Raw genomic sequence first — 144,179 nt, 5'->3', positions numbered from 1 at the left:
CCATTATCTCTTACCTGGAAATGCCGTCAAACTCCGCGAAAAAAAAAAAAACAAAAGAGAAAAAAAAATAATCAGTACCAGAGGGACTCTAGTAACCTAGATCGATTCCCAATCTGAACATCGAAAGGCCTCCTTTGGCCGATTAAATCCCAAAATCAAAACCCAATGTCAAAAGAATACCGATTTGCAAACCCTTCGAGCCTAAATCAAATTTTCTTGAAAACCCATCAAACTTGGGGCATTCCCCCGAACTACGCGAGACCTGATCCCTATACTGGGGTACGTAGGCAACTCGGTTGAACCGAGTTCGGTCGATTCAAAAAGGAAAAGAAATTCAATCCTTTCAAAAAAAAAAGAGAGGGACAAGTTCCAAAAGAAGAGAAGTTAATTGTTCCAGAAAGAAAAGAAAAAAGGAAAAAAAAATCAAACAATTTATCTTCAAACTAGGGGCATTCGCCCTGAACTACACACGACCTGATTCCTACCTTGGGATATGTAGGCGACCTGTTCACAGGTTCGGTCGAAATCTTTGTTGAGCCTTAAGCCATTCTTTGAAAAGCCCTATCCTACCTATAAAAGTCCTTCTGGTGTTCAGAACTAATGAGCTAGGTCCTGAGATACAATAAAAAAATGAAATGATGATGAATAAGAAAAATAACGGAGTTTGAAGATCTGCTAGACTGAAAACCTGAAAGGGCGGTCTAGGCAAAATTTAAGATCATTCCCCTGCTAAGTTGAAAACCCGAAAGGGCGGCTTAGGCAAAAGCTAAGGGGATAGCCTGCTGGATCGAAAACCTAGAAAGGTGGTTCAGGCAAAAGTTAAGGCTAGCGCGGTCCGCCAAGTTAAAAACCCTGAAGAGGTGACTTGGTCACGGTAAGAGAATCAGTATAAGAAGGCAACAGCCGGTATCAAGACTGAAGATCAACTGAAGTTCAAGCAAATTCAAGTGATATCCTCAAAACTGGGGGCATTGAAGCTAAGCAATCTTAGGGGTCGTAATTAAATTCTTGAGGCATTACTGTTTCGAGGAAGAAGTCCGGTGTTTACCAATTGAAAAACTATTCCTTGAAAGGATAGACTTACCAAACAAAACATTAACTAAGTCAGAAGCATCACTATGTTTGTCAGTATAGTCAGTCAATCTTTATTATTCTAAGTTCACTCCTTCAGGGCTGCTCAATCCTTTGAGTAGTGCCTTTCATCTAAGTTTTCTCTTTAGAAAGAGTCAATTGTCGTTCCTATGTCCAAATGATGTAACTGTCTTGGTGAAGGAGGCCAGGCCTAGGCAGCTCCCTGCAATTATACCTGAAAGAGCTCGAGAATTTAGTCAAACAACTTCATTTCAAAGAAGATCAGCTCAGAAAAATTCAGAAGTAGAAACATCAGAAAGCCCAGCTTCCGTAAAAAGATCATACCCCAGGAAGGCACCTTAAGCTTGGAAGAACCTCAGATGCAATGGTGGTTGAGCCAATTTCTCAGAAAGATGAACCATTCAAATTCATAATTCCCTTCCGGTTAGTTATCCTGGTCAAGAAATGTTTATCTAAACACCTGTCAAGAAGCAGATCCCGCTTTTCCATGTTAATATCCAAGAGAGTCGTTGTTCTAAATTACCAATCTCAAATGTCTTGTTCAAGGTTTCAGTTATCAAAATCCCCAGAAGACAAGACCAGCAGTCTCTTTGAGAAAAATCTTGTTGAAGTTTCATAAAAATGTTCCTAATCCATTCTTGCTAGTAATGGTTCTTCGTTCCAAAGGTTTGCCGTTTCATCATTCGTCAAAGTCCTAGTTTCCAACATCTTTGTCGGGCACGATCCATAATATCCCCGATTTCATTTCTCAAAAAATCAAAAATTCATCAAATCCAATCCCCAATTCAAAAAATCCAATCCTACGTCAAATTCAAATTCATAAAAATCTCTAAATTTTTCATTGTTGAATTCATCAATCAAAGCTATCTTGTGTCGTCGAGCCCGTTTGTGAACGGTGCCTCATTTCTCGAGCCCATTTGTGAATGGTCTCGTCTTCTCCTTGAGCCCGTTTGCGGACGGTACCTCATTTCCCAAAAATAAAAATTCATCAAATCCAATCCCCGATTCAAACAAATCCAATCTTACGTCAAATTCAAGTTCATGAAAAATCTCATGTCCTCTTTGAGCCCTTCTGTGAAAGGTGCCTCATTTCTCGAGGCCGTTTGTGAATGGTCTCGTCTTCTCCTTGAGCCCGTTTGCGGACGGTACCTCATTTCCCAAAAATAAAAAATTCATCAAAACCAATCCCCGATTCAAACAAATCCAATCTTACGTCAAATTCAAGTTCATGAAAAATCTCATGCCCTCTTTGAGCCCGTTTGTGAACGGTGCCTCTTTTCTCGAGGCCATTTGGGGATGGTCTCGTCTTCTCCTTGAACCCGTTTGTGAACAGGTTTCTCATTCTCTGAGTCCATTTGTGAATGGTCTCATGTCCTCTTTGAGCCCGTTTGTGAACGGTGCCTCTTTTCTCGAGGCCATTTGTGAATGGTCTCATCTTCTCCTTGAGCCCGTTTGCGGACGGTACCTCATTTTCCAAAAATAAAAAAATTTATCAAATCCAAATCCTTAATTAAAAAATAAAAATAAAAATCCATTCCTACGTCAAATTCAAGTTCATAAAAAAATCCCTAAATTCTTCGAGCCCGTTTGTGAACGGTGCCTCATTTCTCGAGTCCATTTGTGAATGGTCTCGTCTTCTCTTCGAACCCGTTTGTGAACAGGTGTCTCATTCTCTGAGTCCATTTGTGAATGGTCTCATCTTCTCCTTGAGCCCGTTTGTGAACGGTGCCTCATTTTCTGAGTCCATTTGTGAATGGTCTCGTGTCCTCTTTGAGCCCGTTTGTGAACGGTGCCTCATTTCTCGAGTCCATTTGTGAATGGTCTTGTCTTCTCCTTGAGCCCGTTTGTGAACGGTGCCTCATTTCTCGAATCCATTTGTGAATGGTCTCATCTTCTCCTTGAGCCCGTTTGTGAACGGTGCCTCATTTTCTGAGTCCATTTGTGAATGGTCTCGTGTCCTCTTTGAGCCCGTTTGTGAACGGTGCCTCATTTCTCGAGTCCATTTGTGAATGGTCTTGTCTTCTCCTTGAGCCCGTTTGTGAACGGTGCCTCATTTCTCGAATCCATTTGTGAATGGTCTTGTCTTCTCCTTGAGCCCGTTTGTGAACGGTGCCTCATTTCTCGAATCCATTTGTGAATGGTCTCGTCTTCTCCTTGAGCCCGTTTGTGAACGGTGCCTCATTTCTCGAGTCCATTTATGAATGGTCTCGTCTTCTCCTTGAGCCTGTTTGTGAATGGTGCCTCATTTCTCGAGTCCATTTGTGAATGGTCTTGTCTTATCCTTGAGCCCGTTTGTGAATGGTGCCTCTTTTCTCGAATCCATTTGTGAATGGTATCGTCCTCCTTGAGCCCGTTTGTGAACGGTGCCTCATTTCTCGAGTCCATTTGTGAATGGTCTTGTCTTCTCCTTGAGCCCGTTTGTGAACGGTGCCTCTTTTCTCGAATCCATTTGTGAATGGTATCTTCCTCCTTGAGCCCGTTTGTGAACGGTGCCTCATTTCTCGAGTCCATTTGTGAATGGTCTCGTCTTCTCCTTGAACCCGTTTGTGAACGGTGTCTCATTCTTTGAGTCCATTTGTGAATGGTCTCATATCCTCTTTCAGCCCTTTTGTGAAAGGTGCCTCATTTCTCGAGTCCATTTGTGAATGGTCTCGTCTTCTCCTTGAACCCGTTTGTGAACGGTGTCTCATTCTCTGAGTCCATTTGTGAATGGTCTCATGTCCTCTTTGAGCCCTTTTGTGAAAGGTGCTTCATTTCTCGAGTCCATTTGTGAATGGTCTCGTCTTCTCCTTGAACCCGTTTGTGAACGGTATCTCATTTTCTGAGTCCATTTGTGAATGGTCTCATGTCCTCCTTGAGCCCGTTTGTGAATGGTGCCTCATTTCTCGAGTCCATTTGTGAATGGTCTCGTCTTCTCTTCGAACCCGTTTGTGAACAGGTGTCTCATTCTCTGAGTCCATTTGTGAATGGTCTCATCTTCTCCTTGAGCCCGTTTGTGAACGGTGCCTCATTTTCTGAGTTCATTTGTGAATGGTCTCGTGTTCTCCTTGAGCCCGTTTGTAAACGACGCCTCATTTCTCGAGTTCATTTGTGAATGGTCTCGTCTTCTCCTTGAACCCGTTTGTGAACGGTGTCTCATTTTCTGAGTCCATTTGGGAATGGTCTCATGTCCTCCTTGAGCCCGTTTGTGAACGGTGCCTCATTTCTCGAGTCCATTTGTGAATGGTCTCTTATCCTCCTTGAGACCGTTTGTGAACGATACCTCATTGTCCGAATCCATTTGTGGATGGCCTCCTATCCTGTTTGAGCCCGTTTCTGAACGGTATCTCATTTTCTGAGTCCATTTGTGAATGGTCTCATCTTCTCTCGTTGCCCGTTTGTGAGCGGCACCGCAGCGGGATTTTGTGCATTCCAAATTCCAGGATTTCATCTAGGGTCTTGCATTATGTTAAGGTACGTTGTGTTTAGAGAGTCCTTTGTCGATTAAAGCTACGCAAAATGGTTTTGTCATTTTTTGCTTTGGTATTCAATAACTACATCATCTCTACCAAAGAGGGGCATCTGTAGACACCCCATTTTGATTCGTTTTAATCAACAAAGAAGTTAGTGTGATGTTGTCGAATTCTAGTGTTTTCCATTCCCGTGTTCGTCCCTTATGCTTTCTCAATCTTTCCGATCTATTCTGCAATGTTCCGCATTTTTCTTTTCGCTAGTGTTGAGGATGGTTATTCAGGAGAATCCAAGCTAGGGGAGAATTCAGACCCATTCGGTGGGCCCGCATTGGACATTTATTGGAGCTTGGACCGTCGGTGGGCCCGTATCGGATATTTGTTTAAATTTGGATCAATCAAGGGGCCCGCATATTGTTTCAATGAAAATAAGTGTTAAACCTTCTTCGATCCAACACCTAAAGATGATCATCAAGAGAACGGTCAAGATCTCAGAGAAGTCGTTTTAACAACCAATTTTGAAATTATCATCAGGTTGAGTTACTCGGGTCAGCCCATTGAAATGATTTAGGAGGACACAACCTACTTAGGTAGGGGACCCATCAATTGGATGGTCTGGATCGTCATAGAGGAATGATTTAAGGGGGCACAACCAATTTACATTGCGACCCACCATTTGAACGGTCAAGATCATCAATTGTCGCCCATCAAATGGACGGTTCGGATCATCAAATGGGAGTGATTTAAAAATGGGGTAACATATTCACATTTTGATCTATTGGATGGTTTGGATCAGCCCATAGGATTGATTAGTGGAGCACAAATTAAATCACATCGCAGCCCACTATTTGAACGGTCAAGATCATCAATTGTCGCCCATCAAATGGACAGTTCGGATCATCAAATGGGAGTGATTTAAAAATAGGGTAACATATTCACATTTTGATCTATTGGATGGCTTGGATCAGCCCATAGGATTGATTAGCGGAGCACAAATTAAATCACAATGTCGCCCATCAAATGAACGGTTCCGATCATACTTTGGAGTGGGGCATATGATTTTATGCACAATTGGGAATTTGGTCACATATGGGACCCACTTGGGTTATCTTTTACCTACTCAAAAGGACTTTAAAAAACATGCATGGGGCCACACACATGTCAAAATTCAATGTCCACAATGGTGGCCACCTACCATGGAATATGTCCACAATGGTGGCCACCTACCATGGAATAAGTCCACAATGGTGGCCACCACCCTCCCATTCCTTTGCTATAAATGGTTCAATGAGGGGGAGTAAAGGGACACAACTCATTTCTCTTCTATCATGTGTTCTAACAAAGTTGCTATGTGGGGTTGAAAAGAAAAAAAAAAGAAGAAAAAGAAACAAGAAAAGAAGAAAAAGAAACAAAAAAAGAAGGAAAAAGAGAAAGAAAGCGGAAGCGATCGCACGGAGGCGGGATTTTCGAGTTTTTCGGCTCTCGGATTCGGCGAGGATTTCGATCACAGGTAGGTACACCGTTGTCGGAATTTTTTTAGAATTATTTGGTATATTTTCGGATTTTTGCATGATTTTTAACAAAGAAAACTAAACGATATACTAAACAAATTCCAAAAATAATGAAATTTCGTGGGAAAATAATATGATAATGATACATTCTACCATGAATTTGTGAGAATGTTTGGATTTTGTTTGGTATATAATTTTATGCTTTCTTTGAAAATCAGCAGATTTTGGGGGAATTTTTACTGACATCAGATCACAAAGAAAATTCTTAAACTTTTTACAGTAGCCTTATATTTCATATTTCTTGCTTCTATAAAAGTTTCAATTACTTTGGATCTTGTTTTACATGGGATGTAGTGTTAATTCATAATCTGGTCTAACAATTGAAAAATCCGAAACTGATAGTAAATAGTTTTCTAAATTCATGAAAATCTCACAGCATGCTACTTTCACTTATATCTTACTAATGTAGAAATTTCATGGAATTTAGATTTCTATTTCTAGTAGTTTCTGTGTTATTTTTGCAATCTGGTCAATTAATTGTTAAATCAAAATTAAATATGAGCTTAATGTAAAAATCTGTAAAAATCTACCAGCAAGCTACATCTCATCATATCTTGCTGCTGTATAAGTTTCAACTCATTTTGAATTCGTTTGCAACAATTTCACTTGTAAAATCACTCATATGCTTAAAATTGATAAAATCCATTGAAAATTCGAAATTAATTGAAAATCACCTGAAAATCTCTAAAGAACCTTAAATCTCTGTCATATATTAAATCCTTAATCCATTGAAATAGAAATCTTAGGATCTTTAGATTTCCCTGGAAAAATGGCCAATGCATCCATAATCGTATCCCAATTGCAACCGATCTTTGATAATTTGAATACTTAAGCTATAGCACGTTGTTGGCTCCGAGGTTCACTGTCCACGGAAATCTTGAGATATGCCAGGCAATAAGATGCTATAACCTAAGTATTAAATTGCGCAAGGAAAGAGCGCACGATTCCCTTCCTTGGATGCTATCCTGGGCCGAAACTGGTGAACCCTAGAACCATTGGTAATCCTTGAATGCCCATAAACTGAAAATCCTTGAAATCTGAAATTCATTAACCTCGAGAATTTAAATCGATTTGTCTTGTGTCTTTCGGAACCGTTGGATTATGGTTTCCGTCGTAAGAACCATTAGAGCCCAATTTAGGAACACTGGTGTTGTGTCCTAGGTTTTAGGGAGTCCTAGAGTTAGGAGTCCAGCCTCATCACGGACGTTTGCTATGTATAGCAATCGTGCCATAGGTCTAGTTACACTAGTCACCCAATCTTTCCCTAGGACAAGCCTAGTAAACTAAGATGTAGGCTAACCTGCATTAGTCTAAGGGACAACTTGCATTTAGATAAGAATCATATAGCATCTTAGATGAAATCCTAAGATAATAAAATCTTCAACTTGAATTAAATAACTTCTCCTAAAACTGTTGAAACAGTCAATCCCGTCTAGGTCGGTGTCTTAGTTGAGTTAGGCATATGTAACTTAGCTTAGGTGCACCGAACTACGTCGACTCTGATCCCAGTGAGGCTTGGGTACGTAGGCAGCTTGGATGTCTGATGGCATACCACCCGCGAGTCGGCACCACAAACAAATTGTGGTGTTTTGTATATTAATATTCTTGTAAATGCTTAATCAAATCACTTAGGACTTTCCATTGAAATTAGAATTCTAGGATGCATGTCACTTAGTTCGCACATAAACATAGAGTTGAATGAGCCATTTAAAATAAATTCAAAAGAGTTAGCTTTTGGAATCGAAGACCGATTATCGGGCAGGAATGGTGCATGTGGTGGATAAATCCCCATACCTTCCATTCTCGTAACCAGGTAGCGAGTCTAGATTTCTGGTCAATTATGGGTCCTAGATCCCACATCTAGGTGGCGACTCTGTCATTTTCTTTCGTGTGGAATTCGGGTTGCCTTAGTGATCCCAAGTTCACATGAAAGATGAATTCAAATCAATCATAAAATGCACACGCCAATCGCGTGGTTACGAGAGACCAAGAGAGAGCGCGCGGCGGCTCGCGCCCACACCCCTCTCGCGGGATCGGGTACCACACCAGGGCCCATTTTCTTGGATGGCGACTCTTTCTTTGTTCAAGGTGCGTCTCGAATCCGGGCTAGTCCCCGAATCGAGAGGTATCTCACTTTACATCGCCGCTCATGCTGTGAGAGGCACTCTTCCGAGAGTTCCTTGGCGGAGCTCTCCTTCACGTGGATGATCTAGAGACTCGCGTAGGGGCACGTCCCTCGGCCTCTCTCGGATCGGGGGTCCACACATATCTAATCTCTTGCAAGAGCTTTAGTTAAAGGATCAGCCAAATTTTGGCTTGATCTCACATAATCAATAGTTACGACCCCATTGGTTAGTAACTCTCTTACAGTACTATGTCTAAGTCATATATGTCTGGACTTACCATTATAAACATGATTATATTCCCTTGATAGTCTGGCCTGACTATCACAATAGACATAAATCGATGGTACTGGTTTAGGCTATAACGGAATTTCTAATAATGAATTCCTAAGCCATTCTGCCTCTTTACAACATGCAGTCAAGGCTATAAACTCTGCTTTCATAGTAGAAGTAGTTATACATGTTTTCTTTTTAAAGGCCCAAGAGACAGCTCCCCTACCAAGAGTGAAAATCCACCCACTGGTTAAAGTATGGCTATTCGCTCAGTTATCCAACTGGCATCAGTGTATCCTTCTATCACTGTCGGATACCCACTATAATATAAACCATATTCCATAGACCTCTTTAAGTATCTAAATACTCTATATGTTACATTCTAATGTGCAAAACCAAGAATACTGGTAAACCTACTAAGTTTACCTACTACAAATGCTATGTATGGTCTAATACATGTCGTGGCATACATGAGAGTACCAATAGCACTAGCATACTCTAGTTGGGAAATGATCCTACCATGATTAAGATATTGCCTCCCACTAGAATCAAGAGGTGTTGAAGTAGGTGAACACTCAAAAGGATTAAACCTTTTGAGCTCATTTTCTATGTAATGAGATTGAGTTGTAATCAAACCATTGTTATTCCTTATGATTCTTATTCCCAAGATTACATCTGCTTCACCCATGTCTTTCATATCAAAGTTTTGAGATAAAAATGATTTAGTACTTTGAATATATTCAATATCTGTATTAAATCTTAACATGGCATCAACATATAGACATATTATAACACCTTTATTACCTTCAAATTTACTATAAATACATTTATATGACTCATGTATTCTATAGTTATTTGACACTAAAACTTTATCAGATCTTTCATTCCATTGTTTAGGGGCTTGCTTAAGGCCATATAAAGATTTGATTAGTTTACAAACCTTATGCTCTTGTCCTGATAATATGAATCCTTCTTGTTGTTCCATGTATACTTCTTCATCCAACTCACCATTCAAGAATACAGTTTTAACATTCATTTTATGAATATGAAGTTTGTATATGGAAGAAAGAGCTATCAAGATTCTAATAGTAGAAATCTTAGCAATTGGTGCATAAGTGTCAAAGTAATCAATACCAGATTTTTGAGTAAATCATTTGGTAACTAGTCTTGCCTTAAACTTCTCTATTGATCCATCTGCTCTCATCTTCTTCTTGAAGATCCACTTACAACCTCTTGGTTTTGACCCAAGTGGTAGGTCAACAAAAAACCAAGTCTTATTTCCCATTATAGAATCCATTTCGTCATTAATAGCTTCTTTCCAAAAGGTAGCATCTTGTGACTTTATGGCTTCTATATATGTTTGAGGATCACTTTTTATGTTTAAGTCTAACATTATAGAAGTTTTGAGTTTTTCTCTTGTTCCTTCTACTAGATAGGTAACAAAATCAGGAGCAAAAGTCTTTTCTTTTCGATCTCTTTTACCTCTTCTTATTTCACTAGTTTCATTGATTTCTTTTTGAAGTTCTAGAGGGGGTTCCATGGAAGTACCAGCCTCAACTTCCTTTAGAATAGAAGTAAATATATTTTCATAGAAAATAGCATCCCTTGACTCAATTATGGAGTTTACCTCAAGAAAATTATTAGGTTCTATAATTAGAATCCTATAGGCCTTACTATGAATGGCATAACGTAAGAAAGTACACTCAATACCCTTTTCTCCTAACTTCCTTAATTTAGGCTTAGCGACTTTAACTATGGCCCTACAACCCCAAATTTTAAGGTAACTTAAGTCTGGTTTTCTTTTCTTCCAAATATTTGATTTTTTACTTGGAACTGTATTCAAGATGTGACAAGCCGTAAGTAAGGCTTCACCCAAAAAACTCATGTTTAAACTAGAATTTACAAACATTGCATTTACCATTTCAGTTAAAGTCCTATTCTTCCTTTCATCTACTCCATTTTATTGTGGAGTATAAGGGGTGGTCTCATGAATAATACCTTCCGATTCACAAAAATCAGGAAAGTAATATTCATCCCCCTATTTGATCTTAAGCACTTAATTTTTTACCCTCATTGGTTTTCAACTTCAGTTGTATACACTTTAAACTTTTCTAAAACTTCATTTTTGTGACTAAGGAGATATACATAACAGTACTTTGAATAGTCATCAATGAAAGTGACAAAGTACTTTTTGCCTCCTCTAGTGGAGACACTATGTATATCACACATGTCACTATGAACTAGGTCTAACAGGTTATTATTCCTATATCCTTTAGGAAATGACTTTGAAACGATCTTAGTTTGCATGCATATTTTGCATTTGTCTACCAAGTCATGTTGATACTTAGGAATCAATTCTAACTTAACCATATCATCCATTTTCCTAGTATTAACATGTCATAAGCGACTATGCCCTAAAGATAAAGAAGATTCAACAACATAAGCAAAGACATTCACTTTATTAATATTGAGTTTGAACATTCCTTCATACATGTATCCCTTTCCAACAAAAGTACCCCCTTTAGAAAGAATAAACTTGTCAGATTCAAACACAAGTTTGAAGCCATTCTTATTAAGAATGCTTCCAGACACTAAATTCTTTCTAACTTCGGGTACATGATAGACATCGGTTAGAGTGAGATATTTTCCAGATGTGAATTTAAGTTCCACCTTACTTCTTCCTTTGACTTCTGCTGTCAACAAATTGCCCATGTAGAGCACACTTACATCTTCAACTATTTCATAAGATGAAAATAGATTCCTGTCTTTCCAGACATGTCTCGTCGCACCCGAGTCAATCCACCAATCATTGCCATCTTCAAGGATATTTGCCTCTGAAATCATGGCCACAAACTTTTCTTTGTCTGTTGGTATACCCGATTTCTTATATCACTCTTGTAATAACCGAGTTTGCCACAATTGAAATAAGCCCCTTTTTCTTTTCTTGTTCTTATTGAACTTTTTTTCGAAATTCTTATTTCTCTTTCGATTGCCTTTCCCTTGTTGGTTCGAATCCTTGATATTTTTCACCAAATGAATTTTAGAGGATAGAGGTTCTGCTCTTCTTTATTGTATCTTATCCTTGACTCTTCCTTAATCCTGAGGCATTGAGCCAAATCTTCAAGAAACATTTTCTCTTTCTTGTGCTTGAGACTTTTTCTAAAGTCTTTCCAAGTTTGTGGAAGTTTGTCAATTATCGAAGGTACAACGAAAGAATCATCAAGAAGAATATCTTGTAAATGTATTTGGCTTACTATATGTTGAATTTCATGCAATTGATCAATGACCGACCTATCATCTACCATGCGGAAATTCAAGAAACGACTTACAGTGGATTTCTTACTACTTGCATCTTCCGCCATATATTTGGCTTCAAGTGCAGTTCAAATCTCACTTGTTGATCACATGCTTTAGTATATAATGAAAATTGTATCTGACATAGCGTTGAGAATATGCCCTTTGCAAATATAGTCGTCTCGTTCCCAATTCAACCTTCCACGAGCCTGCGCTAAAGTCTCATTTTCAACTGCCACCGGCTTTAGGGTGGTAAGAACACGTACCACGTTGAGCGAAGTGAGAATGAAGTGCAGCTTCTTCTGCCACCGCTTGAAATTCCTTTGTCAAAACATTCTAGTTTAACAAAATCTTGGGTCATTTGACGAATCGAAAACAACACCATTGAAGCACTCAGAAACAACGAAAATTTGTCTTAAGATTGTAGGTGAGAATGTCGATAGAATAGAATTCTGTAGAGTTGCTTCAAGGCGCGTAATCGCTTTCCTTAAGACAAATTTCACCCCCACCAGTTGTGTGCAAAGGGGATCCGTGAATTGCCTCCAAGATACAATGAAGCCTTGTAGGAAGATCCTACAAATGTTTAACGATGCCTCGCAAAAGCGGAACCAAGCCCAAAACACCTTTTAAGAACTTCAAGCCTTAGAGAAAAATCACTAAAACTATTTCTGCAGAAAACAGTCTTTAATGCACTGTTTTATGAAGACTTATCTTGAAAAACAAGAGAGTAGGAGATTGCTAGAGAGAAAGAAAAGTAAAGTAATAACTGTTTTTCTGTATTTTTCTGTGTTTGAAAAAACAGATTTATGCTCTTTTTATAGAGTACTTGATGTCTTTTCATTGAGAGAAACATCCCTTCAAGACATCCCTTGGATTAGTTTGAATAATGACCATTTGATCGCAACTCTTTGCTTTTTAAGTGATTTAAATAGTTCACAAGGTGCCCCTTGTGTTTGAAAATCATCCATGAGTGTTGAGAAGCAAAAGACATGAAAGAAGTTTGAAAACCGAAAGTGAAAAGCCACGTTAATTTTCTCCTAACGGATAAATTTTCGAACATCCGCGGTCGCCCACCGACAAGCTTCTGGACTTTTTAATTTTTCCAATCCAAAGAACCGCGGTCAACCGAGCACCAGCAGCCGACCGAGCACCCGCGGTCGACCAGCCCTGTTTGAAAATTGTTTTTCTATATTAAAATTAATTATGAAATTTCATTTAATTTTTCAATACTATTTTGAAAATCTTTAACAAACTATACACAAAGAGTAACCCAAGAAGAAACCTGAGAAAAACCCAAGAAGAAACCCTAAAGAAGAAAAGCTCTTCTTCTTTCACTCCCCTGTCTCCCTCTTATTTCTCTCACTCAAGCCCAAAAGCCCTCCTGCAAACCACAAGAGCCTTTGATACATTAGATTTTCCAGAAAACCCGAAACAAAGTCTCTTTTCCTATTATAGCTTTGCTTCCCATGCAAGTCATGGGAAACTAGGCAACTTTCCCAACATTCGTTAAAATAAGGGAGTGCAAGCGTCATTTTACTGAAAATTGTTATATATCGTAGGGGCCGTTTGGACATGTTGATTTCCAGATTTTAGTTTGAAAAAAGTGTAAAAGAGGGTTCATGATCAAGCTGTTAACGCTGTCCTGGGAGTGTTTCTTGGATTTTAAGTAAGAAAACCAGGTTTTAGAAATCTAATGATGGGGAGAGGCTTCTAAAACCCGATTTTCTTACTTAAAATCCAAGAAACGCTGCCACGACAGCTGCAGCCGCTTGATCATGAACCCTCTTTTACATTGTTTTCAAACTAAAAACCTGGATTCTAAAATCCGCGTATCCAAACGGCCCTATAGTAACTGTTAAATACCTTAAAAATATAAATTTCTTCATGGCTATTGCTATTACAGATTTTATGCATGTAAATTTCTCTACAACTTGTAAATACTTCATAGATATAATTTTTTTTTGTAGCTATTGAATAGCTTACATTTTTTTAGCTCTAACTTGATGTTTGTCTAATAAAAGTATAGACATAAAGCGTGCGGTTTTCCAGTTATAAAGCATTTTTTTTTTTTGCATTAATAATATGTGTGCATAATAACACATGCTGTTTCTAGCTATATATCTATACTATATAATACATAAACCAAACCCCCACTTTTTAGAGGTAGATATAAAACAAAGTCCTAAGTTTTATTTTACATTAGGTAACCGACCATAGTCCATTTTCAAAATTTAAACATTTTCAATTATTGACCCCGTGTGTGGGTGTTGGCCATGCACGTTGTCCCTTGCCTTCTGCTAATTAAATCCATCAATCTGTCTAATATATTATAGACATTGTCTATTATCTATGATACAGGATTTTCTAGGGACCATCGCATAAGGCATTTCTTAGACAGGCTGTTGCATTAGGGAGCAGCAACACAGGCTCACTTTTCAACAGAGTTTGTCTTATTCATTTAATTCATCGGAGGTTAAGGGTGTCAATTTTGGCTCGGACTCGGAAGCTCGCTCGAGCTCGGCTCGAGCTCGGCTCGAATCCTTAACGAGCCGAGCCGAGCCGAGCCGAGCCGGCTCGTTAAGCTTAACGAGCCGAGCCCGAGTTAGGCCAGGCTCGGCTCGTTAAGGCTCGTTAAGAATTTAATATGTTTAAATATATATATTATATATTAATATATACACTAAAAGGGTTGTCTAGGGAGTGAAAGGGGGAGGCAAAATATGTCACTTCTTTTTTGGAACCCCATTTGTTACTTGGACCACCCCCTTAGTGTAAAAAGAGTAGTAAAAAAACACTAGATAGGGCTGTCCAGGGAAAATGAGGGGTGTAAAATTAATATAATTCGAGCTCGATAAGGCTCGCGAGCCTGGCCGAGCCTGACCGAGCCCGAGCCCGAGCCGAGCCTGGCTTTTGAGCTTAATGAGCCGAGCCGAGCCTGGCCCAGCTCGGCTCGGCCCGGCTCGTTTACACCCCCTATCGGAGGTGGTTCTCATGCAACAGTTGATCTGCAAAATGGCTTCTGCGATGGTCCCTAGCAAATCCCCTGTAATATATCCTAACCATGTTTCTTTCCATTGTCATTCTTTTTCTTTTCAAGAAAAACTTTTATTGAAAATTAAAACCTTTTCTTAATACCTCATATTTTGCTTCGGTGGGGCCCAACATTTTATACCCAAACATAACATGGGGGGGCACCATTTTACACTTAATCGGGCGGGGCCCTCGAGGTGGACGGCGGGATGAGACCCCGCGGGCTCGATCTCCACACCAGCATCTTTACCCAAACCCATGTGTATGGTGGGCCCCACTAAGTTACCCTTTTTGTTGGGATGGGGTGGGGCCCACCCTTTTACGCCTCATGTTTTGATGTGGCCCACCATCTCCACCCAAACATATGCATTAGCGTGGGCCGGGGTCCCCCATTTTACACCTCATTTTATTGATGGGATGGGTCCACCATGTTTTTTTATGGGGTGGGGCCTATCATTTTACACATCATGTTTTCATGGTGTAGGACTACTAGGCAATAGGCAATAGGCAATAGGCAATTTCGCAGAAAGCCATTTCACTTCTCAGTTTGCATGACAGGACAGCCACCTAGTCTCACCTTTTTAGCAGATTTTGTCTTATTTATCTACTTCAACAGTGGTGGCTGTTCTCTCTTGCAAAAGTGAGCAACGAAATGGTTATTCCACGAAATTCCCTAGCAAATATGTTCTAGAATTGTCTGAGCAATTTTGAAAAAAGCAATGCGCGGCTCACTTAGAACAGTCATAGCAGATGACTTCGATGAATAGGTCAAAATCACTTACGAGGTGGCTGTTCTTTCCTTATAAATCACTTCGGCCTAGGGGTGCAACTTAGATCCGTGGCATCCCAAAGGCCCTTTAAAAACTCTCACCTCCCTGGGAACCCTCCTAAGCTTCATTCCTCTCAATGCAAAAATCAGGGGACCTAAATCGATCTAGAGGTTGGTGGGATATGATCCAACATGAGCCGCAACTTGCTGAACTCAAAGCCATAACTGATACAGGCATACAGCCCTCTATTCTAAAAAATCTCTATTCTAAAAAATGTTGGGTACATAATATAACCCATATATGCTCTAATATAAGCCCAATAAGATAATGGACCGGTGTAGTGGACCTACATGGGCTAGAGTCCATTAACCAGTCATTAACCCTAGTGTATCTAGTATATATAGGGGTTGGAGGCAACAAACTTGGTATTCCAAACTAGATACCTTGGGTGTAATGCTTCAACCAACCTCTTGCTTGACCTAATTCCTCTAACAATCTTGAAGCATTAAAAAAACCCTAATTTTGGAACGGAAGCCCCTCTCTCCGTTTTTGGGTTCTCTCGCTTGTGGAGTTCTTTTCGCTCGTGGATTTCTTATCACCCGTTTGAACCAAGAAACAAGAAAAGTTGTATGCCTCTTTCTTGCTATTGTCTCGTTCAAGAAAGGTTTTTTGGGTTTATTCCATCGGAGCTCTCACGCTTTGGATCCCCATCAACGGCATAACGTACAAAGGATTTTGGACGTGGGTTTCACTCAATAGATATCGATTTGGGTATATTGTTTCGGGTGGCTTTTACAAATCTCACGTTTGAAGAACCGATTGGAAAAATCCGAGCAAGAATCGAGTAAGAATTCTTCAAAAACGCATCAGATTTAGTGTAAATCTCTTTACCCTCAATCATCCGCCACGTCACCATCTCTCTTGTTTCTTATCTGTACAAAGGTCTTTCTTTTTGGAACGGTGGGTCGGTGGATGGGGTTTGTTTAACCCATGAATAGAAAATTGGGTTTCTTTTAATAGTGTTCTCCTCTCTACTATTCTGAAGTTTCAATCAGACAAAAGAGGACGAATTGGTTTTGGACGAAACCTTGGTGGCTGGGTCTCTCTCTGCAAAACCCAACCAACTTGCAGACCTATTTATCTGCAATTTGTTTTTTGGTGGACGCCGAAATTTCGTGAATCAGATTGACATGGGTTTCTTATACAAATTCAAGATTTGGGGAACCCTCATCAGATTTAGTGATGGAATTTTGAGCTCTTTCTACTTGGGCAAGTTTGAAAGTTTATTTTGACACCCTCTCTGTAACTTGTTGAAGAAATTGTTGTGGCCAAGAGTTTTGTGGGCTGCAATTTCATTGGCCTCAATTTGTTGAAGTTGGGTTTCCTCTACCCAACGAACTTTGGTTTGGGTTTGTCAAATTTCATCCGTGGCTTATCTCTTGGATTGAAATTTTTTGTTTGAAACCCTCTTGGGCAGAAAGTAATTGCCGAAACTCCTTGGATTTGGTTCACCCCCTGTAAATCCTAAATATCATTGGGTTTGGGTATTCGTCTTGACTGGTTTGTCCTCGCCTCGGGTATTACCTTGGTGGTTATCTCTTGCTATTGAGTTTTATCTTGGATATCTCGGATTCAGATATTTTGGATTTGGTCCGTGATTCTGTTCTTGACTTTTGGCTTTCATGATTCGCAAATCAGGTGCACTCTTTCCAATTTGTGTTTTAATCTGAAAATAAAATGGAAAAGACTTGCAATTCCTTTTGAGATAGTCAAACTTCAATCGTTTGGAGGATATGAGTTTACTTCCTAGAAGCGAAAGACTCAATTTGGTCCGAATTATTTGAATGTTTTCTTCACCGTTTTGAGTACCTTTGCTGATTCGATTGAAGGTGTTGAGGAATCTCAATGAATTCGAGATGAGGATTTCTGCAGCGACTACTTGTTAAATTGTCTTTCAGATCGTTTAGCAGAAACCTATAGCAAGTTTAACACTGCTAAAGAAATTTGTGACAATTTAGATGCTCAATTCCGAAAGGAGGATGAATTGTCCAAGACTTACTTTGTGGACAAATTCATGGATTTCAAGTTCTAAGAGGACATGGAAATTACTCATTGAGTAACTGATTTAGAGAATTTGAGATCTAATTTAGCAAATGAGAAAATAGTAGTGTGTGATCCGTTTCTTGTGAGTGCAATCATATACAAGCTACCATCTGCATGGCACTTTTTCAAAACAGAGATGTATAGATAGAAGGTGCAAGTGGGACTTGATGATCTCAAACGATTCATTTGAATCGAAGATGAGAATAGAGCTAAGAATAACTTGGAGATGGTTAGACAGCAACAGTCCACTGCTAACACGGTGATATATCCCAAGAAATTTTCTAAGAAATCCAAGTCACCTAAGAGTGATATTCCCAAGTTGAAAGCCAAAGAGAATGTCTTTAAGAAAAAGAAGGGCAAATGCTACAATTGTGGGAGATATGATCACTTTGCTGCAGATTGTAGGCAACCTCAGATGGTTAACTCTAACACACCATATAAGGAAGCTACGATGTTAGTAGATAAGACTGAGCCTAAAAGTTTCACTGCTATGTTGGAAAAAGATAAGGCCAGTATTTCTTCAGATTGGTGGTTAGATACAGATGCCATTTGTTGTGCTTGCAACTCAAAAAAAAAATCCACTAGTTTTACCTAAGTAAAGGAGACTGGTACAGTGGCTAGTGAAGCAGACATGTAGGTCACTCACACTGGTACTGCGAACTTGGCCCTTTCTTCTGGTAAATAACTACCTTTATAAGATGTTAAAGTAGTTACTACTATTTTGGTATATGCACTTTATTTATGTGTGGTAGAGTAATTTTGATTGTTAACTCATATTATTTTGGTTGTGCATATTTGATAGATGGTATGTATGGTTTGAGTTTAGAACATGAGATTGTCAGTCAGGATAGTTTGACGCTAATTGATCATAAGCTGTTAAACAACCGATTGGGACATGTAAACTATAAGAAAATGATCCAACTTACTAACACTCATAATATATCATTAACTATGTTAATTAAGTATTGACAAGTGTAAGTTTAGGAGTGATAAAAGAGGAGGAGGGTACACAATGACAGGGTTTAAGGAATTATGTGCCTCTTAGGGCGTAATCCTTGAAACCATTGCTCCTCACTCGCCTCAATCATGTGGCATAGCTGAGTGTAAGAACATGACGTTAACTTAAGTGTTAAACTACATGTTTTGTCAGCTAGCATGCCTGGTTGCATTTGGGGAGAAATTGCTTTGGTTGAAGTCACATCCTGAATAAAGTGTCAAACTCATTTGCTCCTCCATTCTTTATGAGTTATGGCTTATGTGATAGAGTACCTAAGGGTTATGGTGAGGCCTATGTGACCTACCATATGGAGAATGATCCATCATCGTGTTAGGCAGTGATGAGATCTAGGGACTCTATGTTATGGGCAGAAGCCATTCATGATGGAATGAGCTCTCTGTTGGTTATCTAACTTGGTAGCTAGTCGATTTGCCAATGAGGCTAAGACTATGGGTTGTAAGTAGATATTTGTTTGTATGTGATTCTACAAAGCTCGTATGGATGTTAAGATCTAACAATCCCTGTATTGGTCTTAATCAAGCACTTAATTGTGACATCAGAAATTTGACAAAGTAGTAAAGAGCTTTGGGTTTTCTGATCACTTACTCGGATAAATGCCTTTACTATCATTTTGATTATACCAAGAAGCTGATCTCTAAGGAAGAGACAGTGTGAGTCAGTTCGATTATGCTAAACTGATTGGTAGTCTCATGTATATTTTGTGTTGCATTAGGCCAAACATAGCCTTTATAGTTGGCATATTGAGTTGTTTTGCTAGCAATCCTGGCCATGAGCAGAGAAATGCCCTTATGAAGCTGATGAGATACCTTTCGTGTACTCAAGAGTATGCTCTAAACTATGGTGGCCATCCACTTGTTGTGGAAGTATATTTTGATGCGTCATGGGGATCAGAATTAGGGGACAACAAATCTACTACTGTTGTGTGGAAGTCGAATTGGAACTTTATGCTCTAGCTTCGGTTGCAAATGAAAGTAGAGGAGATAAAGATTCTAATTATGGTTATGGACATTCCACTAACCCAGTCAAGGATAAGTCCTTAAGTGTGTTCTGTGATAATCAAGCTACAATTGCGATTGTGAAGAACTCACTCTTTAATGGTAAGATGAGACATCTTAGGCTGAAACATGCCATGCTGAATTATCTCATTGAACACGGGATTATCACTTTGATTGATGTGAGATCGAATGATAATATGGCTGATGCTCTCGCAAAAAGACTGAACAAAGATCGAATATTCAAAACTGCGGGAGAGTGTGGTACCCGATCCCGCGAGAGGGGTGGGGCGCGAGCCGCCGCGCTCTCTCTCTTGGTCTCTCGTACCCACGCGATTGGCGTGTGCATTTTAATTATTGATTTTAATTCATCTTTTATGTGAACTTGGGATCACTAAGGCAATCCGAATTCCACACGAAAGAGACTGACAGAGTCGCCACCTAAATGTGGGATCTAGGACCCGAAATTAACCAGAAATCTAGACTCGCTACCTGGTTACGAGAATGGAAGGTATGGGGAGTTATCCGCCACATGCACCATTCCTGCCCGATAATCGGTCTTCGATTCCAAAAGCTAACTCTTTTAAATTTATTTTAAATGGCTCATTCAACTCTATGTTAATGTGCGAACTAAGTGACATGCATCCTATGATCTAATTTCAATGTGAATCCTAAATGTGTATCTTGATTTATTAATTTGTCTGGATTCAATCTAAGTGAAAGTTCTCCTAGAATTCTAATTTCATGGAAAGCCCTAAATGATTTGATTAAGCATTTACAAGAAAATTAATATACAAAACACCACAATTTGTTGTGGTGCCGACTCGCGGATGGTATGTCATCAGACATCCAAGCTGCCTACGTACCCAAGCCTCACTGGGATCAGAGTCGACGTAGTTCGGTGAACCTAAGCTAAGCTACTTATGCCTAACTCAACTAAGACACCGACCTAGACGGGATTGACTGTTTCAACAGTTTTAGGAGAAGTTATTTAATTCAAGTTGAAGATTTTATTATCCTAGGATTTCATTTAAGATGCTATATGAATCTTATCTAAATGCAAGTTGTTCCTTAGACTAATGCATGTTAGCCTACATCCTAGTTTACTGGGCTTGTCTTAAGGAAGGATTGGGCGACTAGTGTAACTAGACTTATGGCACGGTTGCTATTCATAGCAAGCGTCCGTGATGAGGCTGGACTCCTAACTCTAGGACTCCCTAAAACCTAGGACACGGCACGACACCGGTGTTCCTAAATTGGGCTCTAATGGTTCTTATGACGGAAACCGTGATCCAACAGTTCCGAGAGACACAAGATGAATCGATTTCAGTTCTTGGAGTTAACGAATTTCAGATTTTGAGGATTTTCATTTTCTGGACATTTAAGGAATACCAACGGTTCTAGGGTTCACCAATTTCGGCCCAGAATGGCATCCAAGGGAGGGAATCGTGCGTTCTTTCCTTGTGCAATTTAGTACTTAGGTTATAGCATTTTATTTCCTGGCAAATCTCAGGATTTCCGTGGACAGTAACCTCGGAGCCAATAGCATGCTATAGCTTAAATATTCAAATTGTCAAAAATCGGTTGCAATTGGGATACGATTATGGATGCACTGGCCATTTTTTCAGGGAAATCTAAAGATCCTAAAATTTCTGTTTCAATAGATTAAGGAGTGAACATGTGACAGAATTTAAGGTTCTTTGGAAATTTTCACAATGATTTTTAATTAATTTCGAATTTTCAATGGATTTTATCAATTTTAAGCATATGAGTGATTTTACAAGTGAAATTATTGCAAACGAATTTGAAATGAGTTGAAATTTCTACAGCAGCAAGATGGGAATGTATGTAGCTTACTGGATGAGTTTTGCAGATTTTTACGTTAAATTCATATTTAATCTTGATTTAACAATTAAATGACCAGATTGCAAAATTAACACAGAAACTACAAGAAATAGAAATTTAAATTCCATAAAATTTCTACAGAAATAAGATATGAATAAAAATAGCATGCTGTAAGAATTTCATGAATTTTAAAGATTATTTACCACCAATTTCGAATTTTTCAAGTTTCAGACCAGATTATAAGTTAACACTATATCCCATATAAAACAAGATCCAAATCATTTGAAAATTTTACAGAAACAAGAAAGATGAAATTTAAGTATAATGCAAAAATGGAGAGAATTTTAATGGTGATCTGATGTTATTACAAATTCTCACAAAATCTGATTATTTTCGAAGAAAGCATTAAATAATATACCAAATAAACTCCAAAAATCTTTACAAATTCATGGTAAAATGAATCAGTACCATATTATTTTCCCACGAAATTTCATTAATTTTGGAATCTATTTAGTATATAATTTATTTTTCTTCGTCAAAAAGATGTTTTTGAAGAGTTTTCTATTTTAAAACACGATTTTCGGAAAAATTCGGAAAAAATCGGAACAGTGTACCTACCTGTGGTGAAAATCTCCGCCCAATCCAAGAGTCAAAAAAACAAATCTGAAAACAAAAAATCCCGCCGCCACCGATCCACTCCGCCGTCTTTCGCTTTCTCTTTCTTTTTTCTTTTTTATTTTTGTTTCTCTCACTGTTGATAGAGGGAGTGATTGGAAGAAGAATTTTTATTAGATGAGCCACCTTGGTTCTTCTTTTTTTCTCTCCCTCCCTCTTCTCCTTTTGTTTTTCAGAATACAAGCCATATTTATAGCTACATATAGGAATACTATTTGAGATAAAAATACATTTTTAATAGCCATCACAAATGACTAAAATTTAAACATGTGTGGTATTGGTAGCCACCATGGATGACCATGACCAACCACCATAGATGACCATGACCAGCCATCATTGATGACCAAGGAAAGAAGGGAGAGAGAGAGAGAGGCCTCCAAAAAAGGTTAATTTTTTTATTTTTTTATTTTTGACTTTGGTGTGGGAACATGAATGGAAACTTTGGAAACAATATATTTTCTTCCATGGTGGGTCCCACTTATATTGCATGTATATGATTGTAATAATAATAATTAGAAATTACTATTTTCCATATGAGAACACGTGGGCTGCTGTTGTGTAGAGAACAAGCTTGCAATTCTAAGTGGGTCCCACGTTTTTATTTTTTTTATTTTTTTATTTTTTTTATTTTTATTTTTTTTTAACTTCTTTTTGGAATAATTGATTTTCTTCTTTGATCTTGACCATCCAAGTTGGAACCCACACACAATTTTCTACTTAGATTGTTCCAAAATTGCAATTTTTTCGTAAAATTTCGTCCTCTTAGCATATTTTCCTCGGAATTCCCCAATATAAACCTGAAATACCAGAAACAAAGAAAATCCCTTAGTAGTACGGCTTTAAATGAGAAAAATACATGCTTTTCTTACCTACAATTCACACATAAATGCGCTCATCAACATGTTCAAGGTGGGCCCACTCAGTGGGTACAAACTCTCTCTCGCCTGGAATCTTCTGAATAACCATTCTCAACACTTAGCGAAAAGAAAATGCGGAACATTGCGAAAATGATCGGAAAGATTGAGAAAGCATAAGGGACGGACACGGGAATGGAAAACACTGAAAAAAGACTGATAACAAGAACACTAACTTCTTTGCTGATTAAGGCGGAGCAAAATGGGGGTGTCTACAGAGAGATGGGGTTAAAGTCTGTATAGACATGACTTAACCTACATTCATGTTATTTTGAATTTTTGAATCTCCCTTTCGGCCAAGATAGGCACTTGATATGTTTCGATGATGTTTACAGTCGTTGTATGTCATTCCACATTTGATGACATGTCCTTTTTGGGAAAAGTTGTACATTCCAAACTTGATTATACGTCTTAACTCAAATATGGATAAGATGACTGTAACATTCCAAAAAAGAAACATGAAATGGTTCTTTGCAAAAGAAACTATTTGGTCTTGTTTTTTATTGAAACTTGACAATTAGTAATGGTTCTTTGCAAAAGAAGCTATTTAGGTCTTGTTCTTTATTGAAACTTGACAATGATGCTTATGGTGAGAGTGATACTGATACTTTTTCAGCCATTTTAGAATTGTACTAAGTTCTTCTTCAGGTAGAACTAGATACTTTCGTGAATTATGGAATTGTACTAAGTTCTTCTTTAGGTAGAACTAGATACTTTCATGTTTATAATATTGGTTGGATTCATTTCTATGAAATTCATATTGGCGAAAAAGGAGGAGCTTGTCTTGATTTGGACTTTGATGAGGATGACTTACTTGATGAGTAAATCTTCTAAAGTCATGTGAGACTATGCTTTCATTTCAGTATGTATAGAGTTCACTTTTCTGTGGAACTTTATTTTTGGATCTCGATGAGAATCATACCCCATGAATGAATTCATCTAAAATCAGTGGGGTTCACTTATATGTGAAAATACCTTTTGGTTGAATTTAGATTATATCTAAAACTCTTGGTTAATCATAAAAGTATTCATGTTTTCAGATGGATTATTGATCTTTTATGATATGGTGATGTGGATGATTCAATATTTTGTTTGAACATCACACTATCTATCTATTGGATTGTGCTATATGTAGAACATAGGAGGAGATTGTTGGGTATATAATATAACACATATATGCTCTAATATAAGCCCAATAAGATAATGGACCAGTGTAGTGGGCCTAGATGGGCTAGAGTCCATTAACCAGTCATTAACCCTAGTGTATCTAGTATATATAGGGGCTGGAGGCAACAAACTTGGTATTCCAAACTAGATACCTTGGGTGTAATGCTTCAAGCAACCTCTTCTTGACCTAATTCCTCTAACAAAAAAAACCAGACTCCAACATTGTTTGGAAACCTGAAGCTGATGGAACCTTTACCCTCAAGAGTGCTTGGAATTCAATAAGGAATCCAGCCCCAAAACCTCCATGGACATCCACAGTATGGTTCACTAGTCACATTCCCAAATTCAGCATCATTAGCTGGCAGGCTCTCCAAGACAGGCTGACTACTAAGGACAGGCTTCACTTCATTGGCCTAGCTAGAGATCTCACCTGTATCCTATGTAAATCTGCCCCAGAAAATGTCAACCATCTTTTCTTCTCCTGTAGCTATTCCGCTTGGATTTGGAGATCAATCCTCTGGAGAATCTCCAAAAGGAAAAAGCAGCTCAAATCTATATTAGAAGAGGAAATTTCAAAACCAAAGGTCAATCAGCTACCCTGTTAAGAATTCTCTTTACTGCTTCCATCTACTTTATCTGGATGGAAAGAAATATAAGAATCCATGAAGGGAAAAAATGCTTTAAACAAACAATTCTAAGGAAAATCCTTTTCGCAGCCTAGGATCGCATTCTGCATCTTAAACTGGATGACTCTCCAAGTGAAGATCACATAAACATTACTCACAAGATGAAACTTCTCTTCTTTCCAAAGATCTGTGAGCCCAAATTCTGTCAGTGGAAACCTACATTGGATCAATTCCTGAAGCTGAATACAGATGCTTCACTCCAAAGCGACAAAGCTGGTTTAGGAGGCATAATCCGAGATAATAATGGTACTCCCCTTGCTGCTTTCTCTCTAGATTGTCCCCCCTTCACCATTCAAGAACTAGAATTGGAAGCTATCCATAAAGGACTCATCCTCGCCAGATATCTTGATATCTCTAAACTATGGATAGAATCGGACTCTCTCCTAGCAGTCAATAGCATTCTAAAAAAAGCTCCTTCCCCTTGGAGGAAAATTCCATTGCTGGAAAATATGGAAGAAAATCTGAAGCCCTTTTTGAATTGGCAAATCTCCCTGTTACGAACCCGAATTGGTTTGTAACGTGATTGATCTTCTTAGAGGGAAGATCGGCCTCTTGATCCACTTCGAGGGAAGGATCAGTCCTCCTTTGTGCTAAAAAGACACAATTCTAAGATAATTTCTGAATTCATTAATTTCCATTACAATAGCATGTGCTTATATAAAACACTCCAAGATAAACATAGAAAGATCTAGCAAGATCTTATGATAAATATAAAAATAATTAAATAAAGATTATACTAATCTAAATTTGTATTGTAATCTATCAAGCTACTAAATATATCAGATCTTACTAGATCCGATCTTATTCTCTAAAATAAGAAAGTAATTTATTCCATTCTAAATGGGACCCATTTAGGCACGTCTCATTCCACCGATCTTGAAATCAACCTTATCCTCAAGGTTGGAGATTACGAATTGGATGGTGAAAAATGAAATCCTGTGTCCATTTCTTCCTCTCTTCGTCTTGTAATTAGTCATTATTACGCATGTCGTCAGCAACAATTTAGGCCGTTCCATTTTAAAAGTGTTATCGTCGGGCCTTTTGTCAAAGCTCTTTCCTTGTGTTTTTTTGGAATGGTTTGGATGGTGATGTACGGATGGTTGTGGGTGAGGATCTTTACGTTGCCGTTGGACGGGCCGAGATGATTGACAGATTTTTCGGCGACGAACTCGACGACGCTGAAAATCAACGACGACTTTTTTTGTGGTTTCTTCGATTTTTCTTCTATATTCTTTCTTTCTCCGTTCTTTTCTCCTCTTTTTCTTTTTTGTCTTTTCTTTTTCATCGTGCAAGACTGCTGGATCACCATGTAGATTTTGTTCAAGCCTTCCACAAATTGCCGTTACCATTCCTCCAATTCCAAAACAAGTGTTTTGATCTTCTGAAAATCTTCACGCATCGAATCCAAAATCTCTGAAGACGTAGCCATGGCGGATGATCGACCACTTTGATACCAATTGTTACGAACCCGAATCTGTTCGTAACGTGATTGATCTTCTTAGAGGGAAGATCGGCCTCTTGATCCACTTCGAGGGAAGGATCAATCCTCCTTTGCTCTAAAAAGACACAATTCTAAGATAATTTCTTTATTCATTGATTTCCATTACAATAGCATGTGCTTATATAAAACACTCCAAGATAAACATAGAAAGATCTAGCAAGATCTTATGATAAATATAAAAATAATTAAATAAAGATTATACTAATCTAAATTTGTATTGTAATCTATCAAGCTACTAAATATATCAGATCTTACTAGATCTGATCTTATTCTCTAAAATAAGAAAGTAATTTATTCCATTCTAAATGGGACCCATTTAGGCACGAATCATTTAAATGATACGTGACTAGATAGATGGGTCCCACTTAGAGTTGAATAAATTAGGATTTAGCAATATCTAAATTGGCTTTTAATATTAATGTGTCTACTAGCAATATTTTTAGTACTTATTTATATTTAAAAGGATATGGAGATTTGATGTAACTTTTAGCATATTGGCTACTCCTAGAATAGAAAGCTATTATTTAATTAGTTAGTGGATTTGGGTAGGATTCTTATTAAGTAGGAAAGTTGAATAGGTTCTATGAGTTATAAATAAGTTGTAATCTTCTATTTCATAAATGAAGAAAATTGTTTCTAAACGTGTCTTGTGCACAAAGGAGGATTGATCCCTCCCTCGAAGTGGATCAAGAGGTCGATCTTCCCTCTAAGAAGATCAAAACCGTTGCGAACCGATCTAGGTTCGTAACACTCCCACATATGGCGGGAAGGTATCAAAGCTGCTGATTATCTCTCGAAGTCTTCATGTCCTAGTAAAGGGGACTCGATCCCAATTGATGCTTTACCCTCTGATCTATGTCAAATCCTGTATGATGACTCCTCTGGAGTTTTATCTTTGCGTTTGTAGTCTTATTTTTTTTATGATTCTGGTCGGGGTATGCCTAACCCCAAATTGCCCATAAAAAAATACTCAGGTCAAGTTCAACCCAAAAAACAAAAAGTGGGTCGTGTTGGGTTGAATTTGGGTCGGGGTCGGGTTGAGTTTTCCCAATCGTGGTTGAGTTCGGATCGGGTTCAGTTGAAGGCTCGGGTGGATCCTTGTGAGGTTGGAAATCGGGTCGGGTCGAGTTCGGTTTGAGTAAATGGTTCCTTAGGTCAAGTTCGGGTTGGCCTCAACCCGACCCAAGTTGCACCCCTACTTTGGCCCTGTTCGTTTAAGGTTTTAAGAACGGATTGTGAGTCCAAAACGTATAAAATATTTTGTATCTTTTTTATCCTACAGATGAGGTAAAGAGGCATGCTTGCCCTCAATATTGATAATCGATTTTAAGTCCATACTGATTATTGCACTCGAAATAGGTTTTGGACTTGCAATAGATTCTAAAGATCCAATACAAACAGGGCCAACAAGTGCATATGGTCATTCTACAAAATGTTGTATGGGCCTTGCCCTGTAATATACTTTTACCTCAGGGTGATGATTTTTTCACCCTCTTACCATAATGTACCCTCGTTGACTTCAAAAGCGTTAAAGTCTGCTCACAATTCACGTTAAAAGAGGGCGCATTATCCTATAGGGGCTGAAAAAATCATCTCCCTTACCCTAATGGGACTTCAAAAACCCGGATTGTCTCGGTCATTTTGCAGCTCACTTTTGCCCGAGCTAATAGCCACCTTAGATGAATCAAATGAATAAGACAAAATATGCTACGAGGTGGCTGTTCTCTCCTGCAAAATGACTTTTTATGTAATTCCTAAACAACCATAAAGATTAGGGCAAAGGTTTGACTTTGGCAGCCATGTTACAAAAATCTATAATTAATTGAGATTTTTTTTAAATATATGATTTTTTGGCTCCTTAATTGACATTTTAAAATTCACAAATAATAAATCCCCAAAGCTTGAATATTTTCTAAAATACACAAGAATTTTCTAAAACACACGCGAGTCTTTAGAAAAATGTAACAAAAATTCACTATTTCAACATCACATTTAAACATGGGTTTATTATTATTTTTTTCTTATATTATATGTTTTTTATTATTGGTATGCTTTCTGATACATTTCCGGATTTTCCGAACATTTGCCTCCTTAATTTTCTCCAAATCACATGTTAGGTAATTTTAATCATTCAAATTTTTTTATTAAATGCCCGAATTATAAGTGGGCATTTTAGTCATTTCCAATCTCTTGTTAAGGGTCTAAAGTGCCCAAGTTGGATAATCATTTCCACGTGCTTTGCTTAGAGATCTCCGAAATACTAAAATGTCCCCGGAAAATCTATCAACTGACATCAATTATATAGTAACAAACTACGCTTTAAAGGGTGTTTCAGTCATTTAGCATAAAAAATTTCTCCTTGCCCTTCCGTTATTCTCCGCTCACTTGCGGCCCAAGACAAAGGACATATTAGTCATTTTCCACATCTCATACGTTTCCAAAAAAGCCAGCCAGAAGCTTCTCGAATATTCGGCCTAGATTCTAATCATAATGGCATTATCGTTAATAATTCCCAACTGGACTGGCATTTGAATAAGCAGACACCGCTACCGACGACTTTACCAATTTCAAATCCTCCGCCTCGTGATCAATCACGAAAAGCCACGTCACGAGAATCAAATGAATCATCCCGTTTTCATCGCTGACGTGGATTCAAAACCACCATTTGGCCTTTTTATTTCCAAAACCACTTTTTACCTTTCCAAAAACCGCTGGTTTCGAAAAATCCGCCTAACTTTCCTCCTCCTCCTTTAAATACCCCTTACACCTAGCCCCTACACTTCATTTTCACTCTCCATTTTTATCATTTCTGTATCTGTTTGTGTTTCTTCTTCTCTCTTGAAACTATGGGTATAAACTTTGTCCTGATCATATCTTTTTGTTTAAAAAGCTTCTTTTTTTTTCTTTTTTCTTATTTTACTGATTTCTGATTTTGTTTCTTTGATTGTTGCAGGCAAGAAGGTTAAGATCGGAATCAACGGTACTTAGATCTAACTAAATCTTGCTTTAGAATTTTTTTTCTTTGTTTTTACCGTCAGAATAGGTTGAGATCTTTGTTTATTTGTTGAAAAAAAAGGTTTTGGAAGGATCGGTCGTCTAGTTGCTAGGGTTGCACTTCAGAGAGATGATATCGAGCTCGTTGCAGTCAATGATCCCTTCATCTCCACTGATTACATGGTAAATCCAAATCCAAATCCAAATCTAAATCTTTATCATTTTTTTTCTTCTGTTTCTCTTCATGCATTTATATGGATCATGTGATCTATAACGTGCGCTTCATCTTTTTCCTGGAATAATGAATCAGATCTGATTATGTGTATCAATTTACACTGGATCTTAGTCTATGATCGCGATTCATCTTTTTTCTGGAATTATAAATCCGATCTGATCATGTGCATAAATTTACACTCTCATCTTTCTCTGGAATTATGAATCGGATCTGATTGTGTGTATAAATTTACACTGGATCTTAGTCTATGATCGCGATTCATCTTTTTTCTGGAATTATGAATCTGATCTGAATCATGCGTATAAATTTACACTGGATCTTATTGTATAAACGGTCTGAGCTTATGTCACAAATGTCTATCTCGGGAATTTCTCCGCAAGGGAAAATCACCGGATATATTAATTTTTATTAATTTTTTTGGGTTTATACGGGGAAATAAACGGTAAAAATAAAGTTATTTAAAAAATATATAAAAATATTAAATTTAAGAAAAAAATATAAAATAAAAATATCGTAAAAATGTCGGGATAATATCTTGATATTATCGGGATATTTTATGATAAAAATGAAAATATCGCTATATTTTTTAAATATCGGGATTTATTCGGGATTTTGTCATTTTATCAAAATCTCGTGATAAAAACGCTATATTTTGAAAATGTCGGAGATATTTGTGACATAGGTCTGAGCTGTACGGATCCTTGTGCATCTTCTATTGGGCTAGAATTTGCAATGACTAATCGATCAGAAAATCTCACAGATCTATTTATCTTGGTGCCTTTTATTCTATATATATTCACTAATATCATGAGCTAGTGTATGTCGATCGGATCCTTCTCCATGTGTTGATCGATCTTTTTCAGGTTGTTGTTTACTTGTCTGGATCGATCTTTTTTGTCAGATTGTCTCTATCACGATATTGATCGTACATTTTAGATCATGTGTGATTTTTGCGGGTGCTGATTGACTGAAACGTGTACCGACCACGGGTTCAGATAGGTTTAGGCATGAAAATTTGGTGTATACGTAGCACAGGATTTATTCTGTCTAAACATATATGATATTTGAGACACATGATCGCTCCGGCCTCCAAATTCTCATGGTTATTTATATTTTCAGGTTGTTTAATGTCATCATAATAATAGTGATTATCTCATGATATATTCTGGGTTCCTTATCTTTTATGTTTTTTTTTTCATTTCATCCGATTTTTTGGTCCCATTTCATATTGTTATTGTACCTTTTGGAATTCTACCGGCCATCATTATTCTAATATCTTGTTAGGCAGAGTCATCTTTGCTATGTGTCTATGTGGTTGATGGATCTAGATGGTTGAATGGCCCTAACCGTCCAATAAATGGTTTTAAGATCATCTTTGTTGTGTATTTCATGATATGGCCTGTAAATGATACAGTCCATAAGATCAGCTCATATGGGTTTGCCATAGAAGAATTGAAGTTGAAACAATCTCTTTTATTGTCCTTTTTCTCGATAACATTTTCTTATGGTTTCTAGATACTATTTCCTTATGCAGACATATATGTTTAAGTACGATAGTGTCCATGGACAATGGAAGCATCATGACATCAAGGTGAAGGACTCAAAAACGCTTCTCTTTGGGGAGAAACCAGTCGCTGTCTTTGGTTGCAGGTGAGCCTATTTGATGTTTCACCTTTAAATCTCCATTTGTTTCCCATGTGATATCACTTTTGATTAATAATCTATTAGTGTACTGAGATACTCTTTGATTTGTGCAATTGCAAGGAACCCTGAAGAAATTCCATGGGGAGAGACTGGTGCTGAGTATGTTGTTGAATCGACTGGAGTGTTCACTGATAAGGACAAGGCTGCTGCCCATCTTAAGGTTTTTGAGCAATTCCCATTTCACTTCCTATCAAAATAACATTTCTCATATATTTCGTTATTGATTTTGGTGAAGTGTAATTACAGAAAATGTGGTCCATTCAATTACTTATAAAAATATGATTGTGTATAAGGTGTAAAGTACATGTTTTTTGGGGGTAGTTGATCATCCACTGTCCTTTCCTGCAGGCACTGTCATGAGATTTTCCTTGTAGGGCTCTATTGGAATGAACATGTGATTTATTGTCATCACTGATTATTTCCTTTTTTGTTGGGGCTAGTTGGGCTGTGCACTCTAATTGGAATCTTTGTCAATTTATGTGTAAATTTGCAATTTAATTTGATTATATTTATTGGATAGTTCGGATTATTTCTGAGTATTTTCTACTCTAGAAATTGATGTCCAGGCTCCCTTTTTTTATTAATGGCAACCGTTTTATAACACTTTTCATTGGCTGATATTTGTTTCTTTACCAGTATTCTCATTGGAGTCCAGGACATTAAGATCTTTTAACTCTTTATATGGTTGATATTTGTTTCTTTAATAGTTCTAACTGGAGTCCAGGACATTAAGATCTTTAACTGATTACACGGTTGATATTTGTTTCTTTAACTGGGTTCCTCACAATCCAAGACATTAAGATCCATTTTTTTTTTTTATCTTTTTTTTTGGGGGGGCTTATGTTTTTCTTACTAGAACAATTTTGCTTTGTTCTATAGTGCATGGGGGAAGAACATTAAATGATTTAGGGTCTCTTTGGATACCCCTAAAAAATTATTTGCACATTATCTTATATGTGGTCACTCCTGAATAAACCTGGTCATTCAAATAATGGTTATAACACTTATTATGTGCATCTTAGTTGATGATTCCTGAAGTGGCCCCAATGCCCCATTTGCAAATAAGATCAACTTAAAATAATCTTTTTCTGGTAAATAAGGACCAATTTTGGTGATATCCAAAGCGGCCATTAATATTTGTCTTTGCCTTCATGAAATTTTTCTTTATTATAGTTTGCTCCTAATTAGTTTCCACTAACAATCTAGCTATATATGTATTGATTTTTGTTTTGTTATTTGTGCTACATATGTTCTGTAATTTCTGTTTTTTTTTTTTGCATACAGCAGTGTCACACTGACTAGCGAGTCATTTCATTTGGAGTTGCAGCTAAAAAATTTCTTTTGAAGCTGTTTTTCCAATTCTCCACTTATTAGCGGAAATAGAAGTGTCTATTTATCAATTTACCCGTGTTTGTGAGATGATGCAACTGGGGGTCACGATTTAAGAAAATTAAAATCTTACTTGTTAGTTGATCCTGCAGTTTTCTACGGTTGAGCTTGGTATCTTATACATGATTGATCTATGATGAACAGGGTGGTGCTAAGAAGGTGGTTATTTCGGCCCCAAGCAAAGATGCTCCCATGTTTGTCATGGGTGTGAATCACACTGAGTACAAGTCAGAGATTGATATTGTTTCCAATGCTAGTTGCACCACTAACTGTCTAGCTCCTCTAGCCAAGGTCCTTAGCTAGTTCTCTATTAGTATTCAAAATTTAGTATTATTTCTGTAATAAAAAGGTAATATGGTGTTTTTTTTTTCTCTTTTTTCTGTAAATTTATCAGGTTATTAATGATAACTTTGGCATTGTTGAGGGATTGATGACCACAGTCCACTCTATCACCGGTGAGGGCTTTCTATTCATTGATTTATGTTATTTTTATTTGTGAAAATTTGAGCATGGGAATTTGACACTGTGTTCTCTTTTACTTTTTTTGGTGATTCAGCAACACAAAAAACTGTTGATGGGCCTTCAAGCAAGGATTGGAGAGGTGGAAGAGCTGCTGGGTTCAACATCATTCCTAGCAGCACTGGAGCTGCCAAGGTAATTAACATACGCACATCTAGTAGAATGCTTAGAGGGCGAGCCTTGGTGCAACGGTAAGGTTGCTCCATTGGTCACGGGTTTGAGTCACGGAAACAGCCTCTTTGCAAAGCAGGGGTAAGGCTGCATACATCTAGCCCTCCCTAGACCCTGCAATGGTGGGAGCCTTGTGCACTGGGCCGCCCTTTTACATCTAGTAGGATGATTGGCTGTTATGTTTTCTATTTTTTTCGGTTGAACACCTATAATGTGATGCTGTTTAGTTTATTTATTTGTCTTAGCTGATTATTTGTCCTCTCATGAAAGTTTAAACGTAATTTCAACCCCAGTTAGGTTGTGGTTGGTTTTTTCTATTAGAATGTTCTCTATGTTCATGTAAGTGTAGGAATAGTTGTTCAATAGAAATTTGGTAATAATACAAGGACTACAATATATATAAAAAATGACTACAGATACTAATCCTTGTTTCTTTGTTTGGTAGATTTTATGCATAGTGCATACTGTATTTCAGTCATTTGTTAACCTGTAGGGCAGTTCAGAGGCTTCAGCCCCTTAATTAATTCTGCAGATTAATCACTCTTAACCGTAACTAAAGGATTGATCTGCTTAACATGTGTATTCCACATTTGCTGTGTTTGCTATTCACCCTTTTTCTTTATGTCATGACCATATATGGTGGTCGAGTGGGGCCTTTCACCTGCTTTTAGTTTTGGTTCCATCACGCAGTATAATGAGGTATGGTAACGTGATACTGACACTTGTTTTTTAATTCCTGAAGGCTGTTGGGAAAGTGCTCCCAGCATTGAATGGGAAGCTGACCGGCATGTCTTTCCGGGTTCCCACTGTGGATGTTTCAGTGGTTGATCTCACTGTGAGGCTTGAGAAGGCAGCTAGCTATGATCAGATCAAAGCTGCAATCAAGTAAGTAAAAGAATAATTAAAAAAAGAATCTTCTAGTTCTACCATAGTTTTTGCAGTTCTTGCATACCACCTTTGTTGTTGGTACTTTCAATGTAGCACAGAGGATGTAGGTGCTTTGTATGAAGGGAAAAAATCGGTTTTGCATGCCTTTCTTAATTGTGCAGTGCTTAGTATGCTTAGTAGTATGCTGTAGCACTAAGGTTATGGGAACTTTTTGTATGAAAGAACAAAATTCAACTTGTGCAATGCACATTTTCAATTAAATATAGTAATTTAATGGCAGGTGTGAGTTGCTGTGGTTTATCTTTGTTTGATTTGGAATGCAGGGAGGCATCTGAGGGGAAGATGAAGGGAATCATGGGTTACACCGAAGATGATGTGGTGTCCACTGACTTCGTGGGTGACAACAGGTAAAGAAATTTTCTCTGGGCTCTGTTTGGATTGCAGGGAAAACATTTCTTGAGGATTTTTTTCCTACAGTTTAGAGGGAATTGCTATGGTTGGAGCTTATTTAGAGGGTTATCATTATAAATTGAAGGCCCCTCTTAAACGGCTTGAAGTGCGGTGGTTTAAGACTTTAAGTTAGCTTTTTTTTAATCGTAATTAAACAATGGAAAGGCAAGAAATTCCAGAAAAGTTTCTCTTTTTCTAACTTTTTCTGGAAAATTCCTCCAATCCAAACAGGTCCAGGTGCTGGCTTGTTGGATCTAGGAGGGGTGGGGGGGAATTTCTCAAAAAAAAAAAAGTTCCTAGGAAAGTTAGTTTTCCACTATTTTGCGAAGTCATTTCCATGAATCTTTTTCCAGAAATGAAACGTTTCCCTGTTTTTCTAGTAAAATTTAATTCCTACTGGACATTAGGGTTTCTTCAATGGAATATTTTTTAAGAAAACTTTGTCCCTATAATATCCAAACAGGATTTTTAATTTTATTTTGGGTAAAATTTTCCACGGTAAATGAGTTTATCAAATGCTAAAAAATTTATTATCCGTGGGAAAATTTTCCATTCATCCAAAGTCCATGCTTAGATGCTTATTGTTTTGTCTGTTACTGTGGTCTGTGAATAACTGTTAACCTTTTATTGTATTAGTGAGGGACGTGTCATTTTAAATCTGATAATTGAACTAAACACCACACTTACTCTGCCACCTTTTGCAATTACATTGGTGTAACTTGATACTCTTTGAATGTGTCATGTCCAAAGACCTTTAACCTAAATGGACCACAGTTGATGTCGTATGGGTGGATTGGTTTTGTTAGATTTGTGCCCTGATTCTTTTCTGTTGTAAACTATCCGAACCAGCCTGCTGGTTTAATATAATTGGGGCAGTATAATTTGTGCTTTGGCTCTTCCGTCATTTATTGGTTAACACTTAACAGCCACTGTGAACTACTGATACATGGCAGGGTAATGCTTGCCTCCAATCTCAGAATGATAGACATCCACACCCATCTAGAGACCCAATTTACCTGTGTTTTGTGATAAGAAGAAAGTTCATAAATCACAAAGCGAGACACTGTTGTCTTTCTTCAACTTTCCCTGTGATTCTAAGATTAGGATAATTCATAAAGCAAACTGGACACACTCTTATGTCGTCTAGTTTCTAGTTTCCCTGTGATTACAAGATTAGGGAAAGGTCTATTCGTAAGCAAACTGTACTTCTGGTGCTGTTTTTTATGTTGGGTCCTTGTAAGTTGTAACTGCTTTTATTATATGTTGATCTGCATGAAAGATGGATTTCCTGGTCCCCAATTTTCTGGGTTGTCCAGCGAACACCTGGAAGAGCTAATAAACACGGAATCTAAAGCTTGAAAAGCAAGAGTAGTTTTATTGGTGATGAATAAGAAGATTATTTAGAAAAGAAGCTTGATTTTGATTTGATATTTTAAAAATGCAGGTCGAGTATCTTTGATGCCAAGGCTGGAATTGCTCTCAACGACAAATATGTGAAGCTCGTGGCGTGGTATGACAATGAGTGGGGGTACAGGTAAAATTCTTCTTCGCACCAGTGACTTTCCACACCTTGTTTCTTAATAAGGACTCTTTGCTTATGGATTTTGTTAATTTTGCAGCTCTCGTGTGATTGATTTGATCATCCACATGGCATCTCTGTAGAAGAGTTGGTTTGGCTTTTGGATCCGTTTGTGGCTGGGTTATTAGCAGAATATCAGTTTGAGTAATAATAGAAAGGACATGCACCGGCTAAGACCCCGGTTGGTGCAATATTTTTCCTTTCTTTTTGGTTTTTGTTTGCGCAATGTGGCATTTGCATGTTTTGTTTAGAAACTGCTTTTATGTGTAACCAGTGATTTTATAACTAGTTCATTTTAATTAACTCTTTATCTTTTGAGAAATTTCTCTCTGGAATTTCCACCGCTGCTTTTCTTCTCAGTTTGGAAAATCCTATGAAGGGGTAATATTCAGAGACCAAATTTTCACTCGTAGAAAATCTGTCATTTTGAAAGTAGTGATCTGGGGAGCTTCATTGAGAATCTATTATAGGGGATTGTATACGATTTTAGTATTGAAACCCCCCCTCCACAATCAATTTGAAGGTGATAATTGTGGAAGGATAAGTTAGTGGTCATTGGTTTTACTCTATTTTTACCCATCAATTTGAAGGTGATAATTGTGGAAGGATAAGTTAGATTTCATTGGTTTTACTCTATTTTTACTATGGTATTAGAGAGAAGCCATTACGTTAATTGGAGCAAGATATTATTCCAGAGAGATTTACTGTTGATGATAATAATATTACGTGACTCAATCACGCGCTGCCCTTGTGAATATATAATGGTTGATGTAAGGTTTTAGACCCCTAACCAGTGAGAAACATCAGTGTACAGTCTACACCAAAAACTTGATTTATAAGCTTTGCCTTTTCTTAAGCCAGAAGAGATGCCCATAAATCCTGATTCAGTGAGAATGATCAGTGTAGAACCTACAGAACAAAATCTTGGTGTATGAGACCGTCTTGTCTTAAACCAGAAGACATGCCCATGAATCCTGATTGATGGAGCACCTCCGGCCTGAAAAATCACAAAATGTACCCATCCATGGACTTCTCCGGTTCTCCCTCAGCCATAGCCGATAACTTCTGCTGACCAACCACAAGGAGCGCCCTATGTTAGGATATTTTCAAAATATGCGTGCTTAAATAAAATAAAAATGTGAAAGGGTGTGTTTTGATTGAAACTAAACTTGTTTTATAAAAGGTTTTGATTATTCAAAGCACTTATTTAAAAAGAAAGGGTCTCTATGTGGTTTTTTCATTTTGTATAAATGGAGTCTCAGGGTCTAATATTAAATCAATCTTAGAAAATGGTCTAGGATTTCTAGAATTGTGTTTTTTTAACCTTGAATTTATCTAGGAACCTAGGGCGGCCCCTTAAATTTTACTGATAAGAAAAAAAAAAGTTTACAAATTTACTGATAAGAAGAAAAAAAAGTTTACAAAAGGACATAGAAGAAGAGGAAAAATCAGGTAAATGATAAATGCGCCCCTTTTCATTACTTGGGACACCCAACTACAGTGTATCTATGACTGCGAGGGCTGATGTACTTCACATTTAATGGAAAAAACGTGCCCATTTATCATTTCCCAAAAATAAAACCCCTTTATGAAAACAAACAACAATTATTTTGTGTGAATATATGGGATACACTTATTGGTTGCATCCAACTACATTAATGTTGGTGTCACAAGCATGATTAACACAGCACGATTACCTTCTCCCTGAAAATGTGAGTAATAACAAAATCCTTCGCATGTAGAATATTTCTTATTTCTTTTATAATATAGTGAATGCGCCAAGGTGTTTTGTTTTTACTTTTGATAATGTTAACATGACTATCAAATTCTATCCAGATTGTATTAATTCATAAAGCAGCACAGTAACGACGCGTGAGGGAATGCTAGACGTTTGGTAATTTCTCCTCCGACTAGGAGAAAAGATCCCATTGAAGCGGCTAATCCCATGCATATTGTATGTATGTCTGGTGGCACAAATTGCATAGTATCATAAATAGCTATTCCTGGTATTACCCATCCGCCGGGAGAGTTTATAAACAAATACAGATCCCTGGTATCATCCTCTATACTGAGATATACCATGAGACCAACAAGTTGATTCGAGATCTCGCTATCAACCTCTTGTCCTAAAAAAAGTAATCTTTCTCGATGAAGTCGGTTGATTAGGACAAAATTGTATCCCTTAGGAACCGCACACGCACCTTTGGATGCATACGGTTCAAAAAATCAAAATTGCGAAAAAAAAAAAAGAATTCATTGAACTTATCGAACTAACCCCTCATTGATGTATTCTTTCATCGAGATCCAAATCACGATGTAATTTTCTTGTTCCTAAATGGGCCTCTTCAATTCTTTTAGGTTTATGCTCTACTCCGGGTAAAGATCTGCCCGAATTCTATTTGCACATATAGGACAAATGATCACAGTACCACTTCTTTTTATTCCGACTTCTTTTTTTTTTCAATTCGTTTTCATGTTCATGCCTTCCGCCAAATATTCAACTAATCATATTATTCCATTAATTGGTAGTTTTAGAGGTATAAATAGGGATCATTTATGATACGAGTAGTAATCATACATAGATTACCAATTTGGTATTTTTTGAACGGAGCCTGGATACTTCATTTTATTGGTCCAAGCCAACCATAAATTCTTCTAATTGAGAATATTGATCCCCAACCAACAAATAAATTGATCTAATTGCATTGCACTTCACGCTCCGAATTGAATTATTGATGGTTTAATCAATCTTTCTTGGGTGAAACAGAGGATATCTCGATCGGGGGAGAGAACGGGGAAATCCCATATGACCCAATATGTCTGACAAGTCGCACTATACGTCAACCCAAACTGCATCTTCCTCTCCAGGACTCCGAAAAGGTACTTTTGGAACACCAATAGGCATAAAATGAAAGAAAAATTAAGTACTCTATTTCACTTTGATGTGGAAACGTAACAATGGGTTTATTGTCTTCATAATATTGTCGTTTATCGTATTTTTATCCATAGATTGGAAGGTTCATGGAGAAGACGGATTGAATAAAGGAAAATTCGTACAAATGGATCGTTCGAAGGATGAACAAGTATCTATGCATTCGCTCACAAAAATATGATCAATCCCCCCATTGCGTATTGGTACTTATCGAGTATAGAATAGATCTGCTTCTCTTTGTTCCTACGAACAGAATTGTTAAATTATTACCAATGGAACGGAATAAATATTAACTCTTGCTTTGAGATAATCCACTGAAAAGGCGAGGTCCATAGCATCAATCAGTCTTTTCCAATGTGATAAAGTTACATAGTGTCTATTTTTTCTTTGATAAAATAAGGGGTATTTCCATGGGTTTGCCTTGGTATCGTGTTCATACTGTCGTATTGAATGATCCCGGTCGGTTACTTTCTGTCCATATAATGCATACAGCTCTAGTTTTTGGTTGGGCCGGTTCGATGGCTCTATACGAATTAGCAGTTTTTGATCCCTCTGATCCCGTCCTTGATCCAATGTGGAGACAAGGTATGTTCGTTATACCCTTCATGACTCGTTTAGGGATAACCAATTCATGGGGTGGTTGGAGTATCACAGGAGGAACTATAACGAATCCGGGTATTTGGAGTTACGAAGGTGTGGCTGGGGCACATATTGTGTTTTCTGGCTTGTGCTTCTTAGCAGCCATCTGGCATTGGGTGTATTGGGACCTAGAAATATTCTGTGATGAACGTACGGGAAAACCCTCTTTGGATTTGCCCAAGATCTTTGGAATTCATTTATTTCTCTCAGGGGTGGCTTGCTTTGGGTTTGGCGCATTTCATGTAACAGGCTTGTATGGTCCTGGAATATGGGTGTCCGATCCTTATGGTCTAACCGGAAAAGTACAATCTGTAGCACAGTAACAACGACCAGCTCTCGTAGCTCTAAGCTTCAGCCAACATGTTAGTGTTTTCATCATAGAAATGAAAGAAAGCAAATATTACTCTACTGTTATATCTCGGATGATACCCCTCCTCTAGCAATACCAGGATTAGGATCTGTAGAATTGTGTTCTTTCATTGTACCTTTTTGTTCTAAGTGCGAGCATACGGGTTTGCTATTGAACTCTATTTCCATGTAGAGTAGGCCTACTTGTTCGCTATTGAACTACAGGGAACAAAAATCTTTTAGATAAAGCCTTAAATGGCTTGCCTTGCCTAATTCTGATTTCTATAGTTCATTCTATTTTCTTCATGTGTTTCCTACTCTGTTCATTTAGGGCATGTTTGGCTACCATAATTTTTTTTTCCATGATAAATAGGTTTCTCCAAGCAAAAAATTAAAAAAAACTAGTGTCTCCAAGTGATGAGAAGTGGTAAAAAAATCAGGAAATAAAAACTCTATTAAAAAATACTATCTTTTCTTGATTTTTAGCCACTTCACACGCTCGTCTCAATCGTGCCCTCACAAATCTCTATCCTCCCACTGCCCTACGCCTCTGTTACCACTTTGAGAGACGGATTTATCATGAAAAAAATTCCTAGCAGCCAGACATGGCCTTAGATCTTAAATTTTATCGTTCGTCCTACCAATTTGTCCCTAACATCCTGTTGGGATATTTAATATTTTAAGGTTAGTGTTCCCCCACTAGTTGATAGACTGGGCTTCAGTGTATAAGAGTTATCCAATGATCCTGGATTGAGACTGAATAGATTGGTGCAAAGAGATGCATGCATGCTTTCCTTCCTACCTTGATAATCGTGTGAAGGAAAGGAAGGAGAGTGACCTAAGGCTCCAATAAAATGAGTGGAAGGCGGAAAAAAAGAGAGCAAAAAGCTAAGGGGAAAAAGTTGAGAGAGATATGAACATATGCTGAATTATGGCAGTCTATCGACCCCACCAACAACTATAATCTTGTGAGGGTTGTACCAAATCTACCCAACTGACCAAACTCACATGGCTTCTACTTTCCATCCCACAGGAGGGAGGTATGCCGTATGCTCTAGTGTACTGTGCATCATCTACATACTCCATACGACCACCTTCAATTCCTAAAAAATTCCCCTATGCCGTGAATCATTTATATGTTTGGGATTTGCTAGGCAATTTCATAAAACCCTATTTTGCAGCCCACTTTTGCTGCACAGAGCAGCCACCTCAGATGAATCAACTGAATAAGACAAATTCTGCTACAAGATGGCTATTCTGTGCTGCAAAAGTGATCTTGGAAATGGCATTTAGCGAAATCGCGTAGCAAATTCGAGTGTGTGGATATATGAGAAAACGCTCAACTCATAAACCGTCATTATTAAGAATCAAGAGCTTAAACTAAACTTATGAATACAACAACCAAAAGATCGTTGTTAAGATATTATCCTATTGATGAAGCATGAGTCCAAATGATCATTATTAAGAATTTAAGATATGATCCTATTGATCAAGCTTGTGTCCCAAGTAACATATATGTGCTGTCACAGGTATGTAACCATTGACTCGATGGATCTCCGTGAGACCACCTGCATGATCCTAGACCTATTTAAGGTCAATATTGCAAAAAATTAGACATTTAGGGCATGTTTGGCATTTGGCAACCATAAAAAAAACAGAGCATGTGGTGGGGTATTAAAATTTAAAACATACACAAATAATTTTCTGATTAAAATAGTTCCCCCGCCCCCCCCCCCCCCCCCCCCCCCTGTTTTCCAGCCCCATCTAATGCTCTCTTCAGTCACCACCCCCTCAAAATGTCTCCTTTCCCTTGCATCTCTCACGTCTCTTACACTGGGTAATAAGTATTCGACGAATTTTTTTTTCATGGTTGCCAAACATGCCCTTAGCTTCTCAGGGGTGCAACTCGGGTCAATTTTTGCGAATTCAGGTTGAGCTTTTACTAGGGCTGCAACTCAGGTTGGGCGGGTCGGGTTTTGAAGAACCCAACCCTACCCGAGAAATATCTTGGGTCGTGTCGGGTCGGGTTTTTTTATGTTGACGCAATGTTTAAGGAAAATGATTATACTCATATGAGATAAACAACAAACTATTTAGTGCATTAGTTATTTAGTTGAAACTTGAAATCCTAGAGCTAAAGAGGGGAAACGAACAGAAGATGGAAAGAGTCCCTGTGATTGCGTGCGTGCATTAGCTTTACTTTTAAGTTTTCACTTTTAAAGTAACAAAGTTTTAGAAAAAACCAATACATACTATAACTTAAGTAACTCTGGTCGGGTCGGGTCGGGCCCCTTCAAACCCGGCTAGACCTGAGATTCATTCAGGCTTTTGGATCGTAGACCCGGCTCAACCCGAAACCCGAGAAACATGAACGCAACCCAAGCTATTTTCGGATCGGGTCGATGCGGGTCATGTAAAACCCGACCCGAGTTGCAGCCCTAGCTTTTACCTTAAAATCGGGTCGGGTTCGGGTTTGGGTTGATTCCTGTTCATTTGTTAGCACAAGCTCAACCCAACCCGACCCAAGTTGCACCCCTTTCTCCCTATCTCTCATATAAAATCTCCCTCCCTACGTCTCTCTATCTCTCTGTGTGCGCCACGCCAATTGTGACGCACGTGTTGCAACATTGGATCACGGGTTCGATCCGACCCTACCCATATATTAGGATTTCTTTATTATAGTAATGAAACCCACATGTGGAAGGATCGAGCCATGTGCTACAGTGGTTAGGTCACGAGGATTGGGAAGCATTTAAAAAAGTATACTTATCATTTTATAAAAGCAAAGTGCACCAATATTGGGTGCGTATTAGTCTCTCTCTCTCTCCATGATCGGCTAGCAAGACTTCCAATCCAAGAGTTATATGGTGCAAGCCCTTATAGTCCCTTGTTTTTCAAAATGTACAGTACAGTCCACATCATAGGATGATCCAAACCGTCCATGTGATGGAACACAACGTAAATAGGTTGTGCCCCAAAAATCATTTCCATAGGATGATCCTCCGATCTATGAAGAATTGCATAATATGAAGAATATGATTGTTGGGGGGCTAGGATCATCCTATGGAAATGATTTTTGGGGCACAACCTATTTACGTTGTGTTCCATCACATGGACGGTTTGGATCATCCTATGATGTGGTCGGTATAATATTGTATTTGAAAAATAAGGGACTATAAGGGCTTACACCATATAAAATCTCTCAATCTAATGTCCAAACTCCAAAGTGTCCAAATATAGTTATGCGGCAACAAGCTGATAGCAAAGATTGATGACTGTACGCCAAAGAAACTGGGCATGATCATATACTGATTTTCAGTGTATATACTTGTACAGAATCATGGAAAATTGAAAGAAAGGGAAAAAAAAAAAAAACAGTATAGGATCTCTTTTTCTGGTGTTGTTCTACTCAACTTGGCAGCCCAAGTGGCTCCATTTAAGCTTGTGTGCCTAGGCTCAGTTTAGGGAAGGGGTTTCTTGTTAGTAAAAAGAGGCAGATATAAGGTGAAGCCGACAAGAAATTGGGGGAGGATTCATTAGGACTCGCCGACTGTCTCCTATACAAAACATCACCATTATCCATCTGAAGTGACTAACATGCATCTCTTCTTTTTTTCTCCTCTTTCTTACAACATACAACCCAATAATAAATGTTTATAGTAAAAATAATAATTTTCTAGAAATTTCTATTAGTTGTTCCTTGATAAGGGGTGCAACTCAGGTTGGGTTGGATCCGGTTTAGGCCAACCCTAGCCCAACCCGAAATTAAATCGAGTTGTCCTCTTCCAATCCCAAGCCAAGCCAAGCCAAGCGAAAATCTGTTATGTACCTAAATGGCACCGCTTGGGGTAGCATAAATTAGTGTAGATATCTGTAATTTTTTTATTTTGCTCTCTAGTTGTTTGGTATAGGTAGAAGTCTTAGAGATAAGAGTTATCTAGATTGGCTTGAGTAGGAATTTTAGGCCATGTCTGGTAGTTGGGAATTTTTTTTATGATAAATTAGTGTTTGCAAGTGGTGAGAGAGGGGTAGGGCTGGTGGGAGAATGAGAGATTTGAGAGGGCACAAATGAGTTTAGAAGTGGCTAAAAAAATCAGGAAATTATATTGGATTTTGAGCAGAGATTTTTGTTTCTTGGTTTTTCAAGCTTTTATTGCCATCTCCTCACTCAGCCCGTCTCCCAATGTCCCTCACCATTGGGTAAGCCAACATTCTAGGAAAAACAATTCATGATAGCCAAATGTGCTCCCAGAGGAAGCGGTCAAGTGGGTTTTTATTTACTTATGAATAACATGTAAGCAGTCATTTTCAAATTAATAAAGAATTCCAAACTCAAAACTATGTTTATGCACACAGGAAGACTGATTGTTCCCTCGAAGTGGGTCGAGAGGTTGGAATTCCCTATAAGAAGATCAATCACGTTGTGAACTGATTTAGGTAGCATAAATTGGTTCGTAACATAATTGGCTTGGGTTGAACCCATCAGGGTTTTGGGCTGAGCCCCAACTCAAATTGTGTGTGTGTCAGAGAGAGAGAGAGAGAGAGAGAGAGAGAGAGAGAGAGAGAGAGAGAGAGAGAGAGAGAGAGAGAGCTTCATTAAAATCTCACCAACTTGGTAGTTTTGCCAAATTGCTTGACAACTTTGTATAATTTGTTCCATGGAATACTAGATCTCTGGTATATTACTCCCCTCCGAGTTAACAAAAAAGTAAAGCCGACAACCCATTGGCCCAGCCACTTAAATGGAAACCCCCACCCTCACCTGTCTCCATCATCATTATCATCACATTTGCAATGTATTTCATTGGCCATAGGAATCTCACATTTTCCCTTTCATGCCTCTATTTTCAGTTTTCACCGTATAACGACCCCCAACAAAAAAAATCTACCCTGACCCACATCTGTTTCTGCATTTCTCCCTCAATTCTAACCTTTTAAATTTAATCTCTTTGCACATCCTTCACTTCTTGGGGGGGTCTTTAATGGATGTTGCCTCCTTTTCTCCACATGTTATAGTTTTCTTTTTTTCTTCCATAGCGTTGGCCTCAGCTTTAATGGGTCTGCTTTATACTTCTATATAGTTGTGTGATTCTGCTTTTATTTCCACTGTGCTATACTAAATATCACTTCTTCCCCTTTATAATCTTATTCTGAGATTTGGGTGTGTTTGTATTTTCCGTTCAGGTATTTTTCTTTGCATTAAATCTAATAAACCTTTCCTTTTTTCCATTTCTTCTAAATTATTCTCAAAGCCCCTGTTTTTCCTGGTCTTTCTTGCTTTGAAACTAATTGGTTATTTGCTTCTTTTTCCTTCTAAGGCATTAATTCCTCTGCATTTTCCTCCTCAGTGATTTGATATGCCCTAAGTGTGTTCTACTTTGCTTCTAAACATGTTCCTTGCTATCTCTGTAGTTTCTTGCTGTTGGCTCAATTGGTCTGTCTTAAATTCCTCTCCACTGTCTGCCTCTTTCAAAGCTCTAATTCAGCACTTTCAACATGTTTGTCTTGGTATCTCTGTGGTTTCTTTCTGTTAGCTTAATGGGTCTTTCTTAAATTTCTCTCCAGTTATGCCTTTTTCTAAGCTCTGATTTAGAACTTTCTATATCTATTTTTTTAATCTCCAATGCCTCATTCATACTTCCCTCTGAGGTGGGAGAGCACTGGAGACCAGTGGTGGTATGCCTCTCCCATTGACTGGGCGGCCGCCAATGGCCACTACGACCTTGTTCGAGAGCTTCTTCGCTTAGACCCCAACCTCCTCATCAAGCTCACCTCCCTCCGCCGGATCCACCGCCTCGAAATTGTCTGGGATGATGATACCCAATTTGTTGATGCGCCCAAATGCCGTTCTCTAGTTGCCCAAAACCTCCTCCTCGAATGCGAAAACAAGAAGGGGAAGAACTCCCTAATCCGCGCCGGCTATGGAGGGTGGCTTCTATACACTGCTGCCTCAGCAGGGGATGTGGGTTTTGTTCTTGAACTACTTGAAAAAGATCCCCTTCTTGTTTTTGGAGAAGGGGAGTATGGTGTCACTGATATATTCTATGCTGCTTCAAGGAGTAAGAATTCTGAGGTTTTTAGGCTCCTGTTTGATTATGCTGTCTTGCCACGATGTTCTTTGGGTAGCGGTGGAGAATTGGAAGAGCAATTCGGTGGTGTTAATTCAGTTTTTAGGTGGGAGATGATGAATAGGGCGGTCCACGCTGCTGCCAGGGGAGGCAATTTGGAGATCTTAAGGGAGCTTCTTGGAGAGTGCTCTGATATATTGGCTTATAGAGATGGTCAGGGTTCTACTATCTTGCATTCAGCCTCTGGTAGAGGACAAGTTGAGGTGAGGCTTTACTGTGATGTGCACAGATGATTAGAGTCATTTCTTTCTATGTTGAATTTTCCTATTCTATTCATCGTGCTTCTTTATGCTACTCATCTTTCTCTAGGACTAATCATAATATTATGAAAAATAATGTGTATTATGCAATTAGTTCCAGTATCAACTTATTTAATGTGGCCTTTTTCAATAAGTTGCTATATTCATGTAAATTTAGCCATTTCTGCAATTAATCTGGTTGAGTTATTATGTGATTAACTCATGCTTCAAAAGATGATGCAGCATATAAATAAGTTTCATTCCTATTCTTCCAAAACAACAAAATTAAGAAGTTTTTCCTTACAAATTTTGGTCTCCGCTGCTGAATTGTGTATTTTGTTGTATGTGTTTTGAGTTTGGTTCTAGTTATAGGATGCTTCTGTTGAAGTCTACCTTGTTTTGGAAAACTGAAATCTATTCCTTTCAATTGTTATCTTGTATGTGGTATTCACTCTCCCCGAAAAGTCATCTTCTGGATGAATCGTTATGATAATGAAATTCTGACGAAATGATGGCTGCGATGTAACTCGTGAAGAGAATCACTTGGTTTTGTTGATGTATTCTCCTTTTCGACATTCCCAATAAAATTCTTGCTCCTTGTTTCAGAGTTTGTGAAGTTTCCTTCCGATAATGGCGTCTTCCATTATCCTCTCACTTGTTTCCAAATCATGAATAGGTGGAAGGATGCTTTCATCTTCTCATTCATCTAAGAGAGTAGGTTTAAATAGCTTGAGATCTTCACATTTGCATCTAGCCCAAGAGTTTGAGTCAGAACGAATTTGTGCCATCTTGTTCAAGAATTTTGAAAGGTAAATATCAAATCGGCCTGAACTCATGAATGTCCTTTTTCACTCACCCCTAGCCTAGATGCAACCAACCATACCATCAACTTGAAATAAACTTATAATCCACCTGATGTTTATCATGTTCCTCCTTATATCGTTGTTGTGATCAGTTTTTAAAGACTCGGATGGGAACGAGGCAAAGGTAAAAGGAAGTCTACTTGGGAGATGATGATTGAAAAAGCTAAGAACTCTGGCGTGACAATGATCCAAATCGTTAGAACTTGTGCGAGTCGACTTGGTAGGGCACAACACGGACTTGGACAAGGTCTACTTGGGCGAGATGATGATGATTGTCATAGGCTAGATAATTAAGTAAATCTCCTAAAGAAAACTCAAAATAATTGAAAATTAGCTGACCTTGAAGCAATACTGCTCCCATCGCTTATTCTGTGGCGTCCTCTTCTAGTTTAAATGGAATTTTCATGTTTAGAATGCAACCCTCGAGTGTTGCATGTGCATTTTTTCAACTGCTTGAGTGCTTCTTTCTTCGGCCTTTTCCTATTCAATGTCTTGGTTCATGGACAACTTTTTTAGCTGTGGGATATGTTGGGGAAAACACGGATTGACCGCGGCGGATGAATTTTGCCCTTCTATCTGCAAATCAAGAAACTAGCCACGAACAAGAAAACACAAAGCAGAGAAATATCAATCCACCACACAAATCAAGAACACACGATTTTAACGTGGAAAACCCTCTTATGTGACGGGAAAAACCACGGGACAAACTCCGAAAGAAATCCACTAAGAAAAAGAGAAGTACAAAGTCTTTCTTCTCAAGTTTTCCCAAAAAGTTGAGGAATACACAAGAATAGAAGATTAACAATCAAATCTTGGAGGAAATACGGGTTACCTCACGAAACCCTTGCAAGAGAGCGCTTTCCCACCTCAAAGAACCAAGCGTGAGATTTTCTTCTTCTTCTTCAAGAACCACTCCAAAACTCTAGGTTTTGGCTCCTTCTTCTTCCTTCTTTCTTGCCCAAGCAAAGACTTAAAGCTTCAATGGAGATTAGGGTTACAAAAACCCCTTTAGGATTTAGCCAAAAGCAAACTCTAGAACACAACAAGAGAAACCCCTGTTTTCTTTTCTCCCTTTTCTCCTCTCTCCCTTTCCTTTTTTTTTGTTTTTTTCGCTACCCACCCTCACGACTCTCTCTGTTTTAATCGAGAGATGTGAGTTAGTGGGTGGGGCCTACTTGCATGGGGATGGACCCACACCACTCTTCCCCTCCAAACCCATGAAGGACGATCTTTGAACTGGATGCTCACATAGCACCCATGCCTGCCAAAGCTTTGCATAGCTCATGCTTCTCCTTTGGCACTGTCTTCGTCATCATGTTTGACGGATTCCGATCATTGTGAATCTATTTAATCCTCATCAATCCATTTTCCAAAACATCTCTAATCCAATGGTATCGCACATCAATGTGCTTCGTCCTTGAGTGGTAAGTGACATTCTTGCTCAAATCAATGGCACTCTGACTGTCGCATTTGACCACGTATTCTTTCTGATCCAAACCCAACTCTATAAGAAACTTACAAGCTTCTGTAGTAGCATTATACTCTGCCTCTGTAGTCGATAATGCAACACATTTTTGCAGCTTTGATTGCCATGAAATGGCTCCCCCTGCAAAAGTAAACATGTAGCATGAAGTAGACTTCCTTCTGTCTATATCTCATGCCATGTCTGCATCTATATAGCCTTCCACCATGGGTGATGTGTTTCCAAAGCATAAGCACTGTTTCGAAGTGCCTCTTAGATATCTCAAAATCCACTTTACAGCTTCCCAATGCTGCTTGCCTGGATTTGCCAGATATCTGCTAACTACACCGGTCGCATATGCTATGTCGGGCCTCGTACAAACCATAGCATACATTATGCTCCCTACGGCTGACGCATAGGGAATCTTCTCCATCTCTTTCTTCTATTCACTACTGGTTGGAAACAACTTCTTACTCAGCTTGAAATGACCAGCTAGTGGAGTACTGACGGGCTTGGCGTTTTTCATGTTGAACCTTCCAAGTACTTTCTTAATGTACTTCTCCTGTGATAGCCATAACTTCTTGTTTCTTCTGTCACGCTTCACTGCCATACCCAAAATCTGCTTTATAGGCCATAAGTCTTGCATGTCAAAGACTTGGTTCAACTCTTTCTTTAACCTGCCAATCAGGTTAGCATCTTGACCAACAATAAGCATATTATCAACATATAACAAGAAAATAATAAAATTACCATCAAGAAACTTTCTGATATACACACAATGATCTGTAGCTGTTCTTTTGTACCCATGACCCATCATAAATGAATCAAACTTCTTGTACAACTGTCTTGGAGCTTGCTTCAACCCATACAAACTCTTCTTCAACCTGCAAACCATCTGCTCTTTGCCCTTTACATGAAACCCATCTGGTTGTTCCATGTAGATTTCTTCATTTAATTCTCCATGCAAGAAAGTTGTCTTGACATCTAGTTGTTCAACCTCTAAGTCTAGGCTAGCAGATAGACCTAGGATAGTGTGAATAGAAGACATCTTCACCACAGGAGAAAATTTTCATCAAAGTCAATACCCTTTTTCTGCCCAAATCCTTTCACGACTAGTCTTGCTTTGTATTTCAAATTCATCTTGTCATCTTCATTCTTCACTTTGAATACCCACTTGTTCTTCAAAGCATTTCGACCCTTTGGCAATTCAACCAACTCATAGGTCTTGTTCTTATGCAAGGAATTGAGCTCTTCTTGCATAGCCTTCTGCCATTGTTCCTTATGCTCATGTGTCATAGCTTCTTTGAAGCTTTCTGGTTCACCTTCTGTGAGTGTCACATACTCTGATGATGGATATCTCATTGAGGACTTTCTTTCCCATTCTGATCTTCTAAACATAGATGGTTCTTCTTGAGAGGGCGGCTCCCCCTGCTCAGTATCACCATGCACATCCTCATGCACATCTTCATCTATCTGAGGGGCTTCACTACCCCAAGCCTGATCTTCATCATCTTCAGCTTGTTGCTCATCATCATCAAATGTGGGTAAGGGCTCTTGAGCTTCTAGAAGCTAAACTATAACCTCTTTTGGTGTTTCTTCCTTACCCAAATCAGAAATCGGCTAATTTTCACGAAAAACCACATCACGGCTTCTATGCAATTTCTTGGCCGTGGGATCCCATAACCTGTAACCAAATTCATCATCACCATAACCCAAAAATACACATTGGGTTGCCTTGTCATCAAGCTTGCTTCGATTCTCCTCAGGTACATGTATAAAGGCCTTGCATCCAAACACTCGTAAGTGTGAGTATGACACATCTTTGCCTGTCCATACTCTTTCGGGCACCTCTCCTTTTAATGGCGATGAAGGAGATCGATTTATCTAGTAACACGCTGTACACATAGCTTCACCCCAAAATTCTTTAGGTAAATTTGCCAATGAAAGCATGCTACAAATTCTTTCAACTATCGTGCGGTTCATTCTTTCTGCAACCCCATTGTGATGTGGCGTGTAAGGGACAGTCTTCTCATGTCTAATGCCATGCTTCGCACAATAATCCTTGAACTTTCTTGAGATGTACTCTCCGCCATTATCCGAGCGGAGACATTTCAATGCCTTTGATGTTTGCCTCTCAACCATAACATGAAACCTCTGAAAGATTTCAAAAACTTCATCTTTGCTCTTCATAGCATATCTCCAAACTTTCCTGGATGTATCATCAATAAAAGAAACAAAATACAATACACCACCAAGAGTTTTCACAGTCATAGGGCCACATACATCAGAATAAACTAAATTAAGGATGTTAGTTTTCTGGTTAGCTTTAAAATGCGAGAAAAAACCCTGTGTTGTTTTCCAACTAAACAATGAACACAAAGGGGTTAAGGACGCACCTTTGAGTTTTGGAAGAGAATTATTTTTCACCAAAATCTCCAAACCTTTCTCACTCAAGTGCCCAAGTCGCCGATGCCATAAATCTGGTTGAAATTCTTCAAGTGCATTTATCTCGCACTTAGATAACTGATCTTCTGTCTTATAGAGGGAGCAAGACTTTTTGCCTCTTGCCACAACAAGAGAGCATTTTCTCAACTTTCACAGTCCATTGCTAAGTTATAAATTCCGTTCCGGTCGCCGTTCTGTTTGGGGTACTGAACGGAATGTTTCGGTGTTTCGGCCTTTTCGTTCTGCTCCGGCGAGGGGAATTTTTTTTTACAAAAAATAGTTAAAAAGATGAAAAAAATCCAGTGGGTATAGTGAATTTTTTGTTCCGCTCTGGCGAGGGGAATTTTTTAGAATTTTTTGAATTTTTTTCGAATTTTTTGCAAAATGACAAAAATAGCCCTCCCAACAGCACCCCCACGGTCATAAAACGAGGGTAAATATGTAAAATACACTTCCCAACAGCCATAAGGGCATTTCTGTAATTTTTTGGAATTTTTTTTATTTTTTCCAACTTTCCAGCACTTTCCGGCCGGAATAGGGGGTTTCGCCCATTCCGCCCGAAATTCCGAATTCCGCCGGAATGACCGGAACGGAAAATATAGGCATTCCGTTCCGGAATCTGGACCAGAACCGGAATTCCTGTGCGTTCCGGCCGGAACAGAACGGAATTGATAACTTAGATCCATTGCCAAACTGTGACAGATTCCCTTCATCATCAAGCTTTCCCGTTGAGATGAGATTCAATCTGAGGTCAGGAACATGTCTCACATCCTTGAGTATCAACTTGCAACCAACATTAGTGGTAATGCCAACATCACCAATGCCAACAATTTTTGGTACGCCATCATTTCCCATCTTTATCGAACCAAAGTTGCTTGACTTGTACGTGGTAAAGAAGCCTTTGTGTGAGGTGGCATGGAAGGAGGCTCCTGAGTCAACTACCCAATTCGACCTATCAGACGCTGTGCTAACGCAACTTTCGCCACATATCGAGAAGATCACAACTTCACTCAATGCCATTACGGTGGTTTCTTGAGTTTCTATACTTCCTTGGCCATTTTTTCCTTTCTTTTGCTCACTTTTGTATTTTCTGCAATCATTCTTTATATGTCTAGGCTTTCTGCAATGAAAAGAAATTATTCCACTTCTTGACTTGGATCTTTTTCTTGATTTTCTTTTGCTGTAATTTTTTCTGTCATTTGATCTCCTCCATTCTTCAATGACTAATGCCTAGGAGTGGGAGGAATCTGAAGATTTTCTTCTCACTTCTTCATTCAACAAATTGCTTGTAACTTGGCTCATGGTGATAATACCATCCGGCGCCGAGTTGCTAAGGGATACGACAAGAGTCTCCCAACTATCAGGCAATGAGCTTAGCAATAACAGTGCCTGGAGCTCATCATCTAGCACCATCTTCATAGCCGCAAGCTGATTCACAATGCTCTGCATCTCATTAAGGTGCTCTGCAACTGACCCATTTTCTCTGAACTTCAAGTTCACAAGCTTTTTTATCAAGAACGCCTTATTACCAGCCGTTTTTCTCTCATACAAATTGTGCAAGTTTTTCCATAAGGAACTTGCACAAGTTTCCGTTGCCACATGGTGGAATACAACATCATCCAACCATTGTCGGATACAAGCAATAGCTTTCCCATCCAACTTCTTCCAATCATCAGGGGTTACGGATTCTGGCTTCTTCTCTATACCCTCAATCGGCAAATAGAGGTCTCTTGAATATAACAGATCTTCCATCTTGGCTTTCCAGATTAACCAATTTCCTCCGTTTAAGCTAATCATCCTTGATGAGGTACTTGCCTCCATCCTTTTGATCCACAGCCGAATAAAAAGAATCGCAACCTTGCTCTAATACCAGTTTGTTTGGGAAAACACGGATTGACTGCGCCGGAAAAATTTCCCCCTTCTATCTGTGAATCAAGAAACTAGCCACGAACAAGAAAACACAAAGCAGAGAAATAGCAATCCATCACACAAATCAAGAACACACGATTTTAAAGTGGAAAACCCTCCGATGTGAATGGAAAAACCACGGGACAAACTCCGAAAGAAATCCACGAAGAAAAAGAGAAGTACAGTCTTTCTTCTCATGTTTTCCCAAAAAGTTTAAGAATACACAAGAATAGAAGATTAACAATCAAATCTTGGAGGAAATATGGGTTACCGCACGAAACCCTTGCAAGAGAACGCTTTCCCACCTCAAAGAACCAAGCGTGAGAGATTTTCTTCTTCTCCAAGAACCACTCCAAAACTCTAGGTTTTGGTTCCATCTTCTTCTCTCTTTCTTGCCCAAGCAAAGACTTCAATCTTCAATGGAGATTAGGGTTACAAAAACCCCTTTAGGATTTATCCAAAAGCAAAACCTAGAACACAACAAGAGAAACCCCTATTTTCTTTTCTCCCTTTTCTCCTCTCTCCCGTCCCTTTTTTTTTGCTACCCACCCTCACGACTCTCTCCGTTTTAATCGAGAGATGTGAATTAGTGGGTGGGGCCTACTTGCATGGGGATGGACCCACAACAGGATAACTATGCGTGAATAACCTCTAAAAATTACTGGTGCTGTTGGATCGACTGCCCTAAAACCATAGGTGTGAAAAGCAAAGCTGTACTATTCAGAAAAGAAAAACCTCCAAAATTACTGGTTACCCCTGTGAAACTCCACATCTCCATCCATGTCTTAAGTCTCGGCCAAGTCACTAAAGTTTCCTCCTCTGATGGATCATTTCTGTTTTCACCTCCACCAACAATGTCGTTAGCTGAAGATAATTTTGCCACTCACTTTTGTTCAAGTTTACCCTCAATTTGGATTTTTGTAAAATCTCTAGCTGCATATGTACCTAGGCAGCACTTCATCATAGAATGTCATTTAGGAAAACGAAAATGAACATATTTATAACAGTTCTTAGGACATCCTTCACTAACCACTTAATAGCTTGGGTGTTAATCAATGCAAATGGCATGGCAACTCATTCACAAAGGCTTTATTTTGTTTTGAAAACAATGTTCCTATTTTTTCTTACTTTATCATAACTTGCTGGTACACAAACCCTAGATGTAATTTGAAAAAAATACTTAGCAAGTTTCCATTGGTCAAATAAATTATCAACAAGAGGTAATGAGTACTTGTTTTTTGTGTTGATCTTGTTATTGGCCTGATATCCTGTGCACACATGCCAAGTTTTGTCCTTAGGCATAATTAACCTGTTGATGATGAGGTCAGCTGAGTCAACCCATGGTCAAGCAGCTATTTTTTCATCCCATTTTTTCGATAGGCATTGATTTTATTTAAGAAAAGACCGAGTTGGTCACATACAAACTGTTAGATGTATGTGTGTGTAATGTAGATGCCTAAGGGCATAGTGGTCATTGTTATGTTCTCTCTTTTATATAAATACAGAAGTGAGGGGGGGCATACCCCAACTCACTCTTTTCCTCTACCTCTCTTCTCTTTCTTCTCCTCAATATGGTATCAGAGCCGTAGGGTTGTGGTGCCCTAGGAACCACCATAGAAGACTACCATCTTCTTCTTCTTTTTCTTCAAACCCTGAACCTAAACCTCCATTTCTTTTTCTTTTTTCTCTCCTTCTTCTCCCACCCACCATGCCCGCCCTTCCCTCTCTGCCACCCGCGAGTCCCCATCAAACAAACCCCCCCCCCGCGCGCGCGCACGACATACACCACTCCAGCGAGACCCCTCGGCACCCCCTCCACCTCCCTGCAATTCTCCCCCCCCCCCCCCCCCCCCCCCACCCCACACCCCACACACACACAAAAACTTCCGTCACCTCTTGCCTCCCTCCTTTTGCTTTTTCCTGCAACCCCCTAGCCCTTGCTTCCCCTCCCTTTCCTTTTGGCAAACCTAGACCCCTCCCCATTTTATCTCACTTCTTCTACTCTCCTTTCTCTATTCCTCTCCTTGGGTTAAAATCCTAATCTAGATCACTTCCTTCCTCATGGTCTAAATCCTTTTTGGGTGTTCTTTCCTTTATCTGCGGCTCTATTCTATTTGTGCCTTTGAGACCTTCTCTTGTCTCGTTATTATCTTGAAACAGGCAAATACCCAAATCACATCATGGGGATATAATATGCAAAATTTTCACTTACATTGAAGTTGTTATTCTTGTTATAGTGTTTGATCTACCTAGGACTTACCTCGTAGAGCCGAAGAAAAAAAGATGAATGCGAACCCAAAACTAAACCTAGGGCATCAGGAGGTTGCAGATCTATTTTCTAGTTAAATTTTGACTCTGTCCGAAGGGTTTTTTAAAAGATGCAAGGATCTGTTGCAGAGTCGAGTTGAAAATCGCGCTTTTGATGCAGGACTGCCACCGTCATTAAGAGATCGAGGAGGAGGAGGTTCGAAGCCAGAGATCGGTCCTATCGATCGAAAGCAGATCAACGATGCCCTAGACAAACACCTTGAGAAATCATCTCCTTCAACTTCCAAGGGATTAAACGGAAAAGACAAGGATAGATTTTACGTGCCGTCGAGCTCTGCCAACAAGTTTCCAGATCACAGGAACACACGCTCGAAGAACAAGTTCTCTGATGAGAGTGGGCGATGGAAGCAAGGGTGGAACGGACGAAAGGACTGGAGCTGCCCTACCCGTGGTTACTGTAATTTTAGCTAGAGGAGAAAATGTCGCTGGTGTGCGAACGCTAGCCAGAAGATGAAACCTAACGTGGCGGTGAAATCAGGGGCAAAGCAAGCAAGAATCAATAAAGATGGGAGAACTACAGAGGGAGGCTGGCCTGACTTAGGAGAGATTTTGACCAGTTCGGAGGCGGGCTTCCGCTTTTATCAATTTCGAGGAAAGAAATAGACAAAAGGCAGAATCTTTTAAGGGCTTGCTTGATAGGAAAGTTTACGGAGAAGGAAAGGAATATTGAGAAACTTTAGATTTGGGAAAGAAAGCACTGGGGCATCTCGTCCCTACACAAGCCCTGCTTTCTTGCAAGAAATGAAGTATTGTTCATGTTTGACTGTGAGGATCTAGCTCAGAAGGTTCTTGCTATGGGGGATAAAGCCTGTGATATGCATCTTTTATCCCTGATAAGGTGGGATCCCGATTATCAACAAGGAGCGGAGGTCTTTTGGGTAAATTTTTATAGAATCCCCCTTCATGTGTGGGCAACATCCATTGTTGAAGCTCTGGGAAGGTGCCTTGGATCTGTGCTGGAGATCTGAATGGGGGAAAACAACGGTCGGGGCATGAGCTATGCTTCAGCGAAAATCCATACATCAAAATGGAAATTGTCAATACCCTCTTTACCACTACGAGTTCTAGATTCTTTTTTTATAATAGGTTTGGAGGTTCAAAACCCGTATCTATTGCCGATGGAGGAGGCTTAAGGGGAAGGAGTTCCATTTTCGACAGAAACAACGGTTCCTCGCCGAGAAGATGCTTTGGTGGATCCCACGGAGGGTCCAACGGTCAATCGCACCTCAGCGGATGTTGGGATGGACGACGTTAGTAAACGACAAAAAATCATGTCCTCGAAAGCTCAAACGGGCCAATGTGAAGTGTTTTCGAATTTTAATTTTCAAATTCAAAAAGCTAGCTCAGGAAAGAACAACGAAAAGGTGACAGCTGGGGAAAGGAAAAGATGGCTTGAAAGAAATTGTGCGAATTTGCCTGGGCTCGAAGCCACAGTCAAATGGGCCATGGGTATCCTAAAAAGAAGTGCGGGTGGATCCAAGTTTAAAATAAGGGTTATCAAAGACAAGAAAGAATCAAAACCGAGAATGGAAGCGCAAAGGGCCTCTTGGAATCCGTCCATAAGGGTGGTGGCATGATTGACGAGCTTGTCGTTATGAATGCTATGGGTGACGATCTCGGTGATGATGTGTGCACCTGAAATACTTTCATGAAGATCGAAAACAAGGATCGAGCCGGAAAACATAATTCAAAAAGCTTGGGAAAAGGAAAAAGGGAGCTCAAAGCCTTACGGCGTGTGAAAATTAGAGGGTACTGTGGGAGGGGCACTCGTTTTCTTAAAAGATGACGGCAAAGGACATCCGCCATAAGTGAAGACCTGGCTTTTTGATATGTTTTTAATGGGGAGCCGCCGGTGTCCGATGGTGGTCTTTTACATGTTTCAAAATTTAAAGGATGGTGGAAGGATTTGATATAATGGGGAGCCGCTGGTGTTTGTTGGTGGTTCGAGGTGGAAGCCGCCGTAGATCGGATGATGATGTTAGTTGGTTGGCTATCATGCACGGTTAGGGGCGCACAATAGCTCTGGGCCTTCGAGTGGAATTTTGGAAAATCGAATTAGCCAGCTGGATTGTGTTGGAGAAATCGGTGTGATGTGGAAGGTCACGACCTTCACTTGGTGGGCCCCACAAATATGGCACGTTTTGCTGGATTCAATTCAATTGAGGCTATTGGGTAATGTAAGGGGTAATGGGTTTTTTTGGGCCAAGGAGAATGCTCTTGGGCAATTCATTCTATGTAAATCTGGTGGGACTACTGGTCCCCATTGTACTTTTGCTGCTATGAATATATTTGTCAATTTTCAAAAAAAAAAAAAATTTACTTTGCTCATCTATTTGCATTTGTTTATTGTTTAACTCTGGTTCATTCGTGCAGGTGGTTAAGGATCTGGTTGGATCTTTTGATATTATCACCTGCAGAGATAATCAAGGCAATACGGCACTTCATATTGCTGCTTACCGAGGGCATTTAGCCATGGTGGAGTCTCTTATTCTTGCATCTCCCTCAACTACATCTTTGAAAAACAATGCGGGTGATACTTTCCTCCATATGGCAGTAGCTGGTTTCAGAACTCCTGGATTCCGAATGTTGGACCCTCAAATTGAGCTCATAAAGCAACTGACATGTGGAAAGGTAGTAGATTTGCAAGAGATCATCAATTCGAGGAATAACGATGGAAGAACTGCACTTCACATGGCTGTGATTGGAAACATCCATTCCAATCTTGTCGAGCTCCTAATGTCCGTGCCCTCGATTGATCTAAATATCCGTGATGTTGATGCAATGACACCCTTGGATCTCCTCAGGCAACACCCACAATCTGCCTCATCAGAAATATTGATAAAACAGCTAATTTCAGCAGGAGGTATCTCAAATTCAAAGGATTATATGGCTAGAAGTGCCATAATTTCTCATTTAAAGATGCAAGGTTTTTGTTGCAGCCCCGGGACATCTTTCAGAATTTCCGATGCAGAGATATTCTTATACACCGGTATTGAAAACGTATCAGATGCGAGCAACGCTAGTCCAAGGCTTAGCTCGTGCTCGAGTACTAGTAAGATTGAACTTACTCATTTTGAGAACAGCAATGAGAGTAATAGTTCCTCAGGGAATAGGAAACCCAGTTCTATTAATTATGCAACGAGGCGTCTGAAAATGCTACTTGGATGGCCACGTCGGAAAGAGAAGAAAGTCAATTGCGATTCTGCAGATTCATTTAAAATGCTTGGAGATAATGATTCATTGGATTCATATAAGAAATTGAGTGATTTAGATGACACACCAACCCCTCTACGACAGAGATTCTCCAAACTGTCGTCACTTCCGAACAATAAGCGAACCCTTTCTCTCAGGACTACCTTGCCAAGTCCATCAACAAAGAAGAAATTTGCAGAAGGTCTGATACATGGGGTCATTCAAGCCATGCCGCATTTTGCTTTCCCAACAGGCTCGCCTTCAAGTTCCATATCAAGGTCTCCTATGTCATCCCCTCCATTGTTGGATAAACAAAAGGGGATTATATCAGATAATGAGAGTGGTGAGCCTTCTAGCTCTAAATCATCAGTTGGTGAAGACACGCAAGAGATGATGCCCCAGAAATCACGCTCTATTAACAGTGGGTTGATGAACCAGTATTTATGTTTTGGTGCGCAAGGCCTTTCTGTGGGGGATTCAATTTGTGCACAGCCAGCTAATCGGGCCTACAAACCTTCTCTTCTATCAATGGCTCGATAGACTGTTTAGAAGAGTTGAAATGTCATCTATTTGTGACATTAGAACTGAATTAAAAGTCTCTCATGGCAGGAAATCCTAGAACATACATCTTCTTAGATCTTTGTATCAACGCAACATATGTTCTCCTATAATTGGGTAGATTTGTTCAGAAGGTATGAAGAGTCTGTAATTGCTAGTACAATGAATGTAGCTATGAATCATTTATATTATTAGTTTGTGCAAATATTTACTTTCTTCTTGTGTTACACTGCATGGGTGAAGTACATGTGTCGGACACATCTTGGATTCCAGTACTTCAGTATTCACAGCAACACTTGAGGTTTCTTTTATTTGTTTTTTCTGAGTATTACTGTCACAACTTTACAATTACCGTGTGTTTTGAGTTTTATCCATCCTAATAGTAATTTTTTGTGGAAATAAAACATTATATTTAGTTAACTGATTAGAATTTTCAATATATTACTTGTTATAATTAAAATTTGAGAGTTGATTAAAATATTTTGGCAAATCGACTAGACTTTCATGGCGGGCAGCTTGGAAGGGGAAGACGACTCTTCTAGTACAATTTCTTGGGTCAAAGGGATACATGATGGCACATGGAGACTTGCCAACCTCTTGAATGACATTAAAGATCTGTGTTTGCATGGTGTTTTCTCTTTTCGCTCTCATTCCTAGTAGCACCAATAATTTGGCTGACGGTCTAACCAAATTAGCAGCATCTAACGAATCATCCCCTATGGGGTGATCTTTACCTCTCGAATTGCACTTGTAATCCTTTCTATCTTAACAAATTTGGTATCAATTTTTTTAAAAAAAAAACCAACGAATCTTTCTTTTTTTGAGGTTTGTCGAATCTCGATAGCTGTTCTGGATTTTGTGTTGGAATCTGACACTCGTCCATTTACTAAGGCAACATAGCTTTCTTGGTACTTAAGAGTGATTAGGATGCATGTCGTATCTTGTTTACTCTATATCTTAGTTTGATGGGAAGTCCATTTGAGTGCCCTTGCATAATACACATCTCTCCTTGGTATTTTAATACAAAAATGGAATTTTTTGGTATTTTTATACAAAAGTGGCATTTGCTTGTGTTTCTAAAAGTTTGTTTTATTTACAAAACTACCATTTCACAAAAATGAATTGTCCCCCATTGGAAAGTGGAGGAAAGGTTCATGGGTATATATAGCAATCCACTTCTCTTGCCTTATGAATGAGAAGAGGAGAAAGGGGGCCTACGCGCATGAGCCACCAAGTGGACCTGTGGGCTTTTGGCTATACTATACACGCGCCGCACTGCCCGGCCCGGCACAGTGGCCGGCCGAGCATGTCCTGAAGCCTTTCTCTTTCTCGTAATTTTTTTTTTTTATTTTTTATTTTTTTTAACTATCTGTTTTACTTCGCCCCTACCTTCGCCGTTATTTGATGAATAACTTCATCGTTCTTGAGCACGTTTTTTCCACTAACGCCAAAATGACTCCGCTGTTATTTCGCGTTGTGATCATTCAGGAACTGACCAATCATGTCTAACATACATGGAACGACTCTATTCTATGGGCGTTTTGAAGGGGTGTCTTTACATACTTAAAATGGCATGTTGAACGGACGTATTTGGATTATAAAAATAGAGACTTCTCTGTGTTTTCATAACATACAATATAGAAAACAAATAAAAAAACCTTTTTCTTTTAATTTGGCTCTTTGTGATTTCTTTCTGTTCTGAGTGGTTTCGTTTCCTTCTTCCTCTTTCCTACTTCAAACATATTTTGCTGGGAAATCAGTGTTAATGTGGTTCGAATCTCTTTGAACTTGCAGTTCTTAAAGATCGACCGTGCATTGGGCTGTTGTATCCTGGCGGTGATTACATTCAGAAATCTGCTTCATTGAGGGAACTTCAAATTTTGAATCTTCCCACCAAATTTTAAAGAGAAAGAAAAATCAACTTTGACTTTTCTTCTTTAAAATTTCCAACACAGGTACATCCGTACATCATATTTCAATTTGGAGGAAATATCATCAACATCTCTTGTTTTTTTATTAACACCAAAGTGTTGTTATATGTTATTCAAATGTGGTGCCTTACAATGATTTTGTGCACTTATATTTGAACTACTTATTCAAATGTAGTGTCTTACATGGATTTTGTGCACTTATATTTGAACTACATAGAGCAATACCGCAAAAATTCAACTTTGATGGAAGTTCAAAGGGAAATCTGGGATGGGAGGGGATTGGAGGCCTATTCCGGAATTCAAATGGTTCAACGCTCATATCCTGCTCATATATCCTTCTCTGGCCCTACTGGAATTTGTGACACTGATGAAGCAAAGGCAAAACCGTTACTATGGGGATTGAAATGGTTTGTAGGGCATGGATCAGGACTGTTGTTAATTGAAGGTGATTCAGCAAACATCTTAGCTTGTGGGGTTTTGTGTGGCTTTTGGCTGCCACATCAACAAAATATTCATTTGGTTGCACAAAGTTTCAGAGTTCCAAGAGACTAGTTGGCTCTCCTCCCACTTACATACCCACGTAGCATACCAGCAAACTACTACCCAAATCCAAGAAACCAGCAAACCATTTTAAAAAAACAAAGGCAACAAACAAAAAAGGTAGTTTCCTGCTAGTAGAAATTTGGGATTGATGGTCGCTCTCTCTACCTATATGGGTAATTACACGCCTAGCACTACTCTACAAGATAAGACACCAAAACACCACTTACCACTACTCTACAAGATAACTACGAGAAGACTACTTAGCTTGTCTCCATCTCAACAAAGTTTTAATTCATCACTACGCAGTAACTACCTGTGACCAAACTGAGTGGCCATCCTGGCCTTGGTATCTCTCCCTATGCGTCCCGCCAATACTCTCTTTGTTTATACTTTTGTTATGTAAAGCTGGGTTGAACCAGCCCTGACCAATTGAGCTTTAAATGCTTAAACCCCATGCTAGAAGCACTTCCCATTATGGGATACCATAAGAATCAGTTCCAAATCATCAACATAGAAAGCAGGAAACTTGAAAATGTGACAAACAAAATTTTTACTACCCTGAAGATCAAAACACAAGATTTTTTTCATCCACTTTAAAAATATTAACCAGTCCAGAAATATAACTAAAAACGAACATAACCCAACGAGCAGAGCCTTCATAAAAAACCTCAACGAAAACTAAGTACCACAACCCCTCCTCTCACCTCCTTCAATCTTCTTCAGCCATTGTTTTCCTCTCGCTCACATATATACCATCAAGGAACTTCCTTATGTCCTTATTCTTCACATGGCATTTCTGTATCAACAAACCAGGAACCAACACCTCAGTAAGTGTATGGACATTAGAAAGAAGATAGATGAGATTAGGGAGAAATTAGTACCTACCTTTCAAAAAAAACAGAGAGAGAGAGAGAGAGAGAGAGAGAGAGAGAGAGAGAGAGAGAGAGAGAGAAATCAGTACCTGGTTAATGAGCGCAGCAGATCGGGAAACTAGTTCAACATCATTTCCATCCAATATCAGCTCATCCTTAACCTTCTCTGACCGAAGAATTGAAACCCCATCAAGCATATCCACCTTCCGGACCTGCCAAACAATTTAAGGGAAACCCCACATTCAACAAAAGAAAAAACAAATTGCAAAACACAATCCACAAATGAAAACTGTATTATTTTTAATGGTAAACCTCACATGAAAACCGTAGCGATTGCTCTAGATTCCTATATTTAAAAAATGGATTTGCTTAACAATACAAGTTAAAATAGCTACTTCCAATGTTGCCCTCAAGTAGTCCAGAAATGGCAGTCAGATGCTTTATACCTTGGCCCAAGTAAATCAGGAAACATAAGGTTCTTTGGCAAACCAAATTTGAACAGTAAGCATAGACGCATTTCTAGTGAGAAGTGAAGACTCATAAGCCAGAAATTTTAACCATATTACAAATCAATAAGCAAATTCGATGGAGAACATCACTGATTGTAAAAGGATTTCGAACAACAGTAAGCATAGACGCATTTCTGGTTAGAAATGAAGACGCGTAAGCCAGAAATTTTAACCATATTACAAATCAATAAGCAAATTCGATGGAGAACATCAGTGACTGTAAAATAATTTCCCGTGAGAAGCCATGGCATTGAACGTAGGTGGAAAATTAAGAGAATTTGTAACTACCCAAATCATACTTGAAAAAAGTACTAGACAGCACCCACAATGAACGGCCTCATCACCAATCAGTGCACAATAAAGTAATGGAAATCCACCATCAAGATTGTGTGGGTATTTGATTTCCACCAAAAGACCAGTTGGTAAACCACCTTCCACAATATTATGCATAAATTAGATACTTCTTGAAAATAAGATTACTAGACAATTAGAAATTTTTCCCTTTTTTAAAAGATAAAAGATGGTATATGATGAAAAGAAAAGCAAACAGGGCCACAACAAAGTGACCGAGCTAATCACAAGGCATGCACATACACATGCACAAAACAAATTTGAAAATTACCCACCCCGTCATATCAGGAACAGTGACAGCCAAAAACTAGTGATCGACTATTCAGTAGGAGAATAATTCCAATTAAGGCATCTCTATCTAATTTACAGGTGTATTTCATGCCTTTGTTCAAGATCGCTCTAAAGTTCAGCAAAAACAGAATAGAAAGAAGGATAAAAACTGAAGCATTTGATAGATTGGAAAGAAGATGGCAGACCAGAACGGAAAAGAGGCACTGGAGTATCTTTGATGAAAGCTTGCCTTCCAATCCGAATAATAGGTAGGAAATGGCGAGGGGAGTTCGAGATCGATCGCAAGCATAGTTGTCAACCCGTGACTCGACTCATGACTCGATTTCTTAATTTTATGACTCGTGACTCGACTCGACTCGTGACTCATAAGAGTTTTTGACAATAACAGAAATTTAGTTGAAAAGAACATAATTATATATCAAAAGATGAAGCATGTAAAAAATATAACCCAATGGCACATAGATAAAGCACTAAGCCAAAAATATAAATAACTACATACTTGTAACTTGCATGCACAAAAATAATTAAGTTCTAGTTGGAACTTAATCATGGGGGAAAACCCTTCCTCACTTTAGATTTGTATCATGATTTGTGGTATGGTTGTAAAGAGATTTTTGGTGGTTCAGGCCAAGAACCCAAGATTGTCCAAGAATGGGAGCCTCTCGCACATGCTTTTTTGAAGCTAAACTTTAAGGGGTCTAGCATGGGGAACCCTGGTCTTGCCAAAATTGGGTAAGTCCTGAGGGATGAATTTGGAGCTATAAAATGGGCTTTTGCGGGTCCCATTGGAGTCGCAAACGCTAATGAAGCTGAAGTATGTGCTATCTACTATGGAAAAAGGTATCTTGAGAATGAATATTTGAATAACGTAGTGGTAGAAGGAGGCCCGCTCAATGTGATAATGTGGCTTAGTGGCTCTCATTTCTCCCCTTGGAGATTTGCCTCTTGCTTCGATGAGATCTAAGACAGGGTGGTAGATGAATTGATTTCTTTCCATCATGTTAGGCGGTCAGCTAATGGGTTGGCGGACAATTTAGCTAGAGATGGTGTCTCTAGGGAGAGAGTTGAGCTATTTGACTTTGTTCCTCCTTGACCCTTACAGGTGGGGCTTGTTCTTGTCTTTTCGGTCTCTTTATTTGTACATACCTCCTCGGTATTTTTTCCGCAGTTAATGCAATTGGCTTCCATTCAAAATAATAATAATTGTTCCAAGTTCCAACTTCCAAGCTTTAAACCATAAAAACAAGAAAGCCCAGGCCCAACGACTCGACTTGACTCGTAAGAGTCTTAGTTTTTTTACTCGACTCGCAGCGACTCGTAAGAGTCACCTGACGACTCGTAAGTCATCAACAGAGGCGACTCGCCCATGCGACTCGACTCGAAAGCCCAACGACTCGACTCGACTCGAGAGTTGACTCATAAGAATTTGACAACTATGATCGCAAGCACTTCTGTATTCCCCTTCCCGAGCCACAAACCTCTCCTTCCTCAATCCGCTAACGACCATTGATCAATACATCATTCCTCGACCAATGAGAAGGGAGATTCCACAACCACTCTTCCCTCTACCCAACCTTGGAGGCATCACTGGCCCACATGAGTGGCATTTCGTGTGGCCATGCGAAAGGCATTCATGATAAGGTTATGGAGTTTTTCTCTGACTCGGAGCCGGAGGCCTTCGATCCACTCAAGATATTGCCTAACAAAAAGAAGTCCCTCTCGCTTTCGATCATAATGGGTGTCATCATACTGACACTAACATTGTCCGGGGTGAGCGTAGACTCAATACAGTCAGTCTTGACTTAGGTAGTGGTAGTGGTCCGCGTACGAAATCTAGGTGAGTATTATTATTTGAATGAATAGTTGTAGGGGTGACGAAAAGCTATGTAAAGTCAAAAAAGAGTCGCCGACTACTGCTAAGAACTTGAAAGCAGGGTTCTAAAACCACTTGTATAGGCCGGAGCAGTGAAGTGAGAGGACCGAAACTGAACAACTCAACCACTGCTAACAACGTGACGTCCGGAGTAAGCCAACAAACCTCCCCCTACGTGCTTGCGTCGCGAAAGGGAGGCTTTGCCGACCGACAAACAAATAAACTAATACCATGTCGTCTCCCTTCCGAATAAGTAGAAATATATACTACTGTGTGGTGGTGGTGCATCCACGACAAGAGGAGAGAAACCAAAGCAACTAGTCTTCAAGTAGGTCCCAAATGAAGCATGCCACCACTAAGCCCACAAAATGATGAGGCTCATACACACCCAAGGGGGCAAATAAGTCAATTCCTTTAGGTTGGTGTGGGAGGAACCCATGAATGATAATTAGACCCTTCAGGTTTCATGAGTTAGAACCCACATCCCTAGTTGTGGGTTAAAGAGTTGAGTCCTTAGCTCCATAGAGTCCATATGCAATAAGGAGCTACAATATAGTTTTTCTATTGGAGTGCTTGTTTTATTCTGCTTTAGTTGAAGTTACTGTTCTCAAGTCCTAGTTAGTTTCTTAGTAGGAATAGGAGACTCCCAAGCAGGGTCAGTCTTCTAGGGTTAGAAACACTATATATTGTAGGCCTTTCGCCCTTTTAAGAGATGATGAATTGACTAAGAGTGTGTGCTTCATTGCTTGCCTTTGCAACCAATGCATGTCAGTGAGCAGCAGAACTACGGTATCCGCATCATTGTCTACCTTGGCAGCTCATCTCAGCCCCCCTATGTCATCAACTCCTACATCCAAGACCATCCGCTGCCCACCAGACCACCAGATCTGGCTAAAACCGGTTGACTCAGTTTCTTCTACTCTCACCGATATGGGGAACCATTAACCTTTGACCGCTATCTTTACCTCAGCATGCAGGCTCTGCCAGCTGTTTGTCAGTATCAATTCTTGGGCTGATGAGCCTTCGACCATCAACCAATTCCAAGTCTATCTCTATCACATCACCAAAATCGAGCCTATGGCCATGAGCAATTTGGTGAACCAAGTGTGAAGAGGAATACCAAACACCACCACCCATACCGATTTATTTCTAGCACGACAATTCAGATCCTAGGAGTATAGTCCGTTAATTTTTTTTGAAAATGGACATTGTATTAATAAGAGAAAATTCAGGAAGGGGAATCTGGCAATTCATTAGCCATAGTGCATCATTAGCAACCAAATACAAGTTCAAGAAAAAGATAAACCAAGTGTGAAGAGGAATCTGGCAATTCATTAGCCAACCGCCTTCTATGCTCAAGTCGCGGTTTTAGCAATAGAACCATGTCCAAGATTTCAGCTATCAGATCCTGAAGGCGCCAAGGCCCTTTCGATTTGCCCGAAGCCCAACTAATCACATTAGACGAATCTCCTTCTACTATTAAAAGGCTCAGCGGGTGGTCTTTGAGCCCATCGCAGTCCAAAGAGAAGTGCTCTTGCTTCAGCTTCGTTCGCATCACAGTCACCTATCTGACCAGAATCAGTCATCAATGTTGAAGCTTTGTCATCCCTTATGATCCCTCCAATCCCGGCCTTGCCAGGGTTGCCGATCGAGCTTCCATCAAAGTTAAGTTTCAGCCAACCCATCGGAGGTGGCTTCCATTTCGGTTTTGGTTTAGCTAAGGCAGATCTGTCCCACAGGATTGATCGCCAATTTTGCAGGATTTCACTAATAGTGAAAGGAACTGTCCTTCTTTACTTCACCCAGGAGCATAATTCTACTTTAATATCCGAAGCCACCCGATTACAGGACCTACTCACCTCTTCAAAAATACGTTGATTCCTTTCTTTTCAAATGTTCCAGACAATACAGAATGGTACAGCTTTCCATAAAAGTCTGCCTATCTCCTCAAAAGGGCGAGAGTTCCAGTGAAGGAGCACCTTCCTAATTGAACGAGGCCTCACCCAAGTCATTCCAAAAGCTTGCATTGCCTTATCCCACATTTGAGATGAGAAGGGGCAATAGCATAAGATGGTATAGCGATTCTTCAACTTCCAGACAAAGAACACATCTGCTTGCCATTTGGATCTTACGCTGTTAAAGACGATCACAGGTATTGATTCCTCTGTGAGCTACACCCAGGGAAAGGCAACAATCCTTGGCGGTACCACAGAATTCCAAATTCTACTAACTGAAGACTTCCTATCTTTAATGATCTCAGCGAAAAGGACTTTTGCCGAGAAAATCCCATTTGACTCTTTAGACCAAACTCTCTCATCTTCTTTAAGGCTAGAACAGTATGCCGACCATAAAGAACTCAGTAGTTCCTGAAGATCTTGAAATTCCGCTTCTTTTAAGTCCCTCGTTAATCTGAGATCCCAAAAGCCTTGACCCAGAGAATTAAGTCTTTCTAGGTATTCTGCCACTGTTGCTTCTGGATTTGAGTCCACACGGAATAGTCTTGGATAGAGATCTCTTAGTGGTTTTTCCCCAATCCATAAGTCTAGCCAAAATCTAACCTGGTCACCTCTACCGACTTTGAATCGGACCAACGGCTCAAATATTTCTTTGACCGAACAGATTGATCTCCAAGCTACTGAACCCTCTTCTTGCCCTCAGTGATTTAGCTCGCCATTCTCCCCAATTCAACCCATTTTTTTTTTTTGAAAAAGGTGACAATTTATTAAGAATGCCGGAAATGACAATCAGTACAAGGGGACAAGACGTCCCCCAAATACATCAAAGACCATGCACAAGGACACTAGCCATTACAAATCCAGAGGACCTAGTACAGAAACAATAACAGATTCCCGGTCCACTCCTTCCCGCGCAAGAGTGTCCGCCAGGTCATTCGTCGTTCGGTGCCGGTGCTGGAGTACAGGGCGGATTCAAGTCCCTGATCTCGTCAATTTTATTCGCGAGACGCCACGGGCCACTAGAGTTGTTGGAGGCCCATGCAATAGAATTGGATGAGTCGCCTTCAACAATCGCGGGTCAGTTTTGTGTTTTGCATACCATTAAAGGCCGAACAAGAGAGCCGATACCTCAGCCTCATTTGCGTTGCAACTCGCAAGTCCCAGCCGGTCCGGAGAAAGACATGAGGGTCGTACCTAGATGATCACGTAAAACTCCACCAATTCCCGCTCGCCCCGGATTTCCACGAGAGCTCCCGTCGAAATTTAATTTTAGCCAGTCTTCAGGAAGTGGTAGCCATTGAGGAGATATGATGTTTTTAGGTTTCCTCTCCCCTACAACTTTAGCCCAGTGCCGAAGGATGTCACCCACTGGACAGTGGATACCACTTTTAGCTTTGGCTCATTTGATGATGGATAGTTTAATATCCATAGTAACCTTCGCAGGGCACCTTTCTTTGTCGTCAAAAATCCGATTATTGCGTTCCGCCCATAGGTGCCATACGATGGCATATGGGATTGAAGACCACATATCTTCACCTGTACAACCAACATAAGCTCCACTCCAACTCAAAATTAAGCTTCGTACAGTACACTTCTTGGAATAACCCATGAGAACCCAAAAGCTTTAAATATCGCCATCCACACCTAGAAAGAGAAAGGGCATAGCATGAACATGTGGTTCAGGGTCTCACTGGATGTTTTGCAAAGAGCACATCGATTGGCTAAGCTTAGACCTCGACTCATTAACCTGTCGACGGTATTAATTCAACCCATATTTTCCCCCAACTACTTTGTGCCACAAGGCTGATTTTTCATTACCAAACCTCCATAGCCATTTGCCTAAAAGCGATTGATTTCAACCTTTTATCTTCCCTATTCCCAGCCCCTCCGTTCTTTTTTAACTTGGACATGATCTTCCAGTTCAGTAGGTGTCTCGGCTTCTTACTTTGCCCATTACCTTCCAAGTGGAAATCGCGCTGCAATTTTTCAATTCTTTGAATTTTGAAGAGGGACATAAAGTAAATTGGCATGTTGGCTAAGGCGGGTTTAATCAGCGTTATCCATCCACCTAGTGAGATGTATCTTCTCTTCCATGATACTAGCTTTCGCTCTATTCTTTCTATCACCGGGTCCCATTGGGCTGCGGATGGGATCCCAAAACCGAGGGGGAGCCCAAGGTATGTCATTGGGAAGGATCCTGATTCACATCCTATCATGGCCGCATACCTCTTAATTGCTCCAGACTCCACATTGATACCTGCCAATTTGCTTTTCATAAAGTTGATTCTCAGACCAGAGGTTAGTTTGAACCATCAAAAGAGATATCTTATATTATCCACCACTTCCTCCTCATTTTCAGTGAAGATCAACATGGCGTCCGCAAACTGGAGGTGAGTGATTTCTTCCCCATTTAATCCTGCACGCAAGCCACGGATAAGTCCCATGCCTCTTGCCTTGACAAACATCAGATTTAGAGTTTCCACCACCATTATAAATAGATAGGGGGCTAAGGGGTCACCTTGACGAAGACCTCTTGAGCTTCTGAAGTAGCCTTCCGCAGAACCATTGATGAGGATAGAGAAGTGGTTCTTTGCGACTACTGCCTTAGACCATTTTCTCCACCTTGCCCCGAAACCCATAGGCTGCGTTTGGATTGCGGGATTCGGAATTAGGAATCGGTGTTCTATTCCGATTTAGCTATTTCCACCGTTTGGTTCTGTTTTGTAAAGGGAATGAAGGGTGGGAAGCGGAAAAAACGCTGGAATTTAGGGCGTTATTTGATACCCGTGCAGGGAGGTGGCATTCTCATTCTCGAAATCACACGAAAGACGACGCGCAAGGTTCCGGATATTAGTAGTTCATTCATCTCATATTCACTCCTCACCTCTACACTTCTCACTTCTTCTCCTTTCAAACCTGCTCTCCTCTCCTCTCCTCTCCTCTCCTCTCCCTGTCTCTGTTTCTTTTGCTATGTTTGTTTCTTTTTTTCTTTTTCTTTTTTCTAAATTCCATGTTCTTGAGCATCATATGTGTAGTTAGCAGGCCCTGATTGCTTTGGATTTTGGGAACCAATTGTGGGTAAAATCTAATACAGAAATTAGGGTTTTTCTCAGGTACATGTGTAAAATTTAATACAGATATTAGGGCTTCTCAGATGTCCGACAAACCAATTTTTTTACCAGCTGAACTGTCCTTATTGGTCAGGTGAAACAATTCATTCCAGTGTTCCCATCCAGCAGCTATGGTGTTCATTTGAAAATTTAAGACTAAAATAAGGGTGTTTTGGTCATTAACCAATTAAAAAGGAGAGCCCAATTCAAGCATTTTAATTAGGCCCACATATATACCCACCAGGTCCTCTATATTGAAAGCCCCAATTTTGGTAATGGAGATGGCGACCACAAACACCGATCTTAAGTTTCTATGGCATTCCTTTCACTGTAGTGACTAGTGAGAACCCATTTTCAGGTGATGGAGATGGCCCACTATATATCACATTGTAGTTGATTTAATGTTTTTGGATGGGGCCCACAAGCACACCCTTAATAAAGGTCATTAACAAGGAGAGCCCAATCCAAGCTTCTTAGAAATATATGTGGTTCAACAATTTAGTATAAAAAAGAACAAGCCTTGTTGATTTAGATTGTTGGAAAATTTCATTAAAATTTTGATTCTACTCTGACTTTGGTCTAGACCGTTCCAAACGCTAGAATCGGAATCATGACTGATTCCCTTATGAATTTCAGTGCATATCCAAACATTAGAATTGGAATTGCTATTCTGTTTACAGGGGGAACTGGAATAGGATTGGAATGTGATGCTGAATCCAATTCTTGATTCCGGCAATCCAAACGCACCCATAGGGTGTGTTTGCATCGCTGGAATCGGAATCAGGAATCGACATCCGCGATTCCACTGTTTGGATTCATTTGACTAATGGAATGAGAAACAACGCTTGACTCCCGCTGGAAAAAGTAAGGGAATATAGGGCGTGATTTGATACCTGCCTAGAGGGGTGGTATTTTGATTCCCAGAATCAGAGCAAAAAACGGCGTCACTCGATATTTGCTCTTTTTTTCTCAATTTGGCTTCTAATATTAGGTTTTAAGAGCACCATCCCTCTCAAGCTTCCGAAATAACGCCATCATCTTCTTCTCATCTTTCGTTGGGTTCTCCTGCAAACCAAACCAGGTATGCATCTATCTCTCTATTGTGTTTTTCCGTTCCTCTGGTTTAATGACTCGATTTCAAACAGATTAGTTGCCTTCTTGAAATTGTTTCATGAGTCTCTCTCTCTCTCACTCTCTCTCTCTCTCTCTCTCTCTCTGGGTGTTTAAAAACCATATATATTGGTTTCTCTATGTGTTGGAAAAAATAGAGGAAAGTAAAGGAAGAGTATAGACGAAGAAGATGAAGTAGGAATCCAAGGAGTGAGATATAGAAGTGAAGGAGATGTTGGCTTTTGGGTTGGGCTTTTGCTGTGAGGACAAGTGGAAGATGGTCTGGAAGAGTCTCTCTCTCTCTCTCTCTCTCTCTCTCTCTCTCTCTCTCTCTCTCTCTCCAAAAACAGAGTGCACTCTGTTTCTATCATGTTTGTATGGATGCTCAGATTGTGTAATTGTGAAATTTTAATTTTTAATTTAATTTTTTGAATTGAAGTGAGGCACAGATTGATTTCCTCTCTTAATTCTATCCATCGGGTAAGCACTCACCAAAGATGTATTATTATATGATATTGTTTCTTGTGGTTATGTCAACGTTTAAAACTTCTGTCCAACCAAGGACACTGTTATTTTATTGTTATATCAGCAATGACATTTCTATAGCATCAATGGTTTAGTTTATATGTGTGTGGTTTTATATTTTATTAGAAAAACATGTATTATTGATTGAAATAATTATTGAAAATTTGATTCCATTCCAGCTTTGGTCTGGATAGTACCAAACGCTAGAATGGGAATCACGATTGATTCCCTAGATAAATCCCAGTGCTTACACAAACACTGAAATTGGAATCATTATCCGTTTACGGGTGGAATTATAATTGGATTGGAATGTGAAACCGATACCGATTCCTGATTCCGGCGATCCAAACACACCCATATTGTTCTGAATTTCGTCTAAGACTTCACAATCCACATGATCATAAGCTTTTTCTAAGTCAACTTTAAGGATAAGACCTTCCTTCTTTTCTCGCTTGACAGAATCAATCACTTCGTTAACTATTAATACTCCATCTAAGATCTGTCTTGAATCAACAAAAGCCCCCTGAAACTGGGATATCACAGACGCCATCATTGGTTTTAGTCTTATTGCCAAGATTTTTTATACTATTTTCCCTATGTTGTGGATAAGGCTTATCGGGCGGAAGTCTTTGATTCCTATAATCCCTTCCTTCTAGGATGAGGGCTATGAAAGTTGACTGTGCTGCCTCACTGATTATTCCTCTGTTTTGGAGGCCATAAAGTCCAGTCTCGTAATATCCCAGTACTTTTGAAAGAATATCATAGGGAACACATCAGGGCCACCCATTTTGTCATAGCCCGCTTCTCGACTATTTTCGGCTCCAAGTTGTACCAAAGGACTTCTCCGACTAAACATTTTTTCAAGAACTTTTCCTCGTCTTGGCCATATTTTGGTTCAAACCAATCACGGGTTCAGTGCTCGCCATTTTCTACAGAGCCAATATTATTATCCATCTAGTGCCAATGTTATCCATCTTTCTAAAATTGATTGATCAAATATCGCAAGTTGATTATTGGTTTTCATCATTTCTCTATCTTTTTCTTGACCAGAGCAGCTTTAGGCAGGCTCTTGCACCTACGTACCTACGTCAAAAGGCATAGTTCAAGAATCTGCATCTCGAATAGAGGCATTCTATTTTATTGTCATCTCTCTGATCTTTTTTACGTTTTGTTCTCGTCTCTGCTTCTTTGATAACACTTTGTCACATCTTTCTTTCTCCATCCCAAAAGGATTCATACCTATCAAGATTGTATATTGTACACATAATTATAAATACCATAATTCATACTATATCCTTGTTATATAGTGTATACATTTTGAGTTTCAAATTAAATCTACTTTTGCAAACATGACCAACAGCATATGTCACTAGATGCACAATTCTTCCTTTGTTTTGCATACTAAGTCCCAAGCCACCTAGCTTTATTCCTGCATTCCTCCCTATCATTAAATAGAACCTCTTCTAAAGACAGTCCCATTTGCTCTATTATGCTAATGGGCACCAGCAAAAAGTGACATATAGGAATGATATCAGCCATCATCAAGATAAGAAATCCAATCCTACATATTTTCCATATTGACAGCTTCCTCTGAAACATCTCTACCATCGAGTCCTACAGAGCTTTTATTGGTCCAAGCACAGTGAAAGGCCCAAATAGGAGCATCGAAGTTTGGCCCTGACATACTCGAGCTTGTTCGCTACTAAGCAATCAACTTCCATTCGACTCTAACTCCCATCACTACAGACCTGGTAAGATTATTGCCACCACCACTTGCAGTTACACTAACTCCCATCATTACAGACCTGGTAAGATTATTCCCCACGATGTACTCAAGAAAACCTTATATCAGCAAGAAAAAGAATTTGGATACATACAATTGCTTTTGTTTGTGCCTTCCTACGTAATACGAACAATATTGTGCAGGCAAACTACTTCAAAATTTATTCATAGATTGAAAATCTAGGCTTCAATGACCACAATTAGTATTTCGTTCCGATGCATAAGCATGTGCCTATGCCAGCTATAGGTTATTTCCAATCAAAAGTTTGAGTAAGAAGGATCAAACAAACTTCCAAGAGGAACCGTGAGGGTTCGGTTCAAACCAAGCTCCTAGAACTAGACCCTCCATATATTTGAGTCATATCCTAGGTCATATCTTTTCTTTCCAAACAATTAAATTTCATTAACAAGATAAAAAAATTCAAAAAGGCCAATCCAGCAGAAGGAAACAAAAGCAAATACAAAGAATAACTCAGGCCTATACCATAACCTTATTAGGCCATATTATAGATAATCCTCACACCAAAAAGAGCTCCCATCATTCGATCAATGGATTTTACCTTCCATCTTTTGCTCTCAACTCAACAATCCAATAGTTGGACCATTTCAATTAAACAGACTGAATTTCAACAGAAAAGCATTCTAATACAGTCTATTCACGACGAAGTACCAATTAACAAACAGAAGCATATAATTATTACTGAAATAAAAGAAATGTTACGTGCCTAATTGGCCGTAACAGAATTAAACAAAGAAAAAAGACAGAAAGAGATGAGGGAATGGTTGATTCAAATCAACCGGACCTCCTAGTGGTTCAAATCGTAAGGAACCATGACTCTCCGAAGCAAAGTTTCCCTTGTTTGCCGTAATTTTCTCTTCTCTATCCTTTATTTTTAAATACAAACTTAAATACAAGCATAAAGGTAGTTTTACATCACTACCCCACTAACCCACTTACATAACACATAGGCATAACTAACATCCACAACCTAAAACTCATAACCACATAATTAATAACCACATTCTAACCAAAGTAAATGGTATCTGAGCTCGAGCTCAGATAGATTATCTAGACTCTAAATAGGGTGGGTGCCTATGTTGTTTAGGTTATGTTAGATATTGATTCTATAGGACCTAACATAGATAGGGTGTCCCTAAGAAATCATCTCCATAGGATCATGCTAACCGTTGACTTGTGGAGGTTTAAAATGGACGTCTAGAAAATGGGTCATTTTGTGCCTCTACAGATCGAATGGTTAGGATGATTGTATGGAGATGGTTTCTTAGGAACACCCTATCTATGTCAGGTTCTATAGACTGAATGGGTTAGATGAGTCAAACAACATGGGAGATGGGGCTAACTCAGATAAGTTATCTGAGCTCAAGATACCGCGCCCCCCTTCTAACTAACTCCACTAATATGCACATAACAAGAAACCCAGAAAAATAAAAACAAAACAGAGATGAAAGGTGAAAAATGTACCTTCTTCTCGCCAAGAAAGTTACGGATCTCAATTCTCTTATTAGAATTGGTGATGCTAGCATTGATGGGAAAATGAGCGTAGACAAATCGCATCTTGTAACGATAGCCCTTTGTGACGCCCGTGATTAGGTTTTGGACGTGGCTAATGGCAGTCCTGATCGCGGCCATGGTCTTCCTAGATCCGAACCAGGCATCAACTTTGAGCTTTTTCCCTCCCTCAATGAGTTGAAAATCAAGGTTGAGATGCTTGAAGTTTCTTGTGAGTTTGCCACGTGGACCCTCCACCTCAATGATTTTGGCCTTTACCTTTACTTTTACTCCCTCTGCTATGTCCATGGTCTGTGATGCCAAGATCGTCTTCATCCTCTCTCTCTCTCTTTACCAAGCAAATGAAACCCTAAAACTTAAGGAGGGAGGTGGCTAAGGCAAATGAAACCCTAAACGTTGGTATGTTTATATAGCATGAGAGATTTAGGGTTAGAAATACGGTTAGTTTAAAGCGAGTTTTTAACTTTTTATATGGTGTAAGCCCTTATAGTCCCGTATTCTTCAAAAAGTAGTGTACGGACCCACTATATGATGATCCAAACCGTCCATATGATGGGCCACAATGTAAATAGGTTGTGCCCAAAAAATCATTTCTATAGGATGATCCCAACCGTCGGATCTATGAAGAACTGCATATTATGGAAACCTTTATAGATCGGAGGTCTAGGATCATCCTATGAAAATGATTTTTGGGGCACAACCTATTTACTTTGTGGCCCATCATATGGACACTTTGGATCATCCTATAGTGTGATCCGTAGAGTAGTTTTTGAAAAATAAGGGACTATAAGGGCTTACACCATATAAAAACTCGGATAAAGCAAACGATTAGTTTTGGGGAGAAAATATGATGGGTAAGCATACAAACCTGTATTTGTTTCAAAAATATGGTACGGCCAACTCCATAATCCAAACCGTCCATTTGTTGGGCCACGACATAAATAAGTTGTGCCCAAAAATTCATTCCAATAGGATGATCCTAACCCTCCGATATATAGAAGGACTGCACGGTATGGAAACTTCTATAGATCAGAGGGTTAGGATGATCCTATGGATTTGATTTTAAGGGCACAACCTATTTATCTTGTGGCACAAAAAATGGATGGTTTGGATCATCCTATGGAGAATGTTGTACAGTATTTGTCGCCCAAAAAATGGATCGTTTGGATGATTCAATGGAGTAAGATGTACAGTACTTGTGGCCCCAAAAAATGGACGTTTGGATCATCCTATGGAGTAGGATGTGTTGGTGGGAATTTTGAGAAGATAAAATTATGCAGTGTTGCTGTAAGGTGTGTAATTGACAAATTTCGTCCCCACCAGTTGTGTACAAAGGGGATCCACGTATTGCCTCCAAGATACAATGAAGCTTTGTAGGAAGATCCTACAGATGTTTGATGATGCTTTGCATAAGCGGAATCAAACCCAAAATACCTTTTTAAAAACTTCAAGCCTTTGAGAAATCACTAAAATTGATTCTACAGAAAACAGTCCTTAGTGCACTGTTTAATGAACAATTATCTTGAAAATCAAGAGAATAGGAGATTGCTAGAGAGAGAAAGAGAATACAACACTAGCCATTTTTTAAAAGACTTATTTATGCTCCTTTTATATAGCATTTGATGTCTATTTATTAAGAGAAGCGTCCCTTTAAGACATCTCTTGGATTGGTTTGAATAATGATCATTCGATGGCAACTCTTTGCGATTTAAGTGTCCCTTACGTTTGAAAATCATCCATTACTGTTGGGAAGCAAAAGACATGAAAGAATTTCTGAAAACGAAAGTGAAAAGCCATGTGAATGCTCTCCCAATGGATAAATTTTTGAACGGCCGCGGTCGCCCGCTGATAGGCTTCTGGACTTTTTAGTTTTTCCAATCTAAAGTACCGCGGTCGACCGGCCACACCTTTCTGGAAATCGTTTACATTTCTAGTAACCAATCTACGGTCGACCCAGAACCCGCGAGACCGGCCCTGTTTGAAAATTATTTTTCTATACTATTAAAATTCATTTAATTTCCAATATTATTTTGAAAATCTCTAACAGGATGTATCATACTTTTTGAAAAACATAGGTTTGTACGGGCCACGAACAATCTAATTTCTCCAGTATTTTTCAAAAAGTACTGCATGCCCAACATCATAGGATGATCCAAACCGTCCATTTCATAGGCCACAACGTAAAATAAGTTGAGACTCAATAATGATTTACAAGGATGTTCCCAACCTTTATGATATATAGGTTTCCATAATATGTAGTTCCTCTAGGCTCTGTTCACTTGCCTTCTCGAGAGATGAGAGGAAAGAAAAATAGGAAATATTTTCTCGCGATTCTTGCTTTTTGCCGTTCGTTTGATTTCCCGTCAAAATCGAAAAACCCATGTGGAAAATCAAGAAAATGATGTGGTAAATAGATTTTCCCTCTAAATCCCGATTCCCCTTTCCCGTGAAATCTTGCAAAAACAGTGGGAAAAGCCAAGACAATCGTGCACGGGAAAATTTTCTTTTTTCTCATCGCTGTGGCTCTCTCCTCTCGAAACCCTCATTCGACGAAACCCTCGACGAACCCGCCGGCAACATCGTCTTCTCCGGCGAGCTCCACCACCGGCGAACACTACAAAGGTTAGTGCTCTTCTTCCTTACTCTCATTTTCTAATTTTTTTCGCCCAAACTCCCCATTCCCTCTCGGTTTTTCATTTTATTCGAGATTTTTTCGTATTTTTTTGTGGTCAAACGTTGGTAGGGTTCAGATATCTCCTCCCTCTCCCTCATTTTTTCATTTTTTTTACTGAATCTCTGCATTCCTTCTTCGTTTTTCATTTTTATTGAGGGATTTTGGCCTTTTTTCTTCCAACTATCCTCGAGAAGTTCTGATCTGCACTAATATTTTTTTCATGGAAATATCAGTGTTAGTGTTGAGAAAGCTTTTATTTAGGTTTTTTAGGGTTCAGATCCCTTTTCTTCCCTGTTTTAGGGTTCGGATCTGGAGAACCCCCTCTCCCTCGGTTCTACGGTTGTTGTTGGTGTATGGCTGTTTTGGTATGCATGTGTTAGTGGTTGTTAGTGTATTTGGGTTTTAGGGTTCGGATTTGGTTGTTATGGCTAATTTTGGGGGCATTTTGTTTGCAATGGATTGTCTAAAAGCTTTAATTTGTCAGCTTTTATTTGGGTATTACGGTTCAGATCGCCTTTCTTCCCTTTTCTCTTCATTTTTATGCTATTTTTCTGTCTACAATGGCTTCATATAGATTTTTTTTCTTTTTTGTGATAGTATGTACGTGTTGTTTATGCGGTAGCATTAAATGTGAAAAAAAAATTTGGTTGTTGGTGATGTGGGTTGGGGATGCATTTTTTGTGGTGGATTTGAGGTGCTAATGTGGGTTGGGGATGTATTTTTTTGGGGTGGATCTGAGGTGCTGATCAGGGTAGGGGATATATTTTTGTGGATGATGTTGTTTGGTGTTACGGTGGTTGTGGTTGCTTGTTGGTGCTTTGGTAGTTGGTGGTGGCTGTAGGAGTTTTGTTTCGATGGTTGTGACTGTGGTTATGGTGTCTTTGCCGGTTGTGTTATTATCCTAAATGTTATTTGTTTTAGTATTTGGTAGGGTTACCATCATGCCTCGTCAACCAGCAGATAGGCGGATGTTGATCCTTCGAGCTGCAGCTATAGTAATATCTGCAGCGGCGGCAGTTACGCTTAGGGTTCGACTATACCTTGAGCAGAATATTACAAGAACCCCTTACGAAAGCGGGTACTTAACCCGTAGGACCTTTGTTAGACGTATCACGCACGCAGAGAACCATTGTGTTGCTCTTCTTCGAATGGATGTTCGGTGCTTCCGCTCCTTCGTGGGCCTTTTCAGAAGCACAACATTGTTGAAAGACACAATTCAGTGCACTGTTGAGGAACAGGTGGCTATTTTCTTAACTGTCATTGCACACAATGAAAGGAATCGTACAGTTAGGGCAACCACAAGAAGGTCAGGGGCTACTGTTTCAAAGTATTTTAATAAGGTTCTCGACGCTGTTCTCATCCTACAAGACATGTTCATAGTACGTCCATCAAGGGAGACACCACGGGCAATCCTTGATAATCCTAATTTTATGCCTTACTTTAAGGTACGTTTACGATAGCTACGCATTTCGACTGAAGGTTGTTAATTCAGGTTGACATTTGAATGTCCTTATTATAGGATTGTATTGGTGCAATTGACGGGACCCACATTCATGCAAAAGTATCTGAGGATATTCAAAAAAGATATATTTGTCGTAAGCACTTCCCATCCCAAAATGTGTTAGCCTGTTGCGACTTTGACCTAAAGTTTACCTACGTCCTTTGTGGGTGGGAGGGGTCGGCATCGGACTCACGGGTGTTAGCATCTGCTATATCAAAGCCGAACGGGATTCCCATTTTGCCAGGTAATAATTAGCTTATTAGACTGTTTGTATTGATGCAGTTTCTGTAGTACTTAGCTAATTTAATTGTAATCCTTTGTTTCATTGTAGGAAAGTTTTACCTTAGTGATGCCGGGTATCCGTGTCTGTCCCATTTTATAACTCCAATCCGAAGTATTGGTTACCATCTCAATCAGATTAGAGGGCGCAGACCTAGGAAAGCCGAGGAGTTGTATAATCAAAGGCATTCTTCAGCCAGGAATGTAATCGAGCGAACTTTTGGTGTCTTGAAGAAGCGATTCAGCATATTAAATTCAGCACCCATGTATTCATATTCCAAGCAGATCGACATAGTGTTGGCCTGTTGCTGCGTCCACAACCACATTAGGAGGGAGATGCCTGACGACTCCTACATTCAGGATGTTGACGATGAGCTGGCATCGCTTGTAGCTGAGGAGGAAGAGGAGGAAGAAGGACCTGTTCCTCCTCCTCCTATGACCAGGGCCGAGGATATAAGGGAAGGTCGTAACATTCGAACCGCAATCATGAATCAAATGTGGAATGATTTCGAAGCACGTCGTCGTTAGGAAATGACATGGTCGCAATAGTTGTGCACCACCTGTGTTTGGATGTGGATTTCATAATTTCGATGTGTAGTTTGCTGGAACCGTAGCTTATATTCCTTGCTTTGTTGAGATTTATGTAATTTCTATGTTTGCATTAGTATTGGTTCATGGGTTAATGTTACTTCTATGTTTGCATTAGTACTGGTTATCTATACTTCTTTGAGTGAATATTTTTTATATGAATGTTTTTGGAAAGTTGCAGGCGAGATGGCAACAACTGCAGGTACGACGGAAAAGAAGTCGAATGTCGCGTGGAATGGAGCTATGGATGGGGTTCTTTTAGCAGCCCTTAAGAATCAGATAGCTGAAGGGCAAAAGACTGGTGCCGGGTTCAAGGAGTGCGCTTACAATGCTGTTGCGCATGAAGTGTCTGATGTCCTGAAGAAGACCTTGACTAAAGATAATGTCAAGAATCGGTTAAAGACACTCAAGACAACCTACAGGACTCTGAACTCCATTATTAATCTCAGTGGCTTTGGCTGGGATGAAACCTTGTGCAAGATATCGGTTGACGAAGAAGTTAAGAATGATTACTTGAAGGTAATAAATTTTTATCGTATATCACTGCGAGTCATTTATAAGTTATGTGTTTAAATCAAGGAAGCGTGACAATGACAATTATTGTTTGCAGATGCATCCAGAAAACCAGAGGTTCTTTTCGAAACGATATCCACTCTACGAAGAGATGAAAGCTGTATGCGATGATGATTATGCACGTGGAGAGGAGGTGAGAGATAGGAGAGCGGCCCCCACTCAAGCGACGCAGGAAACACCGGCTGGTTCTTCATCGACCCTACCGGTTGGGGTCGATGATATGGACGACAGCTTCCTCCGTACTCCGCCACGTGCTAGACCTTCTTCATCTACACCTGCCGCAGATGCATCCATGGGCTATAGTGACTCCTCTCCTATCAGGGGCCCAACTTCTGCTACTGGTGGGAAGAAGTCAAGGAAGCGTCCTAATGCTGCACTTCTATCGGAGTTGCAAGTTGTGTCTTCCAGCATTAATAGGGTTGCTGATGCCATAATTTCTACTGGTGAGGTGCACAGCCTCCCTGACCTTAAAGATGCGGTGCTGAACATTGGTGGTTTCCCCAGAGATGACCTCCTTGATGCTTATGTGTACCTACACGGGCGTCACAAGGAAGCTGAGGCATTCCTTTCTTTGGACAATATGGACCGCGTTTCGATGTTGGGGCGCATTATGCGGCGCTTGCCTACGCAGTTATGAGTTCATTTTTTCGGTCGATGTTTTTTGGTGGTTGGGTCTTTTTGTTGAACCGTTTATATTTGAACTAACCATGTGATGGGTTTGATGGACTAACTTATGTATGGGTTTGATGGGTTTGTTGGTATGGGTTTGATGGACTAAATTATGTATGGGTTTGATTGCATCAATAGTTTTTGTATGTTATCTTATAAAGCTTGTGAATGAAAAACCTTGCTTGAGATCTAAGTAAATGTTCTTTACCTATCATTTGTTATTGCAACTATTATTTGCTTATTTTGCAGGTAAAATTCAAGAAGCATCCCTTTTATTTGGCAAGATGCAGGAAGAAGGAATAAGACCTGGAAAGGTATTCAATATTCACATATTCTAAATGGTTTCTGAAAGAACAATTTTAGGAAAAATGTGAGCAAAAGTCCTTACTATGAACTGACTAACTTGCATATGGCTCTTGAAGTTGAGATTGTATTTGGAGTGTCCTGTTTCTGACGATATTTACTTTGCTCATATAAATTTTGTTAAACATGAAGCATCTGTTTATTGGTACAGCACAATGACCATCAATTTATATGGCTAAAGGCATGATCACATTCTAGCCTTGGACACATTGGTCTACTACTAGTACCACTCCCATTTTGGCATCTCAGGATTCCTTGACGCTTTGAGTCTTAGGCAATGTCTGTCAGCCAGGAATTTTTTTTCATGATAAATCCGTATCTCCGAGTGGTGAGAGAGGGATTTGAGAATTTTTTTTCATTATAAATATGTATCTCCGAGTGGTGAGAGTAGGGCAGGGGGAGAAGGAGAGGGATTTGACAGTACACGATGGAGATTAGCATGGGAAGTGGCCAAAAATGAGGAAAAAGTCAATTGTATTTTGAGTAGAGTTTTTCAGTAGAGTTTTTTTTCCTAATTTTTAGCCTCTTCTATCACTTGGAGACACTAGTTTCATGTTTTTCTTTCCTTATTTTTAGCCACTTCATCTCATCTCCACTTGGAGATGCAGATTTATCACGAAAAGAAATTCATGGTAGCCAAACATGCCCTTATTGTACCTTACTTTCTATGTTTACTTCCTGTCCTTGCATTTCCTTTCTTGCGCTTTTTGTGCCTAAGCCTCACATTAGCATTTTCTGTGACTATGCAGATCAGCTACATTTTTTTTTTAAAACATTTGTTGTGGGTCTTTTGAGTGGCAGAAGAATCTTGATTCTGCCACAGATGAGAAGGATGGGGGTTAGACAGGAAAGATACGCAGAATGTTTTGTTCTGCTTTTGTAGCCATTGAAATCCACGAAGAAATCAAGAATTATATTTGATTACGTTCAAATATTTTGTATTTAGTCGTGTTTTTCTGTACTTTTCTGGTAATTACTTTTCAGGAAAGGCTGCAGCAAGGGGTAGTAGAGAAGTGTGCAAATCCCTGTTTGGAGCGTATAATTTACATCATATTTAGAGATATATGCTCCTTCAAAATTCCTTCATCAAATTCCATTATTTGGTCAGATTGGATGTAGCCCTTCAATTTTTGTAGATGAAATTATTATGCTGCAGATCAGGCAACTCTATTTTCATAGTCGAGGTCGTATTTTTTTCATGTAAACAATGACATAAGTTTTAATACATTCCAATATCATTTTTTTGTTTCTTATACACATTCTGGTGAATGTTCTGCGTTTGGTGGTGTTTTTTGGTAGGGATTTTATAGGGACCATCGCAGAAAGCATTTTCGTGGAACGGCATGTTTCATGAGAGGGCTGCTACATAGGCTCAGATTTTCAGTATATTATTCTCCTTGAAAATACAAAAAGGTTTCCCCTCATCAACTACAGAGAATAATATACTGAACATTTTGTTTTGCATATGAAAACTTTTGAAACCTTTTACTGTGGAACATCAAATGGGTGACCTGTTCAGACAATATTTGGTATGCTTAGCAATGTTGTGGGACCACCTATATACATTCGAATTATGGTAAGGATGAAGATGATTCATGTTGATGGTCAGCCAATCTTCATGTTATTTTTCATTTTTTACAGTCATATCATATATAAGAATAGTTTACTGTTCCTTCTAGTGTTTTTACGTTTCTAAGGAACTCAAGATCCCTCGATGATTTTTACAGTAGGTAACCATGGATATCTCAAACTACAGGAGAATAATATACTGGATATCTCATTAGGTAACCATGGATCTTACAGTAGGTAACCATGGTAACCCTGCATAAGCTTGAAGATTTAACTGGATTATGCAATATACTGGATATCTCATTATTTCAATGCACAATACTTAGTTGCTATCAAGGAAGTTTCTTGCACAATTCTACTTGTATTATGGAATAATATTTTAAAATTTGGGAGGTCGCTCTGTCTCTTCTGTGGGAAACTGAAGTTTGGGTACTAATGAATTGGTTATGTCTTGGGTATCACAAAAACCAGCTTTAGACCAACAAGGACAAGATGGTGTTTTTTTGCATTATGCATTTCAATGCCATATACCAACAAGGACTAGATGTCTTGGGTATCATGCACATGGAATGATCTTTTAAAATTTGGGAGGTCGCTCTGTCTCTTCTGTGGAAAGCTGAAGTTTGGGTACATTAATGGGACTATTCAATGCCATATACCCCAAATTTTGTTGAATGAATTGGTTATGTCTTCTTGGGTATCAAAAACCAGCTCTTTAGACCAACAAGGACTAGAGTGTAGTATGTTGTTGAGAAAAAAGGCTCTGTGACAACCTCTTAATCGCAATCTATACAGTATCTATCCTACTTTTGACGTTCAATCAAATTGTGATGGATATACAACTAGATCAGGCATTTTGTTTGATCATTGAAGCCCACAAATCCAAAATCAATCCCGAAAATTCATAATTTGGCATGTTAGTCAGTGGTAATCTGGATCAATTGGTCTGTACACAACATTTAGGCCCTTTTTTTGTTTTGGATTTTGAGATAACGTAGAGGCCCTATTGGTTTTGGATTTTGAGAACCTAATGTGAGTTCATAATTGATTATTGGACTCCAATTTATGTTTAATTTAGAGTCCAATAAACCAACCGGGTTTATAGATACAAATATAATAGAAGAATCTCTTATCTCAAAAGAAAGCCATCATATCTTACATTATTTAACTAATTTAAACCCATATAACCCATATTTTCCCTTGCTTTCTGGGCAAGTGAACAGCGAGAAAATAACTTTCCTGCATATTTTCCCTCCCTTTCTGGGCAAGTGAACAGCGAGAAAGCGTGGGAAAATCACAGTTTCTTTTCCTTTCCTTTCCATTTTGCCACATCAGATTCCTTTCCTTTCCTTTCCTTTCCTTTCCCGGGAAAACAAGTGAACAGAGCCCTATAGATCGGAGGGCTACGATATCCTCTGGAAATCATTTTTTGGGCATAAACTATCTACGTTGTTTCCAATCGAATGGACAGTTTGGATCATCCTACATTGTGGGTCATACCATACATGTTGAAAAATACTGGAGTAAAGAGGCTTACACCATAGTTTCGGATCCTAGATGATCATGTGGGCTATTACAGTGGGGCCACGAACTAAACACTTGGTAGCAATCGAGATAATACTACTTTGGGAAATGAAAGTAAAGGGCACTAATAAATCCGCCCTCTCTTTTAAGAAACGGTTTTTGCTAATCATGTTTTGCTGACAAGTGACCTAAACATGTTTTGTTAACGAGTCCCTTATGTGTACAACGGTTAAGGTGCAATGGAAACTTAATTTTACTCATATCTCGAGACTTTTATCAAAACATTGGTAGAGGTCTAAAAATATATATATATGTAAAATGATTGCAAAATTAAAATTCAAATGTACCTTAACAAACATGGAATGTACACGTAGCAAAACCCTTAAAAAATACATATATGGATGTACATATATTAGGGCTCACTTTTGAAAGATTCAAACGGTTCATTTGTTGGGCAAGATTATTTTGATTAATTTGAGGGAAAGGCCAATTTACTTTGGGTCCCACCCAACAAATGAATGGATTGGATCTATGAACAAGGTGGACCCAAGTGAGCTTTTTAAAATAAATATACACTTTATATGGTATCCGTGTGTAAGTGGACACATTTTTTTTTAAAATAGAGTGAGAGTCACCTGGTTCAAAGATCTATTCAGTTGCTAGGGCCCAATGTAAATAGGACATACCAGGAAAATCAGCATCTCCTCTCATGTTTCATATGGGTCCTATTGTATATAGTGTCAGCATTGACGTGCATGTGGGTATACTTTTTAAAAAAATACGGTGTGCGTGCACTTATGCACCTATGTACTAACACCTTCAAAGATCCAAACCGTTCATGTGTTGGATCTCAACATAAATAGACCTCTCCCCAAAAATAATCTCCATAGGATGATACTAACTAAAGAGTTTTATATATGTAGCAGTCCATCTTCAGATTGGAAGGTTCGCATCATCATATAGAGATGAATTTATGGACATGGCCTATTTTATATCTAGGCCCAGCAAATGAACAGTTTGGATCTTTTAACAAGGTGGGCCTAAAGTGAGTTGTTTTTTAAAATGTACTTTAAACAGTGTATGTACATAGGTGTGTATTTTTTTTTAAAATACAATGAGAGAGAGAGAGAGTATGTGATAGATCCTTACATCAAGGGTTGACAAGTGAACCAGAATCAAATCAGGAAATAGAAGAAATGAATGGGGATCAAGTGGATAACATACAAAGAAGGGCCCAGCGTAAACCCATGTGGATGGGAGACTATGTAATGAACCAGCTTAAATAATAATAGAGTCCTTAGTTGGTAGTTATCTGTTAAATGCAATTTCAATTGTAATTAGTTGTAAAAGGGAACATATTCCTATTTAAGGGAGTAAGCCCTAGCAGAAAAGGTATGAATGAAAAATATCTTTTGTCTCCTTGCTCTTCTTCTTCTCTCATCTCTTCTCTTCTGTGTTCTTATTTTTCCTTCTCTGAACGGTCTTTCCATTTCTCTTTTCCGATACTCTGTTTTGGGTGTGAGCTACAGATCTCTAAACAAAGTTCATATCATTGGCGCTTTCATTGAGCCTTCGAACCTTCGTTTGCATCAATGGCCGACAATACGCCGTCTCAAGTGCAGATCGACGAGCACTTTAACCAATACCAACAACAAATCAATGAGTTCCGACTCCTCCAATCGCAACAACATGGCGAACTGGTTGCTATGCTCAAACAACTTCAGCTCCAATCACAGGCAACCCTGCTTCATCGTCCAACCAGTGAGGAGACTTCTTCAGGTGACTCATCGGCAGAAACCATTCCGCTACATCAGAAACCCATTCTCATTACGGGGCATGATTGTCGTACACGTCTATATCATTTAGAAGCCATTGATGAGAACCCTGATTGCCTCATGGAGGATGATAATGATGAAATTTTAGAGGACACTTCAACTGAAACTTTGGGGGATAAACCAGCGGAAATCAGCTTCCCCGCACTCGTCGGTCAACAAAATCCAAGTACTATACCTCTCACAAGGGTAAGCACTAACCATTCCCTCCATGTTTTGATCGATAATGGTTCAACTCACAATTTTGTGAAGGACCAAGTTGCAAAAATAATTAAATTGCCAATAGTACCACCCACTCCATTCAGAGTTTTAATTGGAAACGGGGAATCATTACTTTGTCCTAAAAAATGCCTTGATGTCAAACTCAATCTCCAAACACCTGAATTCCAATTTGATTTAGTCCTCCTACCTATAAAAGGGGCTGATGTTATTTTGGGCATTCAATGGTTAGAGGAACTACGAGCTGTTCTGGAATGTTCATCCGCTCACAAACTGTTTGCCAAATTGTCTAAATGTCAATTTTGCCAAAATATGCTTGACTATTTGGGACATTTGTTATCTGGCCTTGGCTTACAATCTGATCCTGATAAGGTTCAAGCCATGCAACATTGGACATGGCCCTCCTCTTTGAAACACTTGTGCGGATTCGTCGGCCTGACAGGATACTACCGTCAATTTATTCGTCATTATGCTACTGTAGCCTCCCCTCTCACGGACCTTTTACAAAAAGACGCTTTTCCGTGGAGTTCTGAAGCTCAAAAGGCATTTGCTCATTCAAAGAAATGCCTAAGAACAATGTTCGAGGCACTCTACGGAAGAAAGCCTCCTACAATACCATTGTACAATTCAGGCTCTTCTTCCATTGAAGCAGGGGAGGACGACCTTCCACAACGTGATCAGATTTTAATCCGCCTCAAGTATACTTTACATCAATCTCAAGCGAGAATGAGCTGTCTAGCGGATCAGAAACGTCTTGACAAGCAATTGGAGGTGGGTAGTTGGGTTTTGTTACAGTTCCAACCTTACAGACAACATTTCCTGGTTCGTCGAACCTTCCAAAAGCGTAGTAAAAAGTACTATGGGCCATATGAAATTAAAGCTACAATCAGGAAGGGTTCTTACAAATTGACGTTGCCTGAAGGAAGTCAAATTCTCCCTGTTTTTCATATATCATTGCTTAAACCATATTATGGACCTCCACCCCAAGCTGTGTGTCAGTTGCCTACTTTGAGTATTAACAATCAACCGCTCATCTCCTCGTTAACAATTGTGGGTGAGAGAACTGTCCTAAACAATGACAAACCAATTCAACAAGTCTTAGTTCAGTGGCACGGACTATTGCCAGAAGACACAACGTGGGAGAATCTACATGAGCTGCAATTGGAGTTTTCCGCTTTGAACCTTGAGGACAAGGTTATTCTTCATGGGGTCGGCAATGATAGATCCTTACATCAAGGGTTGACAAGTGAACCAGAATCAAATCAGGGAATAGAAGAAATGAATGGGGATCAAGTGGATAACATACAAAGAAGGGCCCAGCGTAAACCCATGTGGATGGGAGACTATGTAATGAACCAGCTTAAGTAATAATAGAGTCCTTAGTTGGTAGTTATCTGTTAAATGCAATTTCAATTGTAATTAGTTGTAAAAGGGAACATATTCCTATTTAAGGGAGTAAGCCCTAGCAGAAAAGGTATGAATGAAAAATATCTTTTGTCTCCTTGCTCTTCTTCTTCTCTCATCTCTTCTCTTCTGTGTTCTTATTTTTCCTTCTCTGAACGGTCTCTCCATTTTTCTTTTCCGATACTCTGTTTTGGGTGTGAGCTACAGATCTCTAAACAAAGTTCATATCAGTATGGTTGTGTTTTGGGCTTCACAACGTAAAAAAGGAGACGAGTGGAGACTAGAGGGGGGCCGAATTTATCATCATGCCGACCGACCTGCCCAGCTCATCCCCTCTTAAAGAACTTATTTTTCCGGATTTTCCTTCTCCAAGCTTCGCAAGGGCCTCGATCCTAGCCCTAAAGGAGAAAGAACAGTTTTGATAAAAGATTTTGGGCAGTGATAAATCGAGAGAGAGAGACACATAGGGGTCAATTTAAGATACATCGGAGTCGATTTGTCACTCCCCGAGATTTTATGTTATAGAAATACCCTTCATAGATACACTTCGGCACAATAAAATGTATTTAAATTTGAGCTCTTTTGTTTCCCTATCTAGTGTCTTCCCTTCCAGTGTCTCAAGCATAGGGATGATGATTTCCTTTCTTAAATATAGTCCCCGCCAAACCCAACTTACATACCAACAAGAAATTTGTGAATCGATCTCTAGGTTTTAGAGAGTGCAAGGATAAGGCTTCTTTAGATTTGGCTCTAAAGCATTGGAGATGGTGTTATGATTTTAGGTCTGTTTACCCAAAATTCCAACCTGTTTTTCTCATTTTTTTCATGCAATCTATTTTATATGGAATTTTGTTTTAGTATTAGTGCAAATTATGATGCCACAATCTGTCCGGTTTTCACTTTCTACCTAGGGGACGCAATTAAACAGGCCCATTCAGTTGGCATACCAGCATTTTCGATCTCTACAGCCAGGGGTGCAACTCGGATCGGGTTCAACCCGGAAAAAAGGTCAGGTCGGGTCGGGTTGAGTTTTCCCAACCCAACTTGAGTTGAGGTCGGGTTCGGCTTGAGAAACCCGAACCTAGTGAAACCCGACATTTTTTTATTAATTTTTATTTTCGCAAGCTTAAAAACTCAGGTTGAACTCGGGTCGGGTCGAGTTGAGAAAAAAGGGTTCCTCGGGTCAGGTCAGGTGGAACCTCAGGTTGGAACTCGATTCGGGTTAGGGTTGAGTAAATGGTTCCTCAGATCGGGTTTGGGTTGACCTCAACCCCACCCAACCAGACCCGAGTTGTACCCCTACACAGCCTAGACATATTTTTCCTGTAGGCTAACCGAATCTTTACTCTTTTCTCCACGCCTAGTCATTTTCCAACCCATGGAATGCAAGCAAAGCAAAAACAAGCCTCATTCCCAAAATAACAACCAAATGAGATTACAACCATGCCATCACCTGTTAGCTGCTTATTGCAATCTAATTAGATTTCAAGAGACTTCGATTCACAAAATACAACAATCCACATTCATTAGGAAGATCCACCGCAAATATTAGCTGGTTGGGTCGGGTTGATGCAAACATTAGCTCAACCCAAGGTAGCATTCCCAACCCTAACCCAACCCAACCTGAGCCATGGGTACCCTAATCCAACCTGCCACAAAATCTGTGAACCCTAGCCCAACTCATCTAACCAGTCTTTTCAAAATTGGGCCAGGTTGGCCTAGGACAAAAACAGGAAAAAAAATACAAAAAAAGAACATAACACTAAGATTTTGAAAAGGATAATGATAAATGCGCCCCTTTTCATTACTTGGGACACCCAGCTACAGTGTATCTATGACTGCAAAGGGGCTGATGTACTTCACATTTGAAGGAATCAAGTGACCTGATTGCCACGCACAATGCAGCTGGGTGTCCCAAATGATGGAAAGGGGCACATTTATCACTTCCCTTTTGAAAATTAAGATAAAATTAGATGGGGCAAGCCGGATTGCATGTGACCTAAACCCTAACCCAATGCACAATCAAAAGGGTTGGCTTTTCCCAACCCTAACCCAAACCAACACGAGCCAAAAAGGTTCGGGTTGAGCCCAGCCCAAGTTGCACCCCTAGCTACAAATCTGAAGGCTAGGACGGACTAACCTACAAAGCAAGAGCTATCTAAATTAACTATGTTCCAGAATTACCATACTGGAATCACTTATGTCACCTGCGCAAGCAAAAAGATCTATAACTTTTATACAATAACTAAATATATGACTGATATATTTCAAATTAACAACTACAATGTTGGAGTCTCAAAGGAATAAACCCAACCTTCTATTGGGGTTTTCAGTTTACAACCAAAGGAGAAAAGTTTGACTTTTGTATGAACATTTTAGCGCCAAAATAGATGTCCAAAGTTTTTAAAAATTCATTTCATGCAAGAGCAGTAAAACTGAAATAAAAAGGAGATAAAAATTCACATTCTGTAATGAGAATCTTCATACCAGATAAACGTGAGGACATCACTCGAAGTCAGCATCGTCCGATTGAACATGGAGAGGGCCAGAGGGAGAATCCACTCTTACTTTTGCCTCATCCAACTGAACATGTAATGGGCTGGATGGCGAATCATCTCCTTTCTCCTCATTGGACCTGTTGCTCCTCATCTTTCTTCCCATCCTTATTCACTGGGCAGCTCCCATTTTCAATTTTCTTCCTCTTGTATGTTTTTCCTGGTTTGCTTTCTGAGCCAATTTCAGTATTTCCATTTGCAGTATCAAGTTTTTCCTCTGCATTATCACTATCTTCTTCATTCAATTCCTCAATGTTATCCTCCTCGGTCTTACACTGGAGAGTCTCGATCACACCCATCAACTCTCTATTAACCTGTCCATAAGCCATTCATGGGATTCAAGTAAACAATCAGACCTCATGCTTTGTAAGCCCACAAGTCCAAATTCTTTTAAAGAGACAATTGGTTGGTAATCATACCTGAGGGTTTTGAAGTCAGTCAGAGATGTCATTTGGGCAAGAAGGTCATTTCATGACACTTTTCTGAGGTCTAAGTGTCCGTCCTCCCTCTAGGGTCCTCTTCGTACAAAAGTCTGACCAGCAAAAGCGCCCTCCAAACACGGCTTGCAAAGTTATGAGCACAGGGAGTCGTGATTGTAAGTGTGATCACTTTGCGACAGATCAGGCAACTGAACTCTGCATATTCACCACTACCACCACCAGTGTTTAAAAACTCCTTGACTCAGCAAGGAACTCCCCCGAGTCGACTCCTTTTTACCTCGGCCGCATTCCGCGTTTCACCACATCCGCGTTCCTCGTTTTGCCTTACAGAGTCAATAAACTCCTTTGACTCTCCCGAGTTATGACCTTGTCAACCGTGTTAACCGCGTTCTTGGCCGCGTCCGCGCCGAGTCAACAAGGATTTTTCTTGGCCGCGTTCCACGTCAAATCCGCTTTTTTAAACACTGACCACCACCACCACCAACAACAACACCAATAATAATAATAATATGTGTGTGTTCCCATCGCCAATGCACTGATTCTAAGTGTAACGGTAGAGTGTAACCATAGGAGAAATAAACAATGCCAACCAGAAAATAATCATGCCAAGAAAGAAAAGAAAGCATATGCATACTTCATAATCCCTTGATGGGCTATCCTTTCTTTCCGTTATCGGTTGCCTTCTTAAGCTCTTTAATGACAGGCAAAGGCCTTGGGCAGTCCCCTTGTTCATCGCTGCAGTAGCAGCAGAGTAAAATAAGGATATATTACATAAGTATAGACTAAAAGCAGAAACCAAAGGCAAAACACAGCACAAACCACGTCCAAGGAGCAGGCTCATTATCACATGGGACAAATAGATACCGGCAGAACTTGAAACCCTGCATGAGTCCAAGCAAAATCAGAAAGTTAAAGATGAGCAAGAACAGGATATTGGAAACACCCATTGCAAACAAAATCAAGCAATTTTATAAATCTTTCATTTGGATACCCCTTGGATTTGGGCTGTGGATTTAAAATCCACAGATTTGGAATTTGATACATTTTGATGACCCTATAAGGAGAGGGATGTTTCGATGAAAAGGAGGGGGTGTCTATTTTAATGACCCTATAGGTTGAGTGACAGACGAGAGTTGGGCAACACCGTTCGCACCAAATCCAATTCTAGGGATTTCAATAATGACTATCCCAAGGGATTTCACATCCTTGGAATTAGGCTGAAAAAAGGGAATTGAGATCCCTTGGGATTTCACCAAATCTAACTCATCCCCCTCCTTTTCTGCAGTCCAAATGGAAGATTTGGATTTGTGGGCCTAAATCCAAATCCCTCTCATCCAAACAGCCCATTGAGCCAAAGATTAAACATTTATCAAAATAACACACGAAGCCAAGGGTGTAAATATCTCAAAAAATCAGCACATTGAAGTCCAAAGAAATTGATAGAAATGAAGATTTTAAAGCTTCACTTCAAAAATCTAAGAAAGAACCTACGACATAAACAGAAACCAGAAAAACAGGGAAATCTGTTAAGCAGAACAAACCAAAACCCAAGTAGGTAACTCAACACTAGCTAATGCACCTCAATTAAGAGCAATTGCCCTTTTTAATAGCAACAATACCCATACCTGAATTCCAACTTTCTGCCAACATTTCTCAATCCTGTAAATTCCATCATATTGAACCCCGATTTCTGGGGCATACGACGAGCATTTCTCCTTATGTGACCTGTTGATAAGAAAGCTCAAGTAATTGGGGATAATATGTTACTGTAGATGGTATAGCAAAAAGGATGATCATAAAAAGATGCAAAAGTGTGATTCAATTCAATGAAGTAAGAAGAAAGAAAGGGCTCTTCAAAGTGCCAAATGAAGGAGAGTTTCTATAAAAGACAATGAAATTTGAGTAGTCACACTAATATAATAATAAAATTCTAAAATCCGAAGTCTGTTTATTTTTGGGTAGTCACACTAAATAATAATAAAATTCTTAAATTCAGAGTCTACTTATTATTATCTCGCAATATGGTAACTGAATTTGAATGCAAACCATTAATGGAAGAATCCATGGGTTAAGCGAAATAATGAGACGAGCCACAAATGGTAATGAGAAATGTTCCAAAACACCAATAATGGACTGGGTTAAAGAGACTTAATTAATATATAAATACAGAAATCACTTATTAAATTCTATGATTTAGCCAACACATTGAATTTTCAGGTGACAGGTGTCGATGCGTATCGATACTCCTTGCAGCGCTAACGTACTGCCAAAAACTGCTACACTTAATGTACAACTCCTTTCAGCACTAACGTACTGCCAAAACTGCTAGACTTAATGTACGCATGTCGAGACGTTCTTGTATCGTGTCAAATGACATAATATTTATTATAGAATATTGAATTTGACTCTTCTTTTATCATCAACTCTTATTTTATAAGTAACTTATCTTTGAACTATTCTTCAACATAATATTTATTGTTACCCCCCCTCCCTTAAACCTAAAACACTAAATAAACACTCGTTCAATATTATATTCATTGAGTCTCTCTTTCTTGATGCATAATGGAGATTGAAGATAACTAGATTTGATTAAAGAATGCACTGCTATTTGATTATCTCATGTTTCTTTGAGAGTTGTAGTTGTTTAATCCTATGATTTATTAGTGTTAAAAATGCCATATTTATTTTGTTGCAAATTATGATCATTAATCAATAATTTTATATGTTGGTATGTGTACGGGCATCTTACCATTTCTATATTTAAGGGGTTACTGTGTCGGAGACCTCGTATTCATGTTGATACTCGACATACGAATCCGTGACCACATATCATAGATTAAATTATTTTAAAGAGTATGCTTAGCAGAGAGCATTAAAATTATGATTGCATTTAGCAAATACGATATATTAGTTGCATCCACTTCCCACAAGCAGCAACCCCTCCCCATTATGGATGGTGAAACCCAACCTTCATCTCAAACCCTTCAAAACAATATTTAAAAATTCATATCAGGGCAAGAAATCAACCAAGGTAAATTCAAGTCGACTTAGGCGACTCAATGATTGAGGGCGAGCCTTGGCACGGCACTAAGGTTGCTCCATTGTGACCTGGTGGTCACGGGTTCGAGTCACGGAAAAAGCCTCTCTGCAAAGCAGGGGTAAGGCTGCGTACATTTAGCCCTCCCCAGGCCCCGCAATAGCGGAAGCCTCGTGCAATGGGCCGCCCTTTTTTTTCGGTGACTCAATGATTGTTGCAATGAGTTTTTTATTGATCCTTCTACACGAACAAGTTTTTGTTTGACTAAATAGGGAAAGGGCCAAGTCGACTCAATAAAGCTCTAATTGATTCTAAGCCATAATTTGTTTTTTCTTTTAAGGTTTTCTAAACAATGCTTCAATCCAACTGCATTGCCTCCCCTCCGCCAAAACCACCATTGGTGATACTATCCTGAGTCCTCCCCCCCCTCCCCCCTAAATAAATAAAATAAAATAAATGGTTTTAAATTTCCCCAAAACAACAGAAATATTTCCATTTCCATCCCCACCGAAACAAAATTTACATAAATTCCTTCCATGTCATTATTTCCCTGAAATCCCCAAAATTCAACCAGAATGGTTGAAAAGACAAAATGGAAAGATGTTATGATTTGCATTTCACTTCATTTCATTAAAGTCGAGAATGATATTATTTTCCTGAAATCCCCGAAATTCAACCGGAATGGTTGGAAAGACAAAATGGAAAGATGTTATGATTTGCATTTCACTTCATTTCATTAATGTCGAGAATGATATCCGGTAGGCAACATCATTGAACTGCATAGCATGGTAACCATCTTTTATGCATGGGATGTCAGATTGTCATGGGACCAATAGTACCTCATAATTCTATGTGACATTGACATAGAGTTGGGGTCCTTAGAGGAGAGACTGGTCATTGTACTTTCTTATACTTCATTACATTGTTCTTCGTTATTGACTTTATTAATCTAGACATGTGTGACAACACATATCACTAGGTGTCCGATGTGATTAAGCTATTGTGGATAGCTGCTTATGTGATGGTTTCTAGGTATGTATTTGTGCTTATTCTAGCATTTCCCCAAGTTTCATCTTAAAATTTCATCATTTGCATACATTTCCATACGTTTGCGTGATCTTGCAAGATTTCCAATGAAATTCCCACCGAAACCGAAATTTGCTCTAATTGATTCTAAGCCATAATTTGTTTTTTATTCTAAGGTTTTCTAAACAATGCTTCAATCCAACTGCATTGCCTCCCCTCCGCCAAAACCACCATTGGTGATACTATCCTGAGTCCCCCCCTCCCCCCTAAATAAATAAAATAAAATAAAATAAATGGTTTTAAATTTCCCCGAAAACATAAATATTTCCATTTCCATCCCCGCCGAAACAAAATTTACATAAATTCCTTCAATGTCATTATTTCCCTAAAATCCCCAAAATTCAACCGAAATGGTTGGAAAGACAAAATGGAAAGATGTTATGATTTGCATTTCACTTCATTTCATTAATGTCGAGAATGATATTATTTCCCTGAAATGCCCGAAATTCAACCGGAATGGTTGGAAAGACAAAATGGAAAGATGTTATGATTTGCATTTCACTTCATTTCATTAATGTCGAGAATGATATCCGGTAGGCAACATCATTGAACTGCATAGCAAAGTAACCATCTTTTATGCATGGGATGTCAGATCGTCATGGGACCAATAGTACCTCATAATTCTATGTGACATTGACATAGAGTTGGGGTCCTTAGAGGAGAGACTGGTCATTGTACTTTCTTATACTTCATTACATTGTTCTTCGTTATTGACTTTATTATTCTAGACATGTGTGACAACACATATCACTAGGTGTCCGATGTGATTAAGCTATTGTGGATAGCTGCTTATGTGATGGTTTCTAGGTATGTATTTGTGCTTATTCTAGCATTTCCCCAAATTTCATCTTAAAATTTCATCATTTGCGTGATCTTGCAAGATTTCCAATGAAATTCCCACCGAAACCGAAATTTGCCCCCATTAACCCAACCCCCCCCGGCAAACAACAACCATCCTAAGAAATGAAGAGTGCAAAAGAAAACATGTTGTAATGACAGTTTTTAAGAACGAAAGTCAGAAAAAATTTATCACTTAATTTGATGTGTTCATCCTAAAACCTGTTTCAAAAGATTCACCTATTCACCCCAACCTCTCTAAGCTAAACTGTAACAGTAATGCCGTCACCCTACAACCTGTTTCAGAATTTCAACCTTCTCGCCCAATGTATAGGTCAACCTTCCCACTCCTTTTTATCTTATATACTACTACTTTAGGAAGTTTAATGTTTTTAACATACATAGTTATTTAAATAATACCGATCCAAGAGTCTTGGAATTGAGGGTTGAGCAAGTCCTTCCCATGCCACCATATTTGTGAACCATGTCATAAAGTAAAGAAATACTCATTGATTTTCCCAAGATATTCATGCATCATTTTCGGCATAGAATCTACAATTATTAACTAAATATACAGACCAATGGATAAGATTATACATCCCCTAATTGAACAAACAAAGCAGTTTAGAAACTTTGATTAGCCAAAAAGCTTCTTGCTACTTAAGAGTCAATGGTGACTCAGCACAGACAACCCTTGTGTTGTTTATCATTACAAGTTCCAGAAATAATCAGATAACATGTGAAGTAATGCCCCCGTGTAAGGTTCAGCACTCTGCCAAAATTCATTAAACCCCAAGTGGCTAGCAAAGATTTGGCACAAGCCCACAAAGCAAAGTCCACGCATGGCTCGCAGATTCTTTCACAAAATGATCTCTAGAAATGCAGATGACCTTTTATTTTGGGAAATAAATATTTTCAATATTTTCATGCCCATGATTTACAAAATCCACAAGAATAACACTTGATGTTCTTTCTTAGCAAATGTTTAAAAATAGCAGCAAGGCAAAGTCCATTTTCTCACAACCCTATATTTAAACATAGTTGAATTTTCAGAAAGAAAAAACAAGTTTTTATAATCATTAAAAGAATAAATTCAAATGCATTCAATCTTTTCCATCTATGAACAACTTATTACCAGAAACACATATTTTGGCATTTTTAAACAATACACTGGTCAAAAGCAACAGTGTGCAAAGAATTAGTCAGGGTATCTAGAAGCAAATCTCAAACACAAAGTAAAGGATCTAGAATCTATTAAAAAAAATAATCGATTTTTTTCCATTTATTTTTGTATTTTTTTTCAAAAAGTCAGGGGTCTATTAGATGTATGCCAATGGTGAACATGGGTTTCAATTTCGACCGAAATCCGAAATTTCGGACCGAAATTGGATGTATGCCAGTGATGAACATGGTTTTATATTTCGACCGAAACCGAAAATCCCGAAATTTCCAAATTTCGGCCCAAAAAAACGAGATTTATTACCTTTTTACCGGAATTCGGCAGAAATTTTGGTTTCAGCCAAGGCCGAAATTTGTACCGAAACCGAAATTGAAAATCAAAATTCCTGAGAATACAACTTCTCTAGCATTTGAGGAATTATTTTCCATGGAAAATTTACCTAGGATTAAAAAATTTCCCTGTTTACCAAAAACCTTTAAATTAACTTGACCCTGGAATCTTTTCCACATATTTTTCAGTGAAATTGTTTACCCTACATCCAAATGACCGTTTAAACAACAAATTTTCTGTACTTGGTTTAATTATTGGAAGGAAATAAATGAAGTGGATCCTAATCCTATTGGTTTTATAAGATTGATTGATTTGTACATTCCAATCGTCATTATCAACCCCTTAAAATCATGTACTCAAATCATTAAAATTTATAGGATAAATTATTCCATCCATTTAATGAAATGCAATTTTTTAAATTCAAGCAACGATGCCTCTTGTAAATAGTACCATATTTTAAAATTAAATCATTACACATAATCAAAATAAAAATCATATTTTTTTATTTTTAGAAAAAGCAATGGTAAATTTTTAGCAAATACGAACTTGCTAGATTATCTAAAAATTTTCTTCAAGGGTTTTTGGCAAGACAAAGAATACATCACCATAGAGATGCTTTTATCGATATGAAGTGCAGAAGTAAAATCTACTTTATCATTTATATGAATAAAAGATGAGGACCCTGCAAGAGAATGTCATCAGCCTTTTGGATTGGTGGGTGTGATGGGAACCCCATGACATGATTTGGGGCACCCTCCCTTGTTTTTAGGTAACATTGGAAGGGAGTGATAGTGAATCCTAATAAAATGCATGCTTTAATAATTAATAAAATAGTCAAGATTAATAAGTGCATGCTAACAAAATTACATCCATCCTAGTCAAGATTAATAAGTGCATGCTGATAATAGTACATCCATCCCTTGATTCACATGTAGATAAATTCCTAATATCTACTAGGAGAGGCCCCAAACCTGGCCACCTTTATCAGTTTTTAAAACCTCAGGGTGAGACAAGAACTCGGGTTTCATCAAGTCAGGTGAGTCAAAGGAGCTTTTGATTGACTTGGTTGAGTAAAACTCGAACAAGGTAAAACCAAATCCACTCGCAAGTCAGTGAGTGAAATGGGAAAGAGTAAAACCAAGTCGACTCGCAAATCAGTGAGTGACATGGGAAAGTTTCAAACAGTGGCCTTAATAAATCAAGTACCACCGGTGGGCCCTTGAAGGGATACCATTTTGTGCATAACCAAAGCCGACCTGACAAGGCATTCACGACAGAGCTTGCGAAAAGGGGGCTGGGAAGGCAAATGCATGCAGTGGGAAGATCTTTGTCACGGTCCCTCCTGATCATTTTGGTCCAATTCTAGCGGAGAATGACCCAGATAGGAAGAAGGGTGTGTTGGTGAGTGAGTCATGGGAGGACCGTATGGAGTGCGGGCAATGGGGTGCCCACCTTTCACATGTTGCGGGCATTGCTAGACAATCGGAGTATGGTGCACAGTCAGTGGCACTCTCAGGAGGCTATGAGGATGATGAGGATCATGGAGAGTGGTTTCTCTATACCGGTGGTATTTTGCAATTTGGCTACCCAGACCATTTAACTGCCCCGGTTTCTTGCTCAATCTCACTGCCCTGACAAATGGCATACATGCACAAGCTTGATTTTGATATCATACAGAAGATTTGAATGCAATCAATTCATGGAAAGAATCAAGCCACCAACCTCACCACTCGCACTGGATAACCTTTCTCGCAACTGACTCACAGTGCCACGTTCCTCTTCTCAAACTACTGGTCCTTGTTTGTGCGTTAGTTCCCCCTCAGGTCACTCCCACCGCTGCCCATCAAAACAAACAAATCAATATAACGTCCAAAGAAAACAGACAGCAAACCCACATTGAAAATATGCCAAAGGTTCAGAATACAACTCGGACTAAAGATCTTGGTCAGGCTTGGACCCAAGCATTACTAAGCTTACTGCCAGTTATCTTGGTAGGTCATGGAGGTCATGTCAACACTAATAGGTTGTTTACAAGACGAGGGATTGAGTAAATATTTATCTTGACTAGGGTCGATTTAAATGTCGAGTTACCTCGGACCAGGTCAAACCAAGTTTCAAGCAAAACAGATTCTACAGGCAAAATCATCACAAATTTCAGTCAAGTGAAGTTCCAAACTTTGGATACGCCAAGGGAAGTCGGTAACTGAATTTTAAGAAACAGGAAAGTGAGAAACAAGAGTGTTTTGCTAACAAAGAGGGGGGTGAAAAGAAAATGGTTTTGTCAACGTCCCAAAAACTCAGTCAGTCAGCTATTTATCTTACCCAAGTCATGCTCACTAAGGCTTTGCACTTTTACTGAGGCTATATTATGCAAAAACCAAAATATTTTGCACGTATAATATGGTTTATATAAGTGACGCATAATGGGAAGAAATCATATAACAATGGGTAAAAAACCAATATGCACACTCGTTGAGTCAGCGCCAAACCACTCAATGAGTCCTAACAATTTAGGCTAGAGATAACAAAGTCAAACGTCAATAAACAAACCTTCCAGTATAGAGAAACCACTCTCTGTGATCTTCATCGTCCTCATAGCCTCCCGAGAGAACCACCGACTGTGCACCATACTCTGATTGTCCGGCAATGCCCGCAGCAAGTGAAAAATGCGCGCCCCCCCCTGCACTCCATACGGTCCTCCCATGAATCACCCTCCTACACAGCCTTGTTCCTATCTGGGTCATTCTCTTCTAGAATTGGACCAAAATGATCAGACGGGACCGTGACAAAGATCTCCCCACTGCATGCATTTGCCTTCCCAGCCCTTTTCGCAGGCTCAGTCGTGAATGCCTTGTCAGGAAGGCTTTGGTTATGCACAAGATGGTTTGTTTGGCTTCAAGGACCCATCGGTAATGATCTAATGATCGATTTTTCTGTTTTTGCCGTACGGATTGCACCACCAAGTGCTGAATTGATTCTGGGTTGGCTCACCATCTTTTTCTTTTTCTTTTTTTTTTCTTTTTTTTGTTGTGGTGGCGGGGCGAACTGCGGCACTTTGCACAAGTGTGCTTCCCCTGACCGATCCATTTTTAGAAACATTTCAGGCAGAATTTGTGCCCACAAGGTGTCTGAAACAGAAAAAAGAAAATTAGGAGAATGTGGATAAAAACGAGTTGGAGATTCAGCATTGCCTTGTGAACATTGTCACCTCGGATGATGACCCAAATCAAACAGAATCAAACAAGCTAAATTAAAGAGTGGAATCCACAGAGTACTCCAAATTACAAAATTACATGAAAATGATTTAAATTTCACAGGAAAATGGACCTTCATCAAATCTAAATGACTGAATGAAAAGGGAAAGTGGCACTCCATTAACAGCCAAAGCAGAGTTCCAATGGAGAATTTTATAGCACATCTATTAAAGGAGAAATTATATGATGCCCGACCGTCAAAATAAAGGGCGGAGAGAGACAAACACCCCCGCCCTTGATTTCCGATCCAGCAAAAAGTCAAGAAAGCCGACTTTTGCTGGATCGGAAATCAAGGATGGAGGGGTTCTCTCTCTCCGCCCTTGTTATTTTGACGGTCGGGCAACAAATAAGTTCTCCTATTAAGGAAACCAATAACTAACTAAAATGTCAAAAGAACAAATAATGTAAATGAAGAGGATTACAGGCTTTAATTTCAAACAAATGACTGGGAAAATTAAGGAAAAATCCTCAAATTTTAGGAAAATAAAAAACTAAAAGCAAAGAACATGCATATTTATTATAAAATAGAAGAAACCCCATGAAAGCAGCGACGAGGAGTTAGTGGCTTGAAAAAATAAAGAAAAAAAAAATGAAATACAGAGCTTCCAAAACTCAAACCAAAAGCATCCAAAAAGTGAAAAACTTAAAAAAAAAAATAAGGGTGATTCTGAGCATCTATCTCAAATCCAATATCATACATACCAACAAATCACATCATAAATATTCAGCAGATATTTGGATTTTTTTTTTTTAAAGGAAAATAGGAATAAAAAATCAGCCTAAACAAAAAAAAACTCTACTAAACTCGTCAATGTATGGCTCTGAAGCTGAAAATCCAGGCTGCTAACCAAAAATCTCCAAGAAAAAAACAGAACTCTTCAAGAAATACTCTCTGCATGTTCGATTTAACTTTGAAATCTGCCACAAGCAAATTTATTTAAATAAAATAAGGAAACATAACACCATCAACAGATCTTCCAATACCCTGAAAATCAATAAAAACGCATCAAATCTAAAAACGAGAGTTCTAAAAAACAAAATGATCAAACAAAAAAACAAAGAACTCATTCAAGCTAAATTTAGGTTTGAGCATATCAAATACAGACAAGCTAAAACCTGGATTTGATATGCTAAAACCTGAATTTGACAACCTAAAAATCGGATTTTACAATCCTGCAAATGTACAATCTAGGTTTTATTATAAAATCCAGATTTTTAGCTTTTAAAATCCAACTTTTAGCTCGAAAAATCAAGGATTTTACAATCCTAGATTATAAAATCCTTATATCGGACCAAAAGGCCTCTGCATGTCTATAGAACAGCATCCTAAGATCATCAAAAAGAAGAAAACCTAACCCTCGAGAAGATCTAGAACGTCATTTTCGTTTTTCTTTTTCTATTTATTCGATTTATCCTCTTCGAGATCTGATAATCACACTCCTCTGCTCATCAATTCTTGCCTCCTCCTCGCCTTGTCAAACTCAGAGATCGATCCATCGGCCTCGATCAAACGGATAGAATTGATCGGAGGCTGGGAACAGTCCAGGCATTCCCATGCGAGAGTGGAAGTTAGGGTTTGGGGAGGAGAAGAGACGCACGACACGTTTTGTAGAGGAGTTTCTCCTTGTCATAAAGGGGTTTTTGTTGGAATTTTACAATATTTGAAGCTTAGGATTTGCTAGAGTCCATCACATAAGGAATTTCGCGGATGGGCTGTTTCATGTGAGAGCAGCCACCTCGTGAATGAAGACAAAATCTGCTGAAAAGTGAGCCGGTATGGCCGTATGGGTACTGTCTCATGCAACAGCCCATCCGCGAAATGCCTTAAGCGATGGGCGCTAGCAAATCCCAGCTTGGTGGTGAAAATAACGCTAGCAAATCCCTTAAAACATAATGGATTTGCAACAATATTTCTGTACTCATTTTTTTAGTGGGTGAAAATAACGGCCTAATCACAGGCCGACATGTATCATAGGGTAATTAAGTAATCTTACCCAATATGGAAGGTTCTAGGGTGAACTGCCCACTCGTGAGGGGACACCTGTCGAGGGACATTAGAGTAATCTCATCTCTAATCTCCCAATTAACCTCCAACTATAAATAGCCTTCTAATGCTCAAAGGTAATGGTTCCCATTCTCAAAACTTACTATTCATAGTGTGTACTTTCTTATATGTTGATAGTCACTGACTTAAGCATCGGAGGCAAGGTTATCAAAATCGTACGATTTACGATTCGAATCGGATCGCATGGCAAACGATTTAAATCGCAACAGTGAATCGTTTTCTGAAAGAATCGTACGATTCATTTACAATAATGTTATGATTCCAGTGGGCCCCACAACTTACGTTAAAGGTTTTAATACGCCTTTTTTAATCCATACGAAGTCTTATTCCATCGAGTTAGGGTTCTGTGAGACGAAAGAAAAACCTCCGTATTCCATACGCCTCCCCCACTCATTTCTCCTCCACTGGTCCAAGAAGAAGAAGAAGATATCAGGTATGCCTCAACCCCCTGTTTTATTTTCTTTTTTTTGTATTTTTTGTATTTCTTTGCCTCAACCCCCTGTTTTTTTTCGGATTTTGAGAACCGATTGGACTGAGAACCGATTGGAGTTGGTTCTCAAAATCCAAAACAAACAGTACCTTCTCAAAACAAATCAATTTGGATTTTGAAAGCCTGATTTTTTCTAATGTTCAAGCCATGTTTATTTTCGATTTTGAGTACTGATTTGGAGTTAAGCTCTGTTTGTTTTGGATTTTGAGAACCGATTGGACTCCGATCAGTTCTTAAAATCCAAAATAAATAGGCCGTGTGATTGTTCAAAAATCATTTCTTGTGAATTTTTTTTCCAATCTAGTGGCAAATGATAAATTTTAGGGATATGATTCTAAATTAAAAGTCCCCCTGTAATTCTGTAAATAATACTTGAACTGTGAGTGATTCAATTCTCTTTTTTCCCCCATATGTAATCAGCAATGTAGAAGCTTCAAATTATGAAAGAAAAATTCTTTTCCAACCGTTTCTAAAAAGCTTCAAATTGATAATTACTCTTTTTATTCTTATTTATAAATTTTCCTATTTTTTATTATTTTTTTCTGATTTTTATATATAAATCTGAAAAATCTTACGATTTATGATTCGATACGATTCGACCCCTCTTACGATTTACGATACGATTCCGATTTTCAGAACATTGATCGGAGGGCCTTCCCGGTGTACCAATCCGGGTAGGTCGTCTGACTGCTTGTTCACGTGCGCAGACGGTTCCTAGCTCTTCCAAAGCCATCTCAGCAGAACACCGATTTTGGCCGCAACAAATGGGCACCATCTGTGGAACTAAAAATAAAAGCCTTTGTAGATCTCAGTATGGCAGTTCAGAAGAGTACTCGCACGAAATCAGCTCGGGGCGCCCGATCAGCCCCAGATATTGTCACCAAGGACGACACATAGCCCCAAAGATCGTTGTTCGACCTCCTCTAGTCGAGGGACAACTGCCTTTCTCGCAAGAGCCTCAGATACAGACAACCCTGCCTACAAAAAAAAATTTAATGCACCGGTACAACAGGTTACCACTCTAGTCAACCAGTTCGGGAACCTCGCAGAGCATCCTTCTGTTGGAGCTCGGGCAGAAGGCTAATCAGCATAGCAAGAGAGGGTAGTGACAGAGCAAGGGGATGCATTCCTATATTACGAGCACCACCAAATTTCAACTGACTGATACGCCCGACGTACCAGAGAGCGACCAATGTCTCCTAGTTACCACACTCACCATCATAGGGATCGTTCAAGGTCATTGGATAGTCGGCCACGGTCCCAGAGAGATCGTCCGGACCCAGTGGAGTGCCATCACCCCAAAATAAGTCCGAAAAGCAGGTCAAACTCCGCCTCGAGCCTACTTGAAATTCCAGTTGGGCAACCAAGAGGGGGGTGAATTGGTTGTCTTATAAAAAAATTATCCTTTTAAAAACTTTTGCAAGATTAGTTAGTTTTCAAAAGCTTAAATGAATATCCTCTCTTAGACCTTTTGACAAACACTTGTTAGGTGACTTTTGAAAACCCTAGTTGATTATTTCCTTTTAATCTTTTTATCAAAACACTTGGTGGATGATTGAAGATTACAAATAAAATGCAAATCCCACAACAAAATAAAGGAATGAGATGAATGGTTTCTTTTATGACTTTTATCAAACACTTGGTAGAACCCTAGTTGATTTACTCTCTTTAGTTCTTTTGACAAACACTTTGTGGATGATTTATACAAGTAAAACAAAATAAAGAACAAATACCAAAACAAGATAAAGTAAAGTGAGAGAGAGAAAGAGAAAGAGAACATACGCACAAGAATTTTAGAGTGATTCAAGAAGGAGAAGATTGCACGGAAGATTCATAGTGGTTCGGCCTTCAAACCCAAGGCCTACGTCCACTCTTCTTGAGGTCGCACTCAAGGGTATCCACTATTCGAAGACCACACAACGCCCGGCTTAAAGGCTCCTTACAAGTCAACTTTGATACAAGAGGATGGCTTCGCATCCTCCACACTCGCCAACAATCTCTTATTAACGGCCAAGATTAAAGCCCTTCTCTTCGAGTCTTTGAACTCCCCAAGGGTCACAACCCTTATTTATAATGAGTGGAAAGAAAGATGAAGTACTCTGTTGCCTCTTTTGTAGGCTATTACAAAGATGATAGCTCACAAACTCTCCAAAAGATTAATACAATGAAGCTCTAAGGAGCAAGTGTAAAGCTCTTTGAGGAATTCCAAGAAAACTTGTAGATTTGAAAGTTAAGGTTCAACAATGGTGGCTCAAACTTGCAAGAGTTGTAAGAGTTTTGTTCTAGGGTTTTTAGAGATGCATATATAGTTGTAGTTTGAGAAAAACCCTAATTTTTTGTCTTCACGGGAGTCATGGACGAAGTCAACCAGACCCAAAAACCCTAGGGGTGCAACTCTGGTCGGGTTGGGTCGGGTTGAGGCCAACCCAACCCAACCCAAAAACTTCAACCCCAACCCTAACCCAACCCTAACCCAACCCAACCCGAGTTTCAACCCGGCTTGGCTAACCCAACCCAACCCAAATTGATTTTTCCCTAACCCGAACCCAACCCAACCCGATTTCCCAAATTGGGTCGGTTTCTGCTAAAATCTTAATGAAAAAAATGCCTCTTTAAATCAGTTACCCCATCAAATGCCTCTTTAAATCTTAATGAAAAAAATTGGAGAGAGAGAGAGAGAAGAGAACCTTGTAGGTCCTGTGGCGAAAGAACCGAAGAAGAATGAGAGATGGTCCGATGGAGGATTGGAGGCTGCTGGCTTCTCTCAAAGAGAAATAGAGAATAAGGATTTATACTTTCTAGGTTAGGGTTTGCCTTTACTTTTTGCTTTTGACTTTTTGATAAGTATATAAAGTATACACTATTATATTTTCAAGGATAGAAAATTAGAAGCTAGAAAAAACAACACGTGAAAAACTAAAAATGTCAAAAAGTAACATGTTAATCTTATTCTTTGCCGGGTTACGAGTTGGGTCGGGTTGCCTGATGCCCAACCCAACCCGAACCCAACCCGAATTTTGTCAACCCAACCCGCCCAAAATTCGGGTTCAACCTGACCCAAGTTGCACCCTTAGTCCGAACGTCCGGCAAATATGACCGTTTGAATTTCAAAATCGCGCCTGGGTCCGTCACGGACGTCCGCCGGTTTCCCGGACGTCTGGCGTCGGTTCGACCATTTTTTATTTTCGAAACCACTTACAGACGAACGAATACAGACGGATGAAGTCCGGACGTCCGTCGTTGTGAAAACTAGTTTTTTTTAGTCCGTTTTGTAAAACTCATATCTCACTCGTTTCCTATTTGATTTTGAGGCTCTTATACTCGATTTGAATGGAAACGATGAGATCTATCTGTTAAAAATATTTTAAAAACATTTGAAAATGTTTTTGACCAATTAAAGTATAAATAAGATCTGGTGTCCACTTTGTAAGTGCCAGTTTGATGTCATTTCTCAACTTGGCAATTCGGTGTTTAACGGTGTTTAAGACCTTTGAAAATGATTTTCCATGAAATTAAAATAGGTCTCAAGGTTGGTTTTGAAAATGGTTTGAAAACACTTTGAAATGCAAAACCACTTTGAAACAGATCTTCAATACAATCTAGAAAATATAAGGTGCTTGAACTCCCTTGATTGTCTTGGCTTCAAATATCTTCTTTATGCTCTTGAACTTGTAGGTGAACTCTTTTGAATGCTCGATCCATATGACTCTCTCCTTTGAATGGATTCTTCACTTTGAGACTTGAGAAGGTCACCAACACTTTGTCCAACTTCAAGCTCCTCTTGGCATATGCTAGGCTTACTTGTGGGATCCTCAACTTGAGCTCTATGCTTGGACATCTTTCAAGGATGATGCCTCCAAGATGTGCAAGCTCACTTAGTTCCTTTGTGCATATTGATCCTCAAGCCATGTGTTGTGATGTATTGTGCTAATGTGCTAATGGCAATATGAGATGTGAAGTTCTTGTCTAAGGCACAACACTCCAAGGCAACACATTAGTCCATAAAGACTAATCAATTTGAGTTTGTGAGCATCAAAACAACAAGGTAAAGGTGATTAATTAAATCCATGGGAACCCTTGGGCTAACACAACTCCTGACGGGCGCATCTAAGGAGGAAAAGATAGATAAGAGAACCACCCAAATGTAGCGCAAGATCGAGGAGATGGATCGTCGTATTGGGGAATTCATGAGAGGAAGCAACGTGACTAGTCGGTGGTCGTTCTCGAGCAAATCTCCTTTCACTGAAACGGTCCTCTACGCCCTAGAACCTCGAGGGTTCAAAATGCCGCAACTGCCCCAATATGATGGGGCAACAGATCCGATTGACCACCTGAAGACCTTTAAAACCATGATGCTATTACACGACGGTCCTAATGGATTCATTTGCCGAGCTTACCCAGTAACTCTCCGCTCGTGATTCGTACTCCGGACTCCAGCCCAGATTCATTGGCTCCATTGAGGAGTTTCGAGAGAGCCTTGCTCGCCACTTCATGTGTACCAGAATGCAGCATAGGACAGTCTCTTCGTTGATGGCAGTATAACAAGAGACAGACAATTCCCTGAAAGTCTTTGTTGGACGATTTAACAGGGAAGCCCTCTAGGTTCCAAGTCTGCATCCAGTAGCTGCAATGAATGCTTTTTTTATCAGGTAAGATCCACAGAGTTCAAACATTCCATAGCTAAGAAAGCTCCGTCCTTTTTGACCGATCTAATCGCCCGACCAGAGAAGTATATTACTTCTGAAGAGACTCTGGCTGCCTTGAACTTGAACCAAGACAACTAGATCGAAGGTAAACGGAAGGCCGGAGATGAAAAGAAAAATGGGTCTGGGCCAACTCAGAAGTCCTATCGAGATGACAGGCCACCTCGTAGAGAAAGGAGCCCATGCCGTCGGGAGGAGGAATACACCCCTCTTAACACTACCAGAGGATGCATCCTAACTGCCATCCGCAAGAAGCAGTTTCTCAGATGGCCCTCAAAGATGCAAACAAAAGAGGCACAAAAGGAACAAATTGAAGCGGTTTTACAAGGATCACGGTCATGACACTGATAAATGCCGTCATCTCAAGGAGGAGATAGATAGTCTGATACAAAGAGCATTTGTCCGAGATCATGTCAAAGGAGGACGCCCTAGAAGGGAAGCTCGCGCTCGCAGTGCTTCAAAACATAAGAGCCCTCGACAGTCTCCTACTGTAAAAGCCCAAAGAGATCTCCTCCGCTTAGAAGTCCTCGTAGAGAAGAACGACATCCCCAACCTGCTAGGGTCATCGATACCATTGTGGTGGCCTAACGGCGGGAGGAACATCATCAGTAGCAAGAAAAGCGTATACTAGGCAGGTCAGTTCAGCACATATGGCGAACAAAAAGCAAAAGACTGACCTAATCTCCTCTCAGACAAATACCTAGATGCGTCCTACTACCACATGACGAAGCAATGGTGATCGTTATGCTTGTCGCAAACTTTGAGGTGAAGAAGATATTGGTAGACAATGGCAATTTAGCAAATATCCTCTATTACCATGCCTTCAAAAGGATGTCCTTAGGAGATAATCGCCTCATATCTGTTGACTCTGACCTAAACGGGTTTGTTGGAGATGCGATTAGAGTTGGAGGATCCATTGAACTGCCCTTCCTGGTAGGGACCGCACCCAACCAGGCAACAACCATGATCAATTTCCTAGTGGTGAAGGCTTGTCAATGTCGTCATGATGAAGAAAGCGAATGGGAAGTGGAGAATTTACATAGACTTCACTGACCTGAACAAAGCTTGCCCCAAGGACAACTACCCATTGCCAAAGATAGATCAGTTCATTGACACCACTTCGTGTCATGAGTTGCTGAGCTTTATGGATTTGATTGGAGCCCGCCATTTTACATCTCATGTTTTGATGGCGTGGGGCCCACCATTTACTAGTAAATAACTACATGCGTGTAACTTGCATGAATAAAAATAATTAAGTTTTAAGTTCCTACTTCCAAGTTTTCAACCATCAAAGCAAGAAAGCCCAGGCCCAATGACTCGATTTGACTAGTAAGAGTCATAGTTTTTGTAATCGACTCGGAGCAACTCGTAAGAGTTTTCGACAAAGGCGACTCGCATAGGCGACTCGACTCGACTCGAGAGTTGACTCGTACGACTCGTAAGAGTTTGACAACTATGCGCAAGTCAGTGAGTGACATGGGAAAGTTTCAAACAGTGGCCTTAATAAATCAAGTACCACCAGTGGGCCCTTGAAGGGATACCATTTTGTGCATAACCAAAGCCGACCTGACAAGGCATTCACAACAGAGCGTGCGAAAAGGGCTGGGAAGGCAAATGCATGCAGTCAGAAGATCTTTGTCACGGTCCCTCTGGATCATTTTGGTCCAATTCTAGCGGAGAATGACCCAGATAGGAAGAACGGCATGATGGTGAGTGAGTCATGGGAGGACCGTATGGAGTGCAGGCAATAGGGTGCCCACCTTCCACATGTTGCGGGCATTGCTGGAGAATTGGAGTATGGTGCACAGTCAGTGGGACTCTCAGGAGGCTATGAGGGTGATAAGGATCATGGAGAGTGATTTCTCTATACCGGTGGTATTTTGCTATTTGGCTACCCAAACCATTTAACAGCCCTGGTTTCTGGCTCAATCTCATTGCCCTGACAAATGGCATACATGCACAAGCTTGATTTTGATACGAGACAAAAGATTTGAATGCAATCAATTCATGGAAAGAATCAAGCCACCAACCTCACCACTCGCAGTGGATAACCTATCTTGCAACTGACTCGCAGTGCCTCGTTCATCTTCTCAAACTACTAGTCAAAGGACTGGTCCTTGTTTGTGCGTTTGTTCCCGCTCAAGTCTCTTCCACCACTGTCCATCAAAACAAACAAATCAATATAACCTCCAAAGAAAACAGACAGCAAATCCAGGTTGAAAATATGCCGAAGGTTCAGAATACAACTTGGACTAAAGATCTTAGTCAGGCTTGGACCCAAGCATTACTAAGCTTACTGCCAGTTATCTTGGTAGGTCATGGAGGTCATGTCAACACTAATAGGTTGTTTACAAGACAAGAGAGTGAGTAAATATTTATCTTGACTAGGGTCAATTTAAATGCCGAGTTACCTCGGACCGATCAAACCAAGTTTCAAGCAAAATAGATTCCACTGGAAAAACCATCACAAATTTCAGTCAAGTGAAGTTCCAAACTTTGGATATGCCAAGGGAAGTCGGTAACTGAATTTTAAGAAAGAGGAAAGCGAGAAACAAGAGTGTTCAGCTAACAAAGAGGGGGATAAGAAGAAAACGATTTTGTCAACATCCCAAAAACGTCAGTCAGCTATTTATCTTACCTAAGTCATGCTCACTAAGGCTTTGCACTTTTAGAGAGGCTATATTATGCAAAAACCAAAATATTTTATATGTATAATATGGTTTATATAAGTGACACATAATGGGAAAAAATCATATAACAATGGGTGAAAAACCAATAAGCACACTCGCGGAGTCAGTACCAAACCAATCAATGAGTCCTAACAATTTAGGCTAGAGATAACAAAGTTAAACGTCAATAAACAAACCTTCCAGTACAAAGAAACCACTCTCCGTGATCTTCATCATCCTCATAGCCTCCCAAGAGAACCACCAACTGTGCACCATATTCTGATTGTCCGGCAATGCCTGCAGCATGTGAAAGGTGGGCCCCCCCCACTGACTGTACTCGATACAGTCCTCCCATGAATCACACCCTTGTTTCTATATGGGCCATTCTCAGCTAGAATTGGACCAAAATGATCAGAAGGGACCGTGACAAAGATCTTCCCACTGCATGCATTTGCTTTCCCAGCCCTTTTCGCACGCTCGGTTGTGAATGCCTTATCAGGTCGGCATTGGTTATGCACAAAATGGATTGTTTGGCTTCAAGGGCCCATCAGTAATGATCGATTTTTCTGTTTTTGCCGTACGGATTGCACCAACAAGTGCTAAATTGATTCTCGGTAGGCTCGCCATCTGGGTGGGTTGCCCAAGTGTGCTTCCCCGGACCAATCCATTTTTAGAAACATTTCAGGCAGAATTTGTGCCCACAAGGTGTCTGAAACAGAAAAAAGAAAATTAGGAGAATGTGGATAAAAAGGAGTTGGAGATTCAGCATTGCCTTGTGAACATTGTCACCTCGGATGATGACCCAAATCGAACAGAATCAAACAAGCTAAATTAAAGAGTGGAATCCACAGAGTTCTCCAAACTACAAAGATAACATGAAAATGATTTTAATTTTCGCAAGGAAAACAGAGCTTCATCAAATCTAAACGACTGAATGAAAGGGAAAGTGGTACTCCATTAACAGCCAAAGCAGAGTTCCAATGGAGAATTTTATAGCACATCTATTAAGGAAACCAATAACTAACTAAAATGTCAAAAGAACAAATAAAGTAAATGAAGAGGACTACAGGGTTTAATTTCAAACAAATGACTGGGAAAATAAACCCCATGAAAGCAGCGACCGGGAGTTTAATTACTTGAAAAAACAAAGAAAAAATGAAAAAAACAGAGCTTCCAAACTCAAACCAAATGAAGCCAAAAAGTAAAAAACTTAAAAAAGAAAGATAGGAGTGATTCTGAGCATCTATCTCAAATCAAATATCAACCATACCAACAAATCTATTCATAAAATACTATGCAGACATTTTGATTTTAAAAAAAAGGGAAATAAGAATAAAAAATCAGAAAAAAGAAAGAAAGAAACTCTACTGAACTCGTCAATGCAAGGCCCTGAAGCTGAAAATCCAGGCCGCTAACCAAATATTACAAAAAAGACTCTCCAATAAAAATAAAAATAAAACAAACTCTTCAAGAAATACTCTCTGCATGTTCGATTTAACTTTGAAATCTGCCACAAACAAATTTATTTAAATAAAATAAGGAAACATAGCACCATCAACAGATCTTCCAATACCCTGAAAATCAATAAAAACGCATCAAATCTAAAAGCGAGAGTTCTAAAAAACAAAATGATCAAATAAAAAAACAAAGAACTCATTCAATAAAAATAAGAGTACTAGAATAACAACATAGTGAGAATCACTCCTCCCTTTGGTTCCATGGATTTTATAACCCTGGATTGTAAAACCTGAATTTGACAAGCTAAAACTAGGATTTTACAATCCTGCAAATGTATAAACTAGGTTTTATTATAAAATCCAGGTTTTAACTTTTAAAATCCTAGTTTTAGCTTGAAAAATCAAGGATTTTAAAATCCTGGATTATTAAATCCTTGTATCGGACCAAAAGGCCTCTGCATGTCTATAGAATACCATCCTAAGATCATCAAAAACAAGGAAATAAGAAGAAAAATAGGAAAAACTAACCAATTTGCGCAGTTAAAACTCCCGTCGAGATTTGATATTCTTGCCTTTTCAAACTCAGAGATCGATCCATCGGCCTCGATCAAACGGATAGAAACGGTAAGTTCGCAGCAAGGTAGTGATTTTCCGGCGAGAATGCCGGAGGAATTGATCGGAGGATGTGAACAGTCCGGCCATTCCCATGCGAGAGTGAAAGTTTAGGGTTTGGGGAGCAGAAGAGAGGCACGACACGTTTTGTAGAGGAGTTTATCCTCGTGTTATAAGGGGTTTTCGTTGGAATTTTACAATATTTGAAGCTTTGGATTTGCTAGCGTCCATCGTAGAAAGAATTTTGCGGATGGGCTGTTTCATGTGAGAGCGGCCACATCATGAATGAAGACAAAATCTGCTGAAAAGTGAGCCGTGTGGCTGCTCTCACATGCAACAGCGCATTCAACAAATGCCTTGTGCGACGGACGCTAGCAAATCAGCTCGGGGATAAAAATAATGCTAGCTAATCCCTTACAATATAATCGATTTGCAACAATATTTCTTCTTATTTTTTACGGGGTGAAAATAACGGCCTAATCACAGGCTAACATGTGTCAAAGGGTAATTAAGTAATCTTACCCAATATGGAAGGTTCAGGATGAGGTGACACCTGTCCAAGGGCATTAGGGTTACCTCAGCTCTAATCTCTCATTTAACCTCCAACTATAAATAGCCTTCTAAGGCTCAAAGATAATGGTCCCAATTTCCAAAACTTATCATCCATAGTGTGTACTTTCTTATATGTTGTTGGTCACTGACTTAAGCATCGGAGGGCCTTCCCGAAGTACCAACTCTAAATAGGTCATTGGAGCATTTGTTCACGTGCGCAGACAGATCCGAGCTCTTCTGAAGCCATCTCAGCAAATTACTGATTTTGGCTGTAACAGATTGGCACCATCCATGGAAGTAACAAAAAAAGCCTTTGTAGATCTTAGTAAGGCAGTTCAGAAGAGTACTTTCACGACATCAGCTCGGGGAGACCAAAGATGGTCACTAAGGGCGACACATAGTCTCACAGATCATCGTTCCACCTCCTCTACTCGAGGGACAACTTTCTTTCCCTCAAGAGCCTCAGATACAGACAAGCCTCACCTATAACAAAATAATTTAATGCACCAATACAACAAGTTATCACTCTATCCAACCAGTTCAGGAACCTCGCAAAGCATCCTTCCGTTGGAGCTCAGGCAGAAGGCTAATCAACACAAGCAAGAGAGGGTAGTGACAGAGCAAGGGGATGCGCTCCTGTATTACGAGCACCACCAATTCTTGTCTGACCGATATGCCTGACGTACCAGAGAGCGACCAATGTCCATTAGTTACCACACTCACCATCCTAGGGATCACTCAAGGTTCAGTGGATTGCTGGCCGCAGTCCCAAAGAGATCGTCCGGACCCAATGGAGCACCATCACCGCAAAAGAAGTCCCAAAAGCCGGTCAAAATCCACCTCGAGCCCACTCCTAACGGGCGCAACTAAGAAGGCGGAAAAGGCAGATCAGAGACCCGCCCAAATGCACTACAAGATCGAGGAGATGGATCGTCGTATTGGGGAACTCATGAGAGGAAGCAACCTGACTGGTCGGTGGCCATTCTCGAACAAATCTCCTTTCACTGAAACAGTCCTCTGCGCCCAGCACCTCGTGGGTTCAAAATGTTGTAACTGCCCCAAAATGATGGGACAAAAGAGCCGATTGACTACCTGGAGACCTTTAAAACCATGATGCTATTACACGACTCCTCTGATGGATTCCTTTGCCAAGCTTACCCAGCAACTCTCATTGGAGGCGCTCATGATTGGTACTCTGGACTCCGGCCCAAATTCATTGGCTTCATTGAGGAGTTTGGTGAGAGCCTTGCTCGCCACTTCATGAGTACAAGAAGGCAGCGGAGAACACTCACGTCGTTGATAGCAGTAAAACAGGAGAAAGACAATTCCCTGAAAGTCTTTATTGGACGATTTAACGGAGAAGCCCTCTAGGTTCCAAATCCGCATCCATCACCTACAATGAATGCTTTTTTTATCAGGGGTAAGATCCACGGAGTTCAGACATTCCATAGCTAAGAAAGCTCCGTCCTCTTTTGCCGATCTAATCGCCAGGGCATATATGTATATTACTTCTGAAGAGACTCTAGCTGCCCTGAACTTGAACCAAGACAACTAGATCGAAGGTAAATGGAAGGACGGAGATGAAGAGAAAAATGCGTCTGGGCCAGCTCAGAAGTTCTGTCGAGATGACTGGCCACCTCGTAGAAAAGAAGCCCACGCCGTCGGGAGGAGGAATACATCCCTCTTAACACTACCAGAGGATGCATCCTAACTCCCATCCTCAAGGAGCAACTTCTCATATGGTCCTCAAAGATACAAACAAAAGGGAACATGAGGGACAAATCGAAGTACAGTCGGTTTCACAAGGATCATAGTCATGACACCGATGAATGGCGTTAGCTCAAGGAGGAGATAGGCGGTCTGATACAAAGAGCACTTGTCCGAGATAATGTCAAAAGATGACGCCCTAGAAGGGAAGCTCGGGCTCACAGTGCTTCAAAACATAAGAGCCCTCGACGGTCTCCTATTGTGAAAGTCTGAAGAGAACAACAACATCCCCAACCTGTTGGGGTCATTGACACCATTGTGATGGCCTAACAGCGGGAGGAACATCATCAATTGCAAGAAAAGCGTATACTAGGCAGGTCAGTTCAGCACATATGGCGAACAAAAAGCAGAAGACTGACCTAATCTCCTTCTCAGACAAAGACCTAAACGGGGTCCTACTACCGCATGATGACGCAATGGTGATCACTATGCTTGTTGCAAACTTTGAGGTGAAGAAGATATTGGTAGACAATGGCAATTTAGCAAATATCCTCTATTACCATGCCTTCAAAAGGATGTCCTTAGGAGAAAACCGCTTCATACCTGTTGACTCTGACCTACACAGTTTCGCTGGAGATGCGGTTAGAGTTGGAGGATCCATTGAACTGCCCGTCTTGGTAGGGACCGTACCCAATCGAGCAACAACCATGATCAATTTCCTAGTGGTGAAGGCTTGTCAATGTCGTCGTGATGAATAAAGCGAATGGGAAGTGGAGAATTTGCATAGACTTCACTAACATGAACAAAGCTTGCCCCAAGGAAAACTACCCCTTGCCAAAGATAGATCAGTTCATTGACGCCACTTCGGGTCATGAGTTGCTGAGCTTTATGAATGCATTTTCAAGTTATAACCAAATTTGGATGTACGAGGGAGATGTACCAAAGACCGCGTTTGTAACATACCAGGGGTTATAATGCTACCGAGTACTTATTGGGTTGAAGAATGCAGGTGCCACTTATCAAAGGTTGGTCAACATGCTATTTCAAGCTCAGATCGGCTGGAACATGGAAGTATATGTAGATGACATGTTGGTGAAAAGTCTAAAGATTGCTAGGCATATAGCTAACCTAGAGGAAACATTTGAAGTCTTGAAGAAGCATGATACAAAATTGAATCCCAGCAAGTGTGCTTTTCTAGTCATTACAGGAAAAATCCTCGGATTCATGGTTAGTCAGAGGGGATTGAGGCGAATCCCGAAAATATTAGAGCAATGCGAGGAATGGCTCCCCCAACTACGATTCGTGAAATCCAGAGGTTAACCAAAAGAATCGCCGCTCTAGGGCAATTGATCGCGAAGTCGGCCAAGAATTGACTCCCCTTCTTCAAAGCACTGAAATAAGTCAAAGATGCCCCTTGGACCCAAGATTGTCAGGTAGCCTTCGAAAAGCTTAAGGAGTACCTCACGTCACCACCACTCCTCACCAAGCCAGAGCCAGGGAAGGAACTCATCCTCTATTTAGCGATCAGCTCGGTAGCCATCGCTGTAGTGCTTGTGAGAGAAGAGTTTGGACAGCAGAAGCCTTATATTATGTCAGCAGAGTGTTTCACGACGCAGAGACGAGATACCAAAAAGTTAAAACAGGCTTATGCCCTAGTAATGGCGCCACGTGATCTCAGGCCATACTTCAAAGCTCATGCCATCAAGGTCCTGACAGACCAGTCACTGAGGCAGGTGCTACACAAGCTGGACACTTCAGGTCGATTAGTCAACTGGTCGGTTGAGCTAAGTGAGTTTTTTATTCGATATCAACCCCAATCAGCGATAAAAGCCCAGATTTTGGCAGATTTTATAGTGGAATGCACAATTCCAAGCGAAGTTCCTAGAAACGAACAAGCGAATCTCAGCCAGATCCATGACGATATTAAAGAACCGATGCCCGGGGGAGAGAGCCGAACCTCGGGTCAGATGTCGTCAGAGGAGAAGAGCTGAGATCAGAAAATAAAAATCAGAATGTCCAAACCGAGAAGCCAGTGTGGAACTCCATGTTGACGGATCCTCCAATGCACAAGGAAGTGGGGCCGGTCTGATCTTAACAGGACCCGATGGGTTCGCAGTGGAGTATGCCCTGAGATTTGGCTTCCACGCATCAAACAATGAGGCAGAGTATGAGGCCTTGATGCCAGAATGACCCTATTGACACAAGTGCATGCTGAAAACCTGAGCGCTTACAGTGATTTTCAGCTCATCGTGAATAAAGTCAAGGACGAATACGAAGCTAAGAAAGAAAGAAGGGTGAAGTACCTAACAAAAGTCAAATAGATAGCAAAGAAGTTTCATATGTTTGAAATAGACAGAATTCCGAGGACGAAGAATACAAAAGCTGGGAAACATTTCTACGGAAATCCTTAGGAAAGCCAACATTGAGTCAACAGAAGCAGAAACAATGCAAGTGGACCACGAGCCAAGATGGATAGATGAGATTGTGGAGTATCTCAGGTCAGGAAAGATTCCCGAGGACCGAAGGGATGCCCATAAAATGGTTCAGTGAGCTGCTCGCTTCTTCCTCAGTGGGGAAGATCTATACAAGAGGTCTTATACTTGGCCTTACCTGAAGTGCCTCCAACCCACATATGCAACTTACGCGCTTCAGGAAGTTCACGAAGGAATTTGTGGAGAGCACTTAGGGGGCAAAGCACTGGTGCTGAAAATCCTTCGACAAGGATTCTATTGGCCCACACTGAGACAGGATGCACTAGAACTTATGCGAAAATGAGAGAAATGTTAAAAGTTTGCTTCAGTTAGTCACCAACCAGCTGTAGCCCTCTCTCCCATCATAGATCCTCTGCCCTTTTTTTTATGGGTGAGATCCTCTACCCTTTTCTGTATGGGGGATGGATATTATCGAACCTTTCCCCAGCTTCCGGATAGAGGTAATTTGTCATAGTGACCATAGACTACTTTTCGAAGTGGATGGAGATCGAACCACTCGCCAACATCATTAAGCACAATATCAGAACATTCTTCTAGAGATCCGTAATATGCCCATTCGGAATTCCCCAAGTCCTCATCACCGACAATGGGAGGCAATTTAACAATGCCAAATTCAAAGAATTTTGCAAGGACCTCCGAATCAAGCAACGGTTTACTTTCGTGCTCACTTGCAAACCAATGGATAGACATAAGTAACGAACATGATAATTCTCCAAGGAATCAAGAAGAGGTTCGATGAGCAGGAAGGGCGTTGGGCCGACGACCTATGTGCATACTGCACAATGCCCCCAAACATCAACGGGTGAATCCTGTTCAACCTTACCTTTGCAACAAAAGCAGTCATCCCGATGGAAATCAGAATTCCACCGAACCGCATGGACAAGTTCGACAAGCTTCGCAATAGCGAGGGTCTGAGATCTAATCTTGATCTACTCGAAGAAGGCAGGCAGAGAGCTAAAATGAGGGTGGCAACATACCAGCCAAGGGTGACGAAATATTACGACACCAAAGTGAAAGAAAGATGATATTGTGTAGAGGATCTGGTCCTTACAAAGTCATTAAGATTATTAGACTTGGGACCTAAATACTCGAGACTTGGATGGCCACCCGCTCCTGCACGCATGGAATTTGAAGAATCCGAAGAGATTTTATCAGCGATCCAATCGAAAGATCGCTTGAGGGCTATTAGCAATGGGTCCTGGCCGAAGATGGGGGGAACCGACTGGAACTCCCGATGTAGCCTCACTTATCTCTCTGCTTACAATGAAAGGAAAAGAGCAAGTCTTTAGCAATGCTTGCAAGGGTCCCATCAATCAATGAAAGCAATCAGTTGAAGTGTAGAAATGACGGAGAACTCCATTGTTCTTGCCTTGACAAACCAACCAAACGTTTATCTAGTACAACCAAATCAAAGTTGTATGTAGATCAGACACAATAATCTAAAATTTGGGGATGACCTCGGGTTGGATTCAAGATTGATCAACATAGTCAATGGTCCAAAAACCCAAGTATCAACTCGGGTTGGACCCTCCTTTCGCCTAAAACCTGAGGATAACCTCTGGTTGGGCTAAAAACTGACCCGTTAAGTTAAAATGACCTAAAACTCAAGGGCAACCTAGGGTTGGGATAAAACCGATCTGTTTAACTAATGGTCCGAAAACCCACGTATCAACTCAGGTTGGACCCTCTTTTCACCTAGAACCTGATGATGACCTTGGGTTGGGCTAAAAACTGATCAGGGGTTAAAATGACCTAAGACCCAAGAGCAACCTTAGGTTGGGATAAAACCGATCTGTTTAATTAACGGTCCCAAAAACTCGAACACAAACTCGGGTCAAACCTCCTTCCTTCTAGGAGATGATCGGACACAACCTTGAGCTAAAATTGGAGGCAACAAGTCCTGTTCATCTGATCTAAAACCCATTCGTAAATACACTAGAGGTAGCTGGCTAGGGGTAAAAGGGAGAGAATAGATCACTTTCCTTGAATTTTTTGGGAGTCTCTTTTGAAGTTTGGGGGATATTTGTTTCGAAATAAATGATGTCTTTTCTGGAGCGGTTTGGGTCCTTTTGGAGGGCGCAAATCTTAGATTTTTGGCTTTTTACTTATTTATTTATTTTTAATTTTACTCTTTTTAAGAAAAAGGTCGGGCTTGGAATGACCAAATTGCCCTTCTCTATATAATGGGTTTTTTTTCTCTTTTTTGATTTAATTTCATTTCAGGGCTTAGGGACTTATTTTGAGTTGGTTAAAAAAGAAAGATGGATATGAATTTTCCTTTATAAATATATAAAATATATATGAGAAAGGACTTGCTAGAAAGGCAAAGTAGTCAATTGGTCTTATTGTGTGCTTTTCTTTTACAATTTTTTTATTATTGAAAATGTCAATAAGTCAGGGGATTTTCTTTCAAACATTCGAGATAATTAGGTTGTGTTCTTTAATGATAAAATTGAATCAGGTTCATCTTGATTCCAATTCATGATTTAGCAAAAGCTCAACCTAATCCGACTTAAACTAAAGTCACCACTCGCAATATCAATTCCTAAAAATTATCATCACATCTTAAATGATTCAAACTGATGAATTAAACTTATATTTATGTTTATTGTAGGAAAATACAATTAAAAGAGTATATTAGGAAATTCAAACTTGTTTTGAAAATGTTTACCTTATAATATATTTTAAGATATATTGAAAATACATTCATATATCTTAACATGTGAATTTATCTCGTTTACTTTTAGTAGCATACTATGTTTAGGTTGTGGATTTTAGGGGACACCTTCAAAGAATCACTAGAAAACCCTAAATTCATGCATTATAAGTACTCTCTGTCTCTGTCGCTCTCTGTGCCTCTCTCTCTCTCTCTCTCTCACACACACACACACACACATATTTTCCTGGCAGGCTAGTTATCTTGAGGAATCCCAAATTAATATCATGAAGATATGGTGCATGCACCTTAGAAATGACACATGTCAATAAAATTCATGCTTACTTGCCACATACTTCTTTCTATTTGTAAGCCCAAGGGTTTTCATGGGTTAAACATTCCCCTTACCTTCTTGTTTTGATGCTAGCAAACCAAATTGATTAGCATTTATGGTCTGATGTGTTGCTTTGAGGTGTTGTGTTGTCTACAGGATTTTCATGTCATAATCGTCATTACACAACTCTTCACAACACATGACTTGTGGATCAAGGAGAAAAAGAACCAAGAGCTTGCACCTAGAGTGAAGGCATCCTCATTTGGAGTTGAACTAGTCATTGGTGACACCTCATGTACCTCAACATGCATTGAAGATTAGAGGACAAGTCAGAAGAGCGAAACTGTAGACGCTCCCATTTTGCTACGCCTTAAGAAGCAAAAGATTTAGTTGGTCTGTCGAGTCTTGAGTCGATATTCTGCAATAGATTAGGCATCCATGTATTCCAGGGTAGATTTCATCTTATTTTAGGTGTTTGGAAGTTGATTCGCAATTCTAAAGGTTTCTAAGGTGTTCCAATGGTATCTGGAAGATGAAAGTTCAAGTTTCCAAGCAAGTGAAAAAATCTGCTATTTTTAGAATTTTCAGGGTTTCCCTCATTTTTGCCCATTTTTGCACTACAGGGGTATTTTGGTCATTCTCGATGTATCCCGTTTGACCCCCGAGTGGTGTCTGAGAAATCTTGAGCGATTCCATGAATTTTAAAAAGCTGCTATTTTTAGAATCTCTCAAGAGTTTCGCTTGACTTGGAGATTTTATGTGTCAAGGGCATTTTGGGTATTTTCAGGGGGTACCAAATGATCCTGTTTGATATTGCCCACCAAAAAGACCCAATTTTAAAAGTTTCTATTTTTGAAGTTTAACCACAAAGACTTTTCATTTTTAACTTTATCTTTTAAAGGGTGAACCAATTTGAGGGTATTTTGGTCGCATTTGGATGTGTAATGGTCAAATAGGGGCATTTTGGTCCGAAAAGTTATTTTCCCAAAAAATATGATTCGATCATGTGTTAGGGGTGCACTATAAATGTCATATGGGTTGGGTTCATTAATAAAAATTTTAAATTTAAAGGATTTTATTGATTTTTCATTGAAAAAATCCAAAATACATGTCATAAGGCCTATTGGGCTAAAGCCCACAAGGTGGGGTCCATGTGGGTCGGCCACATAAGTGGGCGCCTCACATGAGGAGGCCACATGCAAAAACGTCCAACATGGGATGAGGTGGTTGGTGACATCATATTTGTTTTAGAAAAATAATAAAGAAATGAAGAATTATAATTAGAAAGGGCTTGTATGGTCAGGTTGCTAAAATGACCATAACTTTTTACCTTTTTGTTCAAAAAAATTTCCATTATACTTGTTTCGAACATCTTGAAAAGATCTACAACTTTCTAGTTTATGATTTTTCCTGAATCAACCTCTAAATAGGTCAAACATGAGATCAAACATCGGACAACCCTTTTTTATCATTCATAAAAGCTAGTTTTCTATGTGAGAAGGCTTCTAAATTGATCTTGAAGGATCTCCATTATATAATTCAGCATTGCTTGGCTTACAAGAAATCAATGTTAGAAGTTAATCCAATTTAGATAATAAGAAAAAAGCAAGCTATAGGTGAGAATTGGAAATTGATTAAAGGTAGGAGTTCTCACATTGGAAACTTCCAAATCCAATCTAACCCTAACTTTTTCTATAAAAACAAAGCAAGCACAACCTTTGGCATTTCTCTAAAAAATTCATCCCTCTCTCTATCTTCCTCCTTGGAATTCATTCCTCTCTTTTGTTGCTTTGGTGTTTATCTCTTCTACTTGGTTCTTCACAAAGTGCTTTCACATATTCAATACATTCAATATATTGGAGGCTAGTTTATGATTCTTTAGGGTTTCTAGAGCACATAAAGAGTGCGACAAAGCGTATACCTCGGATCTACGCACGCTAGAGACAAGGAGCGCGATCAACGGTAGGTTCCTTCATCTTTGTAATATCAAAAGTAGAAAAGTATGCTAGGGTTTTTATTTTCGTATATGGTTTAAATCAGTGAAATTTTTAATAAAATTTCAGTATGTTATAAAATAAATAATAAATTTTCAAAATTCAGAATTTTATGGGAAAATTAATTTTCCTCCATTTAATAATGATTTTCTTTCATTCTTTATTCAATATGGATTTGAATAAGGTTTTCAAAGCAAGTGTTTGAAAACATGGGTTTTTTAAAAAACTGATATTTTCTGAGTTTAATATAAATAAAGAAACCATTGGAAACATAATTTTCAACTACGGTTTGATCGTTCCATCTTTCGTTCTATTTTTCGAAAAATAACTCTGAAAAGGGTTATTTCTCGATGAATGAAACCAAGAGTATATCAAATTAAGTCCAAAATTTGTGAAATTTTATTTCTAGCGGTTTTTTAAGATTTTTAGATCACCCAAAAATTTTCATATTTTTTTGAATTTATTTAGTTCAAATTTAAATTATTTAACATTTGGCCTATTTTTAATGAATATTAAATAACTTTGAAAATTAATGAAATTTTTCAGAGTTTAATTTTAATTATAAATTGAATTTTTCATTAAAGAAAACTTTGAAAAAAATATTTTCTTTACTGTTTTCTAATCGATGCTCCGTTTTACGTGCCATAATTCTTTTTTATATCAAAGTAAATAATTTTTTAAACTTTTCTTTACAAACCAGTAACCTAGGTTACCGGAACATTAGAGAAAAAATATCAAAGGTTTTTACAATGTTTTGATATAATTTTTGAGTTATTCATAATAAAAGAGTTTTGATTTCAAGAAAGCATATTGATCTTTTTCCTTTTAAAATTGATTTTATGGAAGAATTTTAATTTTTTGATTCTGAAATTTTGATAGAAAACCTTATAATTCATTTTATATCATATGTGATTTTTCCATCATTTTTAGATGTTAGAAATCCTATTTTTGTGATTTTTCTTTCGAAACAGTCTGATTTTGTGAGATCAAATATTGATAGTAAATCGCCTCTAAAATTTATGATAATTTTACAGTAATCATCTTTGATTAAGAGGAAAATACTGTAAAAATGTGAGATCATTTTGATTGAATGTGCTATAAGTTATTGTGTAAATCCATAATCTGACCTTAATCTTTAATAATCAGAAATTGATAGTAAATCGTATTCAAAATCCATGAAATTTTCTCAGTAGGTTATATTCCTTCATACCTTGTTACTGTAAAATTTTCAATAGATGTCGAGTTCGATTTCTAAGGGTTTTTTTTTGTAATTTTAACAATCTGGTCCCATTATTATTAAATCAGAAATTAATAGAAAATTAATATAAAAATCCATGAAAATTTTCCAGTAAGCTATATTCAGTCATACCTTGTTACTGTAAATATTTCAACTTATTTTGAATTTGTTTGCAATGAGTTTCTTTGTAAAATCATCCATTTGATCTGAAATTGATAAAATCTATTAAAAATCGAAATTAACCAAAAACATTATGAAAACTTCCAAGGAACTCTAATTTTCTGTCACATATTCATTCCTTAAGCTGCTGAAACAGAGATCTTAGAAGTCATAGATTTCCTTTGTAAAATTGCCATGCTAGGATAGTTTAGATGTCGAGACTGCATTCATAATCGTATCCCAATTGCAACTGCTCATTGACAATTTGAGTGTTTTAATTATAGTATGTTATTGGCTCCGAGGTCCACTGTCCATGAAAATCCTGAAAAATATGTCAGGCAATAACATACTATAACTTACGTGCTAAATTATGCACGGGTGGAGTGCGCAAGATTCCCTTCCATGAATGCAATCTAAGCATAAAATTTGTCACGCCTTAGAGCCTTTGGTATTCCTTAGATGTTAGGAATCGAAAATCTTTAAAAAAATAGAAATCATTAACTTAATAAATTAAGATCATTTGATCCATGCTTTTGGAACTGTCGGATAACAGTATCTCTTCGTAAGGACCTTTAGAACCAATTAGGAACACTTATGTCGCATTGTGTCCTAGGTTTTATGGTGTCCTAGAGTTAGGGAGTTCAGCCTCATCATGACCGATTGCTATTATGAGCAATTGAGTCATAGATCTAGTTACACTAGTTACCTCTTTTCCCATAGGACAAGCCTAATTACCTAGGATGTAGGTTCACCTGCATTAGTCTAAGGGATGTCTTGCACTTAGATAAGACCATATAGCATCTTAGATGAAGTCATAGGATAATAAAATCTACTTAACTTGAACTAAATAATCTCTTTTAAACTGTTAAAACAGTCCTTCCAGTCTAGATTGGTGTCTAGGCATATAGCTTAGTTTAGGCACCGAACTACGATCGATTCTGATTCCAGTGAGGCTTGAATACGTAGGCAGCTTTGGATGCTTTGAAAGGCATACCGAGGACGAGTCGGCCCACCACAAATGGTGGGGTTTTGTATATTAGTTTTTTCTAAATTCTTAACTAAATCAATTAAAATATATAGGATTTTTCTCAAATTAGAATTTTAGGAGAACATTCACTTAGATTGAATCCAAACAAATTAAGAAAATTAAGATACACATTAGGGAATACAGTGAAATTATATTTTAGGATGTATGTCACATAGTTCGCATATTAATAAAGAGTTAATGAGCAATTTAAAAGAAATTCAAGAGAGTTAACTTTTGGAATTGAAGACCGGATTATCGGGCAAGAATGGTGCTTGTGGTGGTAATTTTTCATACCTTCCATTCTCGGAATCAGGTAGCGAATCTAAACTTCTGGTCATTTACGGGTCTTAGATCCCTCATCTAGGTGGCGACTCTGTCATTCTCTTTTACGTGGAGTTTGGATTGCTTTAGTGATCCTAAGTTCATGAAAAAGATGAATTAAATCAATAATAGCACACGCCAACCGCGTGGGTACGAGAGACCAAGAGAGAGGGTGGAGGGTCGTGCCCCCTCTCATGGGATCGGGTCCCACACAAACAAGGTTAAGAAGTTCACTCACAAGCCGAAGAAGTCCAAGAAAGTGCAAATGAGCCAAGACATTCTAAGAAGACTGAAGGTTCTTATTTTTAGAATGTATTTGGAGTCCTCTTGATTTTATGTTTAAATGCACTTTCAAAAGGTTTTCAAAATGGTTTTTATACTTAACATTTTACATCTTTGAAAATCATAAACACACCCAAAAATGTGTTTGAAAACCTTGGACTTAAGCTTTAAGACCATAGCCCAAAAGGCCCTGGATTTTAAAGTTAAAATGGAATTTCACTCAGGGCCGGTCGACCGGGCTAGGCCGGGCGACCGCGAGAAGGAACCTGGAAATCCAGGCCATCTCGAATTTTACCGGGCCGGTCGACCGGGTCAAGCCGAGCGATCGCGGATATGTGTTTGTTTCAAAACAGAACAATCCGTCATGGCTTTGGGCGGGCGACCGCCGTGGGTCGGTCGACCGAGATAGGTTTTTGAGCCAAATATTTTGGGCAAACAGTTAGCCCTCGCCGGGCGACCGCCATGTGGCCGGTCGATCGCGATGGTAAGAGATTTGAAAATAGAATAGGGCGCCCGATAGGGGCGGACGACCGCTGTAGCCCGGTCGAGCAAACTAGCCGGTGGGGCGTTTTCTGCTTAACTTTTTCAAGCCTATTATCTATAGTTTTACCCCAAACGGTCATATTTTCAAATACTCTATATATACATGATTAAAATCTATCTCTACAAGCTTTTGAAAATTTGAGAAAGATCAAATCACATTTCTCTTTGAGTTTCAAGTTTTATTTTAAAACCAAAAACCTCTTTGAACATGTATTTTCACATTCTTTCAAGAGGCACTCCATAGAGCTTTACTGTAGACACCCCATTTTGACCGAACCCTTTTTCGTTTTGTTTTAAATAATTAGCCTAATAAGAGGTCCCAAATTGTGCCCTAGGTTAGCTTAGGGTCCCACCGAGGTCCCTACAAAATTTTGTCGAAATCCGAGCTGATTTACCCAGCGAGCGAACCCCGGAAAAGGTCGTGGTGCAAGTTCAGAAGGGTGGCGATTTAGCCAGAAAAGGAGTTGTGCTGGAATCTGGAAAACCAGTTCAAATTTGCCATTATGGGCTGTCTAGGAGGATCTACGGGTACGCAGATTAGTGTATGACATAATTGAGGGGTGCATTATCCGAGGCCAGGGCATTTTTGTAAATAGTAAAGATGCTTTTCTTCCCCTTCAAGTCACCATTAGGCCTTAATCTAGATTACTAAGGGGTTAGGGGTTAGGATTAGTTAGGAGGCATCTTAGGAAGCTTCCTTGGAAGCTTCAGGGTTTTGATCCTAGCCATCCAATGTAAGAGGTAAAATGAAGGGTTACGATTTGTGGAGAGAAGAAAAATATTTACCCCCATGTTTTCTGCCAGGAACCCCCCTTTGCTAATCTAAAAAGTGGTTACAAATTCACTATATAGGGCTGTCCAAGGGTGAAGTAGGGGGGGTCAAATTCATCATTTCCCCTTTAATAAAATCCATCGAACTAGGGTTTGCAAAGGGGGAGGTTGATTTTCTTGAAGAAAACCACAAAGAGAGAGAGGAAGAAAAGAGAGCTCCCTAGTATCCAAACCCATCTCCCCCATCTCCTTCATCCACCACCACAAACCCCATCTCCGGCAACCTTCTCCACCCTCTCTACACCTCCATCTTTACAGCCATCACTTCACTCCTCCACCACCTCCAAGTTCAAGCCTCATCTCTTCTCCTCCATTCGACCACCATCAAACCCATTTTGATTTTTTTCCCATTTGCAGCCACCATTTCCTTCCCCAAACCCATTTCAAAAACCCCTCTCTAAATTTATTTTAGATCTTGGAAACCCATTTCGAAAAACCTCCATCTCCTCTACCATTAAATCCTTCTTCTCCGGTGGGGTTCTCACCGGAATCCAACCACCCCTAGCCTACACATCCACTGCTGCCACCAGTTCGTTAACCCAAACCCACATCAGATCCACCCTACCCCCTTTGAAACTCACCACCATCTTCCCCTTTGCAATTCCACCTCCATTTTCTTCACCCATAGCCACCATCATCTTCTTAACCCTAACCCATTTCCGGAACCCTAACCTATATCACCGGAATCCTGCCATAATCCCACCGGAATCCAGTACCCCCATTAAACCCGATCAAACCCCCATCACCTAAACTCAATTCTTTTTCCCCATCAAACCCCCATCACCTAAACTCAATTCTTTTTCCCCATCAAACCCCATCCCAACCTTCCCCCCCAGTTCCTACCTTAAACCCATCTCTTTTCTTCACCCCAAACCCCTTTCTTCCACCATAACCACCTCTGCAAAATCCGACCCATATTAACAGCCACTACCTCTACCCCCAAAACCCATTTTTCTCTTTCTTACGTCAAAAACCCATCTACCTCCACCTCCAACATCAGCCCTAACCCTTCCCCTTTTTCCTTTTTCCGATCTAGTATCATCTTCTCCGGCCATATTTCCGGGACCGCGATTTGCCGGCCGGGCCTCCAAGAATCGGATATTCGTTCCTTCTTCCATTAGAGCTTGTTTCCATCTCGGACTTGTGCATTCTGTCATCATCCTCAACGATTTGTGGTCTCATGTTCTTCATTCTAGTAAGTAATTTTTATTTTTATTTTTTTCTTTTTCTTCTTTCGGATCTTTGTTTCCCGAAACTTGGGCATGCACAGCTAAAGGTCTTGGTTCCAATTACTTATATGGATGTGTTTGTGAAAAGCCTAAGAAGATATTATTCTACAGATGTTAGCATGACCATACCCTGTAATTATATATGCCAGACCAACTATTTTAATTTCGCTAACTCCTTTTGGTTTTATTTGATATGTTGCAACAAAATTGGTTGATCATTGTGATGAAATTTGTCAAAATTTGGTTAGTGTGTATGGAGGTGTGGACCCCGATCTTGAGGATGATGAGGAAACGAGCTCTTACATCCTCTAGATCTCCACAAAGTGAAGGAGAGCTCTACCAAGGAACTCTCGAAACTGTGGCCACCCTCACAGCATAGCATGAGTGGCGATATAAAAAGAAAGAGATACATCCTGATCTGGAGCCAGGGCTCGAAACCAAGATATATCTAAAAATAACTCAGAGTCGCCATCCATGGATAAGCCATGGAACCCCAAAATCAAATCCTCTGTGCAATGGATAACCAGAAATATATATGGGTTCGTGCCTGGTTACGAATGGAGAAGGTTTGAAGAGCACCCCCAATTCGTCCGAGTGCAAGCACTTGGTCTCTTATGCCATTTTCATTAACTCCAAAGAAGTTTGGGTAAAAATCATGTGAAATGAGAACAAATACCCCCGAGTGAACGTCTACCTAATCATGCATGACTCGGGGATGAAATAATAAACACACATAGAATAAAATAAAAGATGTGTCACCTAATGACAACTATGTTGTGAGTGACATGCCTAACTGGTGTCTAAGTTTTGATGGACAAACACATGCATGCTACAGTTAAAGGTATAAAGTTTGCACAAGATGAGAAATCTAAAACTAGCAGTTTAATCAGGAAAAGAATTAAGATACAATAAACGAAATAAAGAATAAATAGAAATACATGCAGATAAAAGAATAAGCATGTGAGTAAGGCAAGAAATGAACACACACTATCATGATCCTACGAAAAATCATCATCGATATACAAACACAAGCCCTAAGTCCTAACAACAGACCCTAAGACTCTAATGCTTAAGCCCGAGCCTTTAGATGATCTGATGTTCATCCAAAGAAGCCTACGTATATCCGCCTCCACGAGAATCAAGGCAATGTAGTTCTTTGCACCTATTCTAAGCTATGATGCCTAAGACATCTAGACCTCTATCATAGACTTGACCTGAAAGACAAGACTAGTTATTAAAGCTTCTTATGTGATTATTTAAATTTCAGTGGATTGTGGATTTTAAGACAGCCTATATGCCCTAACTAAATCCAGGTGGTTCCTACAACCAATGTGTAACTAGGCTGTATGCCCTAAGGAAAACAATAGGATTGCTAACGCATCCTAGACCTAGTCATCAGTCAGCGATGTGAATCGCCAACTGACCAGACGGAGGCGTAACAGACTCCTAACTCTAACACAAACACAAACAAAACACACAACAATCAAACAACACACCAAGGACGAAACTCTTAACTCTAAAACAAACATCAACAAACACATAACAAATCAAAGACTAAAACCAAAGACAAACCCCTAACTCTAAAACTCTCTTTCTAGGACAAAGTCCAACTCTAGAAGAAGATTTTTCGAAAAAACAGGTATAAAAGATTTTTGGTATTTTTGTTTAAGGATTAAATGACTTATTTACAAAGGTTTGGCTGGACCTGGGATAAGAATCCCAAGCTGCACTACGTACCTCGTGAAAGAGGATCAAGCCAACGTAGTTCGAAACGAACTTTCCTAATACGCCATAAAACTCAACACTTTAGATTTTTTAAGGGTTTTTGATATTTTCAAATGCTTTTGATGTATTTTTATATTTTTGGTGATTCAAAGTGTGTTAACACCCTTTCAGCTAAAGGGGATCCGATAGAAGAGCCTCCTTACCCACCATATCGCGGTAGAGTAATTTAGAGGGAAACGGGATCCCTAAAGCCTAAGGGGAAAGAAATCAAAATAGGGGGAACTAAAATCCCAAAGAAAAGAACAATCTCGAAGAGACGAAAACAAAACTAACGAGCCCTAATCAATCTCCAAAGGAGACGATATCCAATCTGCGAGGGAAAACCCTAAACAAACGAGAGATGAAAAGCATCTAACCCTAAGGGTAAACTTCTACACAAAAGGGAACAGACAAAAACTCTATAAGAAGATCTACTAAACGATCAGTCACTTAGGAAGGGTCCTAACTGGCTAAACACTCTAAGAGGAGAGAATCCCTTAACCTGCGAAAACTCTAAGGCAGGAAGGGAAGAGGCTGGCTCAAGAAACATTCCATCGTTGCCAAACCCGACAATATGCGTTCCCAAAATCGATGGGATCTTGAAATACAAAGAGATTCCCAAGGAACGTGCAAAGAATAGTCCCAGAAAGAAAGGAAACCCCTCAAACCCTGTAAGAATCTTATAGAAGGAAAAAATGACAAGAATTGTAAGAGGTAAGTATGGTAAGAGGTCGCTCCTGAAACACCAATGACAATCCCAAAACAAAGCGCTGTGAACGTGAGTTGCCTATGTTGAAATGGCATCATCACTGCTTTGTTCCCACAATTGCACTATCCTGCCTTGCCTTTTGACAATAGAAGAATTTCCAAATGCCTCAGTAATCACTTAAGAAGAAGCTCCCATGGACAGCTCAGGAAGAATTAAAAGGCAAGCTAACTTCAATCAAATATTAGAAAATGAGAACATTTGCGCCTGTCCACAAAACGAGACGCTAGGGAGATGATGCTGCTGCACTCATGATCTAATATTTGTACAAGCTCACCCTTGCGATACGGTTAAAATTGCCAAAAGAGTTTCATAAACTGAAAGATAGAGGCAAGATGGGGTCATGCGATTATTGAAATCTAAGTGTACTAATGCCATTTCCCATAAGAAATAGAAGAGAGCTCTCTTTCAGGCTAAATGATATTGCTACAGCCATGCTTCGAGGTCACAACATTATAAGCCTTTGAAGGGCCATGCAGCAAATCCAAGTGAAAATCCAGTTCTTCGACTGACCTCCTTGAAAGAAGAGCTGCTTAAAAGGACAAAGACCTCGCACCAACACTTCGTATGTATGTAGCACAGATCAAAATGAAGCCAAGGAAAAGCATGTACGCGACTATCAATCCGATAGAATCACACATGTAAACTGATACAGGCTAATTTAAATCAAGAATAAAACATGTGCATAGCATCCGAGCTTGATGAATTGGATAGCCAACATATAACATGAGAGAAATCTTGTTAAATAGAGACTGTATCGAGGCAGCGAACCACACAACACTAGCACGTATTCACATCCGTAAAATAATCAATAGAGAAGAACAGAGGAACAAGGCTTTAGATGGAAAACACACAACCAAGCAAGACAATTAGCAACCACATAGAATGAATAGAAGGGAGATATGTTACCTGATTGTAGAGATCAGGGGTCGCTTCTGCACCTCCCGAAATCCGCAAAAACGCCACGAAATTTCACCCAAAATCTGCGGCGCTTGCAAATGGGGGTCAGAAATATTCGGAATGGGTTTTGGAGAGTGGCAGTGGGCGAAAATGGAGGAAAATGGTTAATGGCCGGAGCTCCGACGAGCTAGCCGGAGAAGACGAAGGAGTGGTGGTGATTTGAAAATGGATTTTGGTCAAAAAAAAAAAATGAAATGGGTTTCTATGGAGGAGGGTTCGAGCGAAATAACAGAGGTGGATGGCTTGGAGGTGGAGATGGAAGATGAGAGGAAGTGGGTTTCAATAGGGCTTAGGATAACAGGGGTTTGAAGGAGATGATGATGATGATTGGGAAAGAGGGTTTGGATGAGAAAATTTCAGAGGGATAGAGATGGCGATTGGAATGGGTTTGCCGGATTTCATGGTGGTGGCGATCGGAGAAGAGGAGATGGTAGAGGAGATGGGACCGGAGGAGATGAAGATGAAAAAAAATAAAAAAATAAAATGGGTTTGGTAGATGGGGATTGGAATGGGTTTGCCGGAAGGGTGATGGGAGGCGAGAAGATGGTGATGATGAGGTGGCCGGTCGGAGATCCGGCGAAGTTGCTCGAGAAGATGATGGGGATTGAGGTGAAGATGAGGGTCGTGGTGGTGGGCGGAGCTTGAGCCTCCTCTGCAAATCCCCTATTTTCCCCTCTTTTCTAAAAAATGAAAACCCTAAGATCCCCTTCTGAAAATCCGATATAGGGGGTCCCAAGTTATAATAGAAATGGCAACTATGAGGAGGGAGAATACGGTTGTTTAAGAAAACTAGAATTTACCAATTTGAAAAACTTAAACCGATTAAGAGATCAAAAACAATATTTTAAGCATACAAGTTAAATCTAATGGTGCAATGCAAATGAAAGAGCAAAGAGATAGAAAGAGTGCACCCGAGATTTAAAGTGGTTCGGTCCTCAAACCCGAGGCCTACTCCACTCCACCAACCAAACCCGTTGATGGCTTCACTATTTGATCTTCTTAACCTTGGCGAAGATCGGTGCCAATTACAATTGCTTTAACCTTGGTGGCAATCCTCACCACGGAGAAAAAAGGCTCCGCTTCTCCGAATACTCGCCCGAATACAAATCTTGAAAGATGAAAGAAAGAACTAAAAAATCCCTTCACAAGGGTTACAAAAGATGTACAATTGAGAGCCTATGATCCAAATCCTAGAGTTGGTGATGAGAGGCACAATTGAAGCTTGATTCACTCTTGGGTATTCAAATGAGGTTTAAGAGTGTTAGGATTGATAGTTTATATGTTTAGAACACCCATATTTATAGGAAAAACAAAATATGACCGTTCAGTGGCATTACGGTAATTTCAGCAAAATTCCAAACGGCTCTTTTTCAGACCGTTGGAGTGTTCTCGGAGTTCCGAGAATTCTCGGAGTTCCGAGAAAAAATCTCGGAGTTCCGAGAAGCCTCACAGAAATTGGAAAAAGTCTACTGGACCATTTCTCGGAGTTCCGAGAATAATTCTCGGAGTTCCGAGAATTCTCGGAGTTCCGAGAAAACCTCTCGGAGTTCCGAGAAGCCTATGCAGAGCAGATTTTCAATTCTGTTTTTGGGCTTCCAGTTCTCAACCAAGATGGGATTGCTATGAGGGTTCCAAGGTGTTGGAACTCCACAAATACAATCACTTGTTTATTTAGGGTGTGTGAGATTACTTTAATTATGCCTCTAGAAACCTAATCTAGGTTTGGATCAATTACATTTAAGAAAAGGTCTTCAATATTAATTTCTTCATGTCTTCAAGTCTTCATGACTTCTTGCTTGATGACTTTGGCCTTCCAATTAGTGGTCCAATGTGGGCTTCTTGGCCTTCAATCCAAGCATCCTTGATCTTACTTTATCAAGATCTACAACTTAGACAAACAAGCACATTAGTGATAAATGATCACTTGTGTATTGGAATCATCAAAACAAGATGGGAATGCCAAGGTAAAAAACCATTGGGCTTACAATCTCCCCCTTTTTGATGATGACAAGCACAAGAGATTTACAAATCAAAGCATATATTCTTTTCACATTTTTCTTACACTAGAGACTTTAGTCTAGATTCTTCTCCCCCTTTGTCATCAACAAAAAGAAGGGGTAAGAAAAACAAGGGTTTAAAATTTACAATTTTAAAGCTCCCCCTTTTTCAAAGAAAAATTCAATTTTAACTCCCCCTAGTTAAAATAATTTTACAATACAAGAGGGGTTATCAAACAAAACATACAAATGAAATATATTCAATTTTAAGTTCAAAAAACCCTAATCTACACAATATGAATATCATCATATGGGGGTTTTGGGAACCCAAGATTTCTTGGTCCCACATCTAGCCCTACTCTTGGATGCACATTGGAATTGGTAATGACCATTCATTCCACAAAAATGGCATCTAACAAGAGGGTTAGATACACTAGTCCTATCATGATAAGCATGTTGAGGTCTAAGACTAGTTTTACTTAGGATTATGTCAATAATTTTATTTCCATTTAGAAATCCATGTAAACATAATCTAAGTCTTTCATTTTCATTATGAAGATGGGATGTTTGAACTAAAAGCTCATTTCTTTCATCTTCATAGGAATTGGAGGAGCTTGCCATATTTTGAAATTTTAAAAGTTGGCAAGTTTTCTCATCCAAACTACCCTTAAGGGTATTAATCTCAAGTTTATGATTTTCAAGTGTAACTTGTTCTTGAGATATGGAAGAAGATAAATCACTTTTCAAAAATTCAAGTTCTTTTTCTAACTTTAAAATGGATTTTTTAAGAACTTTGTTTTTGGAAATTTGGGTATGCAAGGTTTCACATAATTCATCATAAGGTATGCTATCACTTTTACTACTAGATGAAGAATATGAGGGGTTAGAGTTTACCTCAACTTCATGGGCGATTGTCATGAAGCAAAGATCATCTTTTTTATTTTCTTCCCCTTCACTTGAGCTTTTGCCCGATGTGCTTAACGCATCCCAACCGGCGGCAAGAGCCTTATGCTTCTTCCAATCCTTCTTACCCTTGTACTTAGAGGAAGTTGATTTTAGAAGTGGACAATCCGGTCTTTTGTGTCCAATCTTCTTGCAATTGAAGCATCTTAAGGCTCTTTCAACATCACTTTCTTCTTTCTTCTTCTTATCTTTCTTATGCTTCTTTCTCCACAAGCTCTTGAATCTTCGTAAAGCTTCTTCTTCGTCACTATCCGCTTCACTTGATGAGTCTTCCTTGGAAGCCTTGAGTGCTAGGGATCTAAATTCCCTCTCCTTCTCCTTTGGCTTCTTTTCCTCTTGTCGGCTAGTAAGGAGCATCTCATGGGTGATGAGAGATCCTACAAGCTCCTCTATGGTTAGCGTCTTGAGATTTTTTGACTCTTGAATCGCGGTCACCTTTGGATCCCAATGGGGAGGAAGAGACCTAAGTAACTTACTCACAAGCTCATCGTTAGGATAAGATTTACCAAGATTAGCTAGTTCGTTAGAAATAATAGAAAAACGAGTATACATTTCCGAAATACTCTCGTTTGGACTCATTCTAAACATTTCATACTTGCTCTTTAACAAGTTTATTTTGGAATCCTTGACTTGTGATGTTCCCTCATGGGTAGTTGCAAGGGTATCCCAAATAGTCTTGGCGGAATCAAAAAGAGCAACTCTATTAAACTCCTCGGTAGCTAAGGCACAAAACAAGGAATTTATTGCTTTGTAGTTCAAATTAGCTTGCCTTTTCTCTACCACATTCCATTCTTCAAAAGGATTGGAAGGTACATTGTATCCATTTTCAACAATGTACCAAAGTTCCACATCTATCGAAAGAAGATAGATGCGCATCCTTGTTTTCCAATGTCCATAGTTTGACCCATTGAAGAAAGGAGGTCTAGTTGTGGAATGGCCTTCCGGAAGTCCGGTTCCAATTTGGTGTGCCATTTCACAATTAGAAGTTGCCAAATAAAATCTTTCCCTAGTTAGATTTTGAAATACCTTTCACAAAAATTTTAAAATCTTTTAAGAGCCAATGCTCTGATACCAAGTGAAAATCCGATATAGGGGGTCCCAAGTTATAATAGAAATGGCAACTATGAGGAGGGAGAATACGGTTGTTTAAGAAAACTAGAATTTACCAATTTGAAAAACTTAAACCGATTAAGAGATCAAAAACAATATTTTAAGCATACAAGTTAAATCTAATGGTGCAATGCAAATGAAAGAGCAAAGAGATAGAAAGAGTGCACCCGAGATTTAAAGTGGTTCGGTCCTCAAACCCGAGGCCTACTCCACTCCACCAACCAAACCCGTTGATGGCTTCACTATTTGATCTTCTTAACCTTGGCGAAGATCGGTGCCAATTACAATTGCTTTAACCTTGGTGGCAATCCTCACCACGGAGAAAAAAGGCTCCGCTTCTCCGAATACTCGCCCGAATACAAATCTTGAAAGATGAAAGAAAGAACCAAAAAATCCCTTCACAAGGGTTACAAAAGATGTACAATTGAGAGCCTATGATCCAAATCCTAGAGTTGGTGATGAGAGGCACAATTGAAGCTTGATTCACTCTTGGGTATTCAAATGAGGTTTAAGAGTGTTAGGATTGATAGTTTATATGTTTAGAACACCCATATTTATAGGAAAAACAAAATATGACCGTTCAGTGGCATTACGGTAATTCCAGCAAAATTCCAAACGGCTCTTTTTCAGACCGTTGGAGTGTTCTCGGAGTTCCGAGAATAATTCTCGGAGTTCCGAGAATTCTCGGAGTTCCGAGAAGCCTCACAGAAATTGGAAAAAGTCTACTGGACCATTTCTCGGAGTTCCGAGAATAATTCTCGGAGTTCCGAGAATTCTCGGAGTTCCGAGAAAACCTCTCGGAGTTCCGAGAAGCCTATGCAGAGCAGATTTTCAATTCTGTTTTTGGGCTTCCAGTTCTCAACCAAGATGGGATTGCTATGAGGGTTCCAAGGTGTTGGAACTCCACAAATACAATCACTTGTTTATTTAGGGTGTGTGAGATTACTTTAATTATGCCTCTAGAAACCTAATCTAGGTTTGGATCAATTACATTTAAGAAAAGGTCTTCAATATTAATTTCTTCATGTCTTCAAGTCTTCATGACTTCTTGCTTGATGACTTTGGCCTTCCAATTAGTGGTCCAATGTGGGCTTCTTGGCCTTCAATCCAAGCATCCTTGATCTTACTTTATCAAGATCTACAACTTAGACAAACAAGCACATTAGTGATAAATGATCACTTGTGTATTGGAATCATCAAAACAAGATGGGAATGCCAAGGTAAAAAACCATTGGGCTTACACCTTCTCTTGAACTCTCTCTCACGTTCTCTGCAAAAATGAGGCTCCCTCTTGGGAGAAGAAAATGAAGAGCCTCCCTCCAGCCCTAATTCGCTGTTCTCTTTTTTATAAGGGGAATGATAAATTCGACCCCCTCTTTTCCAAAGGACAGCCCTCAATAGTGTAATTATGAGCACTATCCTGCACAATAAGGGGGGGGGAAGTAGAAAATGGGGCAAAGATTCCCCTCTCTCTACATGATCCTAAACCCTCTAATTTGATCTAATGGCACTTACTCATTGCTTGTAGAGTAAGCAATAGAAATTTCCAAGAATGCCCTCTTGTACATGGGAAATGACATATTTCACCCCTCCCCTCTGAACTTGCACCACGACACTGTCTTAGCTCGTTCGCTAGCTGAACGTGCTCGGATCTTGACGAAATTTGATAGGGACCATGGTAGGACCCTAAGCTAGCCTAGGGTGTAATTTGGGGTCCTAACACACTGATTTGAAAAAGTTAAACACAAAACATGGAGGTGCAGGGCACGGTCAAAATGGGGTGTCTACAGGAGGCTAAGGTTTGGTCGTGGCAATGTGTCTTCATTAGTGAATATTTTGGGAAGTGATGTCTCTATTTTTCTTCTCGGAGTGAGGTAAGTTTACTGCTATGGCCGAATGGAGTGAATGTTTACGTGTTACTGGGAATGATATCCCATAGTCCAAGCTCTGTGTAAATGATGCGGCCATGCTGATAAGTTGGCTGGCCCTGTCATGGCCATGCATGTGGCTTGATAGTTTCTACAAAAAGAATTAGAGACCTTTGGATTGGCTTGAAGTGAGGGTTACTAGTCTCTCCACTTTGAAACCATGACTCTCACACCTTATGGAAATTCCTGGTGGAAAACTGCCCCGCCGCATCAAACTAAATCGATTAGAATGTGAAGCATGGGATCCTTAATCGTAGCAGCTGATCATAATGTTGTATTTTATTTTCCTAATTAATAGTCATGCATCTTGCATTTTACTGCCTTTTGTTTTAATGAATGGCTTATATAAAAGTTCTGGGTTATGTGGGCGATTACTCAACTTCCTACAATTTCTGTACCATCACAACCTAATGTTGCGCCAAATATTCTTGGCCGTTCACTTTCTCCGCACTTGTAATATATATTCAAAGGGTTTGGATTATAGTATTTTAAAAAGCTCCTCGCCCTCTAATTTGGTTTACGATTTCTTTATTTGTCATGTTATTCTTAGCAGGATAATATTCTAGTTTTAATGAAGCAGCTGACTACTTGTGATATGTTAGCTGATTGCGACAGATAGGCTAATGCTTTAATGAGTTCCGAGATTCAATATTGAGCATGTGCTTTGTCTGGTACCCATATTGTTTAATTCCCCTCTGCAGGACATCCCAAATTGAGTCCAATGGGCTAATATTTCTGCATCCTGCTGGATTTGCCTTTGTTAGACCTCATGGCCTATTGATTTTACTTCCAGTCCTCTTTACCCAGCTGTTGTTTCTATGCAAGGCATTCTTCGCATTTTGGATCCTATCAATAGCTTGCATGTCATTTTCCAAGGATGCACCCACTTGCTTGGAATTACTTCGAAAAAAGGTCTTTGAGAAAATGTACTCTCAAGCTCTTTATTTCTCATTCGAGAAATAGTATATTCCAACCAATCGGCGTTTGGGGCAATGATGAGGCCACTAAGAGCCCCTTTCTTTTTCCCTTTTCCCTTCTTTCCCTCTTCATGTATCACTCTCGTCCTCGGGTTTGGTATCGATCTACCCGTTTTGCTTTGATTCCTAGGTTTTGTTTCGATGTTTGGGGTATTCGTTAGTTTTGGGGTTTCTTCACCAGTTTCTGGCGATGACATAATGTTTCTTGAGCCAACCTCTTCCCTTCATGCCTTAGAGTTTTCGCAGGTTAAGGAATTTCTTCCTCTTAGAATGTTTTAACTAGTTAGGACCCTTCCTAAGTGTCTGATCATTTAGTAGATCCTCTTATAGGGTTGTTGTCTGTCCCCTTTTGTTTAGAAGTCTACCCCTAAGGTTAGGAGCTTTCCATCTCTCGTTTGTTTAGGGTTTTCCCTCGTAGGTTAGATATCGTCTCCTCTGGAGAGTGATTAGGGCTTGTTAGTTTTGTTTTCGTCTTTTTGAGATTGTTCTTTTCCTTGGGACTTTAGTTCCCCCATTTTGATTTCTTTCCCCCTAGGCTTTAGGGATCCTGTTTCCCTCTTTAATACCCTACCGTGACATGGTGGGTATAGACGCTCTTCTATCGGATCCCCTTTAGCTGAAAGGGTGTTAACGCTTTTAAACATAAAAAATATTTGAAAACATCAAAAACCTTTAAGAAATCTAAAATGTTGAGTTTTATAGCGTATTAGGAGAGTTCATTCCGAACTACGTTGGCTTGATCCTCTTCCATGAGGTACGTAGTGCAGCTTAGGATCTTTATCCCAAGTCTAGCCAAACTTTTGTAAATAGTATTTTAAATCTTTTTTTTTGAATAAATAACTTTAAAATCTTGTTTTCAAAAAGCTCTTCCCTTAGAGTTAGGAGTTTGTTCTAGATGGAGAGTTTTAGAGCTACGAGTTTGTCCTTGATTTGTTATGTGCTTGATGTGTGTTTGTGTTAGAGTTGGGAGTTTGTCCTAGCTAGGAGCGCCTCCGTCCGGTCAGTTGGCGATTCACATCGCCGACTGATGACTAGGTTTTGAATACGTTAGCGATCATATTGTTTTCCTTAGGAAGTACAGCCTAGTTACAACTAGGTTGTAGGAGCTACCTGCATTAGCTTATGGCTAACCTGCATTTAGTTAGAGCATATAGGGTGTCCTAAAATACACAATCTACTGAAATTTAAATAATCGCACAAGAAGCTTTAAAAACTAGTCCGGTCTTTTAGGTCAGGTCTAAGATAGAGGTCTAGATGTCTTAGGCATCATAGCTTAGAATAGGTGCGAAGAACTACGTTGCCTTGATTCTCGTGGAGGCGGGGATACGTAGGCTTCTTTGGATGAACATCAGATCATCTAAAGACTCGGGCTTAAGCATTAGAGTCTTAGGGTCTGTTGTTAGCACTTTAGGGTTTGTGTTTGCATATTGATGATGATTTTCACATAGGATCATGATAGCGTGTGTTCATTTCCTTGCTTACTTACGTGCTTAGCTATAACATTTACCTGCTTATGTGTTTTACCTACTTGCTTAGTTGTAGCTCTTACCTGCTTAGCTGTAGTTCTCACGTGCTTAGCTTTAATTCTCTGTCTTTATTAAGTTATTGATTATTATCTTTTACTATCATCTACTGACGTTTGCTCATTGCGCAGGTTTACCTTCTTAGCTGTAGCACTTTACTGGTTTACTGCATTTTCTATCTGTCATTTACTGCTTTCTAGATGGGATGTGTTAGGATTTTATATTATGCGCTTTGTATTCGCCCCAATGTAGATAGGCGCTATGTGTACGCCATAGGTTTTTATTACTGCATTTTCTATCTGTCATTTACTGCTTTCTAGATGGGATGTGTTAGGATTTTATATTAGGCGCTATGTATTCGCCCCAATGTAGATAAGCGCTATGTGTACGCCATATGTTTTTTATTACTGCATTTTCTATCTGTCATTTACTGCTTTCTAGATGGGATGTATTAGGATTTTATATTAGGCGCTATGTATTCAGCCCAATGTAGATAGGCGCTATGTGTACGCCATATGTTTTATTTCATTATTCTATCATTTGCCTGGGCTATTGATTTTACTTCCAGTCCTCTTTATCCAGCTGTTGATTCTATGCAAGGCATTCTTCGCATTTTGGATCCTATCATTAGCTTGCATGTCATTTTCCAAGGATGCACCCACTTGCTTGGAGTTACTTCGAATAAAGGTCTTTGAGAAAATGTACTCTCAAGCTCTTTATTTCTCATTCGAGAAATATCATATTCCAAACAACCGGTGTTTGGGGCTATGATGAGACTACTAGGAGCCCCTTTCCCTTCTTTCCCTCTTCATGTATCACTCTCGTCCTCGGGTTTGGTATCGATCTACCCGTTTTGCTTTGATTCCTAGGTTCTGTTTTGATGTTTGGGGTATTCGTTAGTTTTGGGGTTTCTTCACCAGTTTCTGGCGATGACAGAATGTTTCTTGAGCCAACCTCTTCCCTTCATGCCTTAGAGTTTTCGCAGGTTAAGGGATTCCTTCCTATTAGAATGTTTTAACTAGTTAGGACCCTTCTTAAGTGTCTGGTCGTTTAGTAGATCCTCTTATAGGGTTGTCGTCTATCCCCTCTGTTTAGAAGTCTACCCTTAGGGTTAGGAGCTTTCCATCTCTCGTTTGTTTAGGGTTTCCCTCGCAGGTTAGATATCGTCTCCTCTGGAGAGTGATTAGGGGTTGTTAGTTTTATTTTTGTCTCTTCGAGATTGTTCTTTTCCTTGGGACTTTAGTTCTCCCGTATTTCTTTCCTCCTAGGCTTTAGGGATCCTGTTTCCCTCTTTAATACCCTACCGTGACATGGTGGGTATAGACGCTCTTCTATCGGATCCCCTTTAGCTGAAAGGGTGTTAACGCTTTTAAACATAAAAAATATTTGAAAACATAAAAAACCTTTAAAAAATCTAAACTGTTGAGTTTTATAGCGTATTAGGAGAGTTCGTTCCGAACTACGTTGGCTTGATCCTCTTCCACGAGGTACGTAGTGCAGCTTGGGATCTTTATCCCAAGTCCAGCCAAACTTTTGTAAATAGTATTTTAAATTTTTTTTTGAATAAATAACTTTAAAATCTTGTTTTCAAAAAGCTCTTCCCTTAGAGTTAGGAGTTTGTTCTAGATGAAGAGTTTTAGAGCTACGAGTTTGTCCTTGATTTGTTGTGTGCTTGATGTGTGTTTGTATTAGAGTTCGGAGTTTGTCCTAGCTAGGAGCGCCTCCGTCGCGTCAGTTGGCGATTCACATCGCCGACTGATGACTAGGTCTTGGATACGTTAGCGATCCTATTATTTTCCTTAGGAAGCACAGCCTAGTTACACATAGGTTGTAGGAACCACCTGCATTTAGTTAGGGCATATAGGGTGTCCTAAAATACACAATCTACTGAAATTTAAATAATCGCACAAGAAGCTTTAAAAACTAGTCCGGTCTTTTAGGTAAGGTCTAGGATAGAGGTCTAGATGTCTTAGGCATCATAGCTTAGAATAGGCGTGAAGAACTACGTTGCCTTGATTCTCGTGGAGGCGGGGATACGTAGGCTTCTTTGGATGAATATCAGATCATCTAAAGACTCGGGCTTAAGCATTAGAGTCTTAGGGTCTGTTGTTAGCACTTCAGGGTTTGTGTTTGCATATTGATGATGATTTTCACATAGGATCACGATAGCGTGTGTTCATTTTCTTGCTTACTTACGTGCTTAGCTATAACATTTACCTGCTTATGTGTTTTACCTACTTGCTTAGTTGTAGCTCTTACCTGCTGTAGACACCCCATTTTGCTCCGCTCTAATCAACAAAGAAAGTAATGTTTTGCTATCAGTCTTTTTTCAGTGTTTTCTATTCCCGTGTCCACTCCCTATGTTTCCTCGATCTTTTCAAATTATTTCTGCCGTGTTTCGTATTTTTTCGTCAGGTGTCGAGAAGAGTTATTCAGGAAAATCCAAACCAGAGAGAGTTTGGACCCATTTGGTGGGGTCGCGCTGTGCATTTTTTTTAAAAGCTTTGGGCCGAGTAAGTTGGCCCAACTAAAGTATTCGGGTCATCCATAAAGGTCATTATGGATTTCAGAGGTCAAATTTTAAAAAAAATAAGCTCACCTAGCATGGAATGGGGCCCGTATTATGATGATCTGAGTCACTCACTCGATAGATCATGAGTTGGATGGCTCGGATCAGCCCACCATTTGGACTGTTTGGATCATCCTATAGAAGATGTTCGGAGACACAACCTGCTTGCACCATGGCCCGTTAATGGACATTTCAGATTGTCTCATGGTGGTCAGTTGCAAAGTGTAGCTAATTGGATGGTTCGGATGGTCCTATGGAAATCAATCAGGGGAGCTTTGGACGAATGCGGAAAGGGGAGTAATTTTTCCATTTCAAAGAGAAAAGGTCCAAAGCAGTCATTCTATTAAAAAGGAAAATGTGGAAACCATCTTTTTCTAAAAGGAAAGCAAGCTAATTGTGGGGAATGATTCTAAAAAGGGAAAGAAGAAGCCATTTACGTTTGGGAAAGGTGGAGTCAAAAGAGGGCAGATTCTAAAAAAGAAAGAGAGGAA

General features: G+C 39.4%; 5 protein-coding genes and 1 pseudogene across 7 annotated transcripts; 4 read left to right on the top strand and 2 right to left on the bottom strand.

Annotated features, from left to right (window-relative positions):
• The first annotated feature begins 29,225 nt into the window (after positions 1-29,225).
• On the top strand, positions 29,226-36,754 carry LOC143889949 (glyceraldehyde-3-phosphate dehydrogenase, cytosolic-like). Its single transcript, XM_077394362.1, has 12 exons — positions 29,226-29,353; positions 29,457-29,483; positions 29,580-29,680; positions 31,267-31,382; positions 31,497-31,596; positions 32,970-33,116; positions 33,220-33,280; positions 33,382-33,479; positions 34,258-34,400; positions 34,727-34,810; positions 36,298-36,387; positions 36,473-36,754. Exons 1-12 carry the CDS (start codon positions 29,350-29,352, stop codon positions 36,513-36,515), a joined length of 1,014 nt encoding a protein of 337 aa, XP_077250477.1. The 5' UTR covers positions 29,226-29,349; the 3' UTR covers positions 36,516-36,754.
• An 8,443-nt stretch (positions 36,755-45,197) lies between these two features.
• Positions 45,198-59,689, top strand: LOC143889948 (uncharacterized). The gene is made up of 2 exons (XM_077394361.1): positions 45,198-46,682; positions 58,098-59,689. The coding sequence occupies exons 1-2, from the start codon at positions 45,975-45,977 to the stop codon at positions 59,454-59,456; spliced, it is 2,067 nt and encodes a 688-aa protein (XP_077250476.1). The 5' UTR covers positions 45,198-45,974; the 3' UTR covers positions 59,457-59,689.
• Positions 59,690-62,481: 2,792 nt separating this feature from the next.
• LOC143889947 (large ribosomal subunit protein uL6) lies at positions 62,482-76,253 on the bottom strand. Its single transcript, XM_077394360.1, has 3 exons — positions 75,810-76,253; positions 62,910-63,032; positions 62,482-62,744 (listed from the first exon to the last, which is right to left on the bottom strand). The coding sequence occupies exons 1-3, from the start codon at positions 76,170-76,172 to the stop codon at positions 62,658-62,660; spliced, it is 573 nt and encodes a 190-aa protein (XP_077250475.1). The 5' UTR covers positions 76,173-76,253; the 3' UTR covers positions 62,482-62,657.
• Positions 76,254-80,436: 4,183 nt separating this feature from the next.
• Positions 80,437-82,311, top strand: LOC143890900 (uncharacterized). Its single transcript, XM_077395584.1, has 3 exons — positions 80,437-80,774; positions 81,081-81,418; positions 81,510-82,311. The coding sequence occupies exons 1-3, from the start codon at positions 80,576-80,578 to the stop codon at positions 82,107-82,109; spliced, it is 1,137 nt and encodes a 378-aa protein (XP_077251699.1). The 5' UTR covers positions 80,437-80,575; the 3' UTR covers positions 82,110-82,311.
• A 4,421-nt stretch (positions 82,312-86,732) lies between these two features.
• On the top strand, positions 86,733-89,149 carry LOC143890899 (uncharacterized). 2 transcript variants are annotated; one of them, XM_077395582.1, is made up of 2 exons: positions 86,733-86,989; positions 87,127-89,149. In XM_077395582.1, exon 2 carries the CDS (start codon positions 87,190-87,192, stop codon positions 89,014-89,016), a length of 1,827 nt encoding a protein of 608 aa, XP_077251697.1. In that variant the 5' UTR covers positions 86,733-86,989; positions 87,127-87,189; the 3' UTR covers positions 89,017-89,149. The 2 variants fall into 2 exon arrangements, with proteins under 2 accessions (XP_077251697.1, XP_077251698.1); XM_077395583.1 differs by having other exon boundaries at positions 86,733-87,618; positions 88,021-89,149.
• A 2,145-nt stretch (positions 89,150-91,294) lies between these two features.
• On the bottom strand, positions 91,295-113,919 carry LOC143889946 (E3 ubiquitin-protein ligase ORTHRUS 2-like; annotated as a pseudogene). Its single transcript, XR_013255010.1, has 9 exons — positions 113,684-113,919; positions 111,896-112,407; positions 101,068-101,645; positions 100,240-100,353; positions 93,673-93,772; positions 92,867-92,928; positions 92,682-92,782; positions 92,027-92,511; positions 91,295-91,921 (listed from the first exon to the last, which is right to left on the bottom strand). The product of XR_013255010.1 is annotated as an E3 ubiquitin-protein ligase ORTHRUS 2-like (transcript).
• Positions 113,920-144,179: the final 30,260 nt, after the last annotated feature.

Source organism: Tasmannia lanceolata, unplaced genomic scaffold (assembly GCF_043159265.1).
Source record: "Tasmannia lanceolata isolate RefF3 unplaced genomic scaffold, GAP_Taslan_0.1 ptg000013l, whole genome shotgun sequence".
Taxonomy (NCBI): Eukaryota; Viridiplantae; Streptophyta; class Magnoliopsida; order Canellales; family Winteraceae; genus Tasmannia; species Tasmannia lanceolata.
This window is presented reverse-complemented; position numbering and strand designations above follow the sequence as displayed.

Coding starts and splice junctions, on each gene's coding strand:
- LOC143889949 (XM_077394362.1), top strand. Junction 31,383..31,496: donor GTCGCTGTCTTTGGTTGCAG/GTGAGCCTATTT, acceptor TGCAATTGCAAG/GAACCCTGAAGAAATTCCAT. Junction 33,480..34,257: donor GCAGCACTGGAGCTGCCAAG/GTAATTAACATA, acceptor TAATTCCTGAAG/GCTGTTGGGAAAGTGCTCCC.
- LOC143889948 (XM_077394361.1), top strand. CDS start 45,975: ATGCCTCATTCATACTTCCCTCTGAGGTGGGAGAGCACTGGAGACCAG. Junction 46,683..58,097: donor CTGGTAGAGGACAAGTTGAG/GTGAGGCTTTAC, acceptor TCATTCGTGCAG/GTGGTTAAGGATCTGGTTGG.
- LOC143889947 (XM_077394360.1), bottom strand. CDS start 76,172: ATGAAGACGATCTTGGCATCACAGACCATGGACATAGCAGAGGGAGTA. Junction 63,033..75,809: donor ACTTTCTTGGCGAGAAGAAG/GTACATTTTTCA, acceptor ATTGTTTGGCAG/GTCCGGAAGGTGGATATGCT. Junction 62,745..62,909: donor CTGCTGCGCTCATTAACCAG/GTACTGATTTCT, acceptor TTGTTGATACAG/AAATGCCATGTGAAGAATAA.
- LOC143890900 (XM_077395584.1), top strand. CDS start 80,576: ATGTATTCATATTCCAAGCAGATCGACATAGTGTTGGCCTGTTGCTGC. Junction 80,775..81,080: donor GGCCGAGGATATAAGGGAAG/GTCGTAACATTC, acceptor GGAAAGTTGCAG/GCGAGATGGCAACAACTGCA. Junction 81,419..81,509: donor TTAAGAATGATTACTTGAAG/GTAATAAATTTT, acceptor TATTGTTTGCAG/ATGCATCCAGAAAACCAGAG.
- LOC143890899 (XM_077395582.1), top strand. CDS start 87,190: ATGGCCGACAATACGCCGTCTCAAGTGCAGATCGACGAGCACTTTAAC.